Below are 138,772 nucleotides of genomic sequence, written 5' to 3' on the forward strand. Positions count from 1 at the left end.
TATCTTTCATTCTTGCGGCTGGATTTGAGTGAATTTATACATTGTTTAGATTCTGTATTGTGTATAATCACATCCTTATCGGGAAATTTGAGCTTCAGACACCAGCTTTAAAGAATTACAACTTGTGCCAAAAACTGTCAACCTGGTGAGATAAAGATATTATATCCAAATGACTGCCAGATCTAGTGATCTGAGAGAAAGACCGGTGGTTAGAACTTCCTCCTTACACCTGCCATCGCTGTATTGACAGGATCTGACTGGACCGAGAAGGCCAAGGAGTAAACACCAAATTAACAGACTGAGTATGGTTTTGTCCATTAAAAGAAAGTAGATGTGGTTTATACTTTTGTCCGCGAAAAGTAGGTAGGTGTGGTTCATACTTTTTCCTTCAAAAGAAAGTAGACAGAGGTTTATACTTTTAGCCCTAAGAAAAGAAAGAACAGCAGGGTGCACTGGAATATATGTGTGTGTTGTCACTTCAAAGAGATTTTTATACTGACTAAAGTCAGTCTCTGAAGTAAGTGTAATTTTTAGGTTTTGGTTAAAATTGAGAAAGTTGGTTTGCAGTGACAGCTGTGTCTGCAGAATACTAGGTTCTATAGGAGCTTGGCACGGTCAAAGATCTCTGTGAACATTGTGACTGATAGTTAACCACAACAACCTGTAGTGTAAAAAAAATGGGAATCTCTTGTAGTAGAAAAAATGAAAAAGCCTTGGAAGGGGCTGTGAAGTTCATGCACAAATTGGATCCAGATACTACAAAATATTAAAGAAAACGGAAAAAGAAATACAGCAGGGATGGAAAATGAAGATTAGCATCATTAAAAAACTTATGGATGAACACGAAAAATGCAAAAACAAGAAAAAGAGTGACAAAAAGTTAGACGAAGTGAGAAAAGTTGAAAAATGGATTAAACAAGCCACTACACGAACACAAAGTATACAAAAGAAGAAGAAAAGAACAAATTAAAGATCAGAGTAAAGAAACTATGTTTGTGCAGAAGGAGGATAATGAAACAGCCGTCAAAGCTGTGATGCAGCAACCCCCACCACTGGAGATGCCACAAGGCACAGTGGGAGGGGTTCCAGAGCCATTATACCCAGATCTTAAAAAGCTGCCAGCATATGAGGACATACACAAAGACAAACAAGAACAAGTAAAAGTAAAACCAACACATCCATACAAAACACGGAGAAAGAACCTTAACAAAAGTTATATTGTAGATGAGGCCAAATTATATCCTATCATACAAGTTCCGAATCCACACGATGCGGAAAACCCCCCTGAGGTAAAAGAAGCTGCAGATAATGGCTGGGGGCCATTCCAAGATGCAGTTTTCCAGCTCGCTGAGTCATAGAGTTTGATTGGATTGGAGTTAGAACAAATATTCAAACTTGTCTTTCTATTAAAATGGGCAAGATATCGAGGTGATTACAAAGGAGGAAATCTCCAACAAGAGATTTGTCAACATCCAACAGATGGTCCTATTGTTGGAAATTATCTGGCTGCTGTACAAGCAGTATTAAATAGAGCAAGACCACTGCATGCTACCACCGCAACCCATGCACAGTAAGCAGCATGCAAACAAGAAACAGGAGAAACTGTTACACAGTTTCAATTCTGCAATGAAGGGAAATTTGGAAACCATAGTGGATTAGAATTCAATGAGCAGGATGATTCTCCTTACCAACTACATCTGAAACTTGGTCTGCTGAGAGGACCACCGAGGAGCTCCGATGAATGCCACAGGAGGTCTTTCCTACCTGAGGCTATCAGAATTTTTAATTCCTCTCCCTTCAGCCACAGGGAATCTCAAAATCTTTGTACTTAAGACCTTAAGACACTTTATAGCCTTGACTTGCTACTTAGACACTTCATAGTTTTATTTGTATTTCTTACTCTCCCCACCTTTTTTTTTATACTGTTTACACAATTTCCTACTAGTATTTATTATTGTTATGTTTTACTTGAAACTCTGGCACAACAATTTCCTTCGGGATAAATAAAGTTGTTCTTATTGTTAACTGAGAAATATGCTTTCAATTATTTTCCGTTTTATTTTGAAGGGCCAGTCCCAGCTTCCGGTCTGTCTGTTGTGTTTTTATTTGCTTGAAAATAAACTTAACTTCTTCCAGTTCCGCAAAGCAAGAGATGTGTCACACATATTATTCCTCTGTAAAAGACCCAGTCGGTATTGAGGGGTAACACGCAGATCTACTGCAGAGATAACCTCTGACAGCAGGTTAATGGCCCAGGAAACCCCCAAAGACGGCTGAAGACAGTTTGGAGCCGCTGAGAAGAGCGACGATACTGCGAACTCGGCGTGACGGTGAGCTTGATTAGCTAGTAGCTGCTAACAGTGCTACCACGTGCTCTAACTAGCAAGCCATGGAGCGGCCAAGTAGATGGTCACGGCTAGTTTTTACCGGAGATGAGAAGCAGTATGATCTCTGGGAGACTAAATTCTTGGCCTACATGCGGCTGCAGGGGGTCAAAGACACAATTCTGAGTGAAACTCCAGAATTTGATGACGATGACGAGGAGGCGAAGGACAAGGAGCAGAATGAAATGGCCTATGCCCAGCTGATCCAGTTTTCAGATGACAAAAGTCTAGGCCTGGTCATGTGCGAAGCTGCAGATGATGGGAGAAAGGCACTGAAGATGCTATGAGAGTATTATGCAGGTAAAGGGAAGCCTCGCATTATAAACCTGTATACTGACCTGACAAAACTGCCGAAAGGCAGCAATGAAAGCGTAACAGACTTTGTGATTAGGGCAGAGACTATAATCACGGCGCTAAGAAATGCAGAGGAAGTCATGAGTGATGATCTTCTCATAGCTATGGTGCAAAAGGGACTTCCAGAATCGTTCAAACCATTTGCAGTTCATGTGACTCAAAGTGAAGAAAAGCTAAAATTTGCTGATTTTAAAAGGAGATTGCGTTCACATGTAGACACTGAAAAACTCTGCTCTCATGTGTCAGATAATGTTATGAAAGTGAACACGAAAGTAAATGACACTCTGAGGGGCAATGACAAAAACACAATGGCGGATATGGTGTGCTTTAAATGTGGTGTGAAGCGGCACAAAGCAAGAACATGCCAAAGAAGACAGTGGTGCGGTTTTTGCAAAAGCTCGATGCACAGAGATGCAAACTGCAGGCGTCGTCCAACGAGTGAACAAGCGAGACAAGCCGCAGAGGGAGAGGGCAACACATCGTATGTTTTCTTGACCGAAGACCGGGGAGCGGACATCGTTCCAGAGCGTGGTGTGAAGATGAAAGGCCTAATGGTGGACACGGACGCTACTTCCCACATCATCACGGATGAGACAAAGTTCAAGAGCTTCGATGAGACTTTCAGAGCTGACACACACCATGTTGAGCTGGCAGACGGGACCAAGTGTCAAGGCGTGGCGAAGCAGCGGGGAGAGGCAGAGGTGATCCTCATAGACAGCAGAGGACGTCACCACACAGCAACACTGAGAAACATGCTGTTCATCCCTTCCTATCCACAGGACATTTTATCTGTGATGGCCACCACAGCAAGCGGAGCAACGGTAATCTTCAATGTAGGAAAAGACATGGTCAAAATGAGTGACGATACTGTATTTCCTATTAATGTGCAGAACAAACTTTACTACCTATCTACAGCAGATGAAAGTAATGACAAATGCAAAGGGTGTTTTGATTTACAAACATGGCATGAAATTTTCGGCCATTGTAATTATAGCGAAGTACAAAAGTTGACAAAAGTGGTTGATGGTATGGTAATCAAAGGGAAAACTGAAAAACCTGTATCACCATGTGAAGTGTGTATTCAAGGGAAGTTTGTGCAGATCAGAAACAGAGAGCCTGATGCAAGAGCAACAGAGGTGTTTGATTTAATGCATACAGATCTGGCAGGGCCAGTAGATCCCATATCTATAGATGGACACAGATTTGCATTGTCGTTTGCTGATGATTATTCCAGTATAATTTTTGTGTACTTTCTCAAACAAAAGAGTGATACAGTGAGTGCCACAGAGAGACAGAGTTGTTCTTATTTTTATTCTTAAATGTCTGCTTGATGGGGAAACAGCGACAGTAGACAGTGTTATGGCGTATGCATGGCATGTGGAGGAATTACAAACAGCCAAAGAAACATCAGTTTATGAAATGGAAGATGATGATGATGAAGGATTGTTAATGTTTCAAGGAGGTCGAAGAGGACGAAGACCCCAGAGAGGGAGTACAGGAAGAATTAGATATCAGAGTGGAATTGAGAAAAGACAAAATAGACAGAGATGACTCATGTTGGCATTGTGGTAAAACAGGCCATTGGTCACGACAGTGTGGGCAAAAGAGACAAGGAGGAAATGACAGGGGAGATAGGTGAAGTGAGGAGCGTGCACCCTTACCAAGTGCATGCACACCAACTCATTCAGATGATGATGATGAAGAAGAGGAAGGACTAGAAAGTATAAATATAGCAAGTGCATGGGAACTACTGAATAATTTGACAGTAAAACCCTACATGAATTTGGAAGTTAATGGAGTCTTAACAGAATTCCTGTGTGATACAGGAGCATGCAAAACAGCTTTGACAAGAGCACCTCCAAAAATAAAATATTCAAACACAAAGATAAAAGTTCAAAGTGCCCATGGACACACCAAAACGCAAAAACTCACTGAAAAGATTAATATGACACATCCAAATACAAGCCGATCATGCCAAGTACAGATAATCATTGATCCAAGCAATGGTGGGCTGTCAGGGCCTGCAAGGCCTTCTCTGCTGGCCCAAAACATATCTGAATCACAAACGTTAATTATATTTTGTCCATGAATTTTTATTAAATAATTCCAAATGGTCGGTCACTTCCTTTCATAGCTTTTCCCCTGGTTGTGCCGCTTCCAGGCATATACTTTCATATTAACAATCACATTCCAGCCATAATCTGTTGTCAGGCAGGGTCAAAGTCAAAGGAATCTGCCTGTGGGGGGGCCTGCACAATCAGTTCTGCAAGCCCTTTACGCAAATAAAAAGTGTTGACGACGCTGTTGCTTCAACCAATCAGATTTTGAGTTGGCGACATCAAAGCCTTCTCGCAGGCCATAGCAACATCAGCATATTCACACCCTCTGATTGCATAGTCAGAGAGTGGACAAGTATATTAGCAAGGAGAAGCGTACTAGCGAGCTGCGAACAGAAACATAGTTGTGTTTGTTTAATATGGGCATTGTCAACCCACAATGGCTGCAGGAGGAGAAGAAACGGATTCAGTTGCTCATATATTGTTAAAACTGTTTTCTAGATGGAGTTTTGAAGAAAAGCTGGGCATAGTAAAGAAAGCTTGGTAACTCATAAGCTAGCGAACCTGTCACAACCAGGAAAAGGATTTGTTTGACATTTTCAAACCACAAACTACGACCGGTACCCCTGGGTCACAGGCTCCGAGTGTCACGACTCATTGGGTCCCCGGGCAAGCGGCACAGCAATCACAGCAATTATCCTCCGCACCTGGTGACCACACCACACCAGGGAATAATCCCGCTAAACAGGCCTGAGTATAAAGGCGGATCCTTTATAAGGCGCCTTTTTAAGGCGGCGAAGGAAAAACAGTGACGCATGCAGCACTCTTAACAGAACTACGAGAAGTTATACTGCTCCCACGAAAATTAGAAGTAGTAAAATGCAGAGCACATCACTCAGGAACAGATGATTTTTTACAAAAGGAAATGCCTTTGCTGACAAAATAGCAAAGGAAGCAGAAAAAAAAAAAATACAGCATGCATGCTGAAAAACTATCTACTGCACCATCATTAATTGACAATGGTGTACCAAAGATGCTCAGGAGAATGCGTCAGCTACTGAAAGACAATCCTGGCTCAAGAGAGGAGCAACAGACTTCAATGGAATTTTGATGATAAATGAAAATGACCCATGGGCCTTGCCATGTGTCAACAGGAGGGATGGAGGTACTTACGTTAAAACACTTCTATACCATTATCCTAAATTCCTACTTAAAAAAATTTGCACAATGTATAACATACTTTAAAAATAATACTCAAGGAAACTAAGACCAAAGAAAGGAAGGTTTCCAGATCCACAATATCCTTTAGAAGTGATGGACATGGATTTTATTGAATTCAATTATGTAGGAAAATATAGATATTGTTTGGTAATAATTGACAGCCACGGCAAATGGGTGGAAATTGCAAGTATGACAGCGCAAATACCAGACATCCCCCTCCCTTTTTTTGATATTAAATGTATTTTATTTCCTGAGTTGGCAACTTGCTCCTTTCCTCTCACTCACTGTTCGTAAGTATGTAGTACCACATTCCACCACAGGATGGCGTGAAACCAACCGTGATTAGTTTGCCGAGACGCGGTCACAGCATTAGTTCAGTGCTGTGTCGGCGGCAAAGAGGTTGGACGCCAGTAATGTGGCTAATGTCTGCGTTACAGGTAAAGAGTTATAACGACACGTAAATAGGTAAAAACGAGCGAAAGAGTCCCGGTGAAGTGAGTGAATGGCCGTTTAACTTGTAGGGTTGAGGTCAGCAGTAGCTTGGGTAGTGCTAATAGCATGCGATCGCTAGCCGCTAGCTAACTGTAGCCTCGTGGCGGGACTACTGTGTATTGGAGCCGAGTGTCGGTTTGGAATGTGTGTAAATGTACGTGTACAGAGGGGAAATGGGAGCAATTGCTATACTGGTTTTGTAAATAAGGAAAACTGTGATTAGTTTGCCGAGACACGGTCACAGCATTACAAAAGCTGATGCAGAAGCTGTAGTTAATCCTATCTGTAAATACATTCTGCCAACCCATGGCATACTGCAGAGAATAAATGAAGTTGTACACAATGGGTCAAGTTATGGACATTGACTTAAAGAGACATTGTTCTTATCATCCACAAACTGCAGGGTTAGTGGAAAGAACAAATGAAACAGTAAAAAACAGACTAAGAAAATGTATGGAACATACAGGAAAGACATGGCGAGAGTGCATATATATGATAAAAATGTCTATGCACATAGTTACCATTGTGAATGGTTTGACACCATAATAGATAATACATGGTGGACCATTCAGGTTACCGATGACACATCCAGACCTAGAGAAGGCCCACACAGAAGAAACTTAGTGGAATACATTACAAATACATTAAGGCAACGAGATGTAACAGACGCAAATGATCTGCCTGAATCTCAATCTGCTCCACAGGTGAAGGTCCGAGTTGGTGATTGGATCTTCGTGAAAGTCATAAAGAGAAGCTGTGGAGTTCAGCACGCTGGGAAGGACCATTCCAAGTATTTCTGACCACGCCGACTGCAGTGAAAACTGCGGAATGATCCACTTGGATTCATAATCACACTGTAAGGTACTCCCTGTTGATCCTACTAACACTGGCTAGAGGGGAAGGCTGACTACAAAGGGGAGTAAGAAGGATAGTCTTACTCGTCTCAAGGCATCGGCTGCATTAGTGAAGAAACCACCAGATCCCTAACCGTTTAGGTTGGAAGGATCCAGGATGAGCCAGCCAAAACAGGAGCACCCAACCCAGCAGGAGAACGCAGAGACAAACAATGGCAAGTCTGACGAGTAAAGAAGGGCCTATCTCAAACTTATAAAGAACTATGAAATGAGAACAATGCTCCACATCGTGACAGTCTCTGGTGGCGATTGATAAATATAACAGCAGGAGACCAAACTGATTGTTATGTTTGTACTGTAATGCAAATATCAGTGTCTCCTAACCCGACTATACAACCTTATCCAATTAATGAACGTGAAACCTTGTCCATAATATGGGTGTATTCCCAAGGACTGAATCAGAGATTTTGAAATTTTCAGAATATAACAAATACCTCAGTCCTTCCCTTTCTGCCTTACAATCCATCAAATTGGCGATTACCAGCAATTATTCTATGGCAACCAACAGAACTGTCATTGAGGGATTCATTCTAATTACAATGAAAAGACACCACCATTTTGCATGAAACGACAGTGTGGTAAAAAGGATCATTGTCTGGGCCAACTTAAGTGTGACACTGTGCTAAATATGGAAAGGGATAGACTAGTTAGGAAAACTTATGACTACTATAGTAATAGTATATGTGAGGTTGGAAAGTGGGGAATGGATGCGTGCGCCATGAATCTGACTGCCCTCAAGCCATTATTGAAACAATATTCAGTATTGAAACAAACCTCACCAAATTTGGTATTCCACCATGGAGGATTTTCGCATTCCCACATAAATACGGTTCTCCATGCCCAAAAACACATGTATGGATTTGTGGCAGATGAGCATTTCTGTATCTGCCCCAACACTGGTGTGGCACATGCAATTTGGGCTGATTAGGAAACGCCATGACTTTTATACCAGGGCATAACATGACTCATGGCATACAACCCATTAGGCCAGGGATGGGCAATTATTTTTTCCATGGGGCCACATAAGAAACATAAAATATTGTGGAGGGCCGGGCCAAAAGGCTGAACTCAATTCTGCATAATATTAATTGTATATCTCTATAAAAAGCAGTAAATAGCACTGTTTTGACAAGCTGGCAAGAGTATATGTTAAGATTAAGCAATGAAAAAATGAGGTTGCCTTACAAAAATGTATTCATTCAAATTTCTCAACACAATGGTAGACAAAAAAATTACGTTTTTTACTATTTGTGACTCATATTAGTGAACATTTTCAGTCACATTCACTTCAAAACACATTTTGAGTTCCATATACTGTTGGATAGTTGTGTAAAGGTTCTGAGCATTTTAAAGACATCACAATATTGTCTTTGTGAACCAAACATTAAGCAAGATACAACATATTGACTGTCACTGAACTGTGATTTTGAGAAAAAGGGCCCCAGTTCACTGTTATCTGGTGCCTTAACATGCCTACATTTGTGGTCTAACTACCTCATTTGGTGTTTTAAAGTTCTTTTTTCTTGTTCAGTGAGAGAAATCTAATCTCTGCTGGGCTTTAACGAGTGCATCTAAGTCAGGTTGAATGTCTGAAGTGGAGATGTGAAGCACAGCTGACAGATGATAATAATAATAATAATAATACATACGATTTGTATAGCGCTTTTCACGGTACACAAAGACGCTTTACAGGTTGACGACAGGAAAACATAGAACATAAACATTGTTAATGGGAAGAGCTGTAGGTGTTGTAGGTGGTTTGGAAGAGGTGGGTCTTGAGGTTATTTTTGAAGGAAGACAATGAGTTTGACTCTCGGATGGCTGGGGGGAGGGAGTTCCAGAGGGTGGGGGCGGCGATGGCGAAGGCTCTGTCTCCCAGGGTGCGGTACTTGGACTTACAGATTGGAGTTAGGAGGTTTTCATCCGAGGAGCGAAGACGACGCACTGGAGAGTGGCGACGTAGAAGATCGGTGAGATATGGGGGGGCGAGGTTGTTGAGGGCTTTGTAGGTGGTGAGGAGGATCTTGAAGTGGATGCGTTGTTTGATGGGCAGCCAGTGAAGTTGACGGAGGATGGGGGTGATGTGTTCTCTGGAAGGGGAGCGGGTAAGTAGTCGGGCAGCAGAGTTTTGGACGTATTGCAGTTTTTGAAGGGCATTAGAGGGGAGGCCATATAGGATACTATTGCAGTAGTCGAGTCTGGAGGTGATAAATGCATGGATTAGTGTTTCAGCAGCAGAGTGTGAAAGAGTGGGTCGGAGGCGTGCTATGTTTCGGAGGTGGAAAAAAGATGTTTTGGTGATGTGATTTATGTGTGGCCTAAAAGAGAGTGCAGGGTCCATGTAGATTCCAAGATTTCTTACCAGGGGGGAGGGGGAAACAGAGTGACCATCAATGGAGAGTGCGAGAATGTGACAGGAATTTAGCAAGGGTTTTGGGCCGAATATGATAATTTCTGTTTTGTTGCTGTTGAGTTTGAGGAAATTTTGGTTCATCCAGATGATCATCAGTGAGAGGATCTATACCTGGATTTTGTAAACTTCATCATTGAAAATGTTTGTTCACAAATGTAGGTAGAGCCAAAGAGAACAAACATCTTCTGAGCATGTCTCCTAATGTTTGGAAAGTTCTCCTCCTTGAGAGAAGAGTAGAAATCCAGCAGAGATCCTGACTTAAAGTGCTCTGCCAGTACTACATCAGACTGCAGGTCAATGAGTTCCAGCTGAAAATCACTGGGTGCATCATCCACACCTGAAGGTAAAGGTAAAGGGAGAGGAAACCATGTGCATGTCATTCTCCATTGTTCTAAGATCCTCAAATCGCCTTGAAAACTTACCATGCAATGCTCCTAGCATGGATGAGTACCTGCAGAGGTTATCAGCTGATGGTGTGACTTCTTCCAGGATCAGCATATGAGTGAGAGTGTTGCTCTCCTGTTGTCTTGAAAGCAACTGTATCTTTCTCACAAAAGCCTTCACCAGGCTGTGCATTTCATGCACAAAAAGGCCCTTGCCTTGCAGCTTGGTGTTCAGTTCATTCATCAGTGCAGTCACGTCAACAGCAAATGCAAAATCTGCCATCCTGTCCTCATCTGCAAGCTCTGGGATGGCCTTGCCTTTTGTCTCACAAAACTCCTGGATTTCTGCTTTCAGATCCCAGACTCTTTTTAGCACTTTGCCCAGGCTGAGCCATCTCACAGAAGTGTGGTAGCCAATGTCACTGTGCTCACTCTCATGCTCCTCCATAAGTGTTATAAACTGTCTGTGATTCAGTGCCCGCGCCCTGATGAAGTTAACTATTATAGTAACAACATCGATAACATGGTTAATTTTTAGCACTGATGTGCACAACACATGTTGGTGTAAAATGCAATGTAAAAATACCAATTTCTGATCAGGGTCAATTTCAGTCACTTTATCCTGCATGCGTTTTAAAAGTCCGACATTTTTCCCTGTAAGATTTGGACAACCGTCCTTGGTGACACCTGCCAGTCTGTCCCATTTCAGTCCCAACGTGTCCATACAAGCATTTACCTCAGTGAAGAGATCGCTCCCTGTCGTCATCCCTTTTAACGACCGCATTGCTGCCAGCTCCTCCGTAATCTTGAAGTCCGGCGCTATCCCACGGACAAATACGAGTAGCTGGGCTGTGTCGCGGACATCACAACTCTCGTTCAAAGCCAAGGAGAAAAAGTCAAAACTTGGCACTTCACGTTGCAGCTGTAGCTCCAGATTCCCCGCAATGTCCTCGATCCTTCTCGCCACGGTTCGCCTGGACAGCGGGACTTGCTCAAATGCCGCTTTTTTTTCAGGGCATATTAGTGCTGCAGAGTCTACCAAGCACTCTTTCACAAACTCCCCCTCTGCGAATGGCTTGCTGTTTTTGGCTATTTTGTGGGATATCACGAAGCTGGTCTTGGTTGCTGCATCCCTGGATGTATGAAGCTTGGTAAAAAAGCCTTGCTGCGTTTGCAGCTTAGCTAGCAAAGCTTCCAATGTCCGCGTTCTTTCGTCATCAGTCAGGTTTTTATATTTCTCTGCATGTTTCGTCTGGTAATGCCGACTCAAATTGTAGTCCTTAAACACGGCGATCTGCTCCCCGCAAACTAAACACACAGCTTTACCTCCAACCTCAGTAAATAAATACTTAGCTGTCCAATTTTTGTTGAAAATCCTACATTCGGCATCTACCTTTCTTTTTTTAGCCTGAGCGGGACATTTTTGAGGGTGAAAGTTGTCTTGTGATTCAATCGCGCACATGTCTTGATATACGCATTACGTCATTATGTGCGTGAATTAAAAAAAAAACAACTTCAGAATAAAAGCAGTGCAGCTTTAGCCCATGAATGAGGTGAAATTAGAAAGTATGTTTATTTTGTAATTTCCAATTAACCTTACACTGGCGGTCAGAGTCAACCAAAGGTATGTGGCCCGGGCCATACATTGCCCAGGTCTGTCATACAGGCCCGTCAGTGCCATCCCGCAGGCCGGATGTGGCCCGTGGGCCGTACAATGCCCAGGTCTGTTATACAAGGTGTGCTCAGGCATTTCCTACAAAGGACCAAAAGTCAGTTACAGTTGCCAAAGTATTGTGGGAAAGTACTTTGTTCATTATGGCCTACCCGCTAGAATACATTCAGACCAAGGTAGAGATTTTGAAAGCCGCCTTATAAAAGAACTCTTATCCATGCTTGGAGTAAGAAAGTCGCGCACCTCACCTTATCATCCGCAAGGTGATGCTCAACCAGAACATTTCAACAGAACACTTCTCTCAATGCTTGGAACTCTTGAAAATGTGCAGAAACAAAACTGGAGTCAACATATCAGTCAGTTAGTACATGCGTATAACTGCACTAAAAATTACTCCACTGGATATTCCCCATACTACTTAATGTTCAGGCGCAATGCCAGATTGCCTGTTGACCTCTGTTTTGGTACAGCTCTCGACGGTAATTCAGAGACGTCTCACCTACAGTATGTGGACAAAATGAGAAAAGAACTCCAAAAAGCTTACCATTTAGCTGCAGAGTGTGCAACCAAGAGCCATCTGAGAAACAAAACCTGTTATGATCAACGAGTAAGAGACCAACCTCTACAAGAAGGAGACCGAGTCCTCGTAAGAAATGTTGGCCTCACTGGGAAACATAAACTACAAGATAGATGGAAATCCACACCCTCTATTGTGATTAAAAAGTTTTCCAACTTACCTGTAGACAGAGTCAAACCCGAACAAGGAACTGGAAGTGTCAAAACTCTACACAGAGACCACCTTCTACAAATTGGTTATCTTGTCAGGATTCCAGATAATTCTGAACAAACTGAAAGAGTCAGAACACCAGTTACCAGGAGACAACATACTCTAAGACATCAAACACATCACCAAAATGATCAGACATCTGACATCTCTTCAAACTCTGAATCTGAGTGTGAGTGTGTCTACGAGTGCCCAACCTATGATAAGGTCAGGAAACCACTGTCCATACCAGACCGAACCACCCCAGAGCATACTCCCTTTGAAAATTTCCCCTCATCTGAGAGTGAACCGGAGGTGGAGAAAGTACATTCTGTCAGTTCACAGGAAGAGGAATATCAGTCCTCCAACGAGGACGCAGATACTAATGATACAGCTGAAGACACTGATGTGGAGTTGAGAACTCAAACCAGCCCTAGAAGCAGAAAGTCAATGCGTGAAGTAAAACCAGTGATCCGCTTGACCTATGATAAACCTGGAACTCAAGCTGGGGAACCTGTGACTATTGTGCACCAGAGCATGGTCATTCACTTGAACCTCAGTGCCAGAGGAAACCCTGATCTTGTGAAACATCCTAAAACATGCCCCTACAGATCTAAGTCTAAACAGTACAGTTAGATGAGGACATCTACACCTTTTAGAAGGGGGAGGATGTAGCCCGTCTAAAATTTCATTACAGACCATACAGGCTAAAATGTAAAGATGTTTTAACATTTAAGTAAAATTAAATAAGACTGAAATGGCTGTAAAAACATTTAATATTTCATGTTTAAAATGTGTTCATAAATGGTTAAAAACAAGGTTTAATCTTATCTAAGGTTTTTGTCATTTATTTGGGAATCGTGCTTTTAATCGCCACAAGCTTGTGTGAAACGTACAGCTCAACATGTGCTTTTGTTTGCATCCAAACATGTTAAGTGTCAATATGGTATTTTCTTGAATTGTATTGGTTGATGTACACTTAGTGTCCAATCCCATGCGTGAGGGCGGGATCTGAATGAGGAAGGCAATAGAACATCTAGGCGCGAGGCATTCGACTGCTGCGTTTGCCGAGGGAAGTTTGTGAAGCTAAGCTGAAAGGAGAATGGTCATAAAACATTGTGGATGCAGAGTCTACGTTGCTGTTTTCGACTATTTAACCCTGTGATGAGTGAGTACTCGATGTATATGATTTTTATGCTTAGACGATATGTTTAAGTGCACATATGCGATGCTAATCGAGCGTTAGCATTGTTAGCATTTTACCACGAGTTAATTTCATACTCTGTATGTAAAGTATATGAGCTTGGAATTGGAGACCTTTGATGCTCAGTGGACCGAGAGGAATTCTCTGGACGTTTCTGCTGAGGCTTAACCGATGAGTTTCACCGAGTGCACTTTGTGATGCCGTGATGCCAAGTCATTGCTAACCCGTTTGCCGAGAGGGAATCGCATGGTGATGGACAACATTTGACTATCCATTGCTTCAACACCAAAAGGATTAGTGAGTACATCAAAGCACATGCATTTTATTTTGGGGCTTGTGAACAAGTGAAACGGACATTTTCTGTTTTTCTGGTCCAACGATCCCGAGCATCGAATCAGGCCTGCCACGATTGAACTTTCTGAGAAAAACAAAAAGGACTTTAAGGTTATGGTTTTTGAACTGGACTGAACTTGAAGGGATGTACATGGTTTTTGAATATGTTTATGTAGTTGCAAAGCGACAAAATCTCAAATGAACGCACTACCAATTTTATTTCATTTTTCTTTCTTTTAATTTTGTGAAACTAAACTTTAAATTTGTACTTAAAGAGATCTGTGTTTGTCTTAATTCATATTTTATCCTTAGGAGATGGAGGCACCGCTATAATCAAACAGCATAAATAAGTTTAAGTTATCAAAAAATTAGGTATTATTGTTTCTCCTGTTTACCATTGAAAATTTCATCGAAGTAACGTTCCCAGGGCCCTAACCATTGTACTATCACTGCATTAACTAAGAGGTTGGGTGCTACACTGCTCTAACCAAAAATCATCAGACACTCTTTACCTTAGGCTACAGCCTAAGGCTAAAGCTTAAGGTAAAGAGGGAGCTATCAAAGGCCATACCAGGACTCATATGCACGGCGGGACAGTTAATGACAAGAGAAAGAGAAAATTAAATAAAATACACATGGAAAAAGGAAGAGTACTACAGATGCAGTATTTGCACCGAGAATGCTCATAGAGAAGTACAGAGAAGGCCGGTGGGAGCCCCATTGCCTTTTTGTACACCTTGAAAAGTCATACGACAGGTTGCCAAGAGAGGAGCTCTGGTATCCTATGAGGAAGTCTGGAGCGGCAGAGAAGTGTGTTGCACTGGTGCAGGACATGTATGCTAGCTGGGAGACAGTTGTGCGGTGTGCTGTAAGACGGGACCAGAGAAGTTCAAGGTGGAAGCGGGACTCTGTTGGGGATAGGCCCTGAGCCCCTTCTTGTTCGCAACGGTGACGGATGAAGGTAGACGTGAATCTCCACGGACTGTGACCTTTGCAGATGCCGTTGTGATCTGTAGTGAGAGCAGAAAACAGGTGGAGGTCAAGATAAGATAAGATAAGACCTCCGTCTCGTCCCGGACACGGAGGTCCCGGTGGAGGCTGATGTTCCTGCTTTAAAAAAAACAACATGGCTGATGCATCTTCCGCATCTGCCCGGTCACGTGGTACACGGCCCTCCGACAGGACGCCGAAGCATCAAAGTAAACCCAGGACTTCAACAACCAGACTCCTAGGAATATGATGAATGAATGGGGAAAAATGAAAGAGAGCCAAGGGTAGAAGCGCTGATTACTGGCGATCGCAAAAGGAGCAGAAAGAGTGTAAAAAGAAGCGAGGAGGGCATCGAAGAGGAGGAGGAGTTCAAAGGCAGGGGGTCCTGATGACGTACCGTACATGTGGAGTCCTGGAAGTGCCTAGGAGAGCCAGCGGTATGGAGATCAGCGGTTGGATTATTCAACAGCGACAGGTATAAACGAGAGAAAAAGAAATTCAGCACACATGGAGAAATACTGTACGGGGATGACAAGAACGGCGGCGAGCGACGGACGGAGGCGGCGAGACAACGGAAAGTGACCCGAAAGGTAAGGCGGGGAACTATGACTGAGCGCGTGTCGCGCCGGGCTTCACGGTGACTCCGGTGGGACAGACACAAGGGAATGAGCGGCGTGTGTCCGTGTGTGAAATGTTGGCGCTCTTGAGAGACAGCACCCCCTGCTTTTGACAGAGGGAACGAACATGAAAAAGCTTACAGCACCTGGTATTCCCAGGCGGTCTCCCATCCAAGTACTAACCAGACCTGACCCTGCTTGGCTTCCGAGATCAGACGAGATCGGGCGTGTTCAGGGTGGTATGGCCGTAAACGAGACTAGGCTACGCGGAAGGGCATTTTATAAGCAGCCGTCCCCCGTCTTTTCCACCTCCAGTCATTTCCAGATCTGTCAGGAGCTCCTTCTATTGCGTTTCCATGATTACAGCCAGTGGCAACCAAGGTTACTATAACGAAAAATCATCAGACACACTTTACCTTAGGCTGCAGCCTAAGGTAAAGAGGGAGCTAGCAAAGGCCATACCAGGACTCAAATGCACGGCGGGACAGTTAATGACAAGAGAAAGAGAAAATTAAATAAAATACACATGGAAAAAAGAAGAGTACTACCGATGCAGTATTTGCGCCGAGAATGCTCATAGAGAAGTACAGAGAAGGCCGGTGGGAGCCGCATTGCCTTTTTGTACACCTTGAAAAGTCATACGACAGGTTGCCAAGAGAGGAGCTCTGGTATCCTATGAGGAAGTCTGGAGCGGCAGAGAAGTGTGTTGCACTGGTGCAGGACATGTATGCTAGCTGGGAGACAGTTGTGCGGTGTGCTGTAAGACGGGACCAGAGAAGTTCAAGGTGGAAGCGGGACTCTGTTGGGGATAGGCCCTGAGCCCCTTCTTGTTCGCAACGGTGACGGATGAAGGTAGACGTGAATCTCCACGGACTGTGACCTTTGCAGATGCCGTTGTGATCTGTAGTGAGAGCAGAAAACAGGTGGAGGTCAAGATAAGATAAGATAAGACCTCCGTCTCGTCCCGGACACGGAGGTCCCGGTGGAGGCTAATGTTCCTGCTTTAAAAAAAACAACATGGCTGATGCATCTTCCGCATCTACCCGGTCACGTGGTACACGGCCCTCCGACAGGACGCCGAAGCATCAAAGTAAACCCAGGACTTCAACAACCAGACTCCTAGGAATATGATGAATGAATGGGGAAAAATGAAAGAGAGCCAAGGGTAGAAGCGCTGATTACTGGCGATCGCAAAAGGAGCAGAAACGAGTGTAAAAAGAAGCGAGGAGGGCATCGAAGAGGAGGAGGAGTTCAAAGGCAGGGGGTCCTGATGACGTACCGTACATGTGGAGTCCTGGAAGTGCCTAGGAGAGCCAGCGGTATGGAGATCAGCGGTTGGATTATTCAACAGCGACAGGTATAAACGAGAGAAAAAGAAATTCAGCACACATGGAGAAATACTGTACGGGGATGACAAGAACGGCGGCGAGCGACGGACGGAGGCGGCGAGACAACGGAAAGTGACCCGAAAGGTAAGGCGGGGAACTATGACTGAGCGCGTGTCGCGCCGGGCTTCACGGTGACTCCGGTGGGACAGACACAAGGGAATGAGCGGCGTGTGTCCGTGTGTGAAATGTTGGCGCTCTTGAGAGACAGCACCCCCTGCTTTTGACAGAGGGAACGAACATGAAAAAGCTTACGGCACCTGGTATTCCCAGGCGGTCTCCCATCCAAGTACTAACCAGGCCCGACCCTGCTTGGCTTCCGAGATCAGACGAGATCGGGCGTATTCAGGGTGGTATGGCCGTAAACGAGACTAGGCTACGCGGAAGGGCATTTTATAAGCAGCCGTCCCCCGTCTTTTCCAACTCCAGTCATTTCCAGATCTGTCAGGAGCTCCTTCTATTGCGTTTCCAAGATTACAGCCAGTGGCAACCAAGGTTACTATAACCAAAAATCATCAGACACACTTTACCTTAGGCTGCAGCCTAAGGTAAAGAGGGAGCTAGCAAAGGCCATACCAGGACTCAAATGCACGGCGGGACAGTTAATGACAAGAGAAAGAGAAAATTAAATAAAATACACATGGAAAAAGGAAGAGTACTACCGATGCAGTATTTGCGCCGAGAATGCTCATAGAGAAGTACAGAGAAGGCCGGTGGGAGCCGCATTGCCTTTTTGTACACCTTGAAAAGTCATACGACAGGTTGCCAAGAGAGGAGCTCTGGTATCCTATGAAGAAGTCTGGAGCGGCAGAGAAGTGTGTTGCACTGGTGCAGGACATGTATGCTAGCTGGGAGACAGTTGTGCGGTGTGCTGTAAGACGGGACCAGAGAAGTTCAAGGTGGAAGCGGGACTCTGTTGGGGATAGGCCCTGAGCCCCTTCTTGTTCGCAACGGTGACGGATGAAGGTAGACGTGAATCTCCACGGACTGTGACCTTTGCAGATGCCGTTGTGATCTGTAGTGAGAGCAGAAAACAGGTGGAGGTCAAGATAAGATAAGATAAGACCTCCGTCTCGTCCCGGACACGGAGGTCCCGGTGGAGGCTAATGTTCCTGCTTTAAAAAAAACAACATGGCTGATGCATCTTCCGCATCTACCCGGTCACGTGGTACACGGCCCTCCGACAGGACGCCGAAGCATCAAAGTAAACCCAGGACTTCAACAACCAGACTCCTAGGAATATGATGAATGAATGGGGAAAAATGAAAGAGAGCCAAGGGTAGAAGCGCTGATTACTGGCGATCGCAAAAGGAGCAGAAACGAGTGTAAAAAGAAGCGAGGAGGGCATCGAAGAGGAGGAGGAGTTCAAAGGCAGGGGGTCCTGATGACGTACCGTACATGTGGAGTCCTGGAAGTGCCTAGGAGAGCCAGCGGTATGGAGATCAGCGGTTGGATTATTCAACAGCGACAGGTATAAACGAGAGAAAAAGAAATTCAGCACACATGGAGAAATACTGTACGGGGATGACAAGAACGGCGGCGAGCGACGGACGGAGGCGGCGAGACAACGGAAAGTGACCCGAAAGGTAAGGCGGGGAACTATGACTGAGCGCGTGTCGCGCCGGGCTTCACGGTGACTCCGGTGGGACAGACACAAGGGAATGAGCGGCGTGTGTCCGTGTGTGAAATGTTGGCGCTCTTGAGAGACAGCACCCCCTGCTTTTGACAGAGGGAAAGAACATGAAAAAGCTTACGGCACCTGGTATTCCCAGGCGGTCTCCCATCCAAGTACTAACCAGGCCCGACCCTGGTTGGCTTCCGAGATCAGACGAGATCGGGCGTGTTCAGGGTGGTATGGCCGTAAACGAGACTTGGCTACGCGGAAGGGCATTTTATAAGCAGCCGTCCCCCGTCTTTTCCACCTCCATTCATTTCCAGATCCGTCAGGAGCTCCTTCTATTGCGTTTCCATGATTACAGCCAGTGGCAACCAAGGTTACTATAACCAAAAATCATCAGACACACTTTACCTTAGGCTGCAGCCTAAGGTAAAGAGGGAGCTAGCAAAGGCCATACCAGGACTCAAATGCACGGCGGGACAGTTAATGACAAGAGAAAGAGAAAATTAAATAAAATACACATGGAAAAAGGAAGAGTACTACCGATGCAGTATTTGCGCCGAGAATGCTCATAGAGAAGTACAGAGAAGGCCGGTGGGAGCCGCATTGCCTTTTTGTACACCTTGAAAAGTCATACGACAGGTTGCCAAGAGAGGAGCTCTGGTATCCTATGAGGAAGTCTGGAGCGGCAGAGAAGTGTGTTGCACTGGTGCAGGACATGTATGCTAGCTGGGAGACAGTTGTGCGGTGTGCTGTAAGACGGGACCAGAGAAGTTCAAGGTGGAAGCGGGACTCTGTTGGGGATAGGCCCTGAGCCCCTTCTTGTTCGCAACGGTGACGGATGAAGGTAGACGTGAATCTCCACGGACTGTGACCTTTGCAGATGCCGTTGTGATCTGTAGTGAGAGCAGAAAACAGGTGGAGGTCAAGATAAGATAAGATAAGACCTCCGTCTCGTCCCGGACACGGAGGTCCCAGGGGAGGCTGATGTTCCTGCTTCAAAAAAAACAACATGGCTGATGCATCTTCCGCATCTGCCCGGTCACGTGGTACACGGCCCTCCGACAGGACGCCGAAGCATCAAAGTAAACCCAGGACTTCAACAACCAGACTCCTAGGAATATGATGAATGAATGGGGAAAAATGAAAGAGAGCCAAGCGTAGAAGCGCTGATTACTGGCGATCGCAAAAGGAGCAGTAACGAGTGTAAAAAGAAGCGAGGAGGGCATCGAAGAGGAGGAGGAGTTCAAAGGCAAGGGGTCCTGATGACGTACCATACATGTGGAGTCCTGGAAGTGCCTAGGAGAGCCAGCGGTATGGAGATCAGCGGTTGGATTATTCAACAGCGACAGGTATAAACGAGACAAAAAGAAATTCAGCACACATGGAGAAATAATGTACGGGGATGACAAGAACGGCGGCGAGCGACGGACGGAGGCGGCGAGACAACGGAAAGTGACCCGAAAGGTAAGGCGGGGAACTATGACTGAGCGCGTGTCGCGCCGGGCTTCACGTTGACTCCGGTGGGACAGACACAAGGGAATGAGCGGCGTGTGTCCGTGTGTGAAATGTTGGCGCTCTTCAGAGACAGCACCCCCTGCTTTTGACAGAGGGAACGAACATGAAAAAGCTTACGGCACCTGGTATTCCCAGGCGGTCTCCCATCCACGTACTAACCAGGCCCGACCCTGCTTGGCTTCCGAGATCAGACGAGATCGGGCGTGTTCAGGGTGGTACGGCCGTAAACGAGACTAGGCTACGCGGAAGGGCATTTTATAAGCAGCCGTCCCCCGTCTTTTCCACCTCCAGTCATTTCCAGATCTGTCAGGAGCTCCTTCTATTGCGTTTCCAAGATTACAGCCAGTGGCAACCAAGGTTACTATAACCAAAAATCATCAGACACACTTTACCTTAGGCTGCAGCCTAAGGTAAAGAGGGAGCTAGCAAAGGCCATACCAGGACTCAAATGCACGGCGGGACAGTTAATGACAAGAGAAAGAGAAAATTAAATAAAATACACATGGAAAAAGGAAGAGTACTACCGATGCAGTATTTGCGCCGAGAATGCTCATAGAGAAGTACAGAGAAGGCCGGTGGGAGCCGCATTGCCTTTTTGTACACCTTGAAAAGTCATACGACAGGTTGCCAAGAGAGGAGCTCTGGTATCCTATGAGGAAGTCTGGAGCGGCAGAGAAGTGTGTTGCACTGGTGCAGGACATGTATGCTAGCTGGGAGACAGTTGTGCGGTGTGCTGTAAGACGGGACCAGAGAAGTTCAAGGTGGAAGCGGGACTCTGTTGGGGATAGGCCCTGAGCCCCTTCTTGTTCGCAACGGTGACGGATGAAGGTAGACGTGAATCTCCACGGACTGTGACCTTTGCAGCTGCCGTTGTGATCTGTAGTGAGAGCAGAAAACAGGTGGAGGTCAAGATAAGATAAGACCTCCGTCTCGTCCCGGACACGGAGGTCCCGGTGGAGGCTGATGTTCCTGCTTTAAAAAAAACAACATGGCTGATGCATCTTCCGCATCTGCCCGGTCACGTGGTACACGGCCCTCCGACAGGACGCCGAAGCATCAAAGTAAACCCAGGACTTCAACAACCAGACTCCTAGGAATATGATGAATGAATGGGGAAAAATGAAAGAGAGCCAAGGGTAGAAGCGCTGATTACTGGCGATCGCAAAAGGAGCAGAAACGAGTGTAAAAAGAAGCGAGGAGGGCATCGAAGAGGAGGAGGAGTTCAAAGGCAGGGGGTCCTGATGACGTACCGTACATGTGGAGTCCTGGAAGTGCCTCGGAGAGCCAGCGGTATGGAGATCAGCGGTTGGATTATTCAGCAGCGACAGGTATAAACGAGAGAAAAAGAAATTCAGCACACATGGAGAAATACTGTACGGGGATGACAAGAACGGCGGCGAGCGACGGACGGAGGCGGCGAGACAACGGAAAGTGACCCGAAAGGTAAGGCGGGGAACTATGACTGAGCGCGTGTCGCGCCGGGCTTCACGGTGACTCCGGTGGGACAGACACAAGGGAATGAGCGGCGTGTGTCCGTGTGTGAAATGTTGGCGCTCTTGAGAGACAGCACCCCCTGCTTTTGACAGAGGGAACGAACATGAAAAAGCTTACGGCACCTGGTATTCCCAGGCGGTCTCCCATCCAAGTACTAACCAGGCCCGACCCTGGTTGGCTTCCGAGATCAGACGAGATCGGGCGTGTTCAGGGTGGTATGGCCGTAAACGAGACTAGGCTACGCGGAAGGGCATTTTATAAGCAGCCGTCCCCCGTCTTTTCCACCTCCAGTCATTTCCAGATCTGTCAGGAGCTCCTTCTATTGCGTTTCCATGATTACAGCCAGTGGCAACCAAGGTTACTATAACCAAAAATCATCAGACACACTTTACCTTAGGCTGCAGCCTAAGGTAAAGAGGGAGCTAGCAAAGGCCATACCAGGACTCAAATGCACGGCGGGACAGTTAATGACAAGAGAAAGAGAAAATTAAATAAAATACACATGGAAAAAAGAAGAGTACTACCGATGCATTATTTGCGCCGAGAATGCTCATAGAGAAGTACAGAGAAGACCGGTGGGAGCCGCATTGCCTTTTTGTACACCTTGAAAAGTCATACGACAGGTTGCCAAGAGAGGAGCTCTGGTATCCTATGAGGAAGTCTGGAGCGGCAGAGAAGTGTGTTGCACTGGTGCAGGACATGTATGCTAGCTGGGAGACAGTTGTGCGGTGTGCTGTAAGACGGGACCAGAGAAGTTCAAGGTGGAAGCGGGACTCTGTTGGGGATAGGCCCTGAGCCCCTTCTTTCTTGTTCGCAACGGTGACGGATGAAGGTAGACGTGAATCTCCACGGACTGTGACCTTTGCAGATGCCGTTGTGATCTGTAGTGAGAGCAGAAAACAGGTGGAGGTCAAGATAAGATAAGATAAGACCTCCGTCTCGTCCCGGACACGGAGGTCCCGGTGGAGGCTGATGTTCCTGCTTTAAAAAAAACAACATGGCTGATGCATCTTCCGCATCTGCCCGGTCACGTGGTACACGGCCCTCCGACAGGACGCCGAAGCATCAAAGTAAACCCAGGACTTCAACAACCAGACTCCTAGGAATATGATGAATGAATGGGGAAAAATGAAAGAGAGCCAAGGGTAGAAGCGCTGATTACTGGCGATCGCAAAAGGAGCAGAAACGAGTGTAAAAAGAAGCGAGGAGGGCATCGACGAGGAGGAGGAGTTCAAAGGCAGGGGGTCCTGATGACGTACCGTACATGTGGAGTCCTGGAAGTGCCTAGGAGAGCCAGCGGTATGGAGATCAGCGGTTGGATTATTCAACAGCGACAGGTATAAACGAGAGAAAAAGAAATTCAGCACACATGGAGAAATAATGTACGGGGATGACAAGAACGGCGGCGAGCGACGGACGGAGGCGGCGAGACAACGGAAAGTGACCCGAAAGGTAAGGCGGGGAACTATGACTGAGCGCGTGTCGCGCCGGGCTTCACGTTGACTCCGGTGGGACAGACACAAGGGAATGAGCGGCGTGTGTCCGTGTGTGAAATGTTGGCGCTCTTCAGAGACAGCACCCCCTGCTTTTGACAGAGGGAACGAACATGAAAAAGCTTACGGCACCTGGTATTCCCAGGCGGTCTCCCATCCACGTACTAACCAGGCCCGACCCTGCTTGGCTTCCGAGATCAGACGAGATCGGGCGTGTTCAGGGTGGTACGGCCGTAAACGAGACTAGGCTACGCGGAAGGGCATTTTATAAGCAGCCGTCCCCCGTCTTTTCCACCTCCAGTCATTTCCAGATCTGTCAGGAGCTCCTTCTATTGCGTTTCCAAGATTACAGCCAGTGGCAACCAAGGTTACTATAACCAAAAATCATCAGACACACTTTACCTTAGGCTGCAGCCTAAGGTAAAGAGGGAGCTAGCAAAGGCCATACCAGGACTCAAATGCACGGCGGGACAGTTAATGACAAGAGAAAGAGAAAATTAAATAAAATACACATGGAAAAAGGAAGAGTACTACCGATGCAGTATTTGCGCCGAGAATGCTCATAGAGAAGTACAGAGAAGGCCGGTGGGAGCCGCATTGCCTTTTTGTACACCTTGAAAAGTCATACGACAGGTTGCCAAGAGAGGAGCTCTGGTATCCTATGAGGAAGTCTGGAGCGGCAGAGAAGTGTGTTGCACTGGTGCAGGACATGTATGCTAGCTGGGAGACAGTTGTGCGGTGTGCTGTAAGACGGGACCAGAGAAGTTCAAGGTGGAAGCGGGACTCTGTTGGGGATAGGCCCTGAGCCCCTTCTTGTTCGCAACGGTGACGGATGAAGGTAGACGTGAATCTCCACGGACTGTGACCTTTGCAGCTGCCGTTGTGATCTGTAGTGAGAGCAGAAAACAGGTGGAGGTCAAGATAAGATAAGACCTCCGTCTCGTCCCGGACACGGAGGTCCCGGTGGAGGCTGATGTTCCTGCTTTAAAAAAAACAACATGGCTGATGCATCTTCCGCATCTGCCCGGTCACGTGGTACACGGCCCTCCGACAGGACGCCGAAGCATCAAAGTAAACCCAGGACTTCAACAACCAGACTCCTAGGAATATGATGAATGAATGGGGAAAAATGAAAGAGAGCCAAGGGTAGAAGCGCTGATTACTGGCGATCGCAAAAGGAGCAGAAACGAGTGTAAAAAGAAGCGAGGAGGGCATCGAAGAGGAGGAGGAGTTCAAAGGCAGGGGGTCCTGATGACGTACCGTACATGTGGAATCCTGGAAGTGCCTCGGAGAGCCAGCGGTATGGAGATCAGCGGTTGGATTATTCAGCAGCGACAGGTATAAACGAGAGAAAAAGAAATTCAGCACACATGGAGAAATACTGTACGGGGATGACAAGAACGGCGGCGAGCGACGGACGGAGGCGGCGAGACAACGGAAAGTGACCCGAAAGGTAAGGCGGGGAACTATGACTGAGCGCGTGTCGCGCCGGGCTTCACGGTGACTCCGGTGGGACAGACACAAGGGAATGAGCGGCGTGTGTCCGTGTGTGAAATGTTGGCGCTCTTGAGAGACAGCACCCCCTGCTTTTGACAGAGGGAACGAACATGAAAAAGCTTACGGCACCTGGTATTCCCAGGCGGTCTCCCATCCAAGTACTAACCAGGCCCGACCCTGGTTGGCTTCCGAGATCAGACGAGATCGGGCGTGTTCAGGGTGGTATGGCCGTAAACGAGACTAGGCTACGCGGAAGGGCATTTTATAAGCAGCCGTCCCCCGTCTTTTCCACCTCCAGTCATTTCCAGATCTGTCAGGAGCTCCTTCTATTGCGTTTCCATGATTACAGCCAGTGGCAACCAAGGTTACTATAACCAAAAATCATCAGACACACTTTACCTTAGGCTGCAGCCTAAGGTAAAGAGGGAGCTAGCAAAGGCCATACCAGGACTCAAATGCACGGCGGGACAGTTAATGACAAGAGAAAGAGAAAATTAAATAAAATACACATGGAAAAAAGAAGAGTACTACCGATGCATTATTTGCGCCGAGAATGCTCATAGAGAAGTACAGAGAAGACCGGTGGGAGCCGCATTGCCTTTTTGTACACCTTGAAAAGTCATACGACAGGTTGCCAAGAGAGGAGCTCTGGTATCCTATGAGGAAGTCTGGAGCGGCAGAGAAGTGTGTTGCACTGGTGCAGGACATGTATGCTAGCTGGGAGACAGTTGTGCGGTGTGCTGTAAGACGGGACCAGAGAAGTTCAAGGTGGAAGCGGGACTCTGTTGGGGATAGGCCCTGAGCCCCTTCTTTCTTGTTCGCAACGGTGACGGATGAAGGTAGACGTGAATCTCCACGGACTGTGACCTTTGCAGATGCCGTTGTGATCTGTAGTGAGAGCAGAAAACAGGTGGAGGTCAAGATAAGATAAGATAAGACCTCCGTCTCGTCCCGGACACGGAGGTCCCGGTGGAGGCTGATGTTCCTGCTTTAAAAAAAACAACATGGCTGATGCATCTTCCGCATCTGCCCGGTCACGTGGTACACGGCCCTCCGACAGGACGCCGAAGCATCAAAGTAAACCCAGGACTTCAACAACCAGACTCCTAGGAATATGATGAATGAATGGGGAAAAATGAAAGAGAGCCAAGGGTAGAAGCGCTGATTACTGGCGATCGCAAAAGGAGCAGAAACGAGTGTAAAAAGAAGCGAGGAGGGCATCGACGAGGAGGAGGAGTTCAAAGGCAGGGGGTCCTGATGACGTACCGTACATGTGGAGTCCTGGAAGTGCCTAGGAGAGCCAGCGGTATGGAGATCAGCGGTTGGATTATTCAACAGCGACAGGTATAAACGAGAGAAAAAGAAATTCAGCACACATGGAGAAATACTGTACGGGGATGACAAGAACGGCGGCGAGCGACGGACGGAGGCGGCGAGACAACGGAAAGTGACCCGAAGGTAAGGCGGGGAACTATGACTGAGCGCGTGTCGCGCCGGGCTTCACGTTGACTCCGGTGGGACAGACACAAGGGAATGAGCGGCGTGTGTCCGTGTGTGAAATGTTGGCGCTCTTGAGAGACAGCACCCCCTGCTTTTGACAGAGGGAACGAACATGAAAAAGCTTACGGCACCTGGTATTCCCAGGCAGTCTCCCATCCAAGTACTAACCAGGCCCGACCCTGGTTGGCTTCCGAGATCAGACGAGATCGGGCGTGTTCAGGGTGGTATGGCCGTAAACGAGACTAGGCTACGCGGAAGGGCATTTTATAAGCAGCCGTCCCCCGTCTTTTCCACCTCCAGTCATTTCCAGATCTGTCAGGAGCTCCTTCTATTGCGTTTCCAAGATTACAGCCAGTGGCAACCAAGGTTACTATAACCAAAAATCATCAGACACACTTTACCTTAGGCTGCAGCCTAAGGTAAAGAGGGAGCTAGCAAAGGCCATACCAGGACTCAAATGCACGGCGGGACAGTTAATGACAAGAGAAAGAGAAAATTAAATAAAATACACATGGAAAAAGGAAGAGTACTACCGATGCAGTATTTGCGCCGAGAATGCTCATAGAGAAGTACAGAGAAGGCCGGTGGGAGCCGCATTGCCTTTTTGTACACCTTGAAAAGTCATACGACAGGTTGCCAAGAGAGGAGCTCTGGTATCCTATGAGGAAGTCTGGAGCGGCAGAGAAGTGTGTTGCACTGGTGCAGGACATGTATGCTAGCTGGGAGACAGTTGTGCGGTGTGCTGTAAGACGGGACCAGAGAAGTTCAAGGTGGAAGCGGGACTCTGTTGGGGATAGGCCCTGAGCCCCTTCTTTCTTGTTCGCAACGGTGACGGATGAAGGTAGACGTGAATCTCCACGGACTGTGACCTTTGCAGATGCCGTTGTGATCTGTAGTGAGAGCAGAAAACAGGTGGAGGTCAAGATAAGATAAGATAAGACCTCCGTCTCGTCCCGGACATGGAGGTCCCGGTGGAGGCTGATGTTCCTGGTTTAAAAAAAACAACATGGCTGATGCATCTTCCGCATCTGCCCGGTCACGTGGTACACGGCCCTCCGACAGGACGCCGAAGCATCAAAGTAAACCCAGGACTTCAACAACCAGACTCCTAGGAATATGATGAATGAATGGGGAAAAATGAAAGAGAGCCAAGGGTAGAAGCGCTGATTACTGGCGATCGCAAAAGGAGCAGAAACGAGTGTAAAAAGAAGCGAGGAGGGCATCGAAGAGGAGGAGGAGTTCAAAGGCAGGGGGTCCTGATGACGTACCGTACATGTGGAGTCCTGGAAGTGCCTCGGAGAGCCAGCGGTATGGAGATCAGCGGTTGGATTATTCAACAGCGACAGGTATAAACGAGAGAAAAAGAAATTCAGCACACATGGAGAAATACTGTACGGGGATGACAAGAACGGCGGCGAGCGACGGACGGAGGCGGCGAGACAACGGAAAGTGACCCGAAAGGTAAGGCGGGGAACTATGACTGAGCGCGTGTCGCGCCGGGCTTCACGTTGACTCCGGTGGGACAGACACAAGGTAATGAGCGGCGTGTGTCCGTGTGTGAAATGTTGGCGCTCTTCAGAGACAGCACCCCCTGCTTTTGACAGAGGGAACGAACATGAAAAAGCTTACGGCACCTGGTATTCCCATGCGGTCTCCCATCCAAGTACTAACCAGGCCTGACCCTGCTTGGCTTCCGAGATCAGACGAGATCGGGCGTGTTCAGGGTGGTATGGCCGTAAACGAGACTAGGCTACGCGGAAGGGCATTTTATAAGCAGCCGTCCCCCGTCTTTTCCACCTCCAGTCATTTCCAGATCTGTCAGGAGCTCCTTCTATTGCGTTTCCAAGATTACAGCCAGTGGCAACCAAGGTTACTATAACCAAAAATCATCAGACACACTTTACCTTAGGCTGCAGCCTAAGGTAAAGAGGGAGCTAGCAAAGGCCATACCAGGAATCAAATGCACGGCGGGACAGTTAATGACAAGAGAAAGAGAAAATTAAATAAAATACACATGGAAAAAGGAAGAGTACTACCGATGCAGTATTTGCGCCGAGAATGCTCATAGAGAAGTACAGAGAAGGCCGGTGGGAGCCGCATTGCCTTTTTGTACACCTTGAAAAGTCATACGACAGGTTGCCAAGAGAGGAGTTCTGGTATCCTATGAGGAAGTCTGGAGCGGCAGAGAAGTGTGTTGCACTGGTGCAGGACATGTATGCTAGCTGGGAGACAGTTGTGCGGTGTGCTGTAAGACGGGACCAGAGAAGTTCAAGGTGGAAGCGGGACTCTGTTGGGGATAGGCCCTGAGCCCCTTCTTGTTCGCAACGGTGACGGATGAAGGTAGACGTGAATCTCCACGGACTGTGACCTTTGCAGATGCCGTTGTGATCTGTAGTGAGAGCAGAAAACAGGTGGAGGTCAAGATAAGATAAGATAAGACCTCCGTTTCGTCCCGGACACGGAGGTCCCGGTGGAGGCTGATGTTCCTGCTTTAAAAAAAACAACATGGCTGATGCATCTTCCGCATCTGCCCGGTCACGTGGTACACGGCCCTCCGACAGGACGCCGAAGCATCAAAGTAAACCCAGGACTTCAACAACCAGACTCCTAGGAATATGATGAATGAATGGGGAAAAATGAAAGAGAGCCAAGGGTAGAAGCGCTGATTACTGGCGATCGCAAAAGGAGCAGAAACGAGTGTAAAAAGAAGCGAGGAGGGCATCGAAGAGGAGGAGGAGTTCAAAGGCAGGGGGTCCTGATGACGTACCGTACATGTGGAGTCCTGGAAGTGCCTAGGAGAGCCAGCGGTATGGAGATTAGCGGTTGGAGTATTCAACAGCGACAGGTATAAACGAGAGAAAAAGAAATTCAGCACACATGGAGAAATACTGTACGGGGATGACAAGAACGGCGGCGAGCGACGGACGGAGGCGGCGAGACAACGGAAAGTGACCCGAAAGGTAAGGCGGGGAACTATGACTGAGCGCGTGTCGCGCCGGGCTTCACGGTGACTCCGGTGGGACAGACACAAGGGAATGAGAGGCGTGTGTCCGTGTGTGAAATGTTGGCGCTCTTGAGAGACAGCACCCCCTGCTTTTGACAGAGGGAACGAACATGAAAAAGCTTACGGCACCTGGTATTCCCAGGCGGTCTTCCATCCAAGTACTAACCAGGCCCGACCCTGCTTGGCTTCCGAGATCAGACGAGATCGGGCGTGTTCAGGGTGGTATGGCCGTAAACGAGACTAGGCTACGCGGAAGGGCATTTTATAAGCAGCCGTCCCCCGTCTTTTCCACCTCCAGTCATTTCCAGATCTGTCTGGAGCTCCTTCTATTGCGTTTCCAAGATTACAGCCAGTGGCAACCAAGGTTACTATAACCAAAAATCATCAGACACACTTTACCTTAGGCTGCAGCCTAAGGTAAAGAGGGAGCTAGCAAAGGCCATACCAGGACTCAAATGCACGACGGGACAGTTAATGACAAGAAAAAGAGAAAATTAAATAAAATACACATGGAAAAAGGAAGAGTACTACCGATGCAGTATTTGCGCCGAGAATGCTCATAGAGAAGTACAGAGAAGGCCGGTGGGAGCCGCATTGCCTTTTTGTACACCTTGAAAAGTCATACGACAGGTTGCCAAGAGAGGAGTTCTGGTATCCTATGAGGAAGTCTGGAGCGGCAGAGAAGTGTGTTGCACTGGTGCAGGACATGTATGCTAGCTGGGAGACAGTTGTGCGGTGTGCTGTAAGACGGGACCAGAGAAGTTCAAGGTGGAAGCGGGACTCTGTTGGGGATAGGCCCTGAGCCCCTTCTTGTTCGCAACGGTGACGGATGAAGGTAGACGTGAATCTCCACGGACTGTGACCTTTGCAGATGCCGTTGTGATCTGTAGTGAGAGCAGAAAACAGGTGGAGGTCAAGATAAGATAAGATAAGACCTCCGTCTCGTCCCGGACACGGAGGTCCCGGTGGAGGCTGATGTTCCTGCTTTAAAAAAAACAACATGGCTGATGCATCTTCCGCATCTGCCCGGTCACGTGGTACACGGCCCTCCGACAGGACGCCGAAGCATCAAAGTAAACCCAGGACTTCAACAACCAGACTCCTAGGAATATGATGAATGAATGGGGAAAAATGAAAGAGAGCCAAGGGTAGAAGCGCTGATTACTGGCGATCGCAAAAGGAGCAGAAACGAGTGTAAAAAGAAGCGAGGAGGGCATCGAAGAGGAGGAGGAGTTCAAAGGCAGGGGGTCCTGATGACGTACCGTACATGTGGAGTCCTGGAAGTGCCTAGGAGAGCCAGCGGTATGGAGATCAGCGGTTGGATTATTCAACAGCGACAGGTATAAACGAGAGAAAAAGAAATTCAGCACACATGGAGAAATACTGTACGGGGATGACAAGAACGGCGGCGAGCGACGGACGGAGGCGGCGAGACAACGGAAAGTGACCCGAAAGGTAAGGCGGGGAACTATGACTGAGCGCGTGTCGCGCCGGGCTTCACGGTGACTCCGGTGGGACAGACACAAGGGAATGAGCGGCGTGTGTCCGTGTGTGAAATGTTGGCGCTCTTGAGAGACAGCACCCCCTGCTTTTGACAGAGGGAACGAACATGAAAAAGCTTACGGCACCTGGTATTCCCAGGCGGTCTCCCATCCAAGTACTAACCAGGCCCGACCCTGGTTGGCTTCCGAGATCAGACGAGATCGGGCGTGTTCAGGGTGGTATGGCCGTAAACGAGACTAGGCTACGCGGAAGGGCATTTTATAAGCAGCCGTCCCCCGTCTTTTCCAACTCCAGTCATTTCCAGATCTGTCAGGAGCTCCTTCTATTGCGTTTCCAAGATTACAGCCAGTGGCAACCAAGGTTACTATAACCAAAAATCATCAGACACACTTTACCTTAGGCTGCAGCCTAAGGTAAAGAGGGAGCTAGCAAAGGCCATACCAGGACTCAAATGCACGGCGGGACAGTTAATGACAAGAGAAAGAGAAAATTAAATAAAATACACATGGAAAAAGGAAGAGTACTACCGATGCAGTATTTGCGCCGAGAATGCTCATAGGGAAGTACAGAGAAGGCCGGTGGGAGCCGCATTGCCTTTTTGTACACCTTGAAAAGTCATACGACAGGTTGCCAAGAGAGGAGCTCTGGTATCCTATGAGGAAGATTGGAGCGGCAGAGAAGTGTGTTGCACTGGTGCAGGACATGTATGCTAGCTGGGAGACAGTTGTGCGGTGTGCTGTAAGACGGGACCAGAGAAGTTCAAGGTGGAAGCGGGACTCTGTTGGGGATAGGCCCTGAGCCCCTTCTTGTTCGCAACGGTGACGGATGAAGGTAGACGTGAATCTCCACGGACTGTGACCTTTGCAGATGCCGTTGTGATCTGTAGTGAGAGCAGAAAACAGGTGGAGGTCAAGATAAGATAAGATAAGACCTCCGTCTCGTCCCGGACACAGAGGTCCCAGGGGAGGCTGATGTTCCTGCTTCAAAAAAAACAACATGGCTGATGCATCTTCCGCATCTACCCGGTCACGTGGTACACGGCCCTCCGACAGGACGCCGAAGCATCAAAGTAAACCCAGGACTTCAACAACCAGACTCCTAGGAATATGATGAATGAATGGGGAAAAATGAAAGAGAGCCAAGGGTAGAAGCGCTGATTACTGGCGATCGCAAAAGGAGCAGAAACGAGTGTAAAAAGAAGCGAGGAGGGCATCGAAGAGGAGGAGGAGTTCAAAGGCAGGGGGTCCTGATGACGTACCGTACATGTGGAGTCCTGGAAGTGCCTAGGAGAGCCAGCGGTATGGAGATCAGCGCTTGGATTATTCAACAGCGACAGGTATAAACGAGAGAAAAAAAAATTCAGCACACATGGAGAAATACTGTACGGGGATGACAAGAACGGCGGCGAGCGACGGACGGAGGCGGCGAGACAACGGAAAGTGACCCGAAAGGTAAGGCGGGGAACTATGACTGAGCGCGTGTCGCGCCGGGCTTCACGGTGACTCCGGTGGGACAGACACAAGGGAATGAGCGGCGTGTGTCCGTGTGTGAAATGTTGGCGCTCTTGAGAGACAGCACCCCCTGCTTTTGACAGAGGGAACGAACATGAAAAAGCTTACGGCACCTGGTATTCCCAGGCGGTCTCCCATCCAAGTACTAACCAGGCCCGACCCTGGTTGACTTCCGAGATCAGACGAGATCGGGCGTGTTCAGGGTGGTATGGCCGTAAACGAGACTAGGTTACGCGGAAGGGCATTTTATAAGCAGCCGTCCCCCGTCTTTTCCACCTCCATTCATTTCCAGATCCGTCAGGAGCTCCTTCTATTGCGTTTCCATGATTACAGCCAGTGGCAACCAAGGTTACTATAACCAAAAATCATCAGACACACTTTACCTTAGGCTGCAGCCTAAGGTAAAGAGGGAGCTAGCAAAGGCCATACCAGGACTCAAATGCACGGCGGGACAGTTAATGACAAGAGAAAGAGAAAATTAAATAAAATACACATGGAAAAAGGAAGAGTACTACCGATGCAGTATTTGCGCCGAGAATGCTCATAGAGAAGTACAGAGAAGGCCGGTGGGAGCCGCATTGCCTTTTTGTACACCTTGAATAGTCATACGACAGGTTGCCAAGAGAGGAGCTCTGGTATCCTATGAGGAAGTCTGGAGCGGCAGAGAAGTGTGTTGCACTGGTGCAGGACATGTATGCTAGCTGGGAGACAGTTGTAAGGCGTGCTGTAAGACGGGACCAGAGAAGTTCAAGGTGGAAGCGGGACTCTGTTGGGGATAGGCCCTGAGCCCCTTCTTTCTTGTTCGCAACGGTGACGGATGAAGGTAGACGTGAATCTCCACGGACTGTGACCTTTGCAGATGCCGTTGTGATCTGTAGTGAGAGCAGAAAACAGGTGGAGGTCAAGATAAGATAAGATAAGACCTCCGTCTCGTCCCGGACATGGAGGTCCCGGTGGAGGCTGATGTTCCTGGTTTAAAAAAAACAACATGGCTGATGCATCTTCCGCATCTGCCCGGTCACGTGGTACACGGCCCTCCGACAGGACGCCGAAGCATCAAAGTAAACCCAGGACTTCAACAACCAGACTCCTAGGAATATGATGAATGAATGGGGAAAAATGAAAGAGAGCCAAGGGTAGAAGCGCTGATTACTGGCGATCGCAAAAGGAGCAGAAACGAGTGTAAAAAGAAGCGAGGAGGGCATCGAAGAGGAGGAGGAGTTCAAAGGCAGGGGGTCCTGATGACGTACCGTACATGTGGAGTCCTGGAAGTGCCTCGGAGAGCCAGCGGTATGGAGATCAGCGGTTGGATTATTCAACAGCGACAGGTATAAACGAGAGAAAAAGAAATTCAGCACACATGGAGAAATACTGTACGGGGATGACAAGAACGGCGGCGAGCGACGGACGGAGGCGGCGAGACAACGGAAAGTGACCCGAAAGGTAAGGCGGGGAACTATGACTGAGCGCGTGTCGCGCCGGGCTTCACGTTGACTCCGGTGGGACAGACACAAGGTAATGAGCGGCGTGTGTCCGTGTGTGAAATGTTGGCGCTCTTCAGAGACAGCACCCCCTGCTTTTGACAGAGGGAACGAACATGAAAAAGCTTACGGCACCTGGTATTCCCATGCGGTCTCCCATCCAAGTACTAACCAGGCCTGACCCTGCTTGGCTTCCGAGATCAGACGAGATCGGGCGTGTTCAGGGTGGTATGGCCGTAAACGAGACTAGGCTACGCGGAAGGGCATTTTATAAGCAGCCGTCCCCCGTCTTTTCCACCTCCAGTCATTTCCAGATCTGTCAGGAGCTCCTTCTATTGCGTTTCCAAGATTACAGCCAGTGGCAACCAAGGTTACTATAACCAAAAATCATCAGACACACTTTACCTTAGGCTGCAGCCTAAGGTAAAGAGGGAGCTAGCAAAGGCCATACCAGGAATCAAATGCACGGCGGGACAGTTAATGACAAGAGAAAGAGAAAATTAAATAAAATACACATGGAAAAAGGAAGAGTACTACCGATGCAGTATTTGCGCCGAGAATGCTCATAGAGAAGTACAGAGAAGGCCGGTGGGAGCCGCATTGCCTTTTTGTACACCTTGAAAAGTCATACGACAGGTTGCCAAGAGAGGAGTTCTGGTATCCTATGAGGAAGTCTGGAGCGGCAGAGAAGTGTGTTGCACTGGTGCAGGACATGTATGCTAGCTGGGAGACAGTTGTGCGGTGTGCTGTAAGACGGGACCAGAGAAGTTCAAGGTGGAAGCGGGACTCTGTTGGGGATAGGCCCTGAGCCCCTTCTTGTTCGCAACGGTGACGGATGAAGGTAGACGTGAATCTCCACGGACTGTGACCTTTGCAGATGCCGTTGTGATCTGTAGTGAGAGCAGAAAACAGGTGGAGGTCAAGATAAGATAAGATAAGACCTCCGTTTCGTCCCGGACACGGAGGTCCCGGTGGAGGCTGATGTTCCTGCTTTAAAAAAAACAACATGGCTGATGCATCTTCCGCATCTGCCCGGTCACGTGGTACACGGCCCTCCGACAGGACGCCGAAGCATCAAAGTAAACCCAGGACTTCAACAACCAGACTCCTAGGAATATGATGAATGAATGGGGAAAAATGAAAGAGAGCCAAGGGTAGAAGCGCTGATTACTGGCGATCGCAAAAGGAGCAGAAACGAGTGTAAAAAGAAGCGAGGAGGGCATCGAAGAGGAGGAGGAGTTCAAAGGCAGGGGGTCCTGATGACGTACCGTACATGTGGAGTCCTGGAAGTGCCTAGGAGAGCCAGCGGTATGGAGATTAGCGGTTGGAGTATTCAACAGCGACAGGTATAAACGAGAGAAAAAGAAATTCAGCACACATGGAGAAATACTGTACGGGGATGACAAGAACGGCGGCGAGCGACGGACGGAGGCGGCGAGACAACGGAAAGTGACCCGAAAGGTAAGGCGGGGAACTATGACTGAGCGCGTGTCGCGCCGGGCTTCACGGTGACTCCGGTGGGACAGACACAAGGGAATGAGAGGCGTGTGTCCGTGTGTGAAATGTTGGCGCTCTTGAGAGACAGCACCCCCTGCTTTTGACAGAGGGAACGAACATGAAAAAGCTTACGGCACCTGGTATTCCCAGGCGGTCTTCCATCCAAGTACTAACCAGGCCCGACCCTGCTTGGCTTCCGAGATCAGACGAGATCGGGCGTGTTCAGGGTGGTATGGCCGTAAACGAGACTAGGCTACGCGGAAGGGCATTTTATAAGCAGCCGTCCCCCGTCTTTTCCACCTCCAGTCATTTCCAGATCTGTCTGGAGCTCCTTCTATTGCGTTTCCAAGATTACAGCCAGTGGCAACCAAGGTTACTATAACCAAAAATCATCAGACACACTTTACCTTAGGCTGCAGCCTAAGGTAAAGAGGGAGCTAGCAAAGGCCATACCAGGACTCAAATGCACGACGGGACAGTTAATGACAAGAAAAAGAGAAAATTAAATAAAATACACATGGAAAAAGGAAGAGTACTACCGATGCAGTATTTGCGCCGAGAATGCTCATAGAGAAGTACAGAGAAGGCCGGTGGGAGCCGCATTGCCTTTTTGTACACCTTGAAAAGTCATACGACAGGTTGCCAAGAGAGGAGTTCTGGTATCCTATGAGGAAGTCTGGAGCGGCAGAGAAGTGTGTTGCACTGGTGCAGGACATGTATGCTAGCTGGGAGACAGTTGTGCGGTGTGCTGTAAGACGGGACCAGAGAAGTTCAAGGTGGAAGCGGGACTCTGTTGGGGATAGGCCCTGAGCCCCTTCTTGTTCGCAACGGTGACGGATGAAGGTAGACGTGAATCTCCACGGACTGTGACCTTTGCAGATGCCGTTGTGATCTGTAGTGAGAGCAGAAAACAGGTGGAGGTCAAGATAAGATAAGATAAGACCTCCGTCTCGTCCCGGACACGGAGGTCCCGGTGGAGGCTGATGTTCCTGCTTTAAAAAAAACAACATGGCTGATGCATCTTCCGCATCTGCCCGGTCACGTGGTACACGGCCCTCCGACAGGACGCCGAAGCATCAAAGTAAACCCAGGACTTCAACAACCAGACTCCTAGGAATATGATGAATGAATGGGGAAAAATGAAAGAGAGCCAAGGGTAGAAGCGCTGATTACTGGCGATCGCAAAAGGAGCAGAAACGAGTGTAAAAAGAAGCGAGGAGGGCATCGAAGAGGAGGAGGAGTTCAAAGGCAGGGGGTCCTGATGACGTACCGTACATGTGGAGTCCTGGAAGTGCCTAGGAGAGCCAGCGGTATGGAGATCAGCGGTTGGATTATTCAACAGCGACAGGTATAAACGAGAGAAAAAGAAATTCAGCACACATGGAGAAATACTGTACGGGGATGACAAGAACGGCGGCGAGCGACGGACGGAGGCGGCGAGACAACGGAAAGTGACCCGAAAGGTAAGGCGGGGAACTATGACTGAGCGCGTGTCGCGCCGGGCTTCACGGTGACTCCGGTGGGACAGACACAAGGGAATGAGCGGCGTGTGTCCGTGTGTGAAATGTTGGCGCTCTTGAGAGACAGCACCCCCTGCTTTTGACAGAGGGAACGAACATGAAAAAGCTTACGGCACCTGGTATTCCCAGGCGGTCTCCCATCCAAGTACTAACCAGGCCCGACCCTGGTTGGCTTCCGAGATCAGACGAGATCGGGCGTGTTCAGGGTGGTATGGCCGTAAACGAGACTAGGCTACGCGGAAGGGCATTTTATAAGCAGCCGTCCCCCGTCTTTTCCAACTCCAGTCATTTCCAGATCTGTCAGGAGCTCCTTCTATTGCGTTTCCAAGATTACAGCCAGTGGCAACCAAGGTTACTATAACCAAAAATCATCAGACACACTTTACCTTAGGCTGCAGCCTAAGGTAAAGAGGGAGCTAGCAAAGGCCATACCAGGACTCAAATGCACGGCGGGACAGTTAATGACAAGAGAAAGAGAAAATTAAATAAAATACACATGGAAAAAGGAAGAGTACTACCGATGCAGTATTTGCGCCGAGAATGCTCATAGGGAAGTACAGAGAAGGCCGGTGGGAGCCGCATTGCCTTTTTGTACACCTTGAAAAGTCATACGACAGGTTGCCAAGAGAGGAGCTCTGGTATCCTATGAGGAAGATTGGAGCGGCAGAGAAGTGTGTTGCACTGGTGCAGGACATGTATGCTAGCTGGGAGACAGTTGTGCGGTGTGCTGTAAGACGGGACCAGAGAAGTTCAAGGTGGAAGCGGGACTCTGTTGGGGATAGGCCCTGAGCCCCTTCTTGTTCGCAACGGTGACGGATGAAGGTAGACGTGAATCTCCACGGACTGTGACCTTTGCAGATGCCGTTGTGATCTGTAGTGAGAGCAGAAAACAGGTGGAGGTCAAGATAAGATAAGATAAGACCTCCGTCTCGTCCCGGACACAGAGGTCCCAGGGGAGGCTGATGTTCCTGCTTCAAAAAAAACAACATGGCTGATGCATCTTCCGCATCTACCCGGTCACGTGGTACACGGCCCTCCGACAGGACGCCGAAGCATCAAAGTAAACCCAGGACTTCAACAACCAGACTCCTAGGAATATGATGAATGAATGGGGAAAAATGAAAGAGAGCCAAGGGTAGAAGCGCTGATTACTGGCGATCGCAAAAGGAGCAGAAACGAGTGTAAAAAGAAGCGAGGAGGGCATCGAAGAGGAGGAGGAGTTCAAAGGCAGGGGGTCCTGATGACGTACCGTACATGTGGAGTCCTGGAAGTGCCTAGGAGAGCCAGCGGTATGGAGATCAGCGCTTGGATTATTCAACAGCGACAGGTATAAACGAGAGAAAAAAAAATTCAGCACACATGGAGAAATACTGTACGGGGATGACAAGAACGGCGGCGAGCGACGGACGGAGGCGGCGAGACAACGGAAAGTGACCCGAAAGGTAAGGCGGGGAACTATGACTGAGCGCGTGTCGCGCCGGGCTTCACGGTGACTCCGGTGGGACAGACACAAGGGAATGAGCGGCGTGTGTCCGTGTGTGAAATGTTGGCGCTCTTGAGAGACAGCACCCCCTGCTTTTGACAGAGGGAACGAACATGAAAAAGCTTACGGCACCTGGTATTCCCAGGCGGTCTCCCATCCAAGTACTAACCAGGCCCGACCCTGGTTGACTTCCGAGATCAGACGAGATCGGGCGTGTTCAGGGTGGTATGGCCGTAAACGAGACTAGGTTACGCGGAAGGGCATTTTATAAGCAGCCGTCCCCCGTCTTTTCCACCTCCATTCATTTCCAGATCCGTCAGGAGCTCCTTCTATTGCGTTTCCATGATTACAGCCAGTGGCAACCAAGGTTACTATAACCAAAAATCATCAGACACACTTTACCTTAGGCTGCAGCCTAAGGTAAAGAGGGAGCTAGCAAAGGCCATACCAGGACTCAAATGCACGGCGGGACAGTTAATGACAAGAGAAAGAGAAAATTAAATAAAATACACATGGAAAAAGGAAGAGTACTACCGATGCAGTATTTGCGCCGAGAATGCTCATAGAGAAGTACAGAGAAGGCCGGTGGGAGCCGCATTGCCTTTTTGTACACCTTGAATAGTCATACGACAGGTTGCCAAGAGAGGAGCTCTGGTATCCTATGAGGAAGTCTGGAGCGGCAGAGAAGTGTGTTGCACTGGTGCAGGACATGTATGCTAGCTGGGAGACAGTTGTAAGGCGTGCTGTAAGACGGGACCAGAGAAGTTCAAGGTGGAAGCGGGACTCTGTTGGGGATAGGCCCTGAGCCCCTTCTTGTTCGCAACGGTGACGGATGAAGGTAGACGTGAATCTCCACGGACTGTGACCTTTGCAGATGCCGTTGTGATCTGTAGTGAGAGCAGAAAACAGGTGGAGGTCAAGATAAGATAAGATAAGACCTCCGTCTCGTCCCGGACACGGAGGTCCCAGTGGAGGCTGATGTTCCTGCTTCAAAAAAAACAACATGGCTGATGCATCTTCCGCATCTGCCCGGTCACGTGGTACACGGCCCTCCGACAGGACGCCGAAGCATCAAAGTAAACCCAGGACTTCAACAACCAGACTCCTAGGAATATGATGAATGAATGGGGAAAAATGAAAGAGAGCCAAGGGTAGAAGCGCTGATTACTGGCGATCGCAAAAGGAGCAGAAACGAGTGTAAAAAGAAGCGAGGAGGGCATCGAAGAGGAGGAGGAGTTCAAAGGCAGGGGGTCCTGTTGACGTACCGTACATGTGGAGTCCTGGAAGTGCCTAGGAGAGCCAGCGGTATGGAGATCAGCGGTTGGATTATTCAACAGCGACAGGTATAAACGAGAGAAAAAGAAATTCAGCACACATGGAGAAATACTGTACGGGGATGACAAGAACGGCGGCGAGCGACGGACGGAGGCGGCGAGACAACGGAAAGTGACCCGAAAGGTAAGGCGGGGAACTATGACTGAGCGCGTGTCGCGCCGGGCTTCACGGTGACTCCGGTGGGACAGACACAAGGGAATGAGCGGCGTGTGTCTGTGTGTGAAATGTTGGCGCTCTTGAGAGACAGCACCCCCTGCTTTTGACAGAGGGAACGAACATGAAAAAGCTTACGGCACCTGGTATTCCCAGGCGGTCTCCCATCCAAGTACTAACCAGGCCTGACCCTGCTTGGCTTCCGAGATCAGACAAGATCGGGCGTGTTCAGGGTGGTATGGCCGTAAACGAGACTAGGCTACGCGGAAGGGCATTTTATAAGCAGCCGTCCCCCGTCTTTTCCACCTCCAGTCATTTCCAGATCCGTCAGGAGCTCCTTCTATTGCGTTTCCATGATTACAGCCAGTGGCAACCAAGGTTACTATAACCAAAAATCATCAGACACACTTTACCTTAGGCTGCAGCCTAAGGTAAAGAGGGAGCTAGCAAAGGCCATACCAGGACTCAAATGCACGGCGGGACAGTTAATGACAAGAGAAAGAGAAAATTAAATAAAATACACATGGAAAAAGGAAGAGTACTACCGATGCAGTATTTGCGCCGAGAATGCTCATAGAGAAGTACAGAGAAGGCCGGTGGGAGCCGCATTGCCTTTTTGTACACCTTGAATAGTCATACGACAGGTTGCCAAGAGAGGAGCTCTGGTATCCTATGAGGAAGTCTGGAGCGGCAGAGAAGTGTGTTGCACTGGTGCAGGACATGTATGCTAGCTGGGAGACAGTTGTGCGGTGTGCTGTAAGACGGGACCAGAGAAGTTCAAGGTGGAAGCGGGACTCTGTTGGGGATAGGCCCTGAGCCCCTTCTTGTTCGCAACGGTGACGGATGAAGGTAGACGTGAATCTCCACGGACTGTGACCTTTGCAGATGCCGTTGTGATCTGTAGTGAGAGCAGAAAACAGGTGGAGGTCAAGATAAGATAAGATAAGACCTCCGTTTCGTCCCGGACACGGAGGTCCCGGTGGAGGCTGATGTTCCTGCTTTAAAAAAAACAACATGGCTGATGCATCTTCCGCATCTGCCCGGTCACGTGGTACACGGCCCTCCGACAGGACGCCGAAGCATCAAAGTAAACCCAGGACTTCAACAACCAGACTCCTAGGAATATGATGAATGAATGGGGAAAAATGAAAGAGAGCCAAGGGTAGAAGCGCTGATTACTGGCGATCGCAAAAGGAGCAGAAACGAGTGTAAAAAGAAGCGAGGAGGGCATCGAAGAGGAGGAGGAGTTCAAAGGCAGGGGGTCCTGATGACGTACCGTACATGTGGAGTCCTGGAAGTGCCTAGGAGAGCCAGCGGTATGGAGATCAGCGGTTGGATTATTCAACAGCGACAGGTATAAACGAGAGAAAAAGAAATTCAGCACACATGGAGAAATACTGTACGGGGATGACAAGAACGGCGGCGAGCGACGGACGGAGGCGGCGAGACAACGGAAAGTGACCCGAAAGGTAAGGCGGGGAACTATGACTGAGCGCGTGTCGCGCCGGGCTTCACGGTGACTCCGGTGGGACAGACACAAGGGAATGAGCGGCGTGTGTCCGTGTGTGAAATGTTGGCGCTCTTGAGAGACAGCACCCCCTGCTTTTGACAGAGGGAACGAACATGAAAAAGCTTACGGCACCTGGTATTCCCAGGCGGTCTCCCATCCAAGTACTAACCAGGCCCGACCCTGGTTGACTTCCGAGATCAGACGAGATCGGGCGTGTTCAGGGTGGTATGGCCGTAAACGAGACTAGGCTACGCGGAAGGGCATTTTATAAGCAGCCGTCCCCCGTCTTTTCCAACTCCAGTCATTTCCAGATCTGTCAGGAGCTCCTTCTATTGCGTTTCCAAGATTACAGCCAGTGGCAACCAAGGTTACTATAACCAAAAATCATCAGACACACTTTACCTTAGGCTGCAGCCTAAGGTAAAGAGGGAGCTAGCAAAGGCCATACCAGGACTCAAATGCACGGCGGGACAGTTAATGACAAGAGAAAGAGAAAATTAAATAAAATACACATGGAAAAAGGAAGAGTACTACCGATGCAGTATTTGCGCCGAGAATGCTCATAGGGAAGTACAGAGAAGGCCGGTGGGAGCCGCATTGCCTTTTTGTACACCTTGAAAAGTCATACGACAGGTTGCCAAGAGAGGAGCTCTGGTATCCTATGAGGAAGTCTGGAGCGGCAGAGAAGTGTGTTGCACTGGTGCAGGACATGTATGCTAGCTGGGAGACAGTTGTGCGGTGTGCTGTAAGACGGGACCAGAGAAGTTCAAGGTGGAAGCGGGACTCTGTTGGGGATAGGCCCTGAGCCCCTTCTTGTTCGCAACGGTGACGGATGAAGGTAGACGTGAATCTCCACGGACTGTGACCTTTGCAGATGCCGTTGTGATCTGTAGTGAGAGCAGAAAACAGGTGGAGGTCAAGATAAGATAAGATAAGACCTCCGTCTCGTCCCGGACACGGAGGTCCCAGGGGAGGCTGATGTTCCTGCTTCAAAAAAAACAACATGGCTGATGCATCTTCCGCATCTACCCGGTCACGTGGTACACGGCCCTCCGACAGGACGCCGAAGCATCAAAGTAAACCCAGGACTTCAACAACCAGACTCCTAGGAATATGATGAATGAATGGGGAAAAATGAAAGAGAGCCAAGGGTAGAAGCGCTGATTACTGGCGATCGCAAAAGGAGCAGAAACGAGTGTAAAAAGAAGCGAGGAGGGCATCGAAGAGGAGGAGGAGTTCAAAGGCAGGGGGTCCTGATGACGTACCGTACATGTGGAGTCCTGGAAGTGCCTAGGAGAGCCAGCGGTATGGAGATCAGCGGTTGGATTATTCAACAGCGACAGGTATAAACGAGAGAAAAAGAAATTCAGCACACATGGAGAAATACTGTACGGGGATGACAAGAACGGCGGCGAGCGACGGACGGAGGCGGCGAGACAACGGAAAGTGACCCGAAAGGTAAGGCGGGGAACTATGACTGAGCGCGTGTCGCGCCGGGCTTCACGGTGACTCCGGTGGGACAGACACAAGGGAATGAGCGGCGTGTGTCCGTGTGTGAAATGTTGGCGCTCTTGAGAGACAGCACCCCCTGCTTTTGACAGAGGGAACGAACATGAAAAAGCTTACGGCACCTGGTATTCCCAGGCGGTCTCCCATCCAAGTACTAACCAGGCCCGACCCTGGTTGGCTTCCGAGATCAGACGAGATCGGGCGTGTTCAGGGTGGTATGGCCGTAAACGAGACTAGGCTACGCGGAAGGGCATTTTATAAGCAGCCGTCCCCCGTCTTCTCCACCTCCAGTCATTTCCAGATCTGTCAGGAGCTCCTTCAATTGCGTTTCTATGATTACAGCCAGTGGCAACCAAGGTTACTATAACCAAAAATCATCAGACACACTTTACCTTAGGCTGCAGCCTAAGGTAAAGAGGGAGCTAGCAAAGGCCATACCAGGACTCAAATGCACGGCGGGACAGTTAATGACAAGAGAAAGAGAAAATTAAATAAAATACACATGGAAAAAGGAAGAGTACTACCGATGCAGTATTTGCGCCGAGAATGCTCATAGAGAAGTACAGAGAAGGCCGGTGGGAGCCGCATTGCCTTTTTGTACACCTTGAAAAGTCATACGACAGGTTGCCAAGAGAGGAGCTCTGGTATCCTATGAGGAAGTCTGGAGCGGCAGAGAAGTGTGTTGCACTGGTGCAGGACATGTATGCTAGCTGGGAGACAGTTGTGCGGTGTGCTGTAAGACGGGACCAGAGAAGTTCAAGGTGGAAGCGGGACTCTGTTGGGGATAGGCCCTGAGCCCCTTCTTTCTTGTTCGCAACGGTGACGGATGAAGGTAGACGTGAATCTCCACGGACTGTGACCTTTGCAGATGCCGTTGTGATCTGTAGTGAGAGCAGAAAACAGGTGGAGGTCAAGATAAGATAAGATAAGACCTCCGTCTCGTCCCGGACATGGAGGTCCCGGTGGAGGCTGATGTTCCTGGTTTAAAAAAAACAACATGGCTGATGCATCTTCCGCATCTGCCCGGTCACGTGGTACACGGCCCTCCGACAGGACGCCGAAGCATCAAAGTAAACCCAGGACTTCAACAACCAGACTCCTAGGAATATGATGAATGAATGGGGAAAAATGAAAGAGAGCCAAGGGTAGAAGCGCTGATTACTGGCGATCGCAAAAGGAGCAGAAACGAGTGTAAAAAGAAGCGAGGAGGGCATCGAAGAGGAGGAGGAGTTCAAAGGCAGGGGGTCCTGATGACGTACCGTACATGTGGAGTCCTGGAAGTGCCTCGGAGAGCCAGCGGTATGGAGATCAGCGGTTGGATTATTCAACAGCGACAGGTATAAACGAGAGAAAAAGAAATTCAGCACACATGGAGAAATACTGTACGGGGATGACAAGAACGGCGGCGAGCGACGGACGGAGGCGGCGAGACAACGGAAAGTGACCCGAAAGGTAAGGCGGGGAACTATGACTGAGCGCGTGTCGCGCCGGGCTTCACGTTGACTCCGGTGGGACAGACACAAGGTAATGAGCGGCGTGTGTCCGTGTGTGAAATGTTGGCGCTCTTCAGAGACAGCACCCCCTGCTTTTGACAGAGGGAACGAACATGAAAAAGCTTACGGCACCTGGTATTCCCATGCGGTCTCCCATCCAAGTACTAACCAGGCCTGACCCTGCTTGGCTTCCGAGATCAGACGAGATCGGGCGTGTTCAGGGTGGTATGGCCGTAAACGAGACTAGGCTACGCGGAAGGGCATTTTATAAGCAGCCGTCCCCCGTCTTTTCCACCTCCAGTCATTTCCAGATCTGTCAGGAGCTCCTTCTATTGCGTTTCCAAGATTACAGCCAGTGGCAACCAAGGTTACTATAACCAAAAATCATCAGACACACTTTACCTTAGGCTGCAGCCTAAGGTAAAGAGGGAGCTAGCAAAGGCCATACCAGGACTCAAATGCACGGCGGGACAGTTAATGACAAGAGAAAGAGAAAATTAAATAAAATACACATGGAAAAAGGAAGAGTACTACCGATGCAGTATTTGCGCCGAGAATGCTCATAGGGAAGTACAGAGAAGGCCGGTGGGAGCCGCATTGCCTTTTTGTACACCTTGAAAAGTCATACGACAGGTTGCCAAGAGAGGAGCTCTGGTATCCTATGAGGAAGATTGGAGCGGCAGAGAAGTGTGTTGCACTGGTGCAGGACATGTATGCTAGCTGGGAGACAGTTGTGCGGTGTGCTGTAAGACGGGACCAGAGAAGTTCAAGGTGGAAGCGGGACTCTGTTGGGGATAGGCCCTGAGCCCCTTCTTGTTCGCAACGGTGACGGATGAAGGTAGACGTGAATCTCCACGGACTGTGACCTTTGCAGATGCCGTTGTGATCTGTAGTGAGAGCAGAAAACAGGTGGAGGTCAAGATAAGATAAGATAAGACCTCCGTCTCGTCCCGGACACAGAGGTCCCAGGGGAGGCTGATGTTCCTGCTTCAAAAAAAACAACATGGCTGATGCATCTTCCGCATCTACCCGGTCACGTGGTACACGGCCCTCCGACAGGACGCCGAAGCATCAAAGTAAACCCAGGACTTCAACAACCAGACTCCTAGGAATATGATGAATGAATGGGGAAAAATGAAAGAGAGCCAAGGGTAGAAGCGCTGATTACTGGCGATCGCAAAAGGAGCAGAAACGAGTGTAAAAAGAAGCGAGGAGGGCATCGAAGAGGAGGAGGAGTTCAAAGGCAGGGGGTCCTGATGACGTACCGTACATGTGGAGTCCTGGAAGTGCCTAGGAGAGCCAGCGGTATGGAGATCAGCGCTTGGATTATTCAACAGCGACAGGTATAAACGAGAGAAAAAAAAATTCAGCACACATGGAGAAATACTGTACGGGGATGACAAGAACGGCGGCGAGCGACGGACGGAGGCGGCGAGACAACGGAAAGTGACCCGAAAGGTAAGGCGGGGAACTATGACTGAGCGCGTGTCGCGCCGGGCTTCACGGTGACTCCGGTGGGACAGACACAAGGGAATGAGCGGCGTGTGTCCGTGTGTGAAATGTTGGCGCTCTTGAGAGACAGCACCCCCTGCTTTTGACAGAGGGAACGAACATGAAAAAGCTTACGGCACCTGGTATTCCCAGGCGGTCTCCCATCCAAGTACTAACCAGGCCCGACCCTGGTTGACTTCCGAGATCAGACGAGATCGGGCGTGTTCAGGGTGGTATGGCCGTAAACGAGACTAGGTTACGCGGAAGGGCATTTTATAAGCAGCCGTCCCCCGTCTTTTCCACCTCCATTCATTTCCAGATCCGTCAGGAGCTCCTTCTATTGCGTTTCCATGATTACAGCCAGTGGCAACCAAGGTTACTATAACCAAAAATCATCAGACACACTTTACCTTAGGCTGCAGCCTAAGGTAAAGAGGGAGCTAGCAAAGGCCATACCAGGACTCAAATGCACGGCGGGACAGTTAATGACAAGAGAAAGAGAAAATTAAATAAAATACACATGGAAAAAGGAAGAGTACTACCGATGCAGTATTTGCGCCGAGAATGCTCATAGAGAAGTACAGAGAAGGCCGGTGGGAGCCGCATTGCCTTTTTGTACACCTTGAATAGTCATACGACAGGTTGCCAAGAGAGGAGCTCTGGTATCCTATGAGGAAGTCTGGAGCGGCAGAGAAGTGTGTTGCACTGGTGCAGGACATGTATGCTAGCTGGGAGACAGTTGTAAGGCGTGCTGTAAGACGGGACCAGAGAAGTTCAAGGTGGAAGCGGGACTCTGTTGGGGATAGGCCCTGAGCCCCTTCTTGTTCGCAACGGTGACGGATGAAGGTAGACGTGAATCTCCACGGACTGTGACCTTTGCAGATGCCGTTGTGATCTGTAGTGAGAGCAGAAAACAGGTGGAGGTCAAGATAAGATAAGATAAGACCTCCGTCTCGTCCCGGACACGGAGGTCCCAGTGGAGGCTGATGTTCCTGCTTCAAAAAAAACAACATGGCTGATGCATCTTCCGCATCTGCCCGGTCACGTGGTACACGGCCCTCCGACAGGACGCCGAAGCATCAAAGTAAACCCAGGACTTCAACAACCAGACTCCTAGGAATATGATGAATGAATGGGGAAAAATGAAAGAGAGCCAAGGGTAGAAGCGCTGATTACTGGCGATCGCAAAAGGAGCAGAAACGAGTGTAAAAAGAAGCGAGGAGGGCATCGAAGAGGAGGAGGAGTTCAAAGGCAGGGGGTCCTGTTGACGTACCGTACATGTGGAGTCCTGGAAGTGCCTAGGAGAGCCAGCGGTATGGAGATAAGCGGTTGGATTATTCAACAGCGACAGGTATAAACGAGAGAAAAAGAAATTCAGCACACATGGAGAAATACTGTACGGGGATGACAAGAACGGCGGCGAACGACGGACGGAGGCGGCGAGACAACGGAAAGTGACCCGAAAGGTAAGGCGGGGAACTATGACTGAGCGCGTGTCGCGCCGGGCTTCACGGTGACTCCGGTGGGACAGACACAAGGGAATGAGCGGCGTGTGTCTGTGTGTGAAATGTTGGCGCTCTTGAGAGACAGCACCCCCTGCTTTTGACAGAGGGAACGAACATGAAAAAGCTTACGGCACCTGGTATTCCCAGGCGGTCTCCCATCCAAGTACTAACCAGGCCTGACCCTGCTTGGCTTCCGAGATCAGACAAGATCGGGCGTGTTCAGGGTGGTATGGCCGTAAACGAGACTAGGCTACGCGGAAGGGCATTTTATAAGCAGCCGTCCCCCGTCTTTTCCACCTCCAGTCATTTCCAGATCCGTCAGGAGCTCCTTCTATTGCGTTTCCATGATTACAGCCAGTGGCAACCAAGGTTACTATAACCAAAAATCATCAGACACACTTTACCTTAGGCTGCAGCCTAAGGTAAAGAGGGAGCTAGCAAAGGCCATACCAGGACTCAAATGCACGGCGGGACAGTTAATGACAAGAGAAAGAGAAAATTAAATAAAATACACATGGAAAAAGGAAGAGTACTACCGATGCAGTATTTGCGCCGAGAATGCTCATAGAGAAGTACAGAGAAGGCCGGTGGGAGCCGCATTGCCTTTTTGTACACCTTGAATAGTCATACGACAGGTTGCCAAGAGAGGAGCTCTGGTATCCTATGAGGAAGTCTGGAGCGGCAGAGAAGTGTGTTGCACTGGTGCAGGACATGTATGCTAGCTGGGAGACAGTTGTGCGGTGTGCTGTAAGACGGGACCAGAGAAGTTCAAGGTGGAAGCGGGACTCTGTTGGGGATAGGCCCTGAGCCCCTTCTTGTTCGCAACGGTGACGGATGAAGGTAGACGTGAATCTCCACGGACTGTGACCTTTGCAGATGCCGTTGTGATCTGTAGTGAGAGCAGAAAACAGGTGGAGGTCAAGATAAGATAAGATAAGACCTCCGTTTCGTCCCGGACACGGAGGTCCCGGTGGAGGCTGATGTTCCTGCTTTAAAAAAAACAACATGGCTGATGCATCTTCCGCATCTGCCCGGTCACGTGGTACACGGCCCTCCGACAGGACGCCGAAGCATCAAAGTAAACCCAGGACTTCAACAACCAGACTCCTAGGAATATGATGAATGAATGGGGAAAAATGAAAGAGAGCCAAGGGTAGAAGCGCTGATTACTGGCGATCGCAAAAGGAGCAGAAACGAGTGTAAAAAGAAGCGAGGAGGGCATCGAAGAGGAGGAGGAGTTCAAAGGCAGGGGGTCCTGATGACGTACCGTACATGTGGAGTCCTGGAAGTGCCTAGGAGAGCCAGCGGTATGGAGATCAGCGGTTGGATTATTCAACAGCGACAGGTATAAACGAGAGAAAAAGAAATTCAGCACACATGGAGAAATACTGTACGGGGATGACAAGAACGGCGGCGAGCGACGGACGGAGGCGGCGAGACAACGGAAAGTGACCCGAAAGGTAAGGCGGGGAACTATGACTGAGCGCGTGTCGCGCCGGGCTTCACGGTGACTCCGGTGGGACAGACACAAGGGAATGAGCGGCGTGTGTCCGTGTGTGAAATGTTGGCGCTCTTGAGAGACAGCACCCCCTGCTTTTGACAGAGGGAACGAACATGAAAAAGCTTACGGCACCTGGTATTCCCAGGCGGTCTCCCATCCAAGTACTAACCAGGCCCGACCCTGGTTGACTTCCGAGATCAGACGAGATCGGGCGTGTTCAGGGTGGTATGGCCGTAAACGAGACTAGGCTACGCGGAAGGGCATTTTATAAGCAGCCGTCCCCCGTCTTTTCCAACTCCAGTCATTTCCAGATCTGTCAGGAGCTCCTTCTATTGCGTTTCCAAGATTACAGCCAGTGGCAACCAAGGTTACTATAACCAAAAATCATCAGACACACTTTACCTTAGGCTGCAGCCTAAGGTAAAGAGGGAGCTAGCAAAGGCCATACCAGGACTCAAATGCACGGCGGGACAGTTAATGACAAGAGAAAGAGAAAATTAAATAAAATACACATGGAAAAAGGAAGAGTACTACCGATGCAGTATTTGCGCCGAGAATGCTCATAGGGAAGTACAGAGAAGGCCGGTGGGAGCCGCATTGCCTTTTTGTACACCTTGAAAAGTCATACGACAGGTTGCCAAGAGAGGAGCTCTGGTATCCTATGAGGAAGTCTGGAGCGGCAGAGAAGTGTGTTGCACTGGTGCAGGACATGTATGCTAGCTGGGAGACAGTTGTGCGGTGTGCTGTAAGACGGGACCAGAGAAGTTCAAGGTGGAAGCGGGACTCTGTTGGGGATAGGCCCTGAGCCCCTTCTTGTTCGCAACGGTGACGGATGAAGGTAGACGTGAATCTCCACGGACTGTGACCTTTGCAGATGCCGTTGTGATCTGTAGTGAGAGCAGAAAACAGGTGGAGGTCAAGATAAGATAAGATAAGACCTCCGTCTCGTCCCGGACACGGAGGTCCCAGGGGAGGCTGATGTTCCTGCTTCAAAAAAAACAACATGGCTGATGCATCTTCCGCATCTACCCGGTCACGTGGTACACGGCCCTCCGACAGGACGCCGAAGCATCAAAGTAAACCCAGGACTTCAACAACCAGACTCCTAGGAATATGATGAATGAATGGGGAAAAATGAAAGAGAGCCAAGGGTAGAAGCGCTGATTACTGGCGATCGCAAAAGGAGCAGAAACGAGTGTAAAAAGAAGCGAGGAGGGCATCGAAGAGGAGGAGGAGTTCAAAGGCAGGGGGTCCTGATGACGTACCGTACATGTGGAGTCCTGGAAGTGCCTAGGAGAGCCAGCGGTATGGAGATCAGCGGTTGGATTATTCAACAGCGACAGGTATAAACGAGAGAAAAAGAAATTCAGCACACATGGAGAAATACTGTACGGGGATGACAAGAACGGCGGGGAGCGACGGACGGAGGCGGCGAGACAACGGAAAGTGACCCGAAAGGTAAGGCGGGGAACTATGACTGAGCGCGTGTCGCGCCGGGCTTCACGGTGACTCCGGTGGGACAGACACAAGGGAATGAGCGGCGTGTGTCCGTGTGTGAAATGTTGGCGCTCTTGAGAGACAGCACCCCCTGCTTTTGACAGAGGGAACGAACATGAAAAAGCTTACGGCACCTGGTATTCCCAGGCGGTCTCCCATCCAAGTACTAACCAGGCCCGACCCTGGTTGGCTTCCGAGATCAGACGAGATCGGGCGTGTTCAGGGTGGTATGGCCGTAAACGAGACTAGGCTACGCGGAAGGGCATTTTATAAGCAGCCGTCCCCCGTCTTCTCCACCTCCAGTCATTTCCAGATCTGTCAGGAGCTCCTTCAATTGCGTTTCTATGATTACAGCCAGTGGCAACCAAGGTTACTATAACCAAAAATCATCAGACACACTTTACCTTAGGCTGCAGCCTAAGGTAAAGAGGGAGCTAGCAAAGGCCATACCAGGACTCAAATGCACGGCGGGACAGTTAATGACAAGAGAAAGAGAAAATTAAATAAAATACACATGGAAAAAGGAAGAGTACTACCGATGCAGTATTTGCGCCGAGAATGCTCATAGAGAAGTACAGAGAAGGCCGGTGGGAGCCGCATTGCCTTTTTGTACACCTTGAAAAGTCATACGACAGGTTGCCAAGAGAGGAGCTCTGGTATCCTATGAGGAAGTCTGGAGCGGCAGAGAAGTGTGTTGCACTGGTGCAGGACATGTATGCTAGCTGGGAGACAGTTGTGCGGTGTGCTGTAAGACGGGACCAGAGAAGTTCAAGGTGGAAGCGGGACTCTGTTGGGGATAGGCCCTGAGCCCCTTCTTGTTCGCAACGGTGACGGATGAAGGTAGACGTGAATCTCCACGGACTGTGACCTTTGCAGATGCCGTTGTGATCTGTAGTGAGAGCAGAAAACAGGTGGAGGTCAAGATAAGATAAGATAAGACCTCCGTTTCGTCCCGGACACGGAGGTCCCGGTGGAGGCTGATGTTCCTGCTTTAAAAAAAACAACATGGCTGATGCATCTTCCGCATCTGCCCGGTCACGTGGTACACGGCCCTCCGACAGGACGCCGAAGCATCAAAGTAAACCCAGGACTTCAACAACCAGACTCCTAGGAATATGATGAATGAATGGGGAAAAATGAAAGAGAGCCAAGGGTAGAAGCGCTGATTACTGGCGATCGCAAAAGGAGCAGAAACGAGTGTAAAAAGAAGCGAGGAGGGCATCGAAGAGGAGGAGGAGTTCAAAGGCAGGGGGTCCTGATGACGTACCGTACATGTGGAGTCCTGGAAGTGCCTAGGAGAGCCAGCGGTATGGAGATCAGCGGTTGGAGTATTCAACAGCGACAGGTATAAACGAGAGAAAAAGAAATTCAGCACACATGGAGAAATACTGTACGGGGATGACAAGAACGGCGGCGAGCGACGGACGGAGGCGGCGAGACAACGGAAAGTGACCCGAAAGGTAAGGCGGGGAACTATGACTGAGCGCGTGTCGCGCCGGGCTTCACGGTGACTCCGGTGGGACAGACACAAGGGAATGAGAGGCGTGTGTCCGTGTGTGAAATGTTGGCGCTCTTGAGAGACAGCACCCCCTGCTTTTGACAGAGGGAACGAACATGAAAAAGCTTACGGCACCTGGTATTCCCAGGCGGTCTTCCATCCAAGTACTAACCAGGCCCGACCCTGCTTGGCTTCCGAGATCAGACGAGATCGGGCGTGTTCAGGGTGGTATGGCCGTAAACGAGACTAGGCTACGCGGAAGGGCATTTTATAAGCAGCCGTCCCCCGTCTTTTCCACCTCCAGCCATTTCCAGATCTGTCTGGAGCTCCTTCTATTGCGTTTCCAAGATTACAGCCAGTGGCAACCAAGGTTACTATAACCAAAAATCATCAGACACACTTTACCTTAGGCTGCAGCCTAAGGTAAAGAGGGAGCTAGCAAAGGCCATACCAGGACTCAAATGCACGACGGGACAGTTAATGACAAGAAAAAGAGAAAATTAAATAAAATACACATGGAAAAAGGAAGAGTACTACCGATGCAGTATTTGCGCCGAGAATGCTCATAGAGAAGTACAGAGAAGGCCGGTGGGAGCCGCATTGCCTTTTTGTACACCTTGAAAAGTCATACGACAGGTTGCCAAGAGAGGAGCTCTGGTATCCTATGAGGAAGTCTGGAGCGGCAGAGAAGTGTGTTGCACTGGTGCAGGACATGTATGCTAGCTGGGAGACAGTTGTGCGGTGTGCTGTAAGACGGGACCAGAGAAGTTCAAGGTGGAAGCGGGACTCTGTTGGGGATAGGCCCTGAGCCCCTTCTTGTTCGCAACGGTGACGGATGAAGGTAGACGTGAATCTCCACGGACTGTGACCTTTGCAGATGCCGTTGTGATCTGTAGTGAGAGCAGAAAACAGGTGGAGGTCAAGATAAGATAAGATAAGACCTCCGTCTCGTCCCGGACACGGAGGTCCCGGTGGAGGCTGATGTTCCTGCTTTAAAAAAAACAACATGGCTGATGCATCTTCCGCATCTGCCCGGTCACGTGGTACACGGCCCTCCGACAGGACGCCGAAGCATCAAAGTAAACCCAGGACTTCAACAACCAGACTCCTAGGAATATGATGAATGAATGGGGAAAAATGAAAGAGAGCCAAGGGTAGAAGCGCTGATTACTGGCGATCGCAAAAGGAGCAGAAACGAGTGTAAAAAGAAGCGAGGAGGGCATCGAAGAGGAGGAGGAGTTCAAAGGCAGGGGGTCCTGATGACGTACCGTACATGTGGAGTCCTGGAAGTGCCTAGGAGAGCCAGCGGTATGGAGATCAGCGGTTGGATTATTCAACAGCGACAGGTATAAACGAGAGAAAAAGAAATTCAGCACACATGGAGAAATACTGTACGGGGATGACAAGAACGGCGGCGAGCGACGGACGGAGGCGGCGAGACAACGGAAAGTGACCCGAAAGGTAAGGCGGGGAACTATGACTGAGCGCGTGTCGCGCCGGGCTTCACGGTGACTCCGGTGGGACAGACACAAGGGAATGAGCGGCGTGTGTCCGTGTGTGAAATGTTGGCGCTCTTGAGAGACAGCACCCCCTGCTTTTGACAGAGGGAACGAACATGAAAAAGCTTACGGCACCTGGTATTCCCAGGCGGTCTCCCATCCAAGTACTAACCAGGCCCGACCCTGATTGGCTTCCGAGATCAGACGAGATCGGGCGTGTTCAGGGTGGTATGGCCGTAAACGAGACTAGGCTACGCGGAAGGGCATTTTATAAGCAGCCGTCCCCCGTCTTTTCCAACTCCAGTCATTTCCAGATCTGTCAGGAGCTCCTTCTATTGCGTTTCCAAGATTACAGCCAGTGGCAACCAAGGTTACTATAACCAAAAATCATCAGACACACTTTACCTTAGGCTGCAGCCTAAGGTAAAGAGGGAGCTAGCAAAGGCCATACCAGGACTCAAATGCACGGCGGGACAGTTAATGACAAGAGAAAGAGAAAATTAAATAAAATACACATGGAAAAAGGAAGAGTACTACCGATGCAGTATTTGCGCCGAGAATGCTCATAGGGAAGTACAGAGAAGGCCGGTGGGAGCCGCATTGCCTTTTTGTACACCTTGAAAAGTCATACGACAGGTTGCCAAGAGAGGAGCTCTGGTATCCTATGAGGAAGTCTGGAGCGGCAGAGAAGTGTGTTGCACTGGTGCAGGACATGTATGCTAGCTGGGAGACAGTTGTGCGGTGTGCTGTAAGACGGGACCAGAGAAGTTCAAGGTGGAAGCGGGACTCTGTTGGGGATAGGCCCTGAGCCCCTTCTTGTTCGCAACGGTGACGGATGAAGGTAGACGTGAATCTCCACGGACTGTGACCTTTGCAGATGCCGTTGTGATCTGTAGTGAGAGCAGAAAACAGGTGGAGGTCAAGATAAGATAAGATAAGACCTCCGTCTCGTCCCGGACACGGAGGTCCCAGTGGAGGCTGATGTTCCTGCTTCAAAAAAAACAACATGGCTGATGCATCTTCCGCATCTGCCCGGTCACGTGGTACACGGCCCTCCGACAGGACGCCGAAGCATCAAAGTAAACCCAGGACTTCAACAACCAGACTCCTAGGAATATGATGAATGAATGGGGAAAAATGAAAGAGAGCCAAGGGTAGAAGCGCTGATTACTGGCGATCGCAAAAGGAGCAGAAACGAGTGTAAAAAGAAGCGAGGAGGGCATCGAAGAGGAGGAGGAGTTCAAAGGCAGGGGGTCCTGATGACGTACCGTACATGTGGAGTCCTGGAAGTGCCTAGGAGAGCCAGCGGTATGGAGATCAGCGGTTGGATTATTCAACAGCGACAGGTATAAACGAGAGAAAAAGAAATTCAGCACACATGGAGAAATACTGTACGGGGATGACAAGAACGGCGGCGAGCGACGGACGGAGGCGGCGAGACAACGGAAAGTGACCCGAAAGGTAAGGCGGGGAACTATGACTGAGCGCGTGTCGCGCCGGGCTTCACGGTGACTCCGGTGGGACAGACACAAGGGAATGAGCGGCGTGTGTCCGTGTGTGAAATGTTGGCGCTCTTGAGAGACAGCACCCCCTGCTTTTGACAGAGGGAACGAACATGAAAAAGCTTACGGCACCTGGTATTCCCAGGCGGTCTCCCATCCAAGTACTAACCAGGCCCGACCCTGATTGGCTTCCGAGATCAGACGAGATCGGGCGTGTTCAGGGTGGTATGGCCGTAAACGAGACTAGGCTACGCGGAAGGGCATTTTATAAGCAGCCGTCCCCCGTCTTTTCCAACTCCAGTCATTTCCAGATCTGTCAGGAGCTCCTTCTATTGCGTTTCCAAGATTACAGCCAGTGGCAACCAAGGTTACTATAACCAAAAATCATCAGACACACTTTACCTTAGGCTGCAGCCTAAGGTAAAGAGGGAGCTAGCAAAGGCCATACCAGGACTCAAATGCACGGCGGGACAGTTAATGACAAGAGAAAGAGAAAATTAAATAAAATACACATGGAAAAAGGAAGAGTACTACCGATGCAGTATTTGCGCCGAGAATGCTCATAGGGAAGTACAGAGAAGGCCGGTGGGAGCCGCATTGCCTTTTTGTACACCTTGAAAAGTCATACGACAGGTTGCCAAGAGAGGAGCTCTGGTATCCTATGAGGAAGTCTGGAGCGGCAGAGAAGTGTGTTGCACTGGTGCAGGACATGTATGCTAGCTGGGAGACAGTTGTGCGGTGTGCTGTAAGACGGGACCAGAGAAGTTCAAGGTGGAAGCGGGACTCTGTTGGGGATAGGCCCTGAGCCCCTTCTTGTTCGCAACGGTGACGGATGAAGGTAGACGTGAATCTCCACGGACTGTGACCTTTGCAGATGCCGTTGTGATCTGTAGTGAGAGCAGAAAACAGGTGGAGGTCAAGATAAGATAAGATAAGACCTCCGTCTCGTCCCGGACACAGAGGTCCCAGGGGAGGCTGATGTTCCTGCTTCAAAAAAAACAACATGGCTGATGCATCTTCCGCATCTACCCGGTCACGTGGTACACGGTCCTCCGACAGGACGCCGAAGCATCAAAGTAAACCCAGGACTTCAACAACCAGACTCCTAGGAATATGATGAATGAATGGGGAAAAATGAAAGAGAGCCAAGGGTAGAAGCGCTGATTACTGGCGATCGCAAAAGGAGCAGAAACGAGTGTAAAAAGAAGCGAGGAGGGCATCGAAGAGGAGGAGGAGTTCAAAGGCAGGGGGTCCTGATGACGTACCGTACATGTGGAGTCCTGGAAGTGCCTAGGAGAGCCAGCGGTATGGAGATCAGCGGTTGGATTATTCAAAAGCGACAGGTATAAACGAGAGAAAAAGAAATTCAGCACACATGGAGAAATACTGTACGGGGATGACAAGAACGGCGGCGAGCGACGGACGGAGGCGGCGAGACAACGGAAAGTGACCCGAAAGGTAAGGCGGGGAACTATGACTGAGCGCGTGTCGCGCCGGGCTTCACGGTGACTCCGGTGGGACAGACACAAGGGAATGAGCGGCGTGTGTCCGTGTGTGAAATGTTGGCGCTCTTGAGAGACAGCACCCCCTGCTTTTGACAGAGGGAACGAACATGAAAAAGCTTACGGCACCTGGTATTCCCAGGCGGTCTCCCATCCAAGTACTAACCAGGCCCGACCCTGGTTGGCTTCCGAGATCAGACGAGATCGGGCGTGTTCAGGGTGGTATGGCCGTAAACGAGACTAGGCTACGCGGAAGGGCATTTTATAAGCAGCCGTCCCCCGTCTTTTCCACCTCCAGTCATTTCCAGATCTGTCAGGAGCTCCTTCAATTGCGTTTCTATGATTACAGCCAGTGGCAACCAAGGTTACTATAACCAAAAATCATCAGACACACTTTACTTTAGGCTGCAGCCTAAGGTAAAGAGGGAGCTAGCAAAGGCCATACCAGGACTCAAATGCACGGCGGGACAGTTAATGACAAGAGAAAGAGAAAATTAAATAAAATACACATGGAAAAAGGAAGAGTACTACCGATGCAGTATTTGCGCCGAGAATGCTCATAGAGAAGTACAGAGAAGGCCGGTGGGAGCCGCATTGCCTTTTTGTACACCTTGAATAGTCATACGACAGGTTGCCAAGATAGGAGCTCTGGTATCCTATGAGGAAGTCTGGAGCGGCAGAGAAGTGTGTTGCACTGGTGCAGGACATGTATGCTAGCTGGGAGACAGTTGTGCGGTGTGCTGTAAGACGGGACCAGAGAAGTTCAAGGTGGAAGCGGGACTCTGTTGGGGATAGGCCCTGAGCCCCTTCTTGTTCGCAACGGTGACGGATGAAGGTAGACGTGAATCTCCACGGACTGTGACCTTTGCAGATGCCGTTGTGATCTGTAGTGAGAGCAGAAAACAGGTGGAGGTCAAGATAAGATAAGATAAGACCTCCGTTTCGTCCCGGACACGGAGGTCCCGGTGGAGGCTGATGTTCCTGCTTTAAAAAAAACAACATGGCTGATGCATCTTCCGCATCTGCCCGGTCACGTGGTACACGGCCCTCCGACAGGACGCCGAAGCATCAAAGTAAACCCAGGACTTCAACAACCAGACTCCTAGGAATATGATGAATGAATGGGGAAAAATGAAAGAGAGCCAAGGGTAGAAGCGCTGATTACTGGCGATCGCAAAAGGAGCAGAAACGAGTGTAAAAAGAAGCGAGGAGGGCATCGAAGAGGAGGAGGAGTTCAAAGGCAGGGGGTCCTGATGACGTACCGTACATGTGGAGTCCTGGAAGTGCCTAGGAGAGCCAGCGGTATGGAGATTAGCGGTTGGATTATTCAACAGCGACAGGTATAAACGAGAGAAAAAGAAATTCAGCACACATGGAGAAATACTGTACGGGGATGACAAGAAAGGCGGCGAGCGACGGACGGAGGCGGCGAGACAACGGAAAGTGATCCGAAAGGTAAGGCGGGGAACTATGACTGAGCGCGTGTCGCGCCGGGCTTCACGGTGACTCCGGTGGGACAGACACAAGGGAATGAGCGGCGTGTGTCCGTGTGTGAAATGTTGGCGCTCTTGAGAGACAGTACCTCCTGCTGTTGACAGAGGGAACGAACATAAAAAAGCTTACGGCACCTGGTATTCCCAGGCGGTCTCCCATCCAAGTACTAACCAGGCCTGACCCTGCTCTGCTTCCGAGATCAGACGAGATCGGGCGTGTTCAGGGTTGTATGACCGTAAACGAGACTAGCCTACGCGGAAGGGCATTTTATAAGCAGCTGTCCTCTATCTTTTCCACGTCCAGTCATTTCCACATCTGTCAGGAGCTCCTTCTATTTAGTCTCCATGATTACAGCCAGTGGCGCCCAAAGCTTCTCTTACCAAACATCATCAGACACTCTTTACCTAAGGTAAAGAGGGAGCTAGCAAAGCCCATACCAGGACTCGAATGCACGGCGGGACAGTTAACGACAAGAGAAAGAGAAAAATAAATAAAATACACATGGAAAAAGGAAGAGTACTACAGATGCAGTATTTGCGCCGAGGATGCTCATAGAGAAGTACAGAGAAGGCCCGTGGGAGCCCCATTGCCTTTTTGTACACCTAGAAAAGGCGTACGACAGGTTGCCAAGAGAGGAGCTCTGGTATCCTATGAGGAAGTCTGGAGCGGCAGAGAAGTGTGTTACACTGGTGCAGGACATGTATGCTCGCTGGGAGACAGTGGTGCGCCGTGTGGTAAGACAGGACCAGAGAAGTTCAAGGTGGAAGCGGGACTCCGTCGGGGATAGTCCCTGAGCCCCTTCTTGTTCGCAACGGTGACGGATGAAGGTAGACGTGAATCTCCACGGACTCTGACCTTTGCAGATGCTGTTGTGATCTGTAGTGAGAGAAGAAAACAGGTGGAGGTCAAGATAAGATAAGATAAGACCTCCGTCTCGTCCCGGACACGGAGGTCCCGGTGGAGGCTGATGTTCCTGCTCTAAAAAAAAACAACATGGCTGATGCATCTTCCGCATCTGCCCGGTCACGTGGTGCACGGCCCCCCGACAGGACGCCGAAGCATCAAAGTAAACCCAGGACTTCAACAACCAGACTCCTAGGAATATGATGAATGAATGGGGAAAAATGAAAGAGAGCCAAGGGTAGAAGCGCTGATTACTGGCGATCGCAAAAGGAGCAGAAACGAGTGTAAAAAGAAGCGAGGAGGGCATCGAAGAGGAGGAGGAGTTCAAAGGCAGGGGGTCCTGATGACGTACCGTACATGTGGAGTCCTGGAAGTGCCTAGGAGAGCCAGCGGTATGGAGGTCACCGGTTGGATTATTCAACAGCGACAGGTACAAACGAGAGAAAAAGAAATTCAGCACACATGGAGAAATACTGTACGGGGATGACAAGAAAGGCGGCGAGCGACGGACGGAGGCGGCGAGACAACGGAAAGTGACCCGAAAGGTAAGGCGGGGAACTATGACTGAGCGCGTGTCGCGCCGGGCTTCACGGTGACTCCGGTGGGACAGACACAAGAGTATGAGCGGCGTGTGTCCGTGTGTGAAATGTTGGCGCTCTTGAGAGACAGCACCTCCTGCTGTTGACAGAGGGAACGAACATAAAAAAGCTTACGGCACCTGGTATTCCCAGGCGGTCTCCCATCCAAGTACTAACCAGGCTTGACCCTGCTCTGCTTCCCAGATCAGACGAGATCGGGCGTGTTCAGGGTGGTATGGCCGTAAACGAGACTAGCCTACGCGGAAGGGCATTTTATAAGCAGCCGTCCTCCGTCTTTTCCACCTCCAGTCGTTTCCAGATCTGTCAGGAGCTCCTTCTATTGCGTTTCCATGATTACAGCCAGTTGCAACCAAGGTTACTATAACCAAAAATCATAAAACACACTTTACCTAAGATAAAGAGGGAGCTAGGAAAGGCCATACCAGGACTCAAATGCACGGCGGGACAGTTAATGACAAGAGAAAGAGAAAATTAAATAAAATACACATGGAAAAAGGAAGAGTACTACAGATGCAGTATTTGTGCCGAGAATGCTCATAGAGAAGTGCAGAGAAGGCCGGTGGGAGCCGCATTGCCTTTTTGTACACCTTGAAAAGTCATACGTCAGGTTGCCAAGAGAGGAGCTCTGGTATCCTTTGAGGAAGTCTGGAGCGGCAGAGAAGTGTGTTACACTGGTGCAGGACATGTATGCTAGCTGGGAGACAGTAGTGCAGTGTTCTGTAAGACGGGACCAGAGAAGTTCAAGGTGGAAGCGGGACTCCGTCGGGGATAGTCCCTGAGCCCCCTCTTGTTCGCAACGGTGACGGACGGCCTGACGGATGAGGGTAGACGTGAATCTCCACGGTCCGTGACCTTTGCAGATGCCGTTGTGATCTGTAGTGAGAGCAGAAAACAGGTGGAGGCCAAGATAAGATAAGATAAGATATGATAAGATAAGATAAGATAAGAACAACTTTATTTATCCCGAAGGAAACTGTTGTGCCAGAGTTACAGAAAATATAACAGTAATAAATAATAAAAGGCAGACTTGGAAATCAAAATAAACTATAAACTGTAAAGTGTCTCGGTGAAACTATAGAGAGGTGGGGGTATGCTCTGGAAAGGAGAGGAACGAAAGTTAGTCGCAGCAAGACAGCATACATGTGTGGGGATGAGAGGAACTCGGGTGGAACGGTGAAGCTACAGGGAGTGGAGATCAAGAAGCAGGAACATTTCATGGACTTGGACACTCTGGATTTTTTTTTGGGCCGATCGTAAATCCATGCTTTTGCGGTGCACCTGCCATGTGCAACGACAACTCCCTAGTTGGGTCACAACCCAGCCAGGGAGGGTCGGCGCGTGCGACCATAAACAGTGAACCCGGCCTCCAGCAACACAGACTTGCTCTTGAACAGCACAACAGGGGAGAGCGCGGACGCAGTCCCCCACTACCAGAAATTATGCAGTCGAGATTCCCACATTTGGGGAATTCGCAGGGGTCAGCACAGCCGCAGTGCAATGGCTGAGCCTCGTCCTGTGTGAACCACCTTCTTGATCATGGTATCTCCCCTGCCAGGTAAGTATGGGTCGCACGCGTCCCGCGCACGGAGCGCTTTCACACGCACGCCGTTCTCAGTCGGGGGGGAACCCACGCGGACTGTTCCGGGAGCTCACACACGATCCCTCTCGCACACACACACACACAAACACACACACACACACACACTCCGTCAAAAAAAAACGTCAACTCTGAGTTCTGACGGGCCGGGACGCCGAAAACGACACGGACGCTTCAATTTTCACGAAGAAGTCAGAGGACAACCGGAACACGTTCCGTCCGTCCTCCTGATGCCGCGAGGGGTTTCTGCCGCTCTACGACCGGGAGAACTTCCCCCTGAGCCCAGTCTGACACAGTCTATACAATGCAATCCATCCGTTTCAAATGCGATCCATTTAGGCTCAATTCTGGTCCATAGTGGGATTTTATTGGGCTGCACGGGGCGAATGGTAGGGACAGGGTTTCAGGCAGACACGCTCGTGTGTCGCTATCTACCGTTCCCTACCGGCAGAAACAACGGGGACAGTGTCGCTGGTCACACAGGGCACAGACAAGATCTGGGTCCCGTGTATGTTGGTTACGTATGACGTTGTTGGAGGACATGGCAACCTTGACATCGGACACAAAAGCAGGGGGTGCACCGTTCCCAGAGGCACTGCAATACCGGGTCGATGCATGGAGTGGACGGAGCAAGCCCCTATTCCAAAAATCAATTTAATATTTGGTCCCCGGATAGGGGACGCATCAGATATTAAACTGATAAGAACAGATACTACACTTGATCTTAGCCAAAAGGCCGAGAAGCGATAGCCCCACGCCCTCGCTCGACGCCAGCGCATTCCCCGCACCGTCAGCTTCACTCACGACTTCATTCCCAAATAAACCCCCACCCCGTCTAAGCCGCTCGGCCCGGAGCGACGGCGCATCTCCCCCATCGCCCCCATCGCCCCGGAGACGGAGGTCCCGGTGGAGGCCGATGCTCCTGCTTGACAAGAAACAACATGGCTAAAGCATCTTCCGCATCTGCCCGGTCACGTGGTGCACGCCCCCCCGACAGGACGCCAAAGCATCAAAGTAAACCCAGGACTTCAACAAGCAGACTCCTAGGAATCGTGTCCCCTTCAAATCAACCTGGAATATGGGAAAAAGTCGCCCGTGAGGAGAAAAGACACAGGTGGAAACAGGACGTTTGAACCGCTCACGATACACAGCGCGGCAAACGGGCGCCATCTTGTGAACCCATCTGGTTACCGCATCGTTGCGACCCGCTCTCACAGAGACTCGCCGCTCATCGCCGGGAAACACGATTCAAAAAACGGCACGAACACAAGACAACAGTAAAATGGTTTCAGAGAAGTCCCGCTTCTCTGAACTCTTATACTGGCATTCTGTGGCTTAACTGATGCCAGACCACCATTGTTGACATGCAGAGGTTTTTAAATGCACTGAATGGAGAGAAGTTCTGACACACTGTTGATGAATCAGGTCCAAGTCCAGTCACCCAGCAGCCCAGGAGTCTCCTTCTGTGCGCCGGTCTGCTCCAAGACCTCCAAAATCATCCCCGTCTGCAGGAAAACAAGGAACCACAGGACCCTGGGTACAGATCTTCCATCCTGGCTCTGTAGGAGTGACTGACGTCCTCTGAGCACCTTGTTGTTCTGTCTTACCTGAGATCCAACACCGACCCGCCCTGGACCCCCTGCTGTTCACCTAGAGTGAGCAGGACCAGAGGAGATGCTGTGATAATGAGCACTGTTGTGCAACTTGAAAGTCCTAGAAGTGACATCTGGACATCTGGAGCTCATGTGAATATAAACCACAGCGGGTAAAAACACAAACACATAAGCTGCACTTGTCTGTAAACTGCAGGTGTTCACATTGTAACCAGATATTTACACATTAACCTTTTTTTTTTTTTACTTTTAATTAAATACATACTGTTAAAATTTGCAAATATGTCCTGGAAAAGCAGTGCCTGTAACACGGCTGATGGAAAATGTTCATTATGAATGAAACAAGGAAAAGTTCATCCATTTTTTATCCCCGCTTTCTTTATTATTGTTATGTTTTACTTGAAACTCTGGCACAACCATTTCCTTTGGGATAAATAAAGTTATTCTTATTCTTATTCTTATTCTTAAACAGGCCACATCTGGCCAATCAAAGATTGGTACAGAATTCATGCTTGATATGTATGATTGGATCAACGAATGTGGGAGCTCAAACTGGAGATTATCAATTTTTGGAGCTACTTCAGAACTCTTGAGAATTTATCCTGAACTGAATAACACGGATTGGCTTTGTTATTTAACATTTACTGTGGACCTACTGACACACATGAATGAGCTGGACGTGAAGATCCAACCAAATAAACGGTTTGTGAATGAAATGCAAGCAAATGTCAGAGCCTTCAAAACCAAGTTGGTTTTATTTTCAAAGCGAATATCAAAAGAGTCTGATATGTACTGTTCACAAATCCATTTTTTGTTTTACATGTATCATATTGTCAAATTTTAAAAGTCAATCCGGCCCCTGAGCCAAAAAGTTTGCCCGCCCCTGGAATACCTTATGAAGACTTTTCAGAAAACCTTTGACCTGTCATTGCCAGCAAAAGGTATATAAGAAAGTATTGCAATGAATGTTTGTTCCTGACCAACTACTTATTCTCCATCATTATGTCCAAATAAGTTTGTTAAAAATCAGACAATGATATTTTCTGTCTCTCATAGTTGAAGTATACCAATGATGAAAATGAAAGACCTCTATCATGTTTTTGAGTGGGAGAACTTGCACAATTGTTGGCTGACTAAATACTGTTTTGCCCCACTTTATCTGGATACTGGGTACTGACACCTATTCAAATCAACATTTTAAAATGAGCTGATTTAGACTGTGATGATCATTTTGAGCTTATTTAATCAAATTGTCAAATATTCAAATACGACATTCAAGTTTTTAGTTTCACCTATGAACAGGGTGATGGCAATCAGCACCAACAACACACTGAAGTCTCACAGCACCTTGACTGGACTGAAAATCAATGTCAAAATTAAGCTATGACAAACAGTGCACCTCTGCGTGAATTCTGTCCTCTTTAAACATATCTTGAACCCCCGGTGCATGTCTTTGCGATAACAAGTCATAACTTCTCACTCCAAACTCACCTGAAACACAATAACAAATAAAATCTTCAAAGGGCACAGAAGAGACCTGCATGTTTTATTCCTCAACCGAGCCAAGGCGTCTTAATCCATCCCCACATCTGTCATCTGGGAGGCCTTCAACCTCTTCCAAGTGCATGAAACCCCCCACAAACCTGGTCAGAAGCTTCCTCCAGCATTTCTTATTCTGTAAAACAACCACAGAGTACAAAACATGGTGATCATTGGAAGTGGGCTTCAGGGCAGGCTGCGTCACATCCCCTCATGCCTTTACCATGGCAATGGAGATGATCATCGGTGCATCTCGGTGGAACGACGGAGGGGAGCTACTGCAGGCTTGACAGTGGCTGCCTCCGATTCGTGCCTCCAAATAATTATTGGAAAAGCCCCCCAGTAAAACAGTTGAAGAACATGAAATGACCACCTAGATCCCCACCATCACCTCTACCAAATGCCAGCTGGAGAAGCTTCACTCCAACACTACCTGGGGAAGAAGAAGTTGGAAGCCAACAAGTAAGGGAGCATTTCCATCGTGAAAGGAAAGCTTACTGGCCACGGTTCCACCTCGTCGAAACAGCCATTCCTTTGATATCAGAGCTGCAGGTCCAGCCTTGGATGGTGGAAGCCTCAGATGCAGAACAGACCAACGCTGCATTGAATCCCTTCAGTGGGTTGTAGGACAGGATACAGATTGGATTGGAAAAGCAGGATTTCCCCTGAAAGGTAGTAAACATCAGACTTTTCTACTCATCCTGAAATTTATTACAAAACACACAAGAGATGTGTTTCAGTATTACACATTTACAATACGCAATTAAAAATGTGTCTGTAGATCTTTGTGCAAGTCGCTACAAATCAGCCTCGCTTGTTCAGAGATGATTAAAAAATCCTTTTCACAGAAAGGTGGATTTAGAACTCAGTAAAATAAAAAAAAAAAACATTGTAACAGTTTTACCAGAGATTTTCAATAATAATGTTTTCGTTTCCCATATGAACAAGCAGATGAAAATGTGTACAAACAACAGACGAGAGTGCCACATGACCACAAGCATGTAATTGATTCCTTAGTACAAATACAGCCACTAATACAAAAGTCAGAGAACATGACTCGTTTTTGAGTCATGCATTGCTCCTTTCAGAGGCTGATCCAGGGTCAGCCATCGCAGCCATTCAATGACAAGAAAAACGTCAACTCTGAGTTCCGATGACCAAAACGACACAGACGCTTCAATTTTCATGAAGAAGTCACAACACAGAACACATTCCGTCCATCCTCCTGATGCCACAATTGGTTTCTATTGTTTTACAAACGGGAGAACTTTGCCACGATCCCGGTCTGACAGTCTTTAAACGCGACCAGTGTGTTGGACGGATCGGGGCTGTCGTCTTTTGTCATCAAACACAATCCATTTGCGCTAAGATCAGATTCCTTGGTGGGAATTTACTTCGGTACACGGAAGCAAGGCGTAGAGACAGGCTGTCCAGTTAACAAACTTATGTCACACGTCACCCACAACCCTCCTGCCTCTTTGCATTATCATCTACCAACATAATACAGTAGACGCACCAAATGGCACGTTAAACATTCGTCTCCGCGATCTTTGAGATGTCTCCCATCGAATTTGTTATTATTTGCAATTTGAGAGGGTGCACCGTCAGCTTCACTTAAAACAACATCGCTGATGCATCATCCGCATCTCCCCGGTCACGTGGTGCACGGCCGACCAATAGGACGCCTTCTTCTTCTTCTTCTTTCGGCTTTTCCCGTCAGGGGTCGCCACAGCGAGTCAACTTTCTCCATCTAACCCTATTCTCTGTATCTTCCTCTCTCACACCAACTACCTTCATATCCTCTCTCACTACATCCATAAATCTTCTGTTTGGTCTTCCTCGAGACCTCTTGCCTGGCAGCTCCAATTCCAGCATCCGTCTACCAATATATTCTCTATCCCTTCTCTGTACATGACCGAACCATCTCAGTCTGGCTTCTCTGACCTTCTCTCCAAAACATCGAATATGTGCCGTCCCTCTGATGGACTCATTCCTGATCCTATCCATCCTGGTCACTCCCAAAGAGAACCTCAACATCTTCATCTCTGCAACCTCTAGTTCTGCCTGCTGTCTTTTGGTCATTGTAACAGTTTCTAGTCCATACATCATCGCTGGTCTCACCACTGTCTTGTACACCTTTCCGTTCATTCTGGCCGATAGTCTTCTATCACATCGTACCCCTGACACTTTTCTCCACCCATTCCAATCAGCTTGGACCCCTCTCTTCACCTCTTTTCCACACTCTCCGCTGCTCTGGACTGTTGACCCTAAGTACCTGAAATCCTCCAGCTTCTTGATCTCCACTCCCTGTAGCCTCACCGTTCCACCTGAGTTCCTCTCATTCACACACATATATTCTGTCTTGCTGCGACTAACTTTCATTCCTCTCTTTTCTAGAGCATACTTCGACCTCTCTAGAGTTTCCTCAACCTGTTCCCTGCTCTAACTACAGATCACAATGTCTGCAAACATCATGGTCCATGGAGATTCCTGTCTAGCCTCATCTGTCAGCCTGTCCATCACCATTGCTAACAAGAAGAGCCTCAGAGCTGATCCCTGATGGAGTCCCACCTCCACCTTGAACTTCTCTGTTACCCCTACAGCACACCGTACCAGTGTCTCACAGCTAGCATACATGTCCTGCACCAGTCTAACATACTTCTCTGCCACTCCAGACTTCCTCATACAATACCAGAGCTCCTCTCTTGGCACCCTGTCATATGCCTATTCTAGGTCTACAAAAACACAATGCAGCTCCCTCTGGCCTTCTCTGTACTTCTCTATTAGCATTTTCAACGCAAATACTGCATCTGTAGTACTCTTCCTAGGCATAAAGCCATACAGCTGTTCACAGATGCTGACTTCTGCTCTCAGTCTAGTTTCCACTACTCTTTCCCATAACTTCATTGTATGGCTCATCAACTTTATCTCTCTATAGTTGCCACAATTCTGCATATCCCCTTTATTATTAAAAATAGGCACCATCACACTTTGTCTCCATTCTTCAGGCATCTTCTCACTCTCTAAGATCCTGTTGAATAATCTAGTCAGAAAATCTACCGCTGCCTCTCCTAGACACTTCCACACCTCCACGGGTATATCATCAGGACCAACTGCTTTTCCACTCTTCATGGCTCTTCAATGCCTTCCTCACTTCCCTTTTAGTAATTTGTGCTACTTTGTGGCCTACAATAGTCCCCTCTTCTACCCTTGCCTCTCTTTTGTTTTCCACATTCATCAGCTCTTCAAAGTACTCTTTCCATCTTCCCATCACTCTTCTAGCATCTGTCAATACATTTCCCTCTCTGTCCTTAATCACCTGGACCTGTTGTACATCCTTTCCATCGTTATCTCTGTTTCGCCAACCTGTATAGATCATTCTCACCCTCCTTACTATCCAACCGAGCATACAAGTCATCGTACGCCCTTTGTTTTACCTTTGCTACCTGTATCTTTACCTTTCGCCACATCTCCCTGAACTCCTGTCTATTCTCTTCAGTCCTCTCAGTATCCCACTTCGTCTTTGCTAACCGCTTTCTCTGCATATACTCCTGCACTTCCTCATTCCACCACCAAGTCTCCTTATCGACTTTCCCTCCAGATGACACACCAAGTACTCTCCTATCTGTCTCCTTGATAATACGAGCTGCTGTTGTCCAATCATCTGGAAGCTCACCGTGACCACCCAGACCCTTTCTCCCTGAAAACCATGCAACACTCCTCCCTTTTCAGCTTCCACCATTGTGTCCTGTTCTCTGCCTTTGTCCTCTTCATCTTCCTTGTCACCAGAGTCATCTTACAAACCACCATCCTATGCTGTCTGGCTACACTCTCACCTACAACTACTTTGCAGTCACTGATCTCTTTCAGGTTACCTCATCTATACAAGATGTAGTCTACCTGTGTGCTCTTACCTCCACTCTTATAAGTTACCCTATGTTCCTGTTTTTTTCCGGAAAAAAGGTGTTCACTACAGCCATTTCCATCCTTTTTGCAAAATCTACCACCATCTGTCCCTCTGCATTCCTGTCCTGGATACCAAATCTGCCCATCACTTCTTCATCCCCTCTATTGCCTTCGCCAACATGTCCATTGAAGTCTGCACCAATGACCACTCTCTCATTTCTGGGAATATTCTGCATCACTTCATCTAACTCATTCCAGAACTTCTCCCTCTCTTCAGATTCATTTCCCACCTGCGGGGCATAGCCACTAACAACATTGAGCATCACACCTTCAATTTCCAATTTCAGACTCATAAGTCTATCTGACATTCTTTTCACCTCTAGGACGTTCCTAACAAACTCCTTCAAGATAACTCCTTCTTCATTTCTCTTCTTGTCAATACCATAATAGTACAACTTAAAGCCTGCTCCTGAACTTCTAGCCTTACTACCTTTCCACCTGGTCTCCTGGACACACAGTATATCCACCTTCCTTCTTTGCATCATGTCGACCAACTCTCTACCTTTTCCTGTCATAGTCCCAATATTCAAAGTCCCTACTCTCCCTACTCCCAGGCTCTTTCCTTTCCTCCTCTCTCACTGCTTCTGAACACGCACTCCTCTTCTTCTCGTTCTTGTTCTTCGACCCAATAAAGCCAATAAAGCCACAATAAAGCCATCTAGTCAAAACAATTTTGACTAGATGGCTTTATCGTTAAAACCTTCAGCAGTAGGTGACGACATTGTGTAGAATCACGTCCTCTTCAGCATATTTCAGCACCAGATACCAGCATTAAGAATTCCATGGTTATTTACAATATGTGCCAAAAATCTTTAACTTGGAAGATAAAAACTTTTTGACCAAATGCCTTTATCTTTCATTGTTGAGTCTGGATTTGAGTGAATTTATTCATTTTGTAGATTCTATATTTTGTAGAATTCTTTAATATTCAGCATATTTCAGCAAAAGACACAACCTCTAAAGAATTCCAAAGTTATTTACAACTTGTGCCATAAACATTCGACTTGGTGAGATAAACATTTTTGACCAAATGGCTTTATCTTTTAAATCTGCTGCTGGATTTCAGTAAATGTGACATATATTGTGTAGAATCATGGCCTTTTCAACATATTTTAGCACCAGACACCAATTTTAAGAATTCACTTGTTATTTATAACTTGTTCCAAAAAGCTTCAACATCTGACATGAAGAGTTTTGACCAGATAGGTTTATGGTTTAAACCTTTGGGTAGATTTAGGTAAAGATGACATACTTTGTGTAGAATCACATCATATTCAGCATAATTCAGCACATGGCACCAGCATTAAGAATTCCAAAGTTATTTACAACCTGTGCCAATAAACTTAAACTTGGAAGATAAACACTTTTTGACCAAATGGGTTTATCTTTTAAAGATGTGGCTCCATATCAGTAACTGCCGCAGATATTGTGTAGAATCACGTCCTTTTCAACATATTTTAGCACCAGACACCAGTTTTCAATAATTCTCTTCTTGTTTAAAACTTGTTCTAAAAAGCTTCAATTGGTAAGATAAACACTTGATGTCCAAATGGCTGGATTTCAGTAAATGTGACATATATTGTGTAGAATTACACCCTATTCAGCATATTCCAAAAAAAGACACCAGATTTAAAGAATTACAAAGTTATTTATAACTTTTGCAAAAAACCTTCGACTTGTTGAGATACAACATTTTGACCAAATGGCTTTATCTTTCTAACCCTCGGCTGCATTTAAATAAAGATGACATATACTGTGCAGAATCACATCCTATTCAATATATTTCAACAATTACCAGCTTAAAAGAATTCCAAAGTAATTTAAAACTTGTTCCAAAAAATTCAATTTGGTGTGATAAACATTTTTGAATAAATAGCTTTGTCTTTCATTCTTTCGGCTGGGATTGAGTGAATTTATACATTGTTTAGATTCTGTATTGTGTATAATCACATCCTTATCGGGAAATTTCAGCACCAGACACCAGCTTTAAAGAATTCCAGTTTTTTAATACCATTGCCAAAAACCTTAAACTTGGAAGATAAACACTTTTTGACCAAATGGGTTTATCTTTTGAAGATGCGACTCCATATCAGTAATTGTCACATGTATTGTGTAGAATCATGTCCTTTTCAACATATTTCAGCATCAGACACCAGTTTTAAAGAATTCCCTTCTTGTTTAAAACTTGTTCTAAAAAGCTTCAACTGGTGTGATAAACACTTTATGTCCAAATGGGTTTATGTTTTAAACCTGCAGCTGGATTTCAGTAAATGTGACATATATTTTGTAGTATCACTTCATATTTAATATATTGCAGCACCAAACACCAGTTTTTAACAATTCACTTCTTATTCAAAACTTTTTTCAAAAATCTTCAACTTGGTGAGGTAAGAACTTTTCAACCAAATGCATTTATCGTTTAAACATCTGGCTGGATGCTAGTGAATCAGACATTAATTGTTTAGAATCACATCCTATTCAGCATATTTCAAAAACAGACACCAATTTTGAAGAATTACAAAGTTATTTGCAACTTTTGCAAAAAAACCCTCGACTGGCTGAGATTAAAAAATTGACCAAATGGCTTCATATTTCTAACTGTCGGCTCCATTTAAGTAAAGATGATATATACTGTGCAGAATCACATCCTATTCAATAATTTTCAACGACAGGTGCCAGCTTTAAGGAATTCCAAAGTAATTTACAACTTGTTAAAAAACCTTCAATTTGGTGAAATAAAAAAAAAAAAAGACCAAACTGCTTCATCTACTAAACCTGCAACATGACATTTATACATTTGACATATTTTGTGTAAGTTCAAATCCTATTTAACAGAAACCAGCTTCAAAGAATTCCAAAGTAATTTACAACTTGTTCCAAAAACCTTCAATTTGGGTGATAAACATTTTTGAATAAATGGCTTTATCTTTCATTCTTGCGGCTGGATTTGAGTGAATTTATACATTGTTTAGATTCTGTATTGTGTATAATCACATCCTTATCGGGAAATTTGAGCTTCAGACACCAGCTTTAAAGAATTACAACTTGTGCCAAAAACTGTCAACCTGGTGAGATAAAGATATTATATCCAAATGACTGCCAGATCTAGTGATCTGAGAGAAAGACCGGTGGTTAGAACTTCCTCCTTACACCTGCCATCGCTGTATTGACAGGATCTGACTGGACCGAGAAGGCCAAGGAGTAAACACCAAATTAACAGACTGAGTATGGTTTTGTCCATTAAAAGAAAGTAGATGTGGTTTATACTTTTGTCCGCGAAAAGTAGGTAGGTGTGGTTCATACTTTTTCCTTCAAAAGAAAGTAGACAGAGGTTTATACTTTTAGCCCTAAGAAAAGAAAGAACAGCAGGGTGCACTGGAATATATGTGTGTGTTGTCACTTCAAAGAGATTTTTATACTGACTAAAGTCAGTCTCTGAAGTAAGTGTAATTTTTAGGTTTTGGTTAAAATTGAGAAAGTTGGTTTGCAGTGACAGCTGTGTCTGCAGAATACTAGGTTCTATAGGAGCTTGGCACGGTCAAAGATCTCTGTGAACATTGTGACTGATAGTTAACCACAACAACCTGTAGTGTAAAAAAAATGGGAATCTCTTGTAGTAGAAAAAATGAAAAAGCCTTGGAAGGGGCTGTGAAGTTCATGCACAAATTGGATCCAGATACTACAAAATATTAAAGAAAACGGAAAAAGAAATACAGCAGGGATGGAAAATGAAGATTAGCATCATTAAAAAACTTATGGATGAACACGAAAAATGCAAAAACAAGAAAAAGAGTGACAAAAAGTTAGACGAAGTGAGAAAAGTTGAAAAATGGATTAAACAAGCCACTACACGAACACAAAGTATACAAAAGAAGAAGAAAAGAACAAATTAAAGATCAGAGTAAAGAAACTATGTTTGTGCAGAAGGAGGATAATGAAACAGCCGTCAAAGCTGTGATGCAGCAACCCCCACCACTGGAGATGCCACAAGGCACAGTGGGAGGGGTTCCAGAGCCATTATACCCAGATCTTAAAAAGCTGCCAGCATATGAGGACATACACAAAGACAAACAAGAACAAGTAAAAGTAAAACCAACACATCCATACAAAACACGGAGAAAGAACCTTAACAAAAGTTATATTGTAGATGAGGCCAAATTATATCCTATCATACAAGTTCCGAATCCACACGATGCGGAAAACCCCCCTGAGGTAAAAGAAGCTGCAGATAATGGCTGGGGGCCATTCCAAGATGCAGTTTTCCAGCTCGCTGAGTCATAGAGTTTGATTGGATTGGAGTTAGAACAAATATTCAAACTTGTCTTTCTATTAAAATGGGCAAGATATCGAGGTGATTACAAAGGAGGAAATCTCCAACAAGAGATTTGTCAACATCCAACAGATGGTCCTATTGTTGGAAATTATCTGGCTGCTGTACAAGCAGTATTAAATAGAGCAAGACCACTGCATGCTACCACCGCAACCCATGCACAGTAAGCAGCATGCAAACAAGAAACAGGAGAAACTGTTACACAGTTTCAATTCTGCAATGAAGGGAAATTTGGAAACCATAGTGGATTAGAATTCAATGAGCAGGATGATTCTCCTTACCAACTACATCTGAAACTTGGTCTGCTGAGAGGACCACCGAGGAGCTCCGATGAATGCCACAGGAGGTCTTTCCTACCTGAGGCTATCAGAATTTTTAATTCCTCTCCCTTCAGCCACAGGGAATCTCAAAATCTTTGTACTTAAGACCTTAAGACACTTTATAGCCTTGACTTGCTACTTAGACACTTCATAGTTTTATTTGTATTTCTTACTCTCCCCACCTTTTTTTTTATACTGTTTACACAATTTCCTACTAGTATTTATTATTGTTATGTTTTACTTGAAACTCTGGCACAACAATTTCCTTCGGGATAAATAAAGTTGTTCTTATTGTTAACTGAGAAATATGCTTTCAATTATTTTCCGTTTTATTTTGAAGGGCCAGTCCCAGCTTCCGGTCTGTCTGTTGTGTTTTTATTTGCTTGAAAATAAACTTAACTTCTTCCAGTTCCGCAAAGCAAGAGATGTGTCACACATATTATTCCTCTGTAAAAGACCCAGTCGGTATTGAGGGGTAACACGCAGATCTACTGCAGAGATAACCTCTGACAGCAGGTTAATGGCCCAGGAAACCCCCAAAGACGGCTGAAGACAGTTTGGAGCCGCTGAGAAGAGCGACGATACTGCGAACTCGGCGTGACGGTGAGCTTGATTAGCTAGTAGCTGCTAACAGTGCTACCACGTGCTCTAACTAGCAAGCCATGGAGCGGCCAAGTAGATGGTCACGGCTAGTTTTTACCGGAGATGAGAAGCAGTATGATCTCTGGGAGACTAAATTCTTGGCCTACATGCGGCTGCAGGGGGTCAAAGACACAATTCTGAGTGAAACTCCAGAATTTGATGACGATGACGAGGAGGCGAAGGACAAGGAGCAGAATGAAATGGCCTATGCCCAGCTGATCCAGTTTTCAGATGACAAAAGTCTAGGCCTGGTCATGTGCGAAGCTGCAGATGATGGGAGAAAGGCACTGAAGATGCTATGAGAGTATTATGCAGGTAAAGGGAAGCCTCGCATTATAAACCTGTATACTGACCTGACAAAACTGCCGAAAGGCAGCAATGAAAGCGTAACAGACTTTGTGATTAGGGCAGAGACTATAATCACGGCGCTAAGAAATGCAGAGGAAGTCATGAGTGATGATCTTCTCATAGCTATGGTGCAAAAGGGACTTCCAGAATCGTTCAAACCATTTGCAGTTCATGTGACTCAAAGTGAAGAAAAGCTAAAATTTGCTGATTTTAAAAGGAGATTGCGTTCACATGTAGACACTGAAAAACTCTGCTCTCATGTGTCAGATAATGTTATGAAAGTGAACACGAAAGTAAATGACACTCTGAGGGGCAATGACAAAAACACAATGGCGGATATGGTGTGCTTTAAATGTGGTGTGAAGCGGCACAAAGCAAGAACATGCCAAAGAAGACAGTGGTGCGGTTTTTGCAAAAGCTCGATGCACAGAGATGCAAACTGCAGGCGTCGTCCAACGAGTGAACAAGCGAGACAAGCCGCAGAGGGAGAGGGCAACACATCGTATGTTTTCTTGACCGAAGACCGGGGAGCGGACATCGTTCCAGAGCGTGGTGTGAAGATGAAAGGCCTAATGGTGGACACGGACGCTACTTCCCACATCATCACGGATGAGACAAAGTTCAAGAGCTTCGATGAGACTTTCAGAGCTGACACACACCATGTTGAGCTGGCAGACGGGACCAAGTGTCAAGGCGTGGCGAAGCAGCGGGGAGAGGCAGAGGTGATCCTCATAGACAGCAGAGGACGTCACCACACAGCAACACTGAGAAACATGCTGTTCATCCCTTCCTATCCACAGGACATTTTATCTGTGATGGCCACCACAGCAAGCGGAGCAACGGTAATCTTCAATGTAGGAAAAGACATGGTCAAAATGAGTGACGATACTGTATTTCCTATTAATGTGCAGAACAAACTTTACTACCTATCTACAGCAGATGAAAGTAATGACAAATGCAAAGGGTGTTTTGATTTACAAACATGGCATGAAATTTTCGGCCATTGTAATTATAGCGAAGTACAAAAGTTGACAAAAGTGGTTGATGGTATGGTAATCAAAGGGAAAACTGAAAAACCTGTATCACCATGTGAAGTGTGTATTCAAGGGAAGTTTGTGCAGATCAGAAACAGAGAGCCTGATGCAAGAGCAACAGAGGTGTTTGATTTAATGCATACAGATCTGGCAGGGCCAGTAGATCCCATATCTATAGATGGACACAGATTTGCATTGTCGTTTGCTGATGATTATTCCAGTATAATTTTTGTGTACTTTCTCAAACAAAAGAGTGATACAGTGAGTGCCACAGAGAGACAGAGTTGTTCTTATTTTTATTCTTAAATGTCTGCTTGATGGGGAAACAGCGACAGTAGACAGTGTTATGGCGTATGCATGGCATGTGGAGGAATTACAAACAGCCAAAGAAACATCAGTTTATGAAATGGAAGATGATGATGATGAAGGATTGTTAATGTTTCAAGGAGGTCGAAGAGGACGAAGACCCCAGAGAGGGAGTACAGGAAGAATTAGATATCAGAGTGGAATTGAGAAAAGACAAAATAGACAGAGATGACTCATGTTGGCATTGTGGTAAAACAGGCCATTGGTCACGACAGTGTGGGCAAAAGAGACAAGGAGGAAATGACAGGGGAGATAGGTGAAGTGAGGAGCGTGCACCCTTACCAAGTGCATGCACACCAACTCATTCAGATGATGATGATGAAGAAGAGGAAGGACTAGAAAGTATAAATATAGCAAGTGCATGGGAACTACTGAATAATTTGACAGTAAAACCCTACATGAATTTGGAAGTTAATGGAGTCTTAACAGAATTCCTGTGTGATACAGGAGCATGCAAAACAGCTTTGACAAGAGCACCTCCAAAAATAAAATATTCAAACACAAAGATAAAAGTTCAAAGTGCCCATGGACACACCAAAACGCAAAAACTCACTGAAAAGATTAATATGACACATCCAAATACAAGCCGATCATGCCAAGTACAGATAATCATTGATCCAAGCAATGGTGGGCTGTCAGGGCCTGCAAGGCCTTCTCTGCTGGCCCAAAACATATCTGAATCACAAACGTTAATTATATTTTGTCCATGAATTTTTATTAAATAATTCCAAATGGTCGGTCACTTCCTTTCATAGCTTTTCCCCTGGTTGTGCCGCTTCCAGGCATATACTTTCATATTAACAATCACATTCCAGCCATAATCTGTTGTCAGGCAGGGTCAAAGTCAAAGGAATCTGCCTGTGGGGGGGCCTGCACAATCAGTTCTGCAAGCCCTTTACGCAAATAAAAAGTGTTGACGACGCTGTTGCTTCAACCAATCAGATTTTGAGTTGGCGACATCAAAGCCTTCTCGCAGGCCATAGCAACATCAGCATATTCACACCCTCTGATTGCATAGTCAGAGAGTGGACAAGTATATTAGCAAGGAGAAGCGTACTAGCGAGCTGCGAACAGAAACATAGTTGTGTTTGTTTAATATGGGCATTGTCAACCCACAATGGCTGCAGGAGGAGAAGAAACGGATTCAGTTGCTCATATATTGTTAAAACTGTTTTCTAGATGGAGTTTTGAAGAAAAGCTGGGCATAGTAAAGAAAGCTTGGTAACTCATAAGCTAGCGAACCTGTCACAACCAGGAAAAGGATTTGTTTGACATTTTCAAACCACAAACTACGACCGGTACCCCTGGGTCACAGGCTCCGAGTGTCACGACTCATTGGGTCCCCGGGCAAGCGGCACAGCAATCACAGCAATTATCCTCCGCACCTGGTGACCACACCACACCAGGGAATAATCCCGCTAAACAGGCCTGAGTATAAAGGCGGATCCTTTATAAGGCGCCTTTTTAAGGCGGCGAAGGAAAAACAGTGACGCATGCAGCACTCTTAACAGAACTACGAGAAGTTATACTGCTCCCACGAAAATTAGAAGTAGTAAAATGCAGAGCACATCACTCAGGAACAGATGATTTTTTACAAAAGGAAATGCCTTTGCTGACAAAATAGCAAAGGAAGCAGAAAAAAAAAAAATACAGCATGCATGCTGAAAAACTATCTACTGCACCATCATTAATTGACAATGGTGTACCAAAGATGCTCAGGAGAATGCGTCAGCTACTGAAAGACAATCCTGGCTCAAGAGAGGAGCAACAGACTTCAATGGAATTTTGATGATAAATGAAAATGACCCATGGGCCTTGCCATGTGTCAACAGGAGGGATGGAGGTACTTACGTTAAAACACTTCTATACCATTATCCTAAATTCCTACTTAAAAAAATTTGCACAATGTATAACATACTTTAAAAATAATACTCAAGGAAACTAAGACCAAAGAAAGGAAGGTTTCCAGATCCACAATATCCTTTAGAAGTGATGGACATGGATTTTATTGAATTCAATTATGTAGGAAAATATAGATATTGTTTGGTAATAATTGACAGCCACGGCAAATGGGTGGAAATTGCAAGTATGACAGCGCAAATACCAGACATCCCCCTCCCTTTTTTTGATATTAAATGTATTTTATTTCCTGAGTTGGCAACTTGCTCCTTTCCTCTCACTCACTGTTCGTAAGTATGTAGTACCACATTCCACCACAGGATGGCGTGAAACCAACCGTGATTAGTTTGCCGAGACGCGGTCACAGCATTAGTTCAGTGCTGTGTCGGCGGCAAAGAGGTTGGACGCCAGTAATGTGGCTAATGTCTGCGTTACAGGTAAAGAGTTATAACGACACGTAAATAGGTAAAAACGAGCGAAAGAGTCCCGGTGAAGTGAGTGAATGGCCGTTTAACTTGTAGGGTTGAGGTCAGCAGTAGCTTGGGTAGTGCTAATAGCATGCGATCGCTAGCCGCTAGCTAACTGTAGCCTCGTGGCGGGACTACTGTGTATTGGAGCCGAGTGTCGGTTTGGAATGTGTGTAAATGTACGTGTACAGAGGGGAAATGGGAGCAATTGCTATACTGGTTTTGTAAATAAGGAAAACTGTGATTAGTTTGCCGAGACACGGTCACAGCATTACAAAAGCTGATGCAGAAGCTGTAGTTAATCCTATCTGTAAATACATTCTGCCAACCCATGGCATACTGCAGAGAATAAATGAAGTTGTACACAATGGGTCAAGTTATGGACATTGACTTAAAGAGACATTGTTCTTATCATCCACAAACTGCAGGGTTAGTGGAAAGAACAAATGAAACAGTAAAAAACAGACTAAGAAAATGTATGGAACATACAGGAAAGACATGGCGAGAGTGCATATATATGATAAAAATGTCTATGCACATAGTTACCATTGTGAATGGTTTGACACCATAATAGATAATACATGGTGGACCATTCAGGTTACCGATGACACATCCAGACCTAGAGAAGGCCCACACAGAAGAAACTTAGTGGAATACATTACAAATACATTAAGGCAACGAGATGTAACAGACGCAAATGATCTGCCTGAATCTCAATCTGCTCCACAGGTGAAGGTCCGAGTTGGTGATTGGATCTTCGTGAAAGTCATAAAGAGAAGCTGTGGAGTTCAGCACGCTGGGAAGGACCATTCCAAGTATTTCTGACCACGCCGACTGCAGTGAAAACTGCGGAATGATCCACTTGGATTCATAATCACACTGTAAGGTACTCCCTGTTGATCCTACTAACACTGGCTAGAGGGGAAGGCTGACTACAAAGGGGAGTAAGAAGGATAGTCTTACTCGTCTCAAGGCATCGGCTGCATTAGTGAAGAAACCACCAGATCCCTAACCGTTTAGGTTGGAAGGATCCAGGATGAGCCAGCCAAAACAGGAGCACCCAACCCAGCAGGAGAACGCAGAGACAAACAATGGCAAGTCTGACGAGTAAAGAAGGGCCTATCTCAAACTTATAAAGAACTATGAAATGAGAACAATGCTCCACATCGTGACAGTCTCTGGTGGCGATTGATAAATATAACAGCAGGAGACCAAACTGATTGTTATGTTTGTACTGTAATGCAAATATCAGTGTCTCCTAACCCGACTATACAACCTTATCCAATTAATGAACGTGAAACCTTGTCCATAATATGGGTGTATTCCCAAGGACTGAATCAGAGATTTTGAAATTTTCAGAATATAACAAATACCTCAGTCCTTCCCTTTCTGCCTTACAATCCATCAAATTGGCGATTACCAGCAATTATTCTATGGCAACCAACAGAACTGTCATTGAGGGATTCATTCTAATTACAATGAAAAGACACCACCATTTTGCATGAAACGACAGTGTGGTAAAAAGGATCATTGTCTGGGCCAACTTAAGTGTGACACTGTGCTAAATATGGAAAGGGATAGACTAGTTAGGAAAACTTATGACTACTATAGTAATAGTATATGTGAGGTTGGAAAGTGGGGAATGGATGCGTGCGCCATGAATCTGACTGCCCTCAAGCCATTATTGAAACAATATTCAGTATTGAAACAAACCTCACCAAATTTGGTATTCCACCATGGAGGATTTTCGCATTCCCACATAAATACGGTTCTCCATGCCCAAAAACACATGTATGGATTTGTGGCAGATGAGCATTTCTGTATCTGCCCCAACACTGGTGTGGCACATGCAATTTGGGCTGATTAGGAAACGCCATGACTTTTATACCAGGGCATAACATGACTCATGGCATACAACCCATTAGGCCAGGGATGGGCAATTATTTTTTCCATGGGGCCACATAAGAAACATAAAATATTGTGGAGGGCCGGGCCAAAAGGCTGAACTCAATTCTGCATAATATTAATTGTATATCTCTATAAAAAGCAGTAAATAGCACTGTTTTGACAAGCTGGCAAGAGTATATGTTAAGATTAAGCAATGAAAAAATGAGGTTGCCTTACAAAAATGTATTCATTCAAATTTCTCAACACAATGGTAGACAAAAAAATTACGTTTTTTACTATTTGTGACTCATATTAGTGAACATTTTCAGTCACATTCACTTCAAAACACATTTTGAGTTCCATATACTGTTGGATAGTTGTGTAAAGGTTCTGAGCATTTTAAAGACATCACAATATTGTCTTTGTGAACCAAACATTAAGCAAGATACAACATATTGACTGTCACTGAACTGTGATTTTGAGAAAAAGGGCCCCAGTTCACTGTTATCTGGTGCCTTAACATGCCTACATTTGTGGTCTAACTACCTCATTTGGTGTTTTAAAGTTCTTTTTTCTTGTTCAGTGAGAGAAATCTAATCTCTGCTGGGCTTTAACGAGTGCATCTAAGTCAGGTTGAATGTCTGAAGTGGAGATGTGAAGCACAGCTGACAGATGATAATAATAATAATAATAATACATACGATTTGTATAGCGCTTTTCACGGTACACAAAGACGCTTTACAGGTTGACGACAGGAAAACATAGAACATAAACATTGTTAATGGGAAGAGCTGTAGGTGTTGTAGGTGGTTTGGAAGAGGTGGGTCTTGAGGTTATTTTTGAAGGAAGACAATGAGTTTGACTCTCGGATGGCTGGGGGGAGGGAGTTCCAGAGGGTGGGGGCGGCGATGGCGAAGGCTCTGTCTCCCAGGGTGCGGTACTTGGACTTACAGATTGGAGTTAGGAGGTTTTCATCCGAGGAGCGAAGACGACGCACTGGAGAGTGGCGACGTAGAAGATCGGTGAGATATGGGGGGGCGAGGTTGTTGAGGGCTTTGTAGGTGGTGAGGAGGATCTTGAAGTGGATGCGTTGTTTGATGGGCAGCCAGTGAAGTTGACGGAGGATGGGGGTGATGTGTTCTCTGGAAGGGGAGCGGGTAAGTAGTCGGGCAGCAGAGTTTTGGACGTATTGCAGTTTTTGAAGGGCATTAGAGGGGAGGCCATATAGGATACTATTGCAGTAGTCGAGTCTGGAGGTGATAAATGCATGGATTAGTGTTTCAGCAGCAGAGTGTGAAAGAGTGGGTCGGAGGCGTGCTATGTTTCGGAGGTGGAAAAAAGATGTTTTGGTGATGTGATTTATGTGTGGCCTAAAAGAGAGTGCAGGGTCCATGTAGATTCCAAGATTTCTTACCAGGGGGGAGGGGGAAACAGAGTGACCATCAATGGAGAGTGCGAGAATGTGACAGGAATTTAGCAAGGGTTTTGGGCCGAATATGATAATTTCTGTTTTGTTGCTGTTGAGTTTGAGGAAATTTTGGTTCATCCAGATGATCATCAGTGAGAGGATCTATACCTGGATTTTGTAAACTTCATCATTGAAAATGTTTGTTCACAAATGTAGGTAGAGCCAAAGAGAACAAACATCTTCTGAGCATGTCTCCTAATGTTTGGAAAGTTCTCCTCCTTGAGAGAAGAGTAGAAATCCAGCAGAGATCCTGACTTAAAGTGCTCTGCCAGTACTACATCAGACTGCAGGTCAATGAGTTCCAGCTGAAAATCACTGGGTGCATCATCCACACCTGAAGGTAAAGGTAAAGGTAAAGGTAAAGGTAAAGGTAAAGGTAAAGGTAAAGGTAAAGGTAAAGGTAAAGGTAAAGGTAAAGGAAACCATGTGCATGTCATTCTCCATTGTTCTAAGATCCTCAAATCGCCTTGAAAACTTACCATGCAATGCTCCTAGCATGGATGAGTACCTGGAGAGGTTATCAGCTGATGGTGTGACTTCTTCCAGGGTCAGCATATGAGTGAGAGTGTTGCTCTCCTGTTGTCTTGAAAGCAACTGTATCTTTCTCACAAAAGCCTTCACCAGGCTGTGCATTTCATGCACAAAAAGGCCCTTGCCTTGCAGCTTGGTGTTCAGTTCATTCATCAGTGCAGTCACATCAACAGCAAATGCAAAATCTGCCATCCTGTCCTCATCTGCAAGCTCTGGGATGGCCTTGCCTTTTGTCTCACAAAACTCCTGGATTTCTGCTTTCAGATCCCAGACTCTTTTTAGCACTTTGCCCAGGCTGAGCCATCTCACAGAAGTGTGGTAGCCAATGTCACTGTGCTCACTCTCATGCTCCTCCATAAGTGTTATAAACTGTCTGTGATTCAGTGCCCGCGCCCTGATGAAGTTAACTATTATAGTAACAACATCGATAACATGGTTAATTTTTAGCACTGATGTGCACAACACATGTTGGTGTAAAATGCAATGTAAAAATACCAATTTCTGATCAGGGTCAATTTCAGTCACTTTATCCTGCATGCGTTTTAAAAGTCCGACATTTTTCCCTGTAAGATTTGGACAACCGTCCTTGGTGACACCTGCCAGTCTGTCCCATTTCAGTCCCAACGTGTCCATACAAGCATTTACCTCAGTGAAGAGATCGCTCCCTGTCGTCATCCCTTTTAACGACCGCATTGCTGCCAGCTCCTCCGTAATCTTGAAGTCCGGCGCTATCCCACGGACAAATACGAGTAGCTGGGCTGTGTCGCGGACATCACAACTCTCGTTCAAAGCGAAGGAGAAAAAGTCAAAACTTGGCACTTCACGTTGCAGCTGTAGCTCCAGATTCCCCGCAATGTCCTCGATCCTTCTCGCCACGGTTCGCCTGGAGAGCGGGACTTGCTCAAATGCCGCTTTTTTTCAGGGCATATTAGTGCTGCAGAGTCTACCAAGCACTCTTTCACAAACTCCCCCTCTGCGAATGGCTTGCTGTTTTTGGCTATTTTGTGGGATATCACGAAGCTGGTCTTGGTTGCTGCATCCCTGGATGTATGAAGCTTGGTAAAAAAGCCTTGCTGCGTTTGCAGCTTAGCTAGCAAAGCTTCCAATGTCCGCGTTCTTTCGTCATCAGTCAGGTTTTTATATTTCTCTGCATGTTTCGTCTGGTAATGCCGACTCAAATTGTAGTCCTTAAACACGGCGATCTGCTCCCCGCAAACTAAACACACAACTTTACCTCCAACCTCAGTAAATAAATACTTAGCTGTCCAATTTTTGTTGAAAATCCTACATTCGGCATCTACCTTTCTTTTTTTAGCCTGAGCGGACATTTTTGAGGGTGAAAGTTGTCTTGTGATTCAATCGCGCGCATGTCTTGATATACGCATTACGTCATTATGTGCGTGAATTAAAAAAAAAACAACTTCAGAATAAAAGCAGTGCAGCTTTAGCCCATGAATGAGGTGAAATTAGAAAGTATGTTTATTTTGTAATTTCCAATTAACCTTACATTGGCGGTCAGAGTCAACCAAAGGTATGTGGCCCGGGCCATACATTGCCCAGGTCTGTCATACAGGCCCGTCAGTGCCATCCCGCAGGCCGGACGTGGCCCGTGGGCCGTACAATGCCCAGGTCTGTTATACAAGGTATGCTCAGGCATTTCCTACAAAGGACCAAAAGTCAGTTACAGTTGCCAAAGTATTGTGGGAAAGTACTTTGTTCATTATGGACTACCCGCTAGAATACATTCAGACCAAGGTAGAGATTTTGAAAGCCGCCTTATAAAAGAACTCTTATCCATGCTTGGAGTAAGAAAGTCGCGCACCTCACCTTATCATCTGCAAGGTGATGCTCAACCAGAACATTTCAACAGAACACTTCTCTCAATGCTTGGAACTCTTGAAAATGTGCAGAAACAAAACTGGAGTCACCATATCAGTCAGTTAGTACATGCGTATAACTGCACTAAAAATGAGTCCACTGGATATTCCCCATACTACTTAATGTTCGGGCGCAATGCCAGATTGCCTGTTGACCTCTGTTTTGGTACAGCTCTCGACGGTAATTCAGAGACGTCTCACCTACGGTATGTGGACAAAATGAGAAAAGAACTCCAAAAAGCTTACCATTTAGCTGCAGAGTGTGCAACCAAGAGCTATCTGAGAAACAAAACCTGTTATGATCAACGAATAAGAGACCAACCTCTACAAGAAGGAGACCGAGTCCTCGTAAGAAATGTTGGCCTCACTGGGAAACATAAACTACAAGATAGATGGAAATCCACACCCTATATTGTGATTAAAAAGTTTTCCAACTTACCTGTAGACAGAGTCAAACCCGAACAAGGAACTGGAAGTGTCAAAACTCAACACAGAGACCACCTTCTACAAATTGGTTATCTTGTCAGGATTCCCGATAATTCTGAACAAACTGAAAGAGTCAGAACACCAGTTACCAGGAGACAACATACTCTAAGACATCAAACACATCACCAAAATGATCAGACATCTGACATCTCTTCAAACTCTGAATCTGAGTATGAGTGTGTCTACGAGTGCCCAACCTATGATAAGGTCAGGAAACCACTGTCCATACCAGACCGAACCACCCCAGAGCATACTCCCTTTGAAAATTTCCCCTCATCTGAGAGTGAACTGGAGGTGGAGAAAGTACATTCTGTCAGTTCACAGGAAGAGGAATATCAGTCCTCCAACGAGGACGCAGATACTAATGATACAGCTGAAGACACTGATGTGGAGTTGAGAACTCAAACGAGCCCTAGAAGCAGAAAGTCAACGCGTGAAGTAAAACCAGTGATCCGCTTGACCTATGATAAACCTGGAACTCAAGCTGGGGAACCTGTGACTATTGTGCACCACAGCATGGTCATTCACTTGAACCTCAGTGCCAGAGGAAACCCTGATCTTGTGAAACATCCTAAAACATGCCCCTACAGATCTAAGTCTAAACAGTACAGTTAGATGAGGACATCTACACCTTTTAGAAGGGGGAGGATGTAGCCCGTCTAAAATTTCATTACAGACCATACAGGCTAAAATGTAAAGATGTTTTAACATTTAAGTAAAATTAAATAAGACTGAAATGGCTGTAAAACATTTAATATTTCATGTTTAAAATGTGTTCATAAATGGTTAAAAACAAGGTTTAATCTTATCTAAGGTTGTTGTCATTTATTTGGGAATCGTGCTTTTAAACGCCACAAGCTTGTGTGAAACGTACAGCTCAACATGTGCTTTTGTTTGCATCCGAACTTGTTAAGTGTCAATATGGTATTTTCTTTAATTTTATTGGTTGATGTACACTTAGTGTCCAATCCCATGCGTGAGGGCGGGATCTGAATGAGGAAGGCAATAGAACATCTAGGCGCGAGGCATTCGACTGCTGCGTTTGCCGAGGGAAGTTTGTGAAGCTAAGCTGAAAGGAGAATGGTCATAAAACATTGTGGATGCAGAGTCTACGTTGCTGTTTTCGACTATTTAACCCTGTGATGAGTGAGTACTCGATGTATATGATTTTTATGCTTAGACGATATGTTTAAGTGCACATATGCGATGCTAATCGAGCGTTAGCATTGTTAGCATTTTACCGCGAGTTAATTTCATACTCTGTATGTAAAGTATATGAGCTTGGAATTGGAGACCTTTGATGCTCAGTGGACCGAGAGGAATTTTCTGGACGTTTCTGCAGAGGCTTAACCGATGAGTTTCACCGAGTGCACTTCGTGATGCCGTGATGCCAAGTCATTGATAACCCGTTTGCCGAGAGGGAATCGCATGGTGATGGACAACATTTGACTATCCATTGCTTCAACGCCAAAAGGATTAGTGAGTACATCAGAGCACATGCATTTTATTTTGGGGCTTGTGAACAAGTGAAACGGACATTTTCTGTTTTTCTGGTCCAACGATCCCGAGCATCGAATCAGGCCTGCCACGATTGAACTTTCTGAGAAAAACAAAAAGGACTTTAAGGTTATGGTTTTTGAACTGGACTGAACTTGAAGGGATGTACATGGTTTTTGAATATGTTTATGTAGTTGCAAAGCGACAAAATCTCAAATGAACGCACTACCAATTTTATTTCATTTTTCTTTCTTTTAATTTTGTGAAACTAAACTTTAAATTTGTACTTAAAGAGATCTGTGTTTGTCTTAATTCATATTTTATCCTTAGGAGATGGAGGCACCGCTATAATCAAAAAGCATGAATAAGTTTAAGTTATCAAAAAATTAGGTATTATTGTTTCTCCTATTTACCATTGAAAATTTCATCTAAGTAATGTTCCCGGGGCCCAAACCATTGTACTATCACTGCATTAACTAAGAGGTTGGGTGCTACACTGCTCTAACCATAAATCATCAGACACTCTTTACCTTAGGCTACAGCCTAAGGCTAAAGCCTAAGGTAAAGAGGGAGCTATCAAAGGCCATACCAGGACTCGTATGCACGGCGGGACAGTAAATGACAAGAGAAAGAGAAAATTAAATAAAATACACATGGCAAAAGAAGAGTACTACAGATGCAGTATTTGTGCCGAGAATGCTCATAAAAAAGTACAGAGAAGGCCCGTGGAAGCCCCATTGCCTTTTTGTACACCTTGAAAAGTCATACGACAGGTTGCCAAGAGAGGAGCTCTGGTATCCTATGAGGAAGTCTGGAGCGGCAGAGAAGTGTGTTACACTGGTGCAGGACATGTATGCTAGCTGGGAGACAGTGGTGCGGTGTGCTGTAAGACGGGACCAGAGAAGTTCAAGGTGGAAGCGGGACTGTTTGGGATAGGCCCTGAGCCCCTTCTTGTTCGCAACGGTGACGGATGAGGGTAGACGTGAATCTCCACGGACCGTGACCTTTGCAGATGCCGTTGTGATCTGTAGTGAGAGCAGAAAACAGGTGGAGGTCAAGATAAGATAAGATAAGACCGCCGTCTCGCCCTGGAGACGGAGGTCCCGGTGGAGGCCGATGTTCCTGCTTTACAAAAAACAACATGGCTGATGCATCTTCCGCATCTGCCCAGTCACGTGGTGCACGGCCCCTCGACAGGACGCCGAACCATTAAAGTAAACCCAAGACTTCAACAACCAGACTCCTAGGAGTATGATGAATGAATGGGGAAAAATGAAAGAGAGCCAAGGGTTGAAGCGCTGACTACTGGCGACCGCAAAGGAGCAGAAACGAGTATAAAAACAAGCGGGGAGGGCATCGAAGAGGATGAGGAGTTCAAAGGCAGTGGGTCCTGATGACGTACCGTACATGTGGAGGCATGGAAGTGTCTAGGAGAGCCAGTGGTACGTAGGTTAGCGGCTGGATTATTCAACAGCGAGAGGCACAAACGAGAGAAAAAGAAATTCAGCACACATGGAGAAATACTGTACAGGGATGACAAGAAAGCCGGCGAGCGACGGACGGAGGCGGCGAGACAACGGAAAGTGACCGAACAAGGTAAGGCGGGGAACTGTGACTGAGCGCGTGTCGCGCCGGGCTTCACTGTGACTCCGGTGGGACAGACACAAGGGAATGAGTGGCGTGTGTCCGTGTATGAAATGTTGGCGCTCTTGAGAGACAGCACCTCCTGCTGTTGACAGAGGGGACGAACATAAAAAAGCTTACGGCACCTGGTATTCCCAGGCGGTCCCCTATCCAAGTACTAACCAGGCCCAACCCTGCTTGGCTTCCGAGATCAGACGAGATCGGGCGTGTTCAGGGTGGTATGGCCGTAAACGAGACTAGCCTACGCGGAAGGACATTTCATAAGCAGCCGTCCTCCGTCTTTTCCACCTCCAGTCATTTCCAGATCTGTCAGGAGCTCCTTATATTTAGTCTCCATGATTACAGCCAGTGGCACCCAAGGCTACTTTAACCAAAAATCATCAAAAACACTTTACCTTAGGCTGCAGCCTAAGGTAAAGAGGGAGCTAGCAAAGGCCATACCAGGACTCAAATGCACGGCGGGACAGTTAATGACAAGAGAAAGAGAAAATTAAATAAAATACACATGGAAAAAGGAAGAGTACTACAGATGCAGTATTTGCGCCGAGAATGCTCATAGAGAAGTACAGAGAAGGCCGGTAGGAGCCGCATTGCCTTTTTGAACACCTTGAAAAGTCATACGACAGGTTGCCAAGAGAGGAGCTCTGGTATCCTATGAGGAAGTCTGGAGCGGCAGAGAAGTGTGTTGCACTGGTGCAGGACATGTATGCTAGCTGGGAGACAGTGGTGTGGTGTGCTGTAAGACGGGACATGAGAAGTTCAAGGTGGAAGCGGGACTCCGTCGGGGATAGGCCCTGAGCCCCTTCTTGTTCGCAATGGTGACGCACGGGCGGGCTGACCGATGAGGGTAGACATGAATCTCCACGGACCGTGACCTTCGCAGATGCCGTTGTGATCTGTAGTGAGAGCAGAAAACAGGTGGAGGTCGAGATAAGATAAGATAAGATAAGATAAGATAAGAACAACTTTATTAATCCCGAAGGAAACTGTTGTGCCAGAGTTCCAGAAAATATAACAGTAATAAATAATAAAAGGCAGAATTAGAAATCAAAATAAACTATAAACTGTATAAACTGTGTCTCGGTGAAACTATAGAGAGGTGGGGGTATGCTCTGGAAAGGAGAGGAACGAAAGTTAGTCGCAGCAAGACAGCATACATGTGTGGGGATGAGAGGAACTCGGGTGGAACGGCGAGGCTACAAGGAGTGGAGATCAAGAAGCAGGAGCATTTCAGGGACTTGGACACTGGATTGTTTTTTGGCCCGATCGTAAATCCACGCTTTCGCGGTGCACCTGCCATGTGCAACGACAACTCCCTGGTTGGGTCACAGCCCGGCCAGGGAGGGTGGGCGCGCGCGACCATAAACAGTGAACCCGGCCTCCAGCGACACAGACTTGCTCTTGAACAGCACGACAGGGGAGAGCGCGGACGCAGTCCCCCACTACCAGAAATTATGCAGTCGAGATTCCCACATTTGGGGAATTCGCAGGGGTCAGCACGGCCGCAGTGCAATGGCTGAGCCTCGCCCTGGGTGAACCACCTTCTTGATCATGGTATCTCCCCTGCCAGGTAAGTATGAGTCGCACGCGTCCCGCGCACGGACCACTTTCACACGCACGCCGTTCTCAGTCGGGGGGGAACCCACGCGGACTCTTCCGGGAGCTCACACACGATCCCTCTCGCGCGCACACACGCACACGCGCACACACGCACACACACACTCCGTCAAAAAACCGTCAACTCTGAGTTCTGACGGGCCGGGACGCCGAAAACAAAACGGACGCTTCAATTTTCACGAAGTCAGAGGACAACCGGAACACGTTCCGTCCGTCCTCCTGATGCCGCGAGGGGTTTCTGCCGCTCTACGGCCGGGAGAACTTCCCCCTGAGCCCAGTCTGACACAGTCTATCGGGGGCAATCCATCCGTTTCAAATGCGATCCATTTAGGCTCAGTTCTGGTCCATAGTGGGATTTTATCGGGCTGCACGGGGCGAATGGTAGGGACAGGGTTTCAGGCAGACACGCTCTTGTGTCGCTATCTGCCGCTCCCTACCGGCAGAAACAACGGGGACAGTGTCGCTGGTCACACAGGGCACAGACAAGATCTGGATCCCGTGTGTGTTGGTTATATATGACGTTGTTGGAGGACACGGCAACCTTGACATCGGACACAAAAGCGGGGGGTGCACCGTTCCCAGAGATACTGCAATACCGGGTCGATGCGCGGAGTGGACGGAGCAAGCCCCTATTCCATCTCCCTGTTCCAAAAATCAATTTAATATTTGGTCCCCGGATAGGGGACGTATCAGATATTAAACTGATAAAAACAGATACTACACTTGATCTTAGCCAAAAGGCCGAGAAGCGATGGCCCCGCGCCCTCGCTCGACGCCAGCGCATTCCCCGCACCGTCAGCTTCACTCACGACTTCATACAAGAAACAACATGGCTAAAGCATCTTCCGCATCTGCCCGGTCACGTGGTGCACGCCCCCCCCGACAGGACGCCGAAGCATCAAAGTAAACCCAGGACATCAACAACCAGACTCTTGGAATCGTTTCCCCTTCAAATCCACCTTGAATGTGGCAAAAAGTCGCCCGTGAGGAGAAAAGACACAGGTGGAAACGGGACGTTTGCACCGCTCACGATACACTGGGCTGCAAACGGGCGCCATCTTGTGAACCCGTCTGGTTACCGCATCGTTGCGACCAGCTCTCACAGAGACTCGTTGCTCATCGCCGGGAAACACAATTCAAAAAACGTCACGAACACAAGACAACAGTAAAATGGATTTAAATCCACATTTACATTTAATTACATTCATGTTTTCGTCACTACCAGCAGAACATTTTCTAAACACGACGGTAAATCATCTCGTCCCGTGGCGAACACCCACTGGACCCCGGCACCCCAAACAGCCTTCGACGGCCTTGAACGCTAACCCCGCCCCGCACCGGCTAATACCGGCCGTTACGACGACTGCTGGTCTGGACGGAGCCGATCGCGCTCGGTTAGACCACCGCTTTATCGTTGTCGTTTGAGTAGACAACACTCAATTACCGACGCGCTCCGAGGCAAGATGGCGGAAGGCCGCTAGCTTGTCTGTTTGGCTAGCGGAGCGGCTTAGTTAGCCTTACCTCAGCTCACGAAATCTGTGACGTCGTCGAGATTTCTCGGCCGAAAGGCCCTCAATTACCGTCAAAAATCACCGGGAGTTGCTTCGCGGTTGTTATAAACACGGTCAATTCGGTTGTAGGTCGAGAAATCGTCACTATTCTCTGTAAAAGTGAACTTACGTCGCGGGGCTGGACAGCGCTCTTGACCGGAAACACATCGTGGAACCCCGGAGCCTTCAGTGACCGACATAAACGGTCATAAACTCTTCGGTTCAATTCTACTTCGAACTATTTAAATTAATTCTACTTCAAACTATATGAATTAATTCTAATTCTAACCATATGAATTAACTGTACTTTAAATTATGAATTAAGAAAAGAGATGTGGGACCTGTGGAATCCCCTCCGTGGACACTTTCATCCCGAGTCCCGCTTCTCTGTACTCTTATACTGGCATTCTGTGGCTTAGCTGATGCCAGACCACCATCGATGACATGCAGAGGTTTTTAAATGCACTGAATGGAGAGAAGTTCTGACACACTGTTGATGAATCAGGTCCAAGTCCAGTCACCCAGCAGCCCAGGAGTCTCCTTCTGTGCGCCGGTCTGCTCCAAGACCTCCAACATCATCCCCGTCTGCAGGAAAACAAAGAACCACAGGACCCTGGGTACAGATCTCCCATCCTGGCTCTGTAGGAGTGACTGACGTCCTCTGAGCACCTTGTTGTTCTGTCTTACCTGAGATCCAACACCGACCCGCCCTGGACCCCCTGCTGTTCACCTAGAGTGAGCAGGACCAGAGGAGATGCCGTGATAATGAGGACTGTTGTGCAACTTGAAAGTCCTAGAAAGTGACATCTGGACATCTGGAGCTCATCTGAATATAAACCACAGTGGGTAAAAACACAAACACATAAGCTGCACTTGTCTGTAAACTGCAGGTGTTCACATTGTAACGAGATATTTACACATTAACCTTTTTTTTTTTTTTACTTTTAATTAGATACATACTGTTAACATTTGCAAATATGTCCTGGAAAAGCAGTGCCTGTAACACGGCTGATGGAAAATGTTCATAATGAATAAAACAAGGAAAAGTTCATCCATTTTTTATCCCCACTTTGTCCCAATCCGAGTCATTTTTGGCTTTGCACATTTCACTCTCTGTTGCTATTCAACTATGAGAGACAGTGCTGGGGTTAAAGAGATTTCATAAATTAACTGGTAAATTCTTCAGTAAAATAAGTATTTGGTTACCAATAAACAAGATATCACAGAGCTCCCACAGACCTGTAACTTCTTTTTTAAGATGCCCCTCTGTTCTCCACACCTTACCTGTATTAATGGCACCTGTTTGAACTGGTTACCAGGATAGAAGACACCTGTCCACGACCTCAAACCGTCACACTCCAAACTCAATCAGGCCAAGACCAAAGAGCTGTCTAAGGACACCATAAACAAAAATGTAAACCGGCACCAGGCTGGGAAGACTGAATCTGGACTAGGAAAGCAGCTTGGTGTGAAGACATCAACTGTGGGAGCAATTATTAGAAAATGGAAGACGTGCAAGACCACTGATAATCTCCCTCCATCTTGGGCTCCACACAAGAGCTCACCCCGAGGGCTCAAAATGATGAGACGCCCACAGGGGGACCTAGAGAATAAGCTGCAGAGAGCTGGGACCAAAGTAATAAAGGCTACCATCAGTAACACACTACGCTGCCAGGTACTCAAACCCTGAAGTGCCAGATGTGTCCCTCTACTGAGATAGCATGTGTCCCATCACGTCATCAAAATTTACTGGAGGGCATTTGGATGATCCAAAAGAGGACTATGAATGTCCTGTATATAATATATTTGTATTTCTTATTCTCCCTCCTTCCGACTATTATTTATTATTGTTATGTTTTACTTGAAACTCTGGCACAACAATTTCCTTTGGGATAAATAAAGTTGTTCTTATTCTTATTCTTAAACAGGCCACATCTGGCCCATCAAAGATTGGTACAGAATTCATGCTTGATATGTATGATTGGATCAACGAATGTGGGAGCTCAAACTGGAGATTATCATTTTTTGGAGCTACTTCAGAACTCTTGAGAATTTATCCTGAACTGAATGACACGGATTGGCTCTGTTATTTAACATTTACTGTGGACCTACTGACACACATGAATGAGCTGGATGTGAAGATCCAACCAAAAAAACGGTTTGCGAATGAAATGCAAGCAAATGTCAGAGCCTTCAAAACCAAGTTGGTTTTATTTTCAAAGCAAATATCAAAAGAGTCTGATATGTACTGTTCACAAATACATTTTTTGTTTTACATGTATCATACTGTCAAATTTTAAAAGTCAATCCGGCCCCTGAGCCAAAAAGTTTGCCCGCCCCTGGAATACCTTATGAAGCCTTTCAGAAAACCTTTGACCTGTCATTGCCAGCAAAAGGTATATAAGAAAGTATTGCAATGAATGTTTATTCCTGACCAACTACTTATACTCCATCATTATGTCCAAATAAGTTTGTTAAAAATCAGACAATGTGATTTTCTGTCTCTCATAGTTGAAGTATACCAATAATGAAAATGAAAGACCTCCATCATGTTTTTAAGTGGGAGAACTTGCACAATTGTTGGCTGACTAAATACTGTTTTGCCCCACTTTATCTGGATACTGGGCACTGACACCTATTCAAATCAACATTTTAAAATGAGCTGATTTAGACTGTAATGATCATTTTGAGCTTATTTTAATCAAATTGTCAAATATTCAAATACAACATTCAAGTTTTTAGTTTCACCTATGAACAGCGTGATGGCAATCAGCACCAACAACACACTGAAGTCGCACAGCACCTTGACTGGACTGAAAATCAATGTCAAAATTAAGCTATGACAAACAGTGCACCTCTGCGTGAATTCTTTCCTCTTTAAACATATCTTGAACCCCCGGTGCATGTCTTCACGATAACAAGTCATAACTTCTCACTCCAAACTTACCTGAAACACAATAACAAATAAAATCTTCAAAGGGTACAGAAGAGACCTGCATGTTTTATTCCTCAACCAAGCCAAGGCTTCTTAATCCATCCCCACATCTGTCATCTGGGAGTCCTTCAACCTCTTCCAAGTGCATGAAACCACCACAAACCTGGTCAGAAGCTTCCTCCAGCATTTCTTATTCTGTAAAACAACCACAGAGTACAAAACATGGTGATCATTGGAAGTGGGCTTCAGGGCAGGCTGCGCCACATCCCCTCTAGCCTTTACCATGCCAATGGAGATGATCATCGGTGCATCTCGGTGGAACGACGGAGGGGAGCTACTGCAGGCTTGACAGCAGCTGCCTCCAAATGATTATTGGAAAAGCCCCCCAGTACAACAGTCAAAGAACATGAAATGACCACCTTGATCCCCACCATCACCTCTACCAAATGCCAGCTGGAGAAGCTTCACTCCAACACTACCTGGGGAAGAAGAAGTTGGAAGCCACCAAGTGTCAAGCACAAGGCCCTGACCCTGGCATTCAAAACCACCTCAAGAACAGGTCCAGCATATCTGAACGAAATGATAAGACCTTATGCTGCTGGCAGAGAGCTGCGTTCCTCTAATACAAACCTACTCGCAGTACCTTTTGCTCGCCCTAAGCGATCTCAGGCAAAACTGTTCTCAGTTCTACTACCTCAGCGGTGGAACAAACTTCCAGAAGCAACAAGACTAGCGTCATCTATCTCAACCTTCAAGAAACAGGTAAAAACTGTTCTCTTTCAGGACTTTTTACTGCGCTGATGCCCCAGATCAGGTTAGGCAGCAAGTTAGGCTATGCAGTGTGTGTGTGTGTGTATGTTTGTGTATGTCTTTGTCAAAAAAAAAAAAAAAAACTCACTAACCCAAGCTTACTGTTCTGTATATTTCCTGTGCATCGTGTATTTGCAAGTGTATTTGCAGTCCCTATGTCCTCTATTGTAAGTCGCTTTGGATAAAAGCGTCTGCCAAATGCAATGTGATGTAATGTAACATGATCTTAGAGAGTGAGAAGATGCCTGAAGAATGGAGACAAGGTGTGATGGTGCCTATTTTTAAGAATATAGGGGATGTGCAGAATTGTGGCATCCACCCTTGCCTCTCTTTCATTTTCCACATTCATCAGCTCTTCACAGTACTCTTTCCATCTTCCCATCACTCTTCTAGCATCTCTCAATACATTTCCCTCGCTATCCTTAATCACCTGGACCTGTTGTACATCCTTTCCATCATCATCACTCTGTTTCGCCAACCTGTATAGATCATTCTCACCCTCCTTACTATCAACCGGGCATACAAGTCATCGTACGCTTTTTGTTTTGCCTTTGCTACCTCTATCTCTACCTTTCGCTATATCTCCCTGAACTCCTGTCTGTTCTCTTCAGTCCTCTCAGTATCCCACTTCTTCTTTGCTTACCGCTTTCTCTCTATATACTCCTGCACTTCCTCATTCCACCACCAAGCCTCCTTATCTACTTTCCTTCCAGATGACACACCAAGTACTCTTCTACCTGTCTCCCTGATAACACTAGCTGTAGTTGTTTAATCATCTGGAAGCTCACCCTGACCACTCAGACCCTTTCTCAACTCCTCCCTGAAAACCATGCAACACTCCTCCCTTTTCAGCTCCCACCACTTTGTCCTCTGCTCTGCCTTTGTCCTCTTCATCTACCTTGTCACCAGAGTCATCCTACAAACCACCATCCTATGCTGTCTGGCAACACTCTTTCTGTAACTCTGCCTGGGACCCTTTCTGTAACTCTGCCTGGGACCCTTTCTGTAACTCTGCCTGGGACCCTTCTTATAACTCTGCCTGGGACCCCTCCTGTAACCCTTCCTGAGACACCCCGCCTGCTTGCCTGCCTGCCTGCCTGCCTGAGACACCCTGCCTGCTTGCCTGCCTGAGGCACCCTGCCTGCTTGCCTGCCTGAGACACCCTGCGTACCTAAATAAAAGAGTTCCTACCCTGATTTCAGCCTTGGTTGTGTGGTTCCCTGCCCAAGTCCACCCCCGTCCCGTGACAGAATTCTCTGGCCAATATGGACTCGGGGAGCCCACCACCGGGACCCGGTCTCAGCCCCGAAATGGATCTCCAAGCCGCCCTGACCATACACAGCCAAGTGCTTGGACAACACGAGAGTATTCTGGGAGAGTTAGCAGATGCCGGATGTCAGGCCCATGGCAGGTTGGAGTCCATCTCCAACAGGCTTGCGCAGCTAGCCACCACCCCGGACACCTTAGATAGGCACAGCCAGACACTACGCAACCTGGCTGCCTCTCTACACCAGACTCAGGGGCAAGTGGAAAACATCTTCGCCCGGTTGAGCCAGATCTCCTCTGTCCTAGCCCAGAGATCGTTGCAGCAGAATCCTTCCGCTCCGCCGACCCCTGGTCCGGAACCAGCCCCCGCCCCTCGACATCAACCCGCAAAGGAACCGCATGTACCAGACCCCCCGCGATACTCCGGAGACCAAGGCAAATGTGGAGGAGTTTTGCTACAGGTCTCACTAGTGTAGACGAGGCCCTGGTTAAAGAGCTCCTCATCCCCACCACAGCTATCCAACCACCCCGCTGCGCCCTGTCATTGAACAACCGCCGGCTGGCCCATGTACAGCGCCACACCGCGCCCGTCCGCATCCGGATTTCCGGTAACCATTCCAAATCAATCTCTTTCGCCATCCTGTCTGGACTTCACTCCCCCCTGGTGCTCGGGTTCCCCTGGCTGCAACTACACAATCCCCACATCGACTGGGCCGCTGGCAAAATCTGGACCTGGAGCACATCATGCCATTCAACCTGCCTGACCTCCGCCCCGATCCCCGGTAGTTCCGCAGCCCCAGAGTCAACCGTCAACCCCGGACCTATCCTGCGTCCCTTCCGAGTATCATGATCTCGCCCAGGTCCTCGACAAGGATAATGCCCTGACCCTCCCCCCTCACCGGCCTTATGACTGCGCCATAGACCTCCAGCAGGACACAGTTCTACACAGAGGTCGACTATATAATCTGTCAAGACCTGAGAGAACCACCATGGAAGAGTATATTACAGACTCCCTGGCGACGGGCTTGATTCGACCATCCACCTCCCGGGGCGGGGTTCTTCTTCGTGGGGAAGAAGGATGGGTGCCTCAGACCCTGCGAGGACTACCGGGGTCTGAACAGGATCACCATCCGGAACAAGTACCCACTTCCCCTTATCGATTCGGCTTTTACCCCCCTCCACGGAGCCCAGATTTTCACAAAATTGGATTTAAGGAATGGAAGACGGCCTTTAATACGCCCCTGGGGCATTTTGAGTATCTTGTAATGCCCTTTGGCTTAACCTGGCCGAAGCCCGGGGACCGCAAGCAGTTGCAGCGGTTCTTGGGCTTCGCCAATTTCTACCGCCGCTTAATTCAGAACTACAGCCAAATTGCCGCACCCCTCACCGCACTCACCTCCAGCAAGATTCGCTTCTCATGGACCCCGGCCGCCCGCAACGCATTCCTAACCCTCAAAACTCGGTTCACCACCGCCCCAATCCTCACTTAGCCCGACACCTCACGTCAGTGTATCGTGGAGGTCGACGCCTCGGATACCGGAGTGGGGGTGGTGCTGTCTCAGCCCTGGACAGCAAGCTCCATCCCTGTGCCTTTTTTTTCGAAAAAACTGTCGCCGGCCGAGCGGAACTATGACGTGGGAAACAGGGAGCTGCTGGCCGTCAAGCTGGCGCTGGAGGAGTGGAGACACTGGCTGGAGGGGGCGGAGATGCCGTTCCTGGTCTGGACCGACCACCGGAACCTGGAGTACCTGCGGACCGCCAAAAGATTGAACCCCAGACAGGCCAGGTGGGCACTCTTCTTCGATCGTTTTAGTTTCTCTTTGTCATACCGACCTGGTAATCGAAACATTAAGCCTGATGCCCTGTCCCGTGTCCACTCTAAAGAGGGGGGTTCCGAGCCCCCCGAGCCCATCCTGTCTCCATGCCACCTGGCCTGCTTGGTCTGGGATGTAGAAACCGCGGTCCGACAGGCTCAACAGAACCAGGTATTTCCGGAGGCCGGTCCCCCGGGGACGACGTTCGTCCCGGAGACAGCCCAGGCCGACGTCCTCCGGTGGGCCCATTTCAGCCAGCTATCATGCCACCCAGGGAGGTACAGAACTCTGAGGGTGGTACGGCGGAGATTCTGGTGGCCCTCCATGTCCCGCGACTGCCACCGGTACGTTTCAGTCTGTGCTCAGAATAAGTCCTCTACTCAACCTACCTCGGGGTGGCTACTGCCCCTCCCGATTCCCTGGCGACCTTGGTCCCATATTGCCTTAGATTTCATTACTGGTTTACCCCCCTCTAAGGGGCACGCAGTTATCCTGTCCATCATTGATCGTTTTTCTAAATTTGCGCACTTTATTCCACTTCCCAAACTTCCCTCTGCACAAGACACGGCTAAATTATTAGTTTCTCACGTTTTCCGCGCTCATGGCATCCCCGTAGACATCGTTTCCGATAGAGGTCCCCAGTTCACGTCCAGCGTTTGGAAGGTCTTTTGTTTAGCAATTGGGGCCAAGGTCAGCCTGTCGTCCGGGTTCCACCCCCAAAGTAACGGCCAGACGGAGCGGCTGAACCAGGAGATGGAGGCGGCCCTCCGCTGCGTCACCTCTAGAAACCCCAGCTCTTGGAGTGATCACCTTCCCTGGGTGGAGTACGCGCACAACACCCTCCCCAGCGCCGCTGCCCAGCTCTCGCCTTTCCATTGTGGGTACGGCTACCAGCCTCCCTTGTTTCCCAAACACAAGCGAGAGATTGCGGTTCCCTCGGTCGGCGTCCATCTCCGCCGGTGCGCTCTGACCTGGCACCAGGCACGCGCCGCCCTCCTCCGTGCTTCCCGGCGAACTCAGACACAAGCTAACCGCCGCCGATCCGAGGCGCCGATCTACGCCCCCGGTCACAAAGTCTGGCTCTCCACCCAGGACCTTCCTCTGAACGCATCCCCCAAGAAACTCTCTCCGCAATACATTGGCCCATTCGAGATCACTGCTATTATCAATGTGACCCTTCCTGTAACTCTGCCTGCGACACCCTGCCTACCTAAATAAAAGAGTTCCTACCCTGATTTCAGCCTTGGTGGTGTGGTACCCTGCCTGAGTCCGCCCCCGGCCCGTGACAGTCTGGTCCAGGCCTGGGAGAAGACAGAAACACTACAGATTCTGTTAGTGCAGCCCAATATGCTTTTTTTAACAGCGGGAGGGGTCCTGACATTGTCCGGACCCCACCAGCAGGATGTTCATACCCTCTTCTAGTCGGAAGCTGGTGCGGCATGTACCAATATCAATCATTCTGGGCTTTATTTCTGATATTATGCAGTGCGATGACTAATGCTTCAAGCCATGTCAATTTGTAGTGGGAACAGATCTCTCTTTGTCCTTAGTCCTGGTTTGGGGTTGTGTTGGCTACATACTGTACAACCATCCAATGTTTCCCTTACCTTTTGTTTGAAATATGGCAACCACCAACCCCTGAGCCACCTTATTGTTTTATTGTATTGTGAGTTGGGCCGTGTGCTTCTCGAAATACACCATGTGCGCCTTCCAAAGGGGGCACCATTTCTCCCGTCGGTGTCTGCCAGAACCCTTCGTTGTTCTTTCTTGCTCCGTGCCCCGTCCAGACAGACTTTTCCCATGGGGTGCCCAGTTCTTGCAACTGCTTTAGTTGGTCAGGGTTCCCGCTTGTCCGTGAGCTTTGTTCTATTTCCGCTTGGGAGGCTTCCTGATCCATCTCATTTAGCATTAGCGGTAGTTCACCATCCGCTGGAAATCCTGCAACTAATTTCGCATATCTGTCTGCTTGTTCGTTCCCTTGTGAATCTTCATCCAGGCCCCCGGAGCGTGCTGTTATATTTCTGACTGCCAGTTCATCTGGTTCCAGGATTTCTCGTGCCAGTCGTATCACCAGGTCTCTGTGCTTACATGGTGTTCCTGCTGATATAGTCCGTCCAGACCTGGACATTCCTGCCGATCCTATATGGCATAAACCATATAAATATTGGGAGTCTGTTCAGATCTCTCCTCTCTGACCTTTGAGCTCTATGAGTGCTCCCACCATGACCTGTAGTTCAGCTCTCTGGGCTGAGAGTTTCTCATCCTCTTCCAGCATTTTCGCTTTAACCACCTGCCATGTTCCTTCTCTTCTCTCCACAATTGCGTAGCCTGCTCTCAAGTCGTATGTGCTACACGTTGTGCGGTGGCAACAGCCATCGATGGACAGTACTCTCCTAACGCCTTGTGGCGAGTCAGCTCGGAGGTCGGTTTGGAACTTCATGTCTTGGCGCACAATTGGGGTGCATTTGTGCAATGGAAACAGCGAGATCTCATCTGCCAGCAGAACGTCAGGTGTTTGGAATGAGACGTTTGGCCTCAGCAATATTTTGCTTTGACACCTTAACGATGTCATGGAGATGGCTGTGGACTCCAAGAACGCTTGCACCCCATGTGTTGTATACACTATTAATGGGTGATGCATTGTCACTGCGACATTTCAGTGGGGTCCAATTTTGAGCTGTAGTACATCAACACTTCTTTTTGATCCTTTGCCTGTCCACTCCCTCTCTGGAAGTGGCTGTCAACGCCGTTCTTTTTCAGCAAACAAAAGGGTTTAGAGTAATCTGGCACGGCAAGGGCGATTGCTTGGCTAATCAGGCCTTTAATTTTTGATGAAATGCACCTCCATTTGTGTAGTCCACGAAAGGGGAGCTGGGAGGTTAGAGTATCCTGCCTTGGCCATCATCTGTCTCATGGGAGCCGTCTGGTCCACGAAATTAGGGATGTGGTGGCTGTGATAGTTCAGAAGTCCAAGAAATCCCATCATATCACGTACAGTTTCTGGCTTAGCATATTGCAGAATCGAGGTCATTTGGATGGTTGTAAGGGATAGCCCTGCTGGGGAAAGTAGGCGTCCGAGGAATACCACTGATTGACGCACACATTAAAGTTTTTTCCTAGACACCTTGTAGCCATGGGCCGCTAGGGGCAGTAGGATATTTCTGGTGGCTTCTAGACATGATTGGGGATTCGTAGCTGCAATTAGGATCTCATCGACATATTGGATGACCTCAACCTCATTAGGGATTTGTACGTCATTCAACAAAGCACACAGGCAATGACTGAATATACCTGGAGAATTAGCCAAGCCCTGAGGGAGACGAGTGTACATCTACTTGTTTCTGTAACACGTAAACGTGAGTTGGTCTCGGCTGTTGTCATGCAGTGGGATACAAAAAAGCATTGGATAAATCGAGCGCCTTAAACCATGTTTGAGCTGGCGTTATTGTGCCAAGAATAAGCAGTGGATTAGTAACGGCATCTAAAGCCGTCATACACTGAGCATTGACTTCCCTCAAGCCGTGTACCGTTCGCCAGAATCCATCGGGTTTTCTAACTGGCAGCAATGGGGTGTTTGATATCGAATTAGTGGGAAGCAACACACCAGCTTCTATCAAACCGGCTATGGTCTCACGGATGCCCTCTGCTGCATCTGATTTAAACGGATATTGTGGGTTATAATTATTTCTTGTTTAAATGCAAGCTCGACAGGCGGGGTGTTAATCAACCCTACATCAAAACTGCCCTTAGACCAGGAGGGTCAAACTCAAGTGGGCCGGAACATTGAAAAAATAGCATACTCAGCAATAGATAATCATAATGTCATATTTTTTCTCTGTTTCGGTGTGAAGAAGTACAAGGACATTTGGAAAATCTTGGAATTTAATGAACAATCCTTTTACAAAACATTTCATGAAACACCAAATATTTCCTTAGACGAACGTGTAATTTACTTTTATCATTCACATGTATGCATTGCAACTGATCCCACTGATCTTACAAAGGCACAAAACTTTAACAAGTAATTGGTATTGAAAAATATAGAAAAGCACTTCAAGATTAAATGAGACTTGTAAAGAAAGGGATTTCTAAACCATATACCAGTGGTGGGCTGTCAGGGCCTGCAAGGCCTTCTCTGCTGGCCTAAAAAAATACCTGAATCACAAACGTTAATTAAAATTTGTCCATGAATACTTTAAATTAAATAATTATTATTTAAATAATTAAATAATTAAATAATTCCAAACGGTCTGTTCACTTCCATTCATAGCTTTTCTCCTGGTTGTGCCGCTTCCAGACAAGCATTTTCATACTAAAGCTTTTAACCAAACACTTTTCAGCCATAATCTGTTGCTAGGCAGGGTCATAGTCAAAGGAGTCTGCCTGGGGGGGGCCTGCACAATTGGTTCTGCAAGCCCTTTACGCAAAAAAAGTGTTGCTGTTGCTGTTGCTTCAACCAATCAGATTTTGAGCTGGCGTAGATTTTGAGGAGAAGCGTACTAGCGAGTTGTGAACAGAAATATAGTTGTGTTTGTTTAATTTCGTTTTTTTCAACCCACAATGGCTGCAGGAGGAGAAGAAACAGATTTAGTTACTAACATATTGTTAAAGTGATTTTCTTTTTGAAGAAAAGCTGGACATAGTAAAGAAAGGTCGGGAACTCCTAAGTTCGTGAACCTGTCACAAACAGGAAAAGGATTTGTCCAACATTTCCAAGCCACGAACTACGACCGGTACCCCTGGGTCACAGGCTCCGAGGTACACTGCAAATTGTATTGCTGGGAGTGCTTGGAGACGAAGCGCAGGGATGATCTGTGCGACAGGATAATAGAACTCTATTTGAGGAAAGGAAGGAGGATGGATTTTGTCTACAAATCATCAGAATTTGAGTGAGTAAAATACTGCTATTTTCCTTAATAATACGGAAAGCTTATAAGGTTATTATTGGGGTCTTTTATGTGTCGCATACATTTGCTATAAAGGCACTGATTGTGGCTTCTGTCTGTTTTTGTGGCTTCCGCCACGGGACACCTGAATGCCACAGGGGTATGTAGAAAGTCCATTAATTTTTGCAGCAGAAATTCAAAAGGTCATTGCTGATTTACGTCCTGAAGCAGGAAAAAAAACGCTGTGAAGAAAGCCCCTAAACCAAGAACAAAGAAAGAAATAGTGTCTGTCCTTGGTTTATGTAACTATTGTACAGCATTCATCGCAGAATTTGCAATCATAACTGCACCGCTTTTGAAAGTGGTATGTGAAAACCCATTGGCTATGAATGATGTTCTATCACCTGGATACCAGAAGCAGATGAATTGTTTGCGGAAATCAAACACCAACTTTGCAGTGTATCCGTACTGGCACATCTAAACTACAATAAGCCATTTATCGTAACTGTGGACTGTAAACAGTCACACATGACGTTCTTACTCTTACAGAAATGTGGGGATAAATTTAGACCAGTAGCTTACCTCTCAAAACAGTTGGACAGTGTAGCTAGGGCTTTCCCACCATGTGTACAAGCAGTAGCAGCAGCCGCTCTAGCTGTAGAAAATTCGGCTGATGTAGTTCATCCATTTGAACTATTAGTACCACATGCAGTTGATGTTCTCCTACTGCAAGCAAATTGTCTTTTCTATCTCCAGCTAGAGAAATCAATTTTACAGCGGTGCTGCTAAGTCAACAACATCTTACCATCAAACGATGTACACAATTCAATCCAGCTACATTTTTACCTTTACCAATAGATGGCACACCTCATGATTGCATAACAGAAACATAACAAGTAGTTCTACCAAGACCAGATTTGCAAGAAACACCACTACCTAATGGTTGTGTGGTTTGTAGATGGATCATCTTTTAAAGATGACAGAGGAGTCACACACACAGGCTGTGCTGTGGTAGAACTCCCGAACCAGGTCATAACTTCAAGGGCGTTACCAACATCACTATCAGCCCAAGCAGCTGAAATTATAGCATTGATAGAAGCCTGCCAAGTAGCAGAAGGGATTGATGTAACAATTTACACTGATAGCCAATATGCCTATTCCACACTCCTTGTATTTGCAAAAATGTGGCAACAGCGAGGCATGGTGACGACTACAGGAAAAACAGTGACGCATGCAGCACTCTTAAGAGAACTACTAGAAGTTATTCTGCTCCCACGAAAATTAGAAGTAGTAAAATGCAGAGCACATCACTCAGGAACAGATAATTTTACTAAAGGAAATGCCTTTGCTGACAAAATAGCAAAGGAAGCAGAAAAAAAAAATACAGCATGCATGCTGAAAAACTATCTACCGCACCATCATTAATTGACAATGATGTACTAAAAGATGCTCAGGAGAATGCGTCAGCTGCTGAAAGACAATCCTGGCTCAAGAGAGGAGCAACAGACTTCAATGGAATTTTGATGATAAATGAAAATGACCCATGGGCCTTGCCATGTGTCAACAGGAGGGATGGAGGTACTTACGTCAAAACACTTCTATACCATTATCCTAAATTCCTGCTTAAAAAAATTTGTGCGCACAATGTATAACATGCTTTGAAAATAATACTCAAGGAAACTAAGACCAAAGAAAGGAAGGTCTCCAGATCCACAATATCCTTTAGAAGTGATGGACATGGATTTTATTGAATTCAATTCTGTAGGAAAATATAGATATTGTTTGGTAATGATTGACAGCCACGGCAAATGGGTGGAAATTTCAACTATGAGAGCGCAAAGACCAGACATCCCCCTCCCTTTTTTTTATATTTAATGTATTTTATTTCCTGAGTTAGCAACTTGCTCCTTTCCTCTCACTCACTGTTCGTAAGCATGTAGTACCACATTCCACCACAGGATGGGGTGAAACCAACTGTGATTAGTTTGCCGAGACAAGGTCACAGCATTAGTTCAGTGCTGTGTCGGCGGCAAAGAGGTTGGAGGCCAGTAATGTGGCTAATGTCTGTGTTACAGCCGACAACAAAACCCGCAAAACCCACACACTGAATCATCATCATTCACGTGTGCAACACAACCACTACAAAAGCTGATGCAGAAGCTGTAGTTAAACCTATCTGTAAATATATTCTGCCAACCCATGGCATACTGCAGAGAATAAATGAAGTTGTACACAATGGGTCAAGTTATGGACGTTGACTTAAAGAGACATTGTTCTTATCATCCACAAACTGCAGGGTTAGTGGAAAGAACAAATGAAACAGTAAAAAACAGACTAAGAAAATGTCTGGGACATACAGGAAAGACATGGCGAGAGTGCATATATATGGTAAAAATGTATATGCACATAGTTACCACGGTGAATGGTTTGACACCATAATAGATAATACATGGTGGACCATTCAGGTTACCGATGACACATCCAGACCTAGAGAAGGCCCACACAGAAGAAACTTAGTGGAATACTTTAGAAATACACTAAGGCAACGAGACGTAACAGACGCAAATGATCTACCTGAATCTCAATCTGCTCCACAGGTGAAGGTCCGAGTTGGTGATTGGATCTTCGTGAAAGTCATAAAGAGAAGCTGTGGAGTTCAGCACGCTGGGAAGGACCATTCCAAGTACTTCTGACCACGCTGACTGCAGTGAAAACTGCGGAACGATCCACTTGGATTCATAATCACACTGTAAGGTACTCCCTGTTGATCCTACTAACACTGGCTAGAGGGGAAGGCTGACTACAAAGGGGAGTAAGAAGGATAGTCTTACTCATCTCAAGGCATCAGCTGCATTTGTGAAGAAACCACCAGGTCCCTAACCGTTTAGGTTGGAAGGATCCAGGATGAGCCCTCCAAAACAGGAGCACCCAACCCAGCAGGAGAAGGCAGAGACAAACAATGACAAGTCTGATGAGTAAAGAAGGGCCTATCTCAAACTTATAAAGAACTATGAAATGAGAACAATGCTCCACACCGTGACAGTCTCTGGTGGCGATTGATAAATATAACAGCAGGAGACCAAACTGATTGCTATGTTTGTACTGTAATGCAAATATCAGTGTCTCCTAACCCGACTATACAACCTTATCCAATTAATGAAAGTGAAACCTTGTCCATAATATGGGTGTATTCCCAAGGACCGAATCAGAGATTTTGAATTTTTCAGAATATAACAAATACCTCAGTCCTTCCCTTTCTGCCTTACAATCCATCAAATTGGCGATTACCAGCAATTATTCTATGGCAACCAACAGAACTGTCATTGAGGGATTCATTCTAATTAAAATGAAAAAGACACCACCATTTTGCATGAAACGACAGTGTGGTAAAAAGGATCATTATCTGGGCCAACTTAAGTGTGACACTGTGCTAAATATGGAAACGGATAGACTAGTTAGGAAAACTTATGACTCCTATAGTAATAGTATATGTGAGGTTGGAAAGTGGGGAATGGATGCGTGCGCCATGAATCTGACTGCCCTCAAGCCATTATTGAAACAATATTCAGTATTGAAACAAACCTCACCAAATTTGGTATTCCACCATGGAGGATTTTCGCATTCCCACATAAATACGGTTCTCCATGCCCAAAAAAACATGTATGGATTTGTGGCAGATGAGCATTTCTGTATCTGCCCCAACACTGGTGTGGCACATGCAATTTGGCCCGATGAAGATGCGCCATGACTTTTATACCACAGCATAACATGACTCATGGCATACAACCCATTAGGCCAGGGGTGGGCAATTATTTTTTCCATGGGGCCACATAAGAAACATAAAATATTATGGAGGGCCGGGCCAAAAGGCTGAACTCAATTCTGCATAATATTAATTGTATTTCTTTATAAAAAGCAGTAAATAGCACTGTTTTGACAAGCTGGCAAGAGTATATGTTAAAGTTAAGCAATGAAAAAATGAGGTTGCCTTACAAAAATTTATTCATTCAAATTTCTCAGCACAATGGTAGACAAAATTTAAATATTTTTTACTATTTGTGACTCATATTAGTGAACATTTTCAGTCACATTCACTTCAAAACACATTTTGAGTTCCATATTGACTGTCACTGAACTGTGATTTTGAGAAAAAGTGTCCCAGTTCACTGTTATCTGGTGCCTTAACATGCCTACATTTGTGGTCTAGCTACCTCATTTGGTGTTTTAAAGTTCTTCTTTCTTGTTCAGTGAGAGAAATCTAATCTCTGCTGGGCTTTAACGAGTACATCGAATGCAGGTTGAATGTCTGAAGTGGAGATGCGAAGCACAGCTGACAGATGATCATCAGTGAGAGGATCTATACCTGTTTTTTGTAAACCTCATCATTGAAAATGTTTGTTCACAAATGTAGGTAGAGCCAAATAGAACAAACATCTTCTGAGCATGTCTCCTAATGTTTGGAAAGTTCTCCTCCTTGAGAGAAGAGTAGAAATCCAGCAGAGATCCTGACTTAAAGTGCTCTGCCAGTACTACATCAGACTGCAGGTCAATGAGTTCCAGCTGAATATCACTGGGTGCATCATCCACACGGAAGGTAAAGGGAGAAGAAATCATGTGCATGTCATCCTCCATTGCTCTAAGATCCTCAAATCACCTTGAAAACTCACCATACAATGCTCCCCACATGGATGAGTACCTGCAGAGGTTATCAGCTGATGGTGTGACTTCTTTCAGGGTCAGCATGTGAGTGAGAGTGTTGCTCTCCTGTTGTCTTGTCTTGCTGTATCTTTCTCATGAAAGCCTTCACCGGGCTGTGCATTTCATGCACAAAAAGGCCCTTGCCTTGCAGCTTGGTGTTCAGTTCATTCATCAGTGCAGTCACATCAACAGCAAATGCAAAATCTGCCATCCTGTCCTCATCTGCAAGCTCTGGGATGGCCTTGCCTTTTGTCTCACAAAACTCCTGGATTTCTGCTTTCAGATCCCAGACTCTTTTTAGCACTTTGCCCAGGCTGAGCCATCTCACAGAAGTGTGGTAGCCAATGTCACTGTGCTCACTCTCATGCTCCTCCAGAAGTGTTATAAACTGTCTGTGATTCAGTGCCCGCACCCTGATGAAGTTAACTATTATAGTAACAACATCGATAACATGGTTAATTTTTAGCACTGATGTGCACAACACATGTTGGTGTAAAATGCAATGTAAAAATACCAATTTCTGATCAGGGTCAATTTCAGTCACTTTGTCCTGCATGCGTTTTAAAAGTCCGACATTTTTCCCTGTAAGATTTGGACAACCGTCCTTGGTGACACCTGCCATTCTGTCCCATTTCAGTCCCAACGTGTCCATACAAGCATTTACCTCAGTGAAGAGATCGTTCCCTGTCGTCATCCCTTTTAACGACCGCATTGCTGCCAGCTCCTCCGTAATCTTGAAGTCCGGCGCTATCCCACGGACAAATACGAGTAGCTGGGCTGTGTCGCGGACATCACAACTCTCGTTCAAAGCCAAGGAGAAAAAGTCAAAACTTGGCACTTCACGTTGCAGCTGTAGCTCCAGATTCCCCGCAATGTCCTCGATCCTTCTCGCCACGGTTCGCCTGGACAGCGGGACTTGCTCAAATGCCGCTTTTTTTTCAGGGCATATTAGTGCTGCAGAGTCTACCAAGCACTCTTTCACAAACTCCCCCTCTGCGAATGGCTTGCTGTTTTTGGCTATTTTGTGGGATATCACAAAGCTGGTCTTGGTTGCTGCATCCCTGGATGTATGAAGCTTGGTAAAAAAGCCTTGCTGCGTTTGCAGCTTAGCTAGCAAAGCTTCCGATGTCCGCGCTCTTTCGTCATCAGTCAGGTTTTTATATTTCTCTGCATGTTTTGTCTGGTAATGCCGACTCAAATTGTAGTCCTTAAACACGGCGATCTGCTCCCCGCAAACTAAACACACAGCTTTACCTCCAACTTCAGTAAATAAATACTTAGCTGTCCAATTTTTGTTGAAAATCCTACATTCGGCATCTACCTTTCTTTTTTTAGCCTGAGTGGACATTTTTGAGGGTGAAAGTTGTCTTCTTGTGATTCAATCGCGCGCATGTCTTGATATACGCATTACGTTATTATGTGCGTGAATTAGAAAAAAAAACAACTTCAGAATAAAAGCAGTGCAGCTTTAGCCCATGAATGAGGTGAAATTAGAAAGTATGTTTATTTTGTAATTTCCAATTAACCTTACACTGGCGGTCAGAGTCAACCAAAGGTATGTGGCCCGGGCCATACAATGCCCAGGTCTGTCATACGGGCCAGTCAGTGCCATCCCGCGGGCCGGATGTGGCCCGTGGGCTGTACAATTCCCAGGTCTGTTATACAAGGTATGCTCAGGCATTTCCTACAAAGCACCAAAAGTCAGTTAGAGTTGCCAAAGTATTGTTGGAAAGTACTTTGTTCATTATGGACTACCCGCTAGAATACATTCAGACCAAGGTAGAGATTTTGAAAGGCGCCTTATAAAAGAACTCTTATCCATGCTTGGAGTAAGAAAGTCGCGCACCTCACCTTATCATCCGCAAGGTGATGCTCAACCAGAACATTTCAACAGAACACTTCTCTCAATGCTTGGAACTCTTGAAAATGTGCAGAAACAAAACTGGAGTCAACATATCAGTCAGTTAGTACATGCGTATAACTGCACTAAAAATGAGTCCACTGGATATTCCCCATACTACTTAATGTTCGGGCGCAATGCCAGATTGCCTGTTGACCTCTGTTTTGGTACAGCTCTCGACGGTAATTCAGAGACGTCTCACCTACGGTATGTGGACAAAATGAGAAAAGAACTCCAAAAAGCTTACCATTTAGCTGCAGAGTGTGCAACCAAGAGCCATCTGAGAAACAAAACCTGTTATGATCAACGAGTAAGAGACCAACCTCTACAAGAAGGAGACCGAGTCCTCGTAAGAAATGTTGGCCTCACTGGGAAACATAAACTACAAGATAGATGGAAATCCACACCCTATATTGTGATTAAAAAGTTTTCCAACTTACCTGTAGACAGAGTCAAACCCGAACAAGGAACTGGAAGTGTCAAAACTCTACACAGAGACCACCTTCTACAAATTGGTTATCTTGTCAGGATTCCCGATAATTCTGAACAAACTGAAAGAGTCAGAACACCAGTTACAAGGAGACAACATACTCTAAGACATCAAACACATCACCAAAATGATCAGACATCTGACATCTCTTCAAACTCTGAATCTGAGTATGAGTGTGTCTACGAGTGCCCAACCTATGATAAGGTCAGGAAACCACTGTCCATACCAGACCGAACCACCCCAGAGCATACTCCCTTTGAAAATTTCCCCTCATCTGAGAGTGAACCGGAGGTGGAGAGAGTACATTCTGTCAGTTCACAGGAAGAGGAATATCAGTCCTCCAACGAGGACGCAGATACTAATGATACAGCTGAAGACACTGATGTGGAGTTGAGAACTCAAACGAGCCCTAGAAGCAGAAAGTCAACGCGTGAAGTAAAACCAGTGATCCGCTTGACCTATGATAAACCTGGAACTCAAGCTGGGGAACCTGTGACTATTGTGCACCAGAGCATGGTCATTCACTTGAACCTCAGTGCCAGAGGAAACCCTGATCTTGTGAAACATCCTAAAACATGCCCCTACAGATCTAAGTCTAAACAGTACAGTTAGATGAGGACATCTACACCTTTTAGAAGGGGGAGGATGTAGCCCGTCTAAAATTTCATTACAGACCATACAGGCTAAAATGTAAAGATGTTTTAACATTTAAGTAAAATTAAATAAGACTGAAATGGCTGTAAAAACATTTAATATTTCATGTTTAAAATGTGTTCATAAATGGTTAAAAACAAGGTTTAATCTTATCTAAGGTTTTTGTCATTTATTTGGGAATCGTGCTTTTAATCGCCACAAGCTTGTGTGAAACGTACAGCTCAACATGTGCTTTTGTTTGCATCCGAACTTGTTAAGTGTCAATATGGTATTTTCTTGAATTGTATTGGTTGATGTACACTTAGTGTCCAATCCCATGCGTGATGGCGGGATCTGAATGAGGAAGGCAATAGAACATCTAGGCGCGAGGCATTCGACTGCTGCGTTTGCCGAGGGAAGTTTGTGAAACTAAGCTGAAAGGAGAATGGTCATAAAACATTGTGGATGCAGAGTCTACGTTGCTGTTTTCGACTATTTAACCCTGTGATGAGTGAGTACTCGATGTATATGATTTTTATACTAAGACGATATGTTTAAGTGCACATATGCGATGCTAATCGAGCGTTAGCATTGTTCGCATTTTACCGCGAGTTAATTTCATACTCTGTATGTAAAGTATATGAGCTTGGAATTGGAGACCTTTGACGCTCAGTGGACCGAGAGGAATTCTCTGGACGTTTCTGCTGAGGCTTAACCGATGAGTTTCACCGAGTGCACTTCGTGATGCCGTGATGCCAAGTCATTGCTAACCCGTTTGCCGAGAGGGAATCGCATGGTGATGGACAACATTTGACTATCCATTGCTTCAACACCAAAAGGATTAGTGAGTACATCAAAGCACATGCATTTTATTTTGGGGCTTGTGAACAAGTGAAACGGACATTTTCTGTTTTTCTGGTCCAACGATCCCGAGCATCGAATCAGGCCTGCCACGATTGAACTTTCTGAGAAAAACAAAACGGACTTTAAGGTTATGGTTTTTGAACTGGACTGAACTTGAAGGGATGTACATGGTTTTTGAATATGTTTATGTAGTTGCAAAGCGACAAAATCTCAAATGAACGCACTACCAATTTTATTTCATTTTTCTTTCTTTTAATTTTGTGAAACTAAACTTTAAATTTGTACTTAAAGAGATCTGTGTTTGTCTTAATTCATATTTTATCCTGAGGAGATGGAGGCACCGCTATAATCAAAAAGCATAGATACGTTTAAGTTATCAAAAAATTAGGTATTATTGTTTCTCCTGTTTACCATTGAAAATTTCATCTAAGTAACGTTCCCAGGGCCCAAACCATTGTACTATCACTTCAATAACTAAGAGGTTGGGTGCTACACTGCTCTAACAAAAAACCATCAGACACTCTTTACCTTAGGCTTCAGCCTAAGGCTAAAGCCTAAAGTAAAGAGGGAGCTATCAAAGGCCATACCAGGACTCGTATGCACGGCGGGACAGTTAATGACAAGAGAAAGAGAAAATTAAATAAAATACACATGGAAAAAGGAAGAGTACTACAGATGCAGTATTTGCGCCGAGAATGCTCATAGAGAAGTACAGAGAAGGCCGGTGGGAGCCCCATTGCCTTTTTGTACACCTTGAAAAGTCATAGGACAGGTTGCCAAGAGAGGAGCTCTGGTATCCTATGGCAGAGAAGTGTGTTGCACTGGTGCAGGACATGTATGCTAGCTGGGAGACAGTTGTGCGGTGTGCTGTAAGACGGGACCAGAGAAGTTCAAGGTGGAAGCGGGACTCTGTTGGGGATAGGCCCTGAGCCCCTTCTTGTTCACAACGGTGACGGACGGCCTGACGGATGAGGGTAGACGTGAATCTCCACGGACCGTAACCTTTGCAGATGCCGTTGTGATCTGTAGTGAGAGCAGAAAACAGGTGGAGGTCAAGATAAGATAAGATAAGACCTCCGTCTCGTCCCGGACACGGAGGTCTCGGTGGAGGCTGATGTTCCTGCTTTAAAAAAAAAACAACATGGCTGATGCATCTTCCGCATCTGCCCGGTCACGTGGTGCACGGCCCCCCGACAGGACGCCGAAGCATCAAAGTAAACCCAGGACTTCAACAACCAGACTCCTAGGAATATGATGAATGAATGGGGAAAAATGAAAGATAGCCAAGGGTAGAAGCGCTGAATACTGGCGACCGCAAAAGGAGCAGAGACAAGTGTAAAAAGAAGCGAGGAGGGTATCGAAGAGGATGAGGAGTTCAAAGGCAGTGGGTCCTGATGACGTACCGTACATGTGGAGTCCTGGAAGTGCCTAGGAGAGCCAGCGGTACGGAGGTCAGCGGTTGGATTATTCAACAGCGACAGGTACAAAAGAGAGAAAAAGAAATTTAGCACACATGGAGAAATACTGTAAGGGGATGACGAGAAAGGCGGCGAGCGACGGACGGAGGCGGCGAGACAACGGAAAGTGACCCGAAAGAAAGGCGGGGAACTATGACTGAGCGCGTGTCGCGCCGGGCTTCACGGTGACTCCGGTGGGACAGACACAAGGGAATGAGCGGCGTGTGTCCGTGTGTGAAATGTTGGCGCTCTTGAGAGACAGCACCCCCTGCTGTTGACAGAGGGAACGAACATGAAAAAGCTTACGGCACCTGGTATTCCCAGGCGGTCTCCCATCCAAGTACTAACCAGGCCCGACGCTGCTTGGCTTCCGAAATCAGACGAGATCGGGCGTGTTCAGGGTGGTATGGCCGTCAACGAGACTAGCCTACGCGGAAGGGCATTTTATAAGCAGCCGTCCTCCGTCTTTTCCACCTCCAGTCATTTCCACATCTGTCAGGAGCTCCTTCTATTGCGTTTCCATGATTACAGCCAGTGGCACCCAAGGTTACTATAACCAAAAATCATCAGACACACTGCACCTTAGGCTGCAGCCTAAGGTAAAGAGGGAGCTAGCAAAGGCCATACCAGGACTCAAATGCACGGCGGGACAGTTAACGACAAGAGAAAGAGAAAATTAAATAAAATACACATGGAAAAAGGAAGAGTACTACAGATGCAGTATTTGCGCCGAGAATGCTCATAGAGAAGTACAGAGAAGGCCGGCGGGAGCCGCATTGCCTTTTTGTACACCTTGAAAAGTCATACGACAGGTTGCCAAGAGAGGAGCGCTGGTATCCTATGAGGAAGTCTGGAGCGGTAGAGAAGTGTGTTGCACTGGTGTAGGACATGTATGCTAGCTGGGAGACAGTTGTGCGGTGTGCTGTAAGACGGGACCAGAGAAGTTCAAGGTGGAAGCGGGACTCTGTTGGGGATAGGCCCTGAGCCCCTTCTTGTTCGCAACGCTGACGGACGGCCTGACGGATGAGGGTAGACGTGAATCTCCACGGACCTTGACCTTTGCAGATGCCGTTGTGATCTGTAGTGAGAGCAAAAAACAGGTGGAGGTCAAGATAAGATAAGATAAGACCTCCGTCTCGCCCGGACACGGAGGTCCCGGTGGAGGCCGATGTTCCTGCTTTACAAAAAAAAAACATGGCTGATGCATCTTCCGCATCTGCCCGGTCACGTGGTGCACGGCCCCCCGACAGGACGCCAAAGCATCAAAGTAAACCCAGGACTTCAACAACCAGACTCCTAGGAATATGATGAATGAATGGGGAAAAATGAAAGAGAGCCAAGGGTAGAAGCGCTGATTACTGGCGATCGCAAAAGGAGAAGAGACAAGTGTAAAAAGAAGCGAGGAGGGCATCGAAGAGGATGAGGAGTTCAAAGGCAGTGGGTCCTGATGACGTACCGTACATGTGGAGGCCTGGAAGTGCCTGGGAGAGCAAGCGGTACGGAGGTCAGCGGCTGGATTATTCAACAGCGAGAGGCACAAACGAGAGAAAAAGAAATTCAGCACGCATGGAGAAATACTGAACGGGGATGACGAGAAAGGCGGCGAGCGACGGACCGAGGCGGCGAGACAACGGAAAGTGACCGAACAAGGTAAGGCGGGGAACTATGACTGAGCGCGTGTCGCGCCGGGCTTCACGGTGACTCCGGTGGGACAGACACAAGGGAATGAGCGGCGTGTGTCCGTGTGTGAAATGTTGGCGCTCTTGAGAGACAGCACCTCCTGCTGTTGACAGAGGGAACGAACATGAAAAAGCTTACGGCACCTGGTATTCCCAGGCGGTCTCCCATCCAAGTACTAACCAGGCCCGACGCTGCTTGGCTTCCGAGATCAGACGAGATCGGGCGTGTTCAGGGTGGTATGGCCGTAAACGAGACTAGCCTAAGCGGAAGGGCATTTTATAAGCAGCCGTCCTCCGTCTTTTCCACCTCCAGTCATTTCCACATCTGTCAGGAGCTCCTTCTATTGCGTTTCCATGATTACAGCCAGTGGCACCCAAGGTTACTATAACCAAAAATCATCAGACACACTGCAACTTAGACTGCAGCCTAAGGTGAAGAGGGAGCTAGCAAAGGCCATACCAGGACTCAAATGCACGGCGGGACAGTTAATGACAAGAGAAAGAGAAAATTAAATAAAATACACATGGAAAAAGGAAGAGTACTACAGATGCAGTATTTGCGCCGAGAATGCTCATAGAGAAGTACAGAGAAGGCCGGCGGGAGCCGCATTGCCTATTTGTACACCTTGAAAAGTCATACGACAGGTTGCCAAGAGAGGAGCGCTGGTATCCTATGAGGAAGTCTGGAGCGGCAGAGAAGTGTGTTGCACTGGTGCAGGACATGTATGCTAGCTGGGAGACAGTTGTGCGGTGTGCTGTAAGACGGGACCAGAGAAGTTCAAGGTGGAAGCGGGACTCTGTTAGGGATAGGCCCTGAGCCCCTTCTTGTTCGCAACGCTGACGGACGGCCTGACGGATGAGGGTAGACGTGAATCTCCACGGACCGTAACCTTTGCAGATGCCGTTGTGATCTGTAGTGAGAGCAGAAAACAGGTGGAGGTCAAGATAAGATAAGATAAGACCTCCGTCTCGCCCCGGAGACGGAGGTCCCGGTGGAGGCCGATGTTCCTGCTTTACAAAAAAAAAACATGGCTGATGCATCTTCCGCATCTGCCCGGTCACGTGGTGCACGGCCCCCCGACAGGACGCCAAAGCATCAAAGTAAACCCAGGACTTCAACAACCAGACTCCTAGGAATATGATGAATGAATGGGGAAAAATGAAAGAGAGCCAAGGGTAGAAGCGCTGATTACTGGCGATCGCAAAAGGAGAAGAGACAAGTGTAAAAAGAAGCGAGGAGGGCATCGAAGAGGATGAGGAGTTCAAAGGCAGTGGGTCCTGATGACGTACCGTACATGTGGAGGCCTGGAAGTGCCTGGGAGAGCAAGCGGTACGGAGGTCAGCGGCTGGATTATTCAACAGCGAGAGGCACAAAGGAGAGAAAAAGAAATTCAGCACGCATGGAGAAATACTGAACGGGGATGACAAGAAAGGCGGCGAGCGACGGACCGAGGCGGCGAGACAACGGAAAGTGACCCGAAAGTAAGGCGGGGAACTATGACTGAGCGCGTGTCGCGCCGGGCTTCACGGTGACTCCGGTGGGACAGACACAAGGGAATGAGCGGCGTGTGTCCGTGTGTGAAATGTTGGCGCTCTTGAGAGACAGCACCTCCTGCTGTTGACAGAGGGAACGAACATGAAAAAGCTTACGGCACCTGGTATTCCAAGGCGGTCTCCCATCCAAGTACTAACCAGGCCCGATGCTGCTTGGTTTCCGAGATCAGACGTGTTCAGGGTGGTATGGCCGTAAACGAGACTATCCTACGCGGAAGGGCTTTTTATAAGCAGCCGTCCTCCGTCTTTTCCACCTCCAGTCATTTCCACATCTGTCAGGAGCTCCTTCTATTGCGTTTCCATGATTACAGCCAGTGGCACCCAAGGTTACTATAACCAAAAATCATCAGACACAATGCAACTTAGACTGCAGCCTAAGGTAAAGAGGGAGCTAGCAAAGGCCATACCAGGACTCAAATGCACGGCGGGACAGTTAATGACAAGAGAAAGAGAAAATTAAATAAAATACACATGGAAAAAGGAAGAGTACTACAGATGCAGTATTTGCGCCGAGAATGCTCATAGAGAAGTACAGAGAAGGCCGGCGGGAGCCGCATTGCCTTTTTGTACACCTTGAAAAGTCATACGACAGGTTGCCAAGAGAGGAGCGCTGGTATCCTATGAGGAAATCTGGAGCGGCAGAGAAGTGTGTTGCACTGGTGCAGGACATGTATGCTAGCTGGGAGACAGTTGTGCGGTGTGCTGTAAGACGGGACCAGAGAAGTTCAAGGTGGAAGCGGGACTCTGTTGGGGATAGGCCCTGAGCCCCTTCTTGTTCGCAACGTTGACGGACGGCCTGACGGATGAGGGTAGACGTGAATCTCCACGGACCGTGACCTTTGCAGATGCCGTTGTGATCTGTAGTGAGAGCAGAAAACAGGTGGAGGTCAAGATAAGATAAGATAAGACTTCCGTCTCGCCCCGGAGACGGAGGTCCCGGTGGAGGCCGATGTTCCTGCTTTACAAAAAAAAAACATGGCTAATGCATCTTCCGCATCTGCCCGGTCACGTGGTGCACGGCCCCCCGACAGGACGCCAAAGCATCAAAGTAAACCCAGGACTTCAACAACCAGACTCCTAGGAATATGATGAATGAATGGGGAAAAATTAAAGAGAGCCAAGGGTAGAAGCGCTGATTACTGGCGATCGCAAAAGGAGAAGAGACAAGTGTAAAAAGAAGCGAGGAGGGCATCGAAGAGGATGAGGAGTTCAAAGGCAGTGGGTCCTGATGACGTACCGTACATGTGGAGGCCTGGAAGTGCCTGGGAGAGCAAGCGGTACGGAGGTCAGCGGCTGGATTATTCAACAGCGAGAGGCACAAACGAGAGAAAAAGAAATTCAGCACGCATGGAGAAATACTGAACGGGGATGACGAGAAAGGCGGCGAGCGACGGACCGAGGCGGCGAGACAACGGAAAGTGACCGAACAAGGTAAGGCGGGGAACTATGACTGAGCGCGTGTCGCGCCGGGCTTCACGGTGACTCCGGTGGGACAGACACAAGGGAATGAGCGGCGTGTGTCCGTGTGTGAAATGTTGGCGCTCTTGAGAGACAGCACCTCCTGCTGTTGACAGAGGGAACGAACATGAAAAAGCTTACGGCACCTGGTATTCCCAGGCGGTCTCCCATCCAAGTACTAACCAGGCCCGACGCTGCTTGGCTTCCGAGATCAGACGAGATCGGGCGTGTTCAGGGTGGTATGGCCGTAAACGAGACTAGCCTAAGCGGAAGGGCATTTTATAAGCAGCCGTCCTCCGTCTTTTCCACCTCCAGTCATTTCCACATCTGTCAGGAGCTCCTTCTATTGCGTTTCCATGATTACAGCCAGTGGCACCCAAGGTTACTATAACCAAAAATCATCAGACACACTGCAACTTAGACTGCAGCCTAAGGTAAAGAGGGAGCTAGCAAAGGCCATACCAGGACTCAAATGCACGGCGGGACAGTTAATGACAAGAGAAAGAGAAAATTAAATAAAATACACATGGAAAAAGGAAGAGTACTACAGATGCAGTATTTGCGCCGAGAATGCTCATAGAGAAGTACAGAGAAGGCCGGCGGGAGCCGCATTGCCTATTTGTACACCTTGAAAAGTCATACGACAGGTTGCCAAGAGAGGAGCGCTGGTATCCTATGAGGAAGTCTGGAGCGGCAGAGAAGTGTGTTGCACTGGTGCAGGACATGTATGCTAGCTGGGAGACAGTTGTGCGGTGTGCTGTAAGACGGGACCAGAGAAGTTCAAGGTGGAAGCGGGACTCTGTTGGGGATAGGCCCTGAGCCCCTTCTTGTTCGCAACGCTGACGGACGGCCTGACGGATGAGGGTAGACGTGAATCTCCACGGACCGTGACCTTTGCAGATGCCGTTGTGATCTGTAGTGAGAGCAGAAAACAGGTGGAGGTCAAGATAAGATAAGATAAGACCTCCGTCTCGCCCCGGAGACGGAGGTCCCGGTGGAGGCCGATGTTCCTGCTTTACAAAAAAAAAACATGGCTGATGCATCTTCCGCATCTGCCCGGTCACGTGGTGCACGGCCCCCCGACAGGACGCCAAAGCATCAAAGTAAACCCAGGACTTCAACAACCAGACTCCTAGGAATATGATGAATGAATGGGGAAAAATGAAAGAGAGCCAAGGGTAGAAGCGCTGATTACTGGCGATCGCAAAAGGAGAAGAGACAAGTGTAAAAAGAAGCGAGGAGGGCATCGAAGAGGATAAGGAGTTCAAAGGCAGTGGGTCCTGATGACGTACCGTACATGTGGAGGCCTGGAAGTGCCTGGGAGAGCAAGCGGTACGGAGGTCAGCGGCTGGATTATTCAACAGCGAGAGGCACAAACGAGAGAAAAAGAAATTCAGAGCGCATGGAGAAATACTGAACGGGGATGACAAGAAAGGCGGCGAGCGACGGACCGAGGCGGCGAGACAACGGAAAGTGACCCGAAAGTAAGGCGGGGAACTATGACTGAGCGCGTGTCGCGCCGGGCTTCACGGTGACTCCGGTGGGACAGACACAAGGGAATGAGCGGCGTGTGTCCGTGTGTGAAATGTTGGCGCTCTTGAGAGACAGCACCTCCTGCTGTTGACAGAGGGAACGAACATGAAAAAGCTTACGGCACCTGGTATTCCAAGGCGGTCTCCCATCCAAGTACTAACCAGGCCCGATGCTGCTTGGTTTCCGAGATCAGACGTGTTCAGGGTGGTATGGCCGTAAACGAGACTATCCTACGCGGAAGGGCTTTTTATAAGCAGCCGTCCTCCGTCTTTTCCACCTCCAGTCATTTCCACATCTGTCAGGAGCTCCTTCTATTGCGTTTCCATGATTACAGCCAGTGGCACCCAAGGTTACTATAACCAAAAATCATCAGACACAATGCAACTTAGACTGCAGCCTAAGGTAAAGAGGGAGCTAGCAAAGGCCATACCAGGACTCAAATGCACGGCGGGACAGTTAATGACAAGAGAAAGAGAAAATTAAATAAAATACACATGGAAAAAGGAAGAGTACTACAGATGCAGTATTTGCGCCGAGAATGCTCATAGAGAAGTACAGAGAAGGCCGGCGGGAGCCGCATTGCCTTTTTGTACACCTTGAAAAGTCATACGACAGGTTGCCAAGAGAGGAGCGCTGGTATCCTATGAGGAAATCTGGAGCGGCAGAGAAGTGTGTTGCACTGGTGCAGGACATGTATGCTAGCTGGGAGACAGTTGTGCGGTGTGCTGTAAGACGGGACCAGAGAAGTTCAAGGTGGAAGCGGGACTCTGTTGGGGATAGGCCCTGAGCCCCTTCTTGTTCGCAACGTTGACGGACGGCCTGACGGATGAGGGTAGACGTGAATCTCCACGGACCGTGACCTTTGCAGATGCCGTTGTGATCTGTAGTGAGAGCAGAAAACAGGTGGAGGTCAAGATAAGATAAGATAAGACTTCCGTCTCGCCCCGGAGACGGAGGTCCCGGTGGAGGCCGATGTTCCTGCTTTACAAAAAAAAAACATGGCTAATGCATCTTCCGCTTCTGCCCGGTCACGTGGTGCACGGCCCCCCGACAGGACGCCAAAGCATCAAAGTAAACCCAGGACTTCAACAACCAGACTCCTAGGAATATGATGAATGAATGGGGAAAAATTAAAGAGAGCCAAGGGTAGAAGCGCTGATTACTGGCGATCGCAAAAGGAGAAGAGACAAGTGTAAAAAGAAGCGAGGAGGGCATCGAAGAGGATGAGGAGTTCAAAGGCAGTGGGTCCTGATGACGTACCGTACATGTGGAGGCCTGGAAGTGCCTGGGAGAGCAAGCGGTACGGAGGTCAGCGGCTGGATTATTCAACAGCGAGAGGCACAAACGAGAGAAAAAGAAATTCAGCACGCATGGAGAAATACTGAACGGGGATGACAAGAAAGGCGGCGAGCGACGGACCGAGGCGGCGAGACAACGGAAAGTGACCCGAAAGTAAGGCGGGGAACTATGACTGAGCGCGTGTCGCGCCGGGCTTCAGGGTGACTCCGGTGGGACAGACATAAGGGAATGAGCGGCGTGTTTCCTTGTGTGAAATGTTGGCGCTCTTGAGAGACAGCACCTCCTGCTGTTGACAGAGGGAACGAACATGAAAAAGCTTACGGCACCTGGTATTCCCAGGCGGTCTCCCATCCAAGTACTAACCAGGCCCGACGCTGCTTGGCTTCCGAGATCAGACGAGATCGGGCGTGTTCAAGGTGGTATGGCTGTAAACAAGACTAGCCTACGCGGAAGGGCATTTTATAAGCAGCTGTCCTCCGTCTTTTCCACCTCCAGTAATTTCCACATCTGTCAGGAGCTCCTTCTATTGCGTTTCCATGATTACAGCCAGTGGCACCCAAGGTTACTATAACCAAAAATCATCAGACACACTGCACCTTAGGCTGCAGCCTAAGGTAAAGAGGGAGCTAGCAAAGGCCATACCAGGACTCAAATGCACGGCGGGACAGTTAATGACAAGAGAAAGAGAAAATTAAATGAAATACACATGGAAAAAGGAAGAGTACTACAGATGCAGTATTTGCGCCGAGAATGCTCATAGAGAAGTACAGAGAAGGCCGGTGGGAGCCGCATTGCCTTTTTGTACACCTTGAAAAGTCATACGACAGGTTGCCAAGAGAGGAGCGCTGGTATCCTATGAGGAAATCTGGAGCGGCAGAGAAGTGTGTTGCACTGGTGCAGGACATGTATGCTAGCTGGGAGACAGTTGTGCGGTGTGCTGTAAGACGGGACCAGAGAAGTTCAAGGTGGAAGCGGGACTCTGTTGGGGATAGGCCCTGAGCCCCTTCTTGTTCGCAACGCTGACGGACGGCCTGACGGATGAGGGTAGACGTGAATCTCCACGGACCGTGACCTTTGCAGATGCCGTTGTGATCTGTAGTGAGAGCAGAAAACAGGTGGAGGTCAAGATAAGATAAGATAAGACCTCCGTCTCGCCCCGGAGACGGAGGTCCCGGTAGAGGCCGATGTTCCTGCTTTACAAAAAAAAAACATGGCTGATGCATCTTCCGCATCTGCCCGGTCACGTGGTGCATGGCCCCCCGACAGGACGCCAAAGCATCAAAGTAAACCCAGGACTTCAACAACCAGACTCCTAGGAATATGATGAATGAATGGGGAAAAATGAAAGAGAGCCAAGGGTAGAAGCGCTGATTACTGGCGATCGCAAAAGGAGAAGAGACAAGTGTAAAAAGAAGCGAGGAGGGCATCGAAGAGGATGAGGAGTTCAAAGGCAGTGGGTCCTGATGACGTACCGTACATGTGGAGGCCTGGAAGTGCCTGGGAGAGCAAGCGGTACGGAGGTCAGCGGCTGGATTATTCAACAGCGAGAGGCACAAACGAGAGAAAAAGAAATTCAGCACGCATGGAGAAATACTGAACGGGGATGACGAGAAAGGCGGCGAGCGACGGACGGAGGTGGCGAGACAACGGAAAGTGACCGAACAAGGTAAGGCGGGGAACTATGACTGAGCGCGTGTCGCGCCGGGCTTCACGGTGACTCCGGTGGGGCAGACACAAGGGAATGAGCGGCGTGTGTCCGTGTGTGAAATGTTGGCGCTCTTGAGAGACAGCACCTCCTGCTGTTGACAGAGGGAACGAACATGAAAAAGCTTACGGCACCTGGTATTCCCAGGCGGTCTCCCATCCAAGTACTAACCAGGCCCGACGCTGCTTGGTTTCCGAGATCAGACGAGATCGGGCGTGTTCAGGGTGGTATGGCCGTAAACGAGACTAGCCTACGCGAAAGGGCATTTTATAAGCAGCCGTCCTCCGTCTTTTCCACCTCCAGTCATTTCCACATCTGTCAGGAGCTCCTTCTATTGCGTTTCCATGATTACAGCCAGTGGCACCCAAGGTTACTATAACCAAAAATCATCAGACACACTGCACCTTAGGCTGCAGCCTAAGGTAAAGAGGGAGCTAGCAAAGGCCATACCAGGACTCAAATGCACGGCGGGACAGTTAATGACAAGAGAAAGAGAAAATTAAATAAAATACACATGGAAAAAGGAAGAGTACTACAGATGCAGTATTTGCGCCGAGCATGCTCATAGAGAAGTACAGAGAAGGCCGGCGGGAGCCGCATTGCCTTTTTGTACACCTTGAAAAGTCATACGACAGGTTGCCAAGAGAGGAGCGCTGGTATCCTATGAGGAAGTCTGGAGCGGCAGAGAAGTGTGTTGCACTGGTGCAGGACATGTATGCTAGCTGGGAGACAGTTGTGCGGTGTGCTGTAAGACGGGACCAGAGAAGTTCAAGGTGGAAGCGGGACTCTGTTGGGGATAGGCCCTGAGCCCCTTCTTGTTCGCAACGCTGACGGACGGCCTGACGGATGAGGGTAGACGTGAATCTCCACGGACCGTGACCTTTGCAGATGCCGTTGTGATCTGTAGTGAGAGCAGAAAACAGGTGGAGGTCAAGATAAGATAAGATAAGACCTCCGTCTCGCCCCGGAGACGGAGGTCCCGGTGGATGCCGATGTTCCTGCTTTACAAAAAAAAAACATGGCTGATGCATCTTCCACATCTGCCCGGTCACGTGGTGCACGGCCCCCCGACAGGACGCCAAAGCATCAAAGTAAACCCAGGACTTCAACAACCAGACTCCTAGGAATATGATGAATGAATGGGGAAAAATGAAAGAGAGCCAAGGGTAGAAGCGCTGATTACTGGCGATCGCAAAAGGAGAAGAGACAAGTGTAAAAAGAAGCGAGGAGGGCATCGAAGAGGATGAGGAGTTCAAAGGCAGTGGGTCCTGATGACGTACCGTACATGTGGAGGCCTGGAAGTGCCTGGGAGAGCAAGCGGTACGGAGGTCAGCGGCTGGATTATTCAACAGCGAGAGGCACAAACGAGAGAAAAAGAAATTCAGAGCGCATGGAGAAATACTGAACGGGGATGACAAGAAAGGCGGCGAGCGACGGACCGAGGCGGCGAGACAACGGAAAGTGACCCGAAAGTAAGGCGGGGAACTATGACTGAGCGCGTGTCGCGCCGGGCTTCACGGTGACTCCGGTGGGACAGACATAAGGGAATGAGCGGCGTGTGTCCGTATGTGAAATTTTGGCGCTCTTGAGAGACAGCACCTCCTGCTGTTGACAGAGGGAACGAACATGAAAAAGCTTACGGCACCTGGTATTCCCAGGCGGTCTCCCATCCAAGTACTAACCAGGCCCGACGCTGCTTGGCTTCCGAGATCAGACGAGATCGGGCGTGTTCAGGGTGGTATGGCCGTAAACAAGACTAGCCTACGCGGAAGGGCATTTTATAAGCAGCCGTCCTCCGTCTTTTCCACCTCCAGTCATTTCCACATCTGTCAGGAGCTCCTTCTATTGCGTTTCCATGATTACAGCCAGTGGCACCCAAGGTTACTATAACCAAAAATCATCAGACACACTGCACCTTAGGCTGCAGCCTAAGGTAAAGAGGGAGCTAGCAAAGGCCATACCAGGACTCAAATGCACAGCGGGACAGTTAATGACAAGAGAAAGAGAAAATTAAATAAAATACACATGGAAAAAGGAAGAGTACTACAGATGCAGTATTTGCGCCGAGAATGCTCATAGAGAAGTACAGAGAAGGCCGGCGGGAGCCGCATTGCCTTTTTGTACACCTTGAAAAGTCATACGACAGGTTGCCAAGAGAGGAGCGCTGGTATCCTATGAGCAAGTCTGGAGCGGCAGAGAAGTGTGTTGCACTGGTGCAGGACATGTATGCTAGCTGGGAGACAGTTGTGCGGTGTGCTGTAAGACGGGACCAGAGAAGTTCAAGGTGGAAGCGGGACTCTGTTGGGGATAGGCCCTGAGCCCCTTCTTGTTCGCAACGGTGACGGACGGCCTGACGGATGAGGGTAGACGTGAATCTCCACGGACCGTGACCTTTGCAGATGCCGTTGTGATCTGTAGTGAGAGCAGAAAACAGGTGGAGGTCAAGATAAGATAAGATAAGACCTCCGTCTCGCCCCGGAGACGGAGGTCCCGGTGGAGGCCGATGTTCCTGCTTTACAAAAAAAAACATGGCTGATGCATCTTCCGCATCTGCCCGGTCACGTGGTGCACGGCCCCCCGACAGGACGCCAAAGCATCAAAGTAAACCCAGGACTTCAACAACCAGACTCCTAGGAATATGATGAATGAATGGGGAAAAATGAAAGAGAGCCAAGGGTAGAAGCGCTGATTACTGGCGATCGCAAAAGGAGAAGAGACAAGTGTAAAAAGAAGCGAGGAGGGCATCGAAGAGGATGAGGAGTTCAAAGGCAGTGGGTCCTGATGACGTACCGTACATGTGGAGGCCTGGAAGTGCCTGGGAGAGCAAGCGGTACGGAGGTCAGCGGCTGGATTATTCAACAGCGAGAGGCACAAACGAGAGAAAAAGAAATTCAGCACGCATGGAGAAATACTGAACGGGGATGACGAGAAAGGCGGCGAGCGACGGACGGAGGTGGCGAGACAACGGAAAGTGACCGAACAAGGTAAGGCGGGGAACTATGACTGAGCGCGTGTCGCGCCGGGCTTCACGGTGACTCCGGTGGGACAGACACAAGGGAATGAGCGGCGTGTGTCCGTGTGTGAAATGTTGCCGCTCTTGAGAGACAGCACCTCCTGCTGTTGACAGAGGGAACGAACATGAAAAAGCTTACGGCACCTGGTATTCCCAGGCGGTCTCCCATCCAAGTACTAACCAGGCCCGACGCTGCTTGGCTTCCGAGATCAGACGAGATCGGGCGTGTTCAGGGTGGTATGGCCGTAAACGAGACTAGCCTACGCGGAAGGGCATTTTATAAGCAGCCGTCCTCCGTCTTTTCCACCTCCAGTCATTTCCACATCTGTCAGGAGCTCCTTCTATTGCGTTTCCATGATTACAGCCAGTGGCACCCAAGGTTACTATAACCAAAAATCATCAGACACACTGCACCTTAGGCTGCAGCCTAAGGTAAAGAGGGAGCTAGCAAAGGCCATACCAGGACTCAAATGCACGGCGGGACAGTTAACGACAAGAGAAAGAGAAAATTAAATAAAATACACATGGAAAAAGGAAGAGTACTACAGATGCAGTATTTGCGCCGAGAATGCTCATAGAGAAGTACAGAGAAGGCCGGCGGGAGCCGCATTGCCTTTTTGTACACCTTGAAAAGTCATACGACAGGTTGCCAAGAGAGGAGCGCTGGTATCCTATGAGGAAGTCTGGAGCGGCAGAGAAGTGTGTTGCACTGGTGCAGGACATGTATGCTAGCTGGGAGACAGTTGTGCGGTGTGCTGTAAGACGGGACCAGAGAAGTTCAAGGTGGAAGCGGGACTCTGTTGGGGATAGGCCCCTTAGCCCCTTCTTGTTCGCAACGGTGACGGACGGCCTGACGGATGGGGGTAGACGTGAATCTCCACGGACCGTGACCTTTGCAGATGCCGTTGTGATCTGTAGTGAGAGCAGAAAACAGGTGGAGGTCAAGATAAGATAAGATAAGACCTCCGTCTCGCCCCGGAGACGGAGGTCCCGGTGGAGGCCGATGTTCCTGCTTTACAAAAAAAAAACATGGCTGATGCATCTTCCGCATCTGCCCGGTCACGTGGTGCACGGCCCCCCGACAGGACGCCAAAGCATCAAAGTAAACCCAGGACTTCAACAACCAGACTCCTAGGAATATGATGAATGAATGGGGAAAAATGAAAGAGAGCCAAGGGTAGAAGCGCTGATTACTGGCGATCGCAAAAGGAGAAGAGACAAGTGTAAAAAGAAGCGAGGAGGGCATCGAAGAGGATGAGGAGTTCAAAGGCAGTGGGTCCTGATGACGTACCGTACATGTGGAGGCCTGGAAGTGCCTGGGTGAGCAAGCGGTACGGAGGTCAGCGGCTGGATTATTCAACAGCGAGAGGCACAAACGAGAGAAAAAGAAATTCAGAGCGCATGGAGAAATACTGAACGGGGATGACGAGAAAGGCGGCGAGCGACGGACGGAGGTGGCGAGACAACGGAAAGTGACCGAACAAGGTAAGGCGGGGAACTATGAATGAGCGCGTGTCGCGCCGGGCTTCACGGTGACTCCGGTGGGACAGACACAAGGGAATGAGCGGCGTGTGTCCGTGTGTGAAATGTTGGCGCTCTTGAGAGACAGCACCTCCTGCTGTTGACAGAGGGAACGAACATGAAAAAGCTTACGGCACCTGGTATTCCCAGGCGGTCTCCCATCCAAGTACTAACCAGGCCCGACGCTGCTTGGCTTCCGAGATCAGACGAGATCGAGCGTGTTCAGGGTGGTATGGCCGTAAACGAGACTATCCTACGCGGAAGGGCTTTTTATAAGCAGCCGTCCTCCGTCTTTTCCACCTCCAGTCATTTCCACATCTGTCAGGAGCTCCTTCTATTGCGTTTCCATGATTACAGCCAGTGGCACCCAAGGTTACTATAACCAAAAATCATCAGACACACTGCAACTTAGACTGCAGCCTAAGGTAAAGAGGGAGCTAGCAAAGGCCATACCAGGACTCAAATGCACGGCGGGACAGTTAATGACAAGAGAAAGAGAAAATTAAATAAAATACACATGGAAAAAGGAAGAGTACTACAGATGCAGTATTTGCGCCGAGAATGCTCATAGAGAAGTACAGAGAAGGCCGGCGGGAGCCGCATTGCCTTTTTGTACACCTTGAAAAGTCATACGACAGGTTGCCAAGAGAGGAGCGCTGGTATCCTATGAGGAAGTCTGGAGCGGCAGAGAAGTGTGTTGCACTGGTGCAGGACATGTATGCTAGCTGGTAGACAGTTGTGCGGTGTGCTGTAAGACGGGACCAGAGAAGTTCAAGGTGGAAGCGGGACTCTGTTGGGGATAGGCCCTGAGCCCCTTCTTGTTCGCAACGGTGACGGACGGCCTGACGGATGAGGGTAGACGTGAATCTCCACGGACCGTGACCTTTGCAGATGCCGTTGTGATCTGTAGTGAGAGCAGAAAACAGGTGGAGGTCAAGATAAGATAAGATAAGACTTCCGTCTCGCCCCGGAGACGGAGGTCCCGGTGGAGGCCGATGTTCCTGCTTTACAAAAAAAAAACATGGCTGATGCATCTTCCGCATCTGCCCGGTCACGTGGTGCACGGCCCCCCGACAGGACGCCAAAGCATCAAAGTAAACCCAGGACTTCAACAACCAGACTCCTAGGAATATGATGAATGAATGGGGAAAAATGAAAGAGAGCCAAGGGTAGAAGCGCTGATTACTGGCGATCGCAAAAGGAGAAGAGACAAGTGTAAAAAGAAGCGAAGAGGGCATCGAAGAGGATGAGGAGTTCAAAGGCAGTGGGTCCTGATGACGTACCGTACATGTGGAGGCCTGGAAGTGCCTGGGAGAGCAAGCGGTACGGAGGTCAGCGGCTGGATTATTCAACAGCGAGAGGCACAAACGAGAGAAAAAGAAATTCAGCACGCATGGAGAAATACTGAACGGGGATGACAAGAAAGGCGGCGAGCGACGGACCGAGGCGGCGAGACAACGGAAAGTGACCCGAAAGTAAGGCGGGGAACTATGACTGAGCGCGTGTCGCACCGGGCTTCAAGGTGACTCCGGTGGGACAGACATAAGGGAATGAGCGGCGTGTTTCCTTGTGTGAAATGTTGGCGCTCTTGAGAGACAGCACCCCCTGCTGTTGACAGAGGGAACGAACATGAAAAAGCTTACGGCACCTGGTATTCCCAGGCGGTCTCCCATCCAAGTACTAACCAGGCCCGACGCTGCTTGGCTTCCGAGATCAGACGAGATCGGGCGTGTTCAGGGTGGTATGGCCGTAAACGAGAATAGCTTACGCGGAAGGGCATTTTATAAGCAGCCGTCCTCCGTCTTTTCCACCTCCAGTCATTTCCACATCTGTCAGGAGCTCCTTCTATTGCGTTTCCATGATTACAGCCAGTGGCACCCAAGGTTACTATAACCAAAAATCATCAGACACACTGCACCTTAGGCTGCAGCCTAAGGTAAAGAGGGAGCTAGCAAAGGCCATACCAGGACTCAAATGCACGGCGGGACAGTTAATGACAAGAGATAGAGAAAATTAAATGAAATACACATAGAAAAAGGAAGAGTACTACAGATGCAGTATTTGCGCCGAGAATGCTCATAGAGAAGTACAGAGAAGGCCGGTGGGAGCCGCATTGCCTTTTTGTACACCTTGAAAAGTCATACGACAGGTTGCCAAGAGAGGAGCGCTGGTATCCTATGAGGAAATCTGGAGCGGCAGAGAAGTGTGTTGCACTGGTGCAGGACATGTATGCTAGCTGGGAGACAGTTGTGCGGTGTGCTGTAAGACGGGACCAGAGAAGTTCAAGGTGGAAGCGGGACTCTGTTGGGGATAGGCCCCTTAGCCCCTTCTTGTTCGCAACGGTGACGGACGGCCTGACGGATGAGGGTAGACGTGAATCTCCACGGACCGTGACCTTTGCAGATGCCGTTGTGATCTGTAGTGAGAGCAGAAAACAGGTGGAGGTCAAGATAAGATAAGATAAGACCTCCGTCTCGCCCCGGAGACGGAGGTCCCGGTGGAGGCCGATGTTCCTGCTTTACAAAAAAAAAACATGGCTGATGCATCTTCCGCATCTGCCCGGTCATGTGGTGCACGGCCCCCCGACAGGACGCCAAAGCATCAAAGTAAACCCAGGACTTCAACAACCAGACTCCTAGGAATATGTTGAATGAATGGGGAAAAATGAAAGAGAGCCAAGGGTAGAAGCGCTGATTACTGGCGATCGCAAAAGGAGAAGAGACAAGTGTAAAAAGAAGCGAGGAGGGCATCGAAGAGAATGAGGAGTTCAAAGGCAGTGGGTCCTGATGACGTACCGTACATGTGGAGGCCTGGAAGTGCCTGGGAGAGCAAGCGGTACGGAGGTCAGCGGCTGGATTATTCAACAGCGAGAGGCACAAACGAGAGAAAAAGAAATTCAGCACGCATGGAGAAATACTGAACGGGGATGACGAGAAAGGCGGCGAGCGACGGACGGAGGTGGCGTTAAAACGGAAAGTGACCGAACAAGGTAAGGCAGGGAACTATGACTGAGCGCGTGTCGCGCCGGGCTTCACGGTGACTCCGGTGGGACAGACATAAGGGAATGAGCGGCGTGTGTCCGTGTGTGAAATGTTGGCGCTCTTGAGAGACAGCACCTCCTGCTGTTGACAGAGGGAACGAACATGAAAAAGCTTACGGCACCTGGTATTCCCAGGCGGTCTCCCATCCAAGTACTAACCAGGCCCGACGCTGCTTGGCTTCCGAGATCAGACGAGATCGGGCGTGTTCAGGGTGGTATGGCCGTAAACGAGACTAGCCTACGCGGAAGGGCATTTTATAAGCAGCCGTCCTCCGTCTTTTCCACCTCCAGTCATTTCCACATCTGTCAGGAGCTCCTTCTATTGCGTTTCCATGATTACAGCCAGTGGCACCCAAGGTTACTATAACCAAAAATCATCAGACACACTGCACCTTAGGCTGCAGCCTAAGGTAAAGAGGGAGCTAGCAAAGGCCATACCAGGACTCAAATGCACGGCGGGACAGTTAATGACAAGAGAAAGAGAAAATTAAATAAAATACACATGGAAAAAGGAAGAGTACTACAGATGCAGTATTTGCGCCGAGAATGCTCATAGAGAAGTACAGAGAAGGCCGGCGGGAGCCGCATTGCCTTTTTGTACACCTTGAAAAGTCATACGACAGGTTGCCAAGAGAGGAGCGCTGGTATCCTATGAGGAAGTCTGGAGCGGCAGAGAAGTGTGTTGCACTGGTGCAGGACATGTATGCTAGCTGGGAGACAGTTGTGCGGTGTGCTGTAAGACGGGACCAGAGAAGTTCAAGGTGGAAGCGGGACTCTGTTGGGGATAGGCCCTGAGCCCCTTCTTGTTCGCAACGCTGACGGACGGCCTGACGGATGAGGGTAGACGTGAATCTCCACGGACCGTGACCTTTGCAGATGCCGTTGTGATCTGTAGTGAGAGCAGAAAACAGGTGGAGGTCAAGATAAGATAAGATAAGACCTCCGTCTCGCCCCGGAGACGGAGGTCCCGGTGGAGGCCGATGTTCCTGCTTTACAAAAAAAAAACATGGCTGATGCATCTTCCGCATCTGCCCGGTCACGTGGTGCACGGCCCCCCGACAGGACGCCAAAGCATCAAAGTAAACCCAGGACTTCAACAACCAGACTCCTAGGAATATGATGAATGAATGGGGAAAAATGAAAGAGAGCCAAGGGTAGAAGCGCTGATTACTGGCGATCGCAAAAGGAGAAGAGACAAGTGTAAAAAGAAGCGAGGAGGGCATCGAAGAGGATGAGGAGTTCAAAGGCAGTGGGTCCTGATGACGTACCGTACATGTGGAGGTCTGGAAGTGCCTGGGAGAGCAAGCGGTACGGAGGTCAGCGGCTGGATTATTCAACAGCGAGAGGCACAAACGAGAGAAAAAGAAATTCAACACGCATGGAGAAATACTGAACGGGGATGACGAGAAAGGCGGCGAGCGACGGACGGAGGTGGCGAGACAACGGAAAGTGACCGAACAAGGTAAGGCAGGGAACTATGACTGAGCGCGTGTCGCGCCGGGCTTCACGGTGACTCCGGTGGGACAGACATAAGGGAATGAGCGGCGTGTGTCCGTGTGTGAAATGTTGGCGCTCTTGAGAGACAGCACCTCCTGCTGTTGACAGAGGGAATGAACATGAAAAAGCTTACGGCACCTGGTATTCCCAGGCGGTCTCCCATCCAAGTACTAACCAGGCCCGACGCTGCTTGGCTTCCGAGATCAGACGAGATCGGGCGTGTTCAGGGTGGTATGGCCGTAAACGAGACTATTCTACGCGGAAGGGCATTTTATAAGCAGCCGTCCTCCGTCTTTTCCACCTCCAGTCATTTCCACATCTGTCAGGAGCTCCTTCTATTGCGTTTCCATGATTACAGCCAGTGGCACCCAAGGTTACTATAACCAAAAATCATCAGACACACTGCACCTTAGGCTGCAGCCTAAGGTAAAGAGGGAGCTAGCAAAGGCCATACCAGGACTCAAATGCACGGCGGGACAGTTAATGACAAGAGAAAGAGAAAATTAAATAAAATACACATGGAAAAAGGAAGAGTACTACAGATGCAGTATTTGCGCCGAGAATGCTCATAGAGAAGTACAGAGAAGGCCGGTGGGAGCTGCATTGCCTTTTTGTACACCTTGAAAAGTCATACGACAGGTTGCCAAGAGAGGAGCTCTGGTATCCTATGAGGAAGTCTGGAGCGGCAGAGAAGTGTGTTGCACTGGTGCAGGACATGTATGCTAGCTGGGAGACAGTTGTGCGGTGTGCTGTAAGACGGGACCAGAGAAGTTCAAGGTGGAAGCGGGACTCTGTTGGGGATAGGCCCTGAGCCCCTTCTTGTTCGCAACGGTGACGGACGGCCTGACGGATGAGGGTAGACGTGAATCTCCACGGACCGTGACCTTTGCAGATGCCGTTGTGATCTGTAGTGAGAGCAGAAAACAGGTGGAGGTCGAGATAAGATAAGATAAGATAAGATAAGATAAGATAAGATAAGATAAGATAAGAACAACTTTATTAATCCCGAAGGAAACTGTTGTGCCAGAGTTCCAGAAAATATAACAGTAATAAATAATAAAAGGCAGAATTGGAAATCAAAATAAACTATAAACTGAAAAGTGTCTCAGTGAAACTATAGAGAGGTGGGGGTATGCTCTGGAAAGGAGAGGAACGAAAGTTAGTCGCAGCAAGACAGCATACATGTGTGGGGATGAGAGGAACTCGGGTGGAACGGTGAGGCTACAGGGAGTGGAGATCAAGAAGCAGGAGCATTTCAGGGACTTGGACACTCTGGGTTGTTTTTTGGCCCGATCGTAAATCCACGCTTTTGCGGTGCACCTGCCATGTGCAACGACAACTCCCTGGTTGGGTCACAGCCCAGCCAGGGAGGGTCGGCGCGTGCGACCATAAACAGTGAACCCGGCCTCCAGCGACACAGACTTGCTCTTGAACAGCACAACAGGGGAGAGCGCGGACGCAGTCCCCCACTACCAGAAATTATGCAGTCGAGATTCCCACATTTGGGGAATTCGCAGGGGTCAGCACGGCCGCAGTGCAATGGCTGAGCCTCGCCCTGGGTGAACCACCTTCTTGATCATGGTATCTCCCCTGCCAGGTAAGTATGAGTCGCACGCGTCCCGCGCACGGACCGCTTTCACACGCACGCCGTTCTCAGTCGGGGAGGAACCCATGCGGACTGTTGCGGGAGCTCACACACGATCCCTCTCGCACACACACACACACACACACACACACACACACACACACACACACACACACACTCCGTCAAAAAAAAACGTCAACTCTGAGTTCTGACGGGCCAGGACGCTGAAAACGACACGGGCGCTTCAATTTTCACGAAGAAGTCAGAGGACAACCGGAACACGTTCCGTCCGTCCTCCGAATGCCGCGAGGGGTTTCTGCCGCTCTACGACCGGGAGAACTTCCCCTTGAGCCCAGTCTGACACAGTCTATCGGGGGCAATCCATCCGTTTCAAATGCGATCCATTTAGGCTCAGTTCTGGTCCATAGTGGGATTTTATTGGGCTGCACGGGGCGAATGGTAGGGACAGGGTTTCAGGCAGGCACGCTCATGTGTCGCTATCTACCGTTCCCTACCAGCAGAAACAACGGGGACAGTGTCGCTGGTCACGCAGGGCACAGACAAGATCTGGATCCCGTGTATGTTGGTTACGTATGACGTTGTGGGAGGACACGGCAACCTTGACATCGGACACAAAAGCGGGGGGTGCACCCTTCCCAGAGGTACTGCAATACCGGGTCGATGCGTGGAGTGGACGGAGCAAGCCCCTATTCCATCTCCCTGTTCCAAAAATCAATTCAATATTTGGTCCCCAGATAGGGGACGTATCAGATATTAAACTGATAAGAACAGATACTACACTTGATCTTAGCCAAAAGGCCGAGAAGCGATAGACCCGCGCCCTCGCTCGACGCCAGCGCATCCCCCGCACCGTCAGCTTCACTCACGACTTCATTCACAAATAAACCCCCACCCCGTCTCCGCCGCTCGGCCCGGAGCGACGGCGCATGTCCCCCATCGCCCCCATCGCCCCCATCGCCCCCATCGCCCCGGAGATGGAGGTCCCGGTGGAGGCCGACGTTCCTGCTTTACAAGAAACAACATGGCTGATGCATCTTCCGCATCTGCCCGGTCACGTGGTGCACGCCCCCCCGACAGGACGCCAAAGCATCAAAGTAAACCCAGGACTTAAACAAGCAGACTCCTAGGAATCGTGTCCCCTTCAAATCAACCTGGAATATGGGAAAAAGTCGCCCGTGAGGAGAAAAGACACAGGTGGAAACAGGACGTTTGAACCGCTCACGATACACAGCGCGGCAAACGGGCGCCATCTTGTGAACCCGTCTGGTTACCGTATCGATGCGACCAGCTCTCACAGAGACTCGCCGCTCATCGCCGGGAAACACGATTCAAAAAACGGCACGAACACAAGACAACAGTAAAATGGTTTTAAATCCACATTTACATTTAATTATATTCATGTTTTCGTCACTACCAGCAGAACAATTTCTAAACACGACGGTAAATCATCTCGTCCCGTGGCGAACACCCACTGGACCCCGGGACCCCAAACAGCCTTAGACGGCCTTGAACGCTAACCCCGCCCCGCACCGGCTAATACCGGCTGTTACGACGACTGCTGGTCGGACGGAGCCGATCGCGCTCGGCTAGACCACCGCTTTATCGTTGTCGTTTGAGTCGCCAACACTCAATTACCGACGCGCTCCGAGGCAAGATGGCAGAAGGCCACTAGCTAGGCTGTTAGCTAGCCTTACCTCAGCTCACGAAATCTGTGACGTCGTCAAGATTTCTCGGCCGAAAGGCCCTCAATTACCGTCAAAAATCACCGGGAGTTGCTTCGCGGTTGTTATAAACACGGTCAATCCGATTGTAGGTCGAGAAATCGTCACTATTCTCTGTAAAAGTGAACTTACGTCGCGGGGCTGGACGGCGCTTTTGACCGGGAACAAATCGCGGAACCCTGGAGCCTTCAGGGACCGACAGCTCCCTTCTTCACTTCCGTTAACGGGGTATGTTCAGAAAACGGCCATAACTCTTCGGTTCAATTCTACTTCGAACTATATAAATTAATTCTACTTCAAACTATATGAATTAATTCTAATTCTAACCATATGAATTAACTGTACTTTAAATTATGAATTAAGAAAAGAGATGTGGGACCTGTGGAATCCCCTCCGTGGACACTTTCATCCCGAGTCCCGCTTCTCTGAACTCTTATACTGGCATTCTGTGGCTTAACTGATGCCAGACCACCATTGTTGACATGCAGAGGTTTTTAAATGCACTGAATGGAGAGAAGTTCTGACACACTGTTGATGAATCAGGTCCAAGTCCAGTCACCCAGCAGCCCAGGAGTCTCCTTCTGTGCGCCGGTCTGCTCCAAGACCTCCAACATCATCCCCGTTTGCAGTAAAACAAAGAACCACAGGACCCTGGGTACAGATCTTCCATCCTGGCTCTGTAGGAGTGACTGACGTCCTCTGAGCACCTTGTTGTTCTGTCTTACCTGAGATCCAACACAGACCCGCCCTGGACCCCCTGCTGTTCACCTAGAGTGAGCAGGACCAGAGGAGATGCCGTGATAATGAGCACTGTTGTGCAACTTGAAAGTCCTAGAAAATGACATCTGGACATCTGGAGCTCATCTGAATATAAACCACAGCGGGTAAAAACACAAACACATAAGCTGCACTTGTCTGTGAACTGCAGGTGTTCACATTGTAACCAGATATTTACACATTAACCTTTTTTTTTTTTTACTTTTAATTAAATACATACTGTTAACATTTGCAAATATGTCCTGGAAAAGCAGTGCCTGTAACACGGCTGATGGAAAATGTTCATTATGTATGAAACAAGGAAAAGTTCATCCATTTTTTATCCCCGCTTTATTTATTATTGTTATGTTTTACTTGAAACTCTGGCACAACCATTTCCTTTGGGATAAATAAAGTTGTTCTTATTCTTATTCTTAAACAGGCCACATCTGGCCAATCAAAGATTGGTACAGAATTCATGCTTGATATGTATGATTGGATCAACGAATGTGGGAGCTCAAACTGGAGATTATCAATTTTTGGAGCTACTTCAGAACTCTTGAGAATTTATCCTGAACTGAATAACACGGATTGGCTTTGTTATTTAACATTTACTGTGGACCTACTGACACACATGAATGAGCTGGACGTGATGATCCAACCAAAAAAACAGTTTGTGAATGAAATGCAAGAAATGTCAGAGCCTTCAAAACCAAGTTGGTTTTATTTTCAAAGCAAATATCAAAAGAGTCTGATATGTACTGTTCAGAAATACATCTTTTGTTTTACATGTATCATATTGTCAAATTTTAAAAGTCAATCCCGCCCCTGAGCCAAAAAGTTTGCCCGCCCCTGGAATACCTGATGAAGACTTTTCAGAAAACCTTTGATCTGCCATTGCCAGCAAAAGGTATATAAGAAAGTATTGCAATGAATGTTTGTTCCTGACCAACTACTTATTCTCCATCATTATGTCCAAATAAGTTTGTTAAAAATCAGACAATGATATTTTCTGTCTCTCATAGTTGAAGTATACCAATGATGAAAATGAAAGACCTCTATCATGTTTTTAAGTGGGAGAACTTGCACAATTGTTGGCTGACTAAATACTGTTTTGCCCCACTTTATCTGGATACTGGGCACTGACACCTATTCAAATCAACATTTTAAAATGAGCTGATGTAGACTGTAATGATCATTTTGAGCTTATTTTAATCAAATTGTCAAATATTCAAATACAACATTCAAGTTTTTAGTTTCACCTATGAACAGGGTGATGGCAATCAGCACCAACAACACACTGAAGTCTCACAGCACCTTGACTGGACTGAAAATCAATGTCAAAATGAAGCTATGAAAAACAGTGCACCTCTGCGTGAATTCTGTCCTCTTTAAACAAATCTTGAACCCCCGGTGCATGTCTTCGCGATAACAAGTCATAACTTCTCACTCCAAACTCACCTGAAACACAATAACAAATAAAATCTTCAAAGGATACAGAAGAGACCTGCATGTTTTATTCCTCAACCAAGCCAAGGCGTCTTAATCCATCCCCACATCTGTCCTCTGGGAGGCCTTCAACCTCTTCCAAGTGCATGAAACCACCACAAAACTGGTCAGAAGCTTCCTCCAGCATTTCTTATTCTGTAAAACAACCACAGAGTACAAAACATGGTGATCATTGGAAGTGGGCTTCAGGGCAGGCTGCGCCACATCCCCTCCAGCCCTTACCATGGCAATGGAGATGATCATCGGTGCATCTCGGTGGAGCGACGGAGGGGAGCTACTGCAGGCTTGACAGCGGCTGCCTCCGATTCGTGCCTCCAAATAATTATTGGAAAAGCCCCCCAGTACAACAGTTGAAGAACATGAAATGACCACCTAGATCCCCACCATCACCTCTACCAAATGCCAGCTGGAGAAGCTTCACTCCAACACTACCTGGGGAAGAAGAAGTTGGAAGCCAACAAGTAAGGGAGCATTTCCATCGTGAAAGGAAAGCTTACTGGCCACGGTTCCACCTCGTCGAAACAGCCATTCCTTTGATATCAGAGCTGCAGGTCCAGCCTTGGATGGTGGAAGCCTCAGATGCAGAACAGACCAACGCTGCATTGAATCCCTTCAGTGGGTTTTAGGACAGGATACAGATTGGATTGGAAAAGCAGGATTTCCCTTGAAAGGTTGTAAACATCAGACTTTTCTACTCATCCTGAAATTTATTACAAAACACACAAGAGATGTGTTTCAGTATTACACATTTACAATACGCAATTAAAAATGTGTCTGTAGATCTTTGTGCAAGTCGTTACAAATCAGCCTTGCTTGTTCAGAGATGATTAAAAAATCCTTTTCACAGAAAGGTGGATTTAGAACTCAGTAAAATTAAAAAAAACATTGTAACAGTTTTACCGGAGATTTTCAATAATAATGTTTTCGTTTCCCATATGAACAAGCAGATGAAAATGTGTACAAACAACAGACGAGAGTGCCACATGACCACAAGCATGTAATTGATTCCTAAGTACAAATACAACCACAAATACAAAAGTTTTTGAGTCATGCATTGCTCCATTCAGAAGCTGATCCAGGGTCAGCCATCGCAGCCATTCAACGACAAGAAAAACGTCAACTCTGAGTTCCGATAGGCTGGAATGACCGAAACGACATAGACGCTTCAATTTTCATGAAGAAGTCAGAACACAGAACACATTCCGTCCATCCTCCTGATGCCACAATTGGTTTCTATTGTTTTACAAACGGGAGAACTTTGCCACGATCCCGGTCTGACAGTCTTGAAACGCGACCAGTGTGGTGGACGGATCGGGGCTGTCGTCTTTTGTCGTCAAACACAATCCATTTGCGCTAAGATCGGATTCCTTGGTGGGAATTTATTTCGGTACACGGAAGCAAGGCGTAGAGACAGATTGTCCAGTTAACAAACTTATGTCACACGTCACCCACAACCCTCCTGCCTCTTTGCATTATCATCTACCAACATAATACAGTAGACGCACCAAATGGCACGTTAAACATTCGTCTTCACGATCTTTGAGATGGCTGCCATCAAATTTGTTATTATTTGCAATTTGAGAGGGTGCACCATCATCTTCACTTAAAACAACATCGCTGATGCATCTTCCGCATCTCCCCTGTCACGTGGTGCACGGCCGACCAATAGGAAGCCTTCTTCTTCTTCTTCTTTCGGCTTTTCCCGTCAGGGGTCGCCACAGCGAGTCAACTTTCTCCATCTAACCCTATTCTCTGTGTCTTCCTCTCTCACACCAACTACCTTCATATCCTCTCTCACTACATCCATAAATCTTCTCTTTAGTCTTCCTCGAGACCTCTTGTCTGGCAGCTCCAATTCCAGAATGCGTCTACCAATATATTCTCTATCCCTTCTCTGTACATGACCGAACCATCTCAGTCTGGCTTCTCTGACCTTCTCTCCAAAACATCGAACATGTGCCATCCCTCTGATGGACTCATTCCTGATCCTATCCATCCTGGTCACTCCCAAAGAGAACCTCAATATCTTCATCTCTGCAACCTCTAGTTCTGCCTGCTGTCTTTTGGTCATTGTAACAGTTTCTAGTCCATACATCATCGCTGGTCTCACCACTGTCTTGTACACCTTTCCGTTCATTCTGGCCGATAGTCTTCTATCACATAGTACCCCTGACACTTTTCTCCACCCATTCCAATCAGCTTGGACCCGTCTCTTCACCTCTTTTCCACACTCTCCGTTGCTCTGGACTGTTGACCCTAAGTACCTGAAATCCTCCAGCTTCTTGATCTCCACTCCCTGTAGCCTCACCGTTCCACCTGAGTTCCTCTCATTCACACACATATATTGAGTCTTGCTGCGACTAACTTTCATTCCTCTCTTTTCTAGAGCATACTTCGACCTCTCTAGAGTTTCCTCAACCTGTTCCCTGCTCTAACTACAGATCACAATGTCTGCAAACATCATGGTCCATGGAGATTCCTGTCTAGCCTCATCTGTCAGCCTGTCCATCACCATTGCTAACAAGAAGAGCCTCAGACCTGATCCCTGATGGAGTCCCAGCTCCACCTTGAGCTTCTCTGTTACCCCTACAGCACACCATACCAGTGTCTCACAGCTAGCATACATGTCCTGCACCAGTCTAACATACTTCTCTGCCACTCCAGACTTCCTCATACAATACCAGAGCTCCTCTCTTGGCACCCTGTCATATGCCTATTCTAGGTCTACAAAAACACAATGCAGCTCCCTCTGGCCTTCTCTGTACTTCTCTATTAGCATTCTCAATGCAAATACTGCATCTGTAGTACTCTTCCTAGGCATAAAGCCAAACTGCTGTTCACAGATGCTGACTTATGCTCTCAGTCTAGTTTCCACTACTCTTTCCCATAACTTCATTGTATGGCTCATCAACTTTATCCCTCTATAGTTGCCACAATTCTGCACATCCCCTGTATTCTTAAAAATAGGCACCAACACACTTTGTCTCCTTTCTTCAGGCATCTTCTCACTGTCTAAGATCCTGTTGAATAATCTAGTCAGAAAATCTACCACTGCCTCTCCTCGACACTTCCATACCACCACAGGTGTATCATCAGGGCCAACTGCTTTTCCCCTCTTCATCTTCTTCAATGCCTTCCTCACTTCACTCTTACTAATT

The 138,772-nt window shown here is 47.8% G+C and overlaps 2 protein-coding genes, 46 non-coding genes and 3 pseudogenes across 48 annotated transcripts; all 51 read right to left on the reverse strand.

The window, feature by feature from the left end:
• Positions 1 to 10,162: 10,162 nt before the first annotated feature.
• LOC147220033 (general transcription factor II-I repeat domain-containing protein 2B-like) lies at positions 10,163 to 10,942 on the reverse strand. Its single transcript, XM_086171186.1, has 2 exons — positions 10,287 to 10,942; positions 10,163 to 10,172 (listed from the first exon to the last, which is right to left on the reverse strand). Exons 1-2 carry the CDS (start codon positions 10,940 to 10,942, stop codon positions 10,163 to 10,165), a joined length of 666 nt encoding a protein of 221 aa, XP_086027312.1.
• A 4,989-nt stretch (positions 10,943 to 15,931) lies between these two features.
• LOC147220034 (5S ribosomal RNA) lies at positions 15,932 to 16,050 on the reverse strand. The gene has a single exon (XR_015108609.1). It is a non-coding gene; the product is annotated as a 5S ribosomal RNA (ribosomal RNA).
• Positions 16,051 to 17,430: 1,380 nt separating this feature from the next.
• Positions 17,431 to 17,549, reverse strand: LOC147220035 (5S ribosomal RNA). The gene has a single exon (XR_015108302.1). It is a non-coding gene; the product is annotated as a 5S ribosomal RNA (ribosomal RNA).
• Positions 17,550 to 18,929: 1,380 nt separating this feature from the next.
• LOC147220036 (5S ribosomal RNA) lies at positions 18,930 to 19,048 on the reverse strand. The gene has a single exon (XR_015108458.1). It is a non-coding gene; the product is annotated as a 5S ribosomal RNA (ribosomal RNA).
• Positions 19,049 to 20,428: 1,380 nt separating this feature from the next.
• On the reverse strand, positions 20,429 to 20,547 carry LOC147220037 (5S ribosomal RNA). The gene has a single exon (XR_015108596.1). It is a non-coding gene; the product is annotated as a 5S ribosomal RNA (ribosomal RNA).
• Positions 20,548 to 21,922: 1,375 nt separating this feature from the next.
• Positions 21,923 to 22,041, reverse strand: LOC147220038 (5S ribosomal RNA). The gene has a single exon (XR_015108459.1). It is a non-coding gene; the product is annotated as a 5S ribosomal RNA (ribosomal RNA).
• Positions 22,042 to 23,425: 1,384 nt separating this feature from the next.
• LOC147220039 (5S ribosomal RNA) lies at positions 23,426 to 23,544 on the reverse strand. The gene has a single exon (XR_015108597.1). It is a non-coding gene; the product is annotated as a 5S ribosomal RNA (ribosomal RNA).
• A 1,375-nt stretch (positions 23,545 to 24,919) lies between these two features.
• On the reverse strand, positions 24,920 to 25,038 carry LOC147220040 (5S ribosomal RNA). The gene has a single exon (XR_015108460.1). It is a non-coding gene; the product is annotated as a 5S ribosomal RNA (ribosomal RNA).
• A 1,383-nt stretch (positions 25,039 to 26,421) lies between these two features.
• Positions 26,422 to 26,540, reverse strand: LOC147220041 (5S ribosomal RNA). Its single transcript, XR_015108553.1, has one exon. It is a non-coding gene; the product is annotated as a 5S ribosomal RNA (ribosomal RNA).
• A 1,384-nt stretch (positions 26,541 to 27,924) lies between these two features.
• LOC147220042 (5S ribosomal RNA) lies at positions 27,925 to 28,043 on the reverse strand. Its single transcript, XR_015108530.1, has one exon. It is a non-coding gene; the product is annotated as a 5S ribosomal RNA (ribosomal RNA).
• A 1,380-nt stretch (positions 28,044 to 29,423) lies between these two features.
• LOC147220043 (5S ribosomal RNA) lies at positions 29,424 to 29,542 on the reverse strand. Its single transcript, XR_015108447.1, has one exon. It is a non-coding gene; the product is annotated as a 5S ribosomal RNA (ribosomal RNA).
• A 1,380-nt stretch (positions 29,543 to 30,922) lies between these two features.
• Positions 30,923 to 31,041, reverse strand: LOC147220044 (5S ribosomal RNA). Its single transcript, XR_015108461.1, has one exon. It is a non-coding gene; the product is annotated as a 5S ribosomal RNA (ribosomal RNA).
• A 1,380-nt stretch (positions 31,042 to 32,421) lies between these two features.
• Positions 32,422 to 32,540, reverse strand: LOC147220045 (5S ribosomal RNA). Its single transcript, XR_015108419.1, has one exon. It is a non-coding gene; the product is annotated as a 5S ribosomal RNA (ribosomal RNA).
• Positions 32,541 to 33,924: 1,384 nt separating this feature from the next.
• On the reverse strand, positions 33,925 to 34,043 carry LOC147220046 (5S ribosomal RNA). The gene has a single exon (XR_015108531.1). It is a non-coding gene; the product is annotated as a 5S ribosomal RNA (ribosomal RNA).
• Positions 34,044 to 35,423: 1,380 nt separating this feature from the next.
• LOC147220047 (5S ribosomal RNA) lies at positions 35,424 to 35,542 on the reverse strand. Its single transcript, XR_015108448.1, has one exon. It is a non-coding gene; the product is annotated as a 5S ribosomal RNA (ribosomal RNA).
• A 1,380-nt stretch (positions 35,543 to 36,922) lies between these two features.
• LOC147220048 (5S ribosomal RNA) lies at positions 36,923 to 37,041 on the reverse strand. The gene has a single exon (XR_015108462.1). It is a non-coding gene; the product is annotated as a 5S ribosomal RNA (ribosomal RNA).
• Positions 37,042 to 38,421: 1,380 nt separating this feature from the next.
• On the reverse strand, positions 38,422 to 38,540 carry LOC147220049 (5S ribosomal RNA). The gene has a single exon (XR_015108420.1). It is a non-coding gene; the product is annotated as a 5S ribosomal RNA (ribosomal RNA).
• A 1,380-nt stretch (positions 38,541 to 39,920) lies between these two features.
• Positions 39,921 to 40,039, reverse strand: LOC147220050 (5S ribosomal RNA). The gene has a single exon (XR_015108605.1). It is a non-coding gene; the product is annotated as a 5S ribosomal RNA (ribosomal RNA).
• Positions 40,040 to 41,419: 1,380 nt separating this feature from the next.
• LOC147220051 (5S ribosomal RNA) lies at positions 41,420 to 41,538 on the reverse strand. The gene has a single exon (XR_015108421.1). It is a non-coding gene; the product is annotated as a 5S ribosomal RNA (ribosomal RNA).
• A 1,380-nt stretch (positions 41,539 to 42,918) lies between these two features.
• Positions 42,919 to 43,037, reverse strand: LOC147220052 (5S ribosomal RNA). The gene has a single exon (XR_015108463.1). It is a non-coding gene; the product is annotated as a 5S ribosomal RNA (ribosomal RNA).
• Positions 43,038 to 44,421: 1,384 nt separating this feature from the next.
• On the reverse strand, positions 44,422 to 44,540 carry LOC147220053 (5S ribosomal RNA). Its single transcript, XR_015108532.1, has one exon. It is a non-coding gene; the product is annotated as a 5S ribosomal RNA (ribosomal RNA).
• Positions 44,541 to 45,920: 1,380 nt separating this feature from the next.
• Positions 45,921 to 46,039, reverse strand: LOC147220054 (5S ribosomal RNA). Its single transcript, XR_015108422.1, has one exon. It is a non-coding gene; the product is annotated as a 5S ribosomal RNA (ribosomal RNA).
• A 1,380-nt stretch (positions 46,040 to 47,419) lies between these two features.
• Positions 47,420 to 47,538, reverse strand: LOC147220055 (5S ribosomal RNA). Its single transcript, XR_015108606.1, has one exon. It is a non-coding gene; the product is annotated as a 5S ribosomal RNA (ribosomal RNA).
• A 1,380-nt stretch (positions 47,539 to 48,918) lies between these two features.
• On the reverse strand, positions 48,919 to 49,037 carry LOC147220056 (5S ribosomal RNA). The gene has a single exon (XR_015108424.1). It is a non-coding gene; the product is annotated as a 5S ribosomal RNA (ribosomal RNA).
• Positions 49,038 to 50,417: 1,380 nt separating this feature from the next.
• LOC147220057 (5S ribosomal RNA) lies at positions 50,418 to 50,536 on the reverse strand. Its single transcript, XR_015108464.1, has one exon. It is a non-coding gene; the product is annotated as a 5S ribosomal RNA (ribosomal RNA).
• Positions 50,537 to 51,916: 1,380 nt separating this feature from the next.
• Positions 51,917 to 52,035, reverse strand: LOC147220058 (5S ribosomal RNA). The gene has a single exon (XR_015108449.1). It is a non-coding gene; the product is annotated as a 5S ribosomal RNA (ribosomal RNA).
• A 1,380-nt stretch (positions 52,036 to 53,415) lies between these two features.
• On the reverse strand, positions 53,416 to 53,534 carry LOC147220059 (5S ribosomal RNA). The gene has a single exon (XR_015108450.1). It is a non-coding gene; the product is annotated as a 5S ribosomal RNA (ribosomal RNA).
• A 1,380-nt stretch (positions 53,535 to 54,914) lies between these two features.
• LOC147220060 (5S ribosomal RNA) lies at positions 54,915 to 55,033 on the reverse strand. Its single transcript, XR_015108451.1, has one exon. It is a non-coding gene; the product is annotated as a 5S ribosomal RNA (ribosomal RNA).
• A 1,380-nt stretch (positions 55,034 to 56,413) lies between these two features.
• On the reverse strand, positions 56,414 to 56,532 carry LOC147220061 (5S ribosomal RNA). Its single transcript, XR_015108465.1, has one exon. It is a non-coding gene; the product is annotated as a 5S ribosomal RNA (ribosomal RNA).
• A 1,380-nt stretch (positions 56,533 to 57,912) lies between these two features.
• Positions 57,913 to 58,031, reverse strand: LOC147220062 (5S ribosomal RNA). Its single transcript, XR_015108658.1, has one exon. It is a non-coding gene; the product is annotated as a 5S ribosomal RNA (ribosomal RNA).
• A 1,368-nt stretch (positions 58,032 to 59,399) lies between these two features.
• On the reverse strand, positions 59,400 to 59,518 carry LOC147220063 (5S ribosomal RNA; annotated as a pseudogene).
• Positions 59,519 to 60,691: 1,173 nt separating this feature from the next.
• Positions 60,692 to 60,855, reverse strand: LOC147220064 (U1 spliceosomal RNA). The gene has a single exon (XR_015108234.1). It is a non-coding gene; the product is annotated as a U1 spliceosomal RNA (small nuclear RNA).
• Positions 60,856 to 61,459: 604 nt separating this feature from the next.
• Positions 61,460 to 61,637, reverse strand: LOC147220065 (U2 spliceosomal RNA; annotated as a pseudogene).
• Positions 61,638 to 61,955: 318 nt separating this feature from the next.
• On the reverse strand, positions 61,956 to 81,932 carry LOC147220066 (general transcription factor II-I repeat domain-containing protein 2B-like). Its single transcript, XM_086171188.1, has 2 exons — positions 81,248 to 81,932; positions 61,956 to 61,960 (listed from the first exon to the last, which is right to left on the reverse strand). The coding sequence occupies exons 1-2, from the start codon at positions 81,930 to 81,932 to the stop codon at positions 61,956 to 61,958; spliced, it is 690 nt and encodes a 229-aa protein (XP_086027314.1).
• Positions 81,933 to 86,916: 4,984 nt separating this feature from the next.
• Positions 86,917 to 87,035, reverse strand: LOC147220067 (5S ribosomal RNA). Its single transcript, XR_015108492.1, has one exon. It is a non-coding gene; the product is annotated as a 5S ribosomal RNA (ribosomal RNA).
• A 1,182-nt stretch (positions 87,036 to 88,217) lies between these two features.
• Positions 88,218 to 88,381, reverse strand: LOC147220068 (U1 spliceosomal RNA). Its single transcript, XR_015108212.1, has one exon. It is a non-coding gene; the product is annotated as a U1 spliceosomal RNA (small nuclear RNA).
• Positions 88,382 to 88,982: 601 nt separating this feature from the next.
• LOC147220069 (U2 spliceosomal RNA) lies at positions 88,983 to 89,173 on the reverse strand. The gene has a single exon (XR_015108145.1). It is a non-coding gene; the product is annotated as a U2 spliceosomal RNA (small nuclear RNA).
• Positions 89,174 to 98,032: 8,859 nt separating this feature from the next.
• LOC147220070 (general transcription factor II-I repeat domain-containing protein 2-like) lies at positions 98,033 to 107,001 on the reverse strand (annotated as a pseudogene).
• Positions 107,002 to 112,022: 5,021 nt separating this feature from the next.
• Positions 112,023 to 112,141, reverse strand: LOC147220071 (5S ribosomal RNA). Its single transcript, XR_015108650.1, has one exon. It is a non-coding gene; the product is annotated as a 5S ribosomal RNA (ribosomal RNA).
• A 1,393-nt stretch (positions 112,142 to 113,534) lies between these two features.
• Positions 113,535 to 113,653, reverse strand: LOC147220072 (5S ribosomal RNA). Its single transcript, XR_015108516.1, has one exon. It is a non-coding gene; the product is annotated as a 5S ribosomal RNA (ribosomal RNA).
• Positions 113,654 to 116,548: 2,895 nt separating this feature from the next.
• LOC147220073 (5S ribosomal RNA) lies at positions 116,549 to 116,667 on the reverse strand. Its single transcript, XR_015108518.1, has one exon. It is a non-coding gene; the product is annotated as a 5S ribosomal RNA (ribosomal RNA).
• A 2,893-nt stretch (positions 116,668 to 119,560) lies between these two features.
• Positions 119,561 to 119,679, reverse strand: LOC147220074 (5S ribosomal RNA). The gene has a single exon (XR_015108643.1). It is a non-coding gene; the product is annotated as a 5S ribosomal RNA (ribosomal RNA).
• A 1,394-nt stretch (positions 119,680 to 121,073) lies between these two features.
• On the reverse strand, positions 121,074 to 121,192 carry LOC147220075 (5S ribosomal RNA). Its single transcript, XR_015108617.1, has one exon. It is a non-coding gene; the product is annotated as a 5S ribosomal RNA (ribosomal RNA).
• Positions 121,193 to 122,584: 1,392 nt separating this feature from the next.
• LOC147220076 (5S ribosomal RNA) lies at positions 122,585 to 122,703 on the reverse strand. Its single transcript, XR_015108519.1, has one exon. It is a non-coding gene; the product is annotated as a 5S ribosomal RNA (ribosomal RNA).
• Positions 122,704 to 124,096: 1,393 nt separating this feature from the next.
• LOC147220077 (5S ribosomal RNA) lies at positions 124,097 to 124,215 on the reverse strand. The gene has a single exon (XR_015108520.1). It is a non-coding gene; the product is annotated as a 5S ribosomal RNA (ribosomal RNA).
• A 1,395-nt stretch (positions 124,216 to 125,610) lies between these two features.
• On the reverse strand, positions 125,611 to 125,729 carry LOC147220078 (5S ribosomal RNA). The gene has a single exon (XR_015108582.1). It is a non-coding gene; the product is annotated as a 5S ribosomal RNA (ribosomal RNA).
• A 1,392-nt stretch (positions 125,730 to 127,121) lies between these two features.
• Positions 127,122 to 127,240, reverse strand: LOC147220079 (5S ribosomal RNA). Its single transcript, XR_015108521.1, has one exon. It is a non-coding gene; the product is annotated as a 5S ribosomal RNA (ribosomal RNA).
• Positions 127,241 to 128,635: 1,395 nt separating this feature from the next.
• Positions 128,636 to 128,754, reverse strand: LOC147220080 (5S ribosomal RNA). Its single transcript, XR_015108522.1, has one exon. It is a non-coding gene; the product is annotated as a 5S ribosomal RNA (ribosomal RNA).
• A 1,394-nt stretch (positions 128,755 to 130,148) lies between these two features.
• LOC147220081 (5S ribosomal RNA) lies at positions 130,149 to 130,267 on the reverse strand. The gene has a single exon (XR_015108524.1). It is a non-coding gene; the product is annotated as a 5S ribosomal RNA (ribosomal RNA).
• A 1,196-nt stretch (positions 130,268 to 131,463) lies between these two features.
• LOC147220082 (U1 spliceosomal RNA) lies at positions 131,464 to 131,627 on the reverse strand. The gene has a single exon (XR_015108213.1). It is a non-coding gene; the product is annotated as a U1 spliceosomal RNA (small nuclear RNA).
• Positions 131,628 to 132,247: 620 nt separating this feature from the next.
• On the reverse strand, positions 132,248 to 132,438 carry LOC147220083 (U2 spliceosomal RNA). Its single transcript, XR_015108148.1, has one exon. It is a non-coding gene; the product is annotated as a U2 spliceosomal RNA (small nuclear RNA).
• Between the last annotated feature and the right edge of the window lie 6,334 nt (positions 132,439 to 138,772).

The sequence above is a fragment of the Fistularia commersonii genome, chromosome 24 (assembly GCF_037954325.1).
Source record: "Fistularia commersonii isolate RoL2024-O1a breed Wild chromosome 24, RoL_Fcom_v1.0, whole genome shotgun sequence".
NCBI classification, from domain to species: domain Eukaryota; kingdom Metazoa; phylum Chordata; class Actinopteri; order Syngnathiformes; family Fistulariidae; genus Fistularia; species Fistularia commersonii.

Coding starts and splice junctions, on each gene's coding strand:
- LOC147220033 (XM_086171186.1), bottom strand. CDS start 10,942: ATGGACACGTTGGGACTGAAATGGGACAGACTGGCAGGTGTCACCAAG.
- LOC147220066 (XM_086171188.1), bottom strand. CDS start 81,932: ATGGACACGTTGGGACTGAAATGGGACAGACTGGCAGGTGTCACCAAG.